General features: G+C 39.4%; 1 protein-coding gene across 3 annotated transcripts; it reads right to left on the bottom strand.

Annotated features, from left to right (window-relative positions):
• Nucleotides 1-4,084: 4,084 nt before the first annotated feature.
• Nucleotides 4,085-112,808, bottom strand: UNC79 (unc-79 homolog, NALCN channel complex subunit; the record flags this gene model as incomplete). Of its 3 annotated transcripts, XM_080345565.1 has the most annotated exons (52): nt 4,085-4,285; nt 4,819-4,860; nt 9,605-9,682; nt 11,838-12,035; nt 13,447-13,633; nt 15,224-15,399; nt 19,118-19,207; nt 21,745-21,822; nt 26,880-26,984; nt 32,692-32,802; nt 33,406-33,474; nt 35,185-35,358; nt 36,278-36,363; nt 36,449-36,561; nt 37,517-37,555; nt 41,513-41,653; nt 43,447-43,549; nt 46,074-46,157; nt 48,204-48,320; nt 52,389-52,496; nt 54,835-56,055; nt 57,553-57,702; nt 60,106-60,268; nt 61,107-61,289; nt 64,861-65,147; nt 68,159-68,224; nt 69,265-69,444; nt 71,287-71,488; nt 72,781-72,962; nt 73,317-73,474; nt 74,528-74,676; nt 74,761-74,840; nt 75,154-75,295; nt 76,696-76,923; nt 77,542-77,763; nt 79,140-79,280; nt 80,507-80,630; nt 81,951-82,141; nt 84,066-84,296; nt 86,164-86,335; nt 86,670-86,899; nt 87,937-87,965; nt 89,380-89,420; nt 90,657-90,745; nt 92,252-92,316; nt 93,860-93,989; nt 94,622-94,677; nt 95,974-96,066; nt 98,841-99,011; nt 102,256-102,560; nt 108,307-108,427; nt 112,787-112,808. In XM_080345565.1, the coding sequence occupies 52 exons, from the start codon at nt 112,806-112,808 to the stop codon at nt 4,085-4,087; spliced, it is 8,124 nt and encodes a 2,707-aa protein (XP_080201691.1). The 3 variants fall into 3 exon arrangements, with proteins under 3 accessions (XP_080201691.1, XP_080201692.1, XP_080201693.1); XM_080345566.1 differs by lacking the exon at nt 68,159-68,224; XM_080345567.1 differs by lacking the exons at nt 57,553-57,702; nt 68,159-68,224; nt 102,256-102,560; nt 108,307-108,427; nt 112,787-112,808 and having other exon boundaries at nt 98,841-98,928.
• Between the last annotated feature and the right edge of the window lie 22,845 nt (nt 112,809-135,653).

A 135,653-nucleotide genomic window follows, 5' to 3' on the forward strand; every position in this document is an offset into this window, starting at 1 on the left:
CCGAGCTGCAGGAGTTGCTGACAGCCCTCATGCAATTAAGATTCAGATCTAGCTAAAATAATATAGGCTTTGGCCTTCATGAAGAATCACGATAAGAGGCAACAAGAAAAGCTGTGGGTGAAGCTCTTCCAGAGCAGTGTGCAGCAGGGGGAGCAGCACAGGAACCTTCACTGCAAAGCTCTTTTCCAGGACACGCCAGCAAAGACTAAACAGCCCTGGGCTCTGGTAATCTTCATCCAGCTTGAAAGGAGACTGTGCAGGCCAGAGTTCAGAGAGATCTTCAGGCCCAGAACGTTGGTCAGTCCTAGAGCACATCGAGTCCTGTCACAGCACGAAAAACAGAGCCAGAAAATCAACTGTGTTTTTAGGGCCTTTGACCTGCCATGGGTCTAATGAGCTGTCACAGAAACATTACGTATAAGATAAGGCACCTATGCGGATAGTAACTAGTGTGCTGCAAAAGCCTTTTGCTTGTGTGATCCTGCATGTAGCTCAGACAGCAGCTTTCTTGCTAGCCGGCAGGAGAGCACTCTGAGGTGCCCAGTGCAGATGTTAACCTCCCTTTCAGGACGCTGAGTTATAATTCAGCAGTATGACATGCCGTGGATGGCGTGGCGTTTCAACCATCGCTTCAGCCAAAGTGCTCCGATCTGTTGAAAATTTCGCAGTTCAGCAGACAGCAAATTCATTCTTTTACTAGGTCAGACCTGGTAACAGGCATTGATTTAAGCAGCTTATCGCAACAGATGACTAAATGCTGTTCCTAAATGGCACCTCTCTATGATCAGCCAGAGGATGGATTCTGCTCCTGGTGACACATTCCCAGTGAAACAGCCATGCTGGGAGGGTGACGGAGCAGGAAGATTGGCCTTTGCTATTTGGTAGCATTTTCAGGGAACACCAAATGTTGTTTACTTCCTAATCTTCCTACAGAATATAAAGAATTGCTGCTCTGGGCTATTTCAGAGAGATAATGCAAGTGACTCACTTCAGTTGTATATTGACCTCAGGCACTGTAAAGATAGATTTTTACAACACTTTTAAAAACAATTAGTGCAGATTTCTGTACTTCTGAAGATGCCGAGAGTGCACTTAGAGATTTTCATGAGGTGTTAAACCCTGCACATCTGGCCAAGCCCATGTTATTTGGTGTCATTAGTCAACCTATCCCAAATCATCAGTCACACCATCTTCCAGGCTGTATTCTACATGTGAAACCAGCTTCTCGATTTGTACTTACAGTCTTCATTTGTCTATGTATAACAGCTCTATAAGAACTGTAATAATTATGATCAGTTACATCCATACTAAACTGTATGTTGAGACATGGAAGTAGGTTCTGTGACCAGCTCCCATCTCTAACCCCTGAGCTGAAACCAGACGTAAATTCCCACAGTATTTTGAAGTTATGGACTTGGATTCAGAAGTTCTGGTTTTGGCTTGCGTTTAATTTCAATAACTTCCCACCACAATATTTGCATTCTTTTTGTGTTTTGGCAGTCTGAATACTAGATGCTTTGAGGCAGAAATTTTGCTGGGCAGGGAAAGCGCTTGTGCCATGTTGCCTACATTCATTATTCACTGAGTGAGATACCTGATTACAGTTTCTACTTTCTAGAAGTGACTTTTAAAGATAAACTTTCTCAGGCTCTGCTCTTCACCCCACATCATCTATCTGCATCCTTTCAGTTTCCACATTTCCCTTTACAACCATCTGAGTTCACCCACCTCTCACACAAGGGCCTCATATTCCCTCCCTATTTTTGCCTGTTGCTTTTCAGATTCATCAGACCACAGCAGATCAAAACACAGGAACCTCTCCCTCCTACATGTGCCACTTTCAGAGGCCCAACAGCACTTCCATTTCTCTGGGGTGAGCCCGCACCCCACCAGGAGTTAACCTGAGCCTGATTTTTGTGGTCACCCAGCAAAGCTATCATCTGATTGCAAACACAAGAGTGAAGAAGACACAGCCCAGGAACAGAAGCAGTCAGCCCCATTGAAAACACAGTCCACAGCTCTCCACTGAAAACACAGAGAGGGGCATCTTTAAAGCAAGGTAGCACATGCTTCACTGCTTTCTGTTTGGTTGGTTAGGTCTGGGGGGTGTCCTGGCTTTGTTAAAAAAAAAAAAGTTTCTCCGTTAGTGAATTTCCCTTTCAGCTGAAGTCTTCTTAGTAACTGCACTTTTCTAAAGCAGGATACATGTTTGGTAGACATGCAATGGAATGCAAGGTTGCTGATAAGGAAGCACATCCCGGGAGAGGTGACTAAAACTGACCAAGTATTCCATCCCATTCACATGATACATCATATAAAAGTGGGAGATCACAAGGATCTCGTCCCTTTTGCCTACAGCCGACATTAGGACAGGACCTTGTGAGTCGTCCCTGCGAACTGAGGCCTAGTGACAGACTGAATCCAGCTCCGGTTGGCTGCAGAGCCCAGTCCAGGAGTTCTGGGTGCAGGCTCTGCTGTTGCTGGAGCAGTGCTGATCTTTGCTGGGACTTTCAAGATTGATTTTGTATATTTTGTATTATTTTCTCTATTTTATCAGTAGCATTAGTAAAACATTTTTTCCAACTCTCTCTCTCTCTGTCTTTCTTCGTTTTCAAATCACCTGTAATTAGTGGGGAGGGGGGAGCTAAGGGAGGGTTAAAGGGGGGTTAACAAAGCATCTGATGCGGTTTATTGTCACCCTGCAATTAAACCTTGACAGGGGGTTGGATATTTTTTTAATTGTATTTTAATGGCATACCTGCAAACATTTCCACTTTGGTAAATGCACTGAGGTAAGACTGACCCTCCACAAAACTGAAATGTATTCAGGCAGTTCTTTACAGGTCTGACTTTCCACTTCCATGCTACCAAGAAGAAAAAATGATTCTGAGAGTAGTAATCAAGACTAGGAATTTAATAGCATTCTAAAACATAACTTAAATGTGTGTTTGTTATTCACCTAATCAGCATGTTTCAGGAATACAACCGCGATTGCACAGATTTAGGTATTAATTAATAGAGGTGGTAAATCATGGTGCTCTCAAGACTTCATGTAAAATCCATTGAATTACTTGAGCCTCCTTAGATTCCACTGGGCTTTGGCTGAGTCATTTAACGATATTAAAATCCATCTGTTATTAAACATTATGTTTAATACAACAGTATGCAAATATTCAGGTCCAATCATGCTTCTCTTTAAGTCTGCAAGATAGTTTCTGTAGACATCAATAAGAATAGCTTTGGGATATCCATATTTAATTGCACTGTATACAAGTATTGACAGAAAAATACAACACAGTAGTCACAAAATCAAAGAGGCTTCCATGAAACCTACAAAGAAGAGTACCACAGAATCAATGAAGTAAAAGCAGTATTTCAAAAAATAATAAATCAGACTTGGTAGTTTTGGAAAACAGTATTGAAGAAAAAGACAAAACAATTGGCACATTTTAACAACCTAATTTCTAAGTGCACTTTATGATAGCTCTCCTTACAAGCTGCTGTTTTCCCAGAAGATGATGACAAAAAGCCTCATTAGAACATCACTGTTTTATAGTGATGGGTTTTATTGCATTGCCAGCTGTGAATCAAAAAAAAAAAAAAAACAAACCCCAACTCCTATAAAGGTTCCTAAAAACACTGTTTTCTTTTGTTATCATCAAAAAATAGCAACATAGCACTTCCATATGTATGTGAATACCCACAATTCTATTTAAAAAAAAATAGAAGTTAAAGAAAAGTGATTTTTGTCTTAGCTTCAAAAATAATGTAAATAAACATTTAAGAACAAGATATTTCAGTGATCAGAGAGATATGTACAATGTGATAGAATTGAGTCCAAACCTGCAAATACTTGTTCGTGAATGCAGACTTGAGAGCCTGTTGATCCCGAGTAAGTGTAATTAAAGACTGGCAGGATCAGGCTCTTAGCTTCACCCATTATTAGCTTTTCCACAATCTATCCTAGGCTAAAAAGTATAGATAAAGTATATACTCTTTATACTGATTTATACAAAAGGTCTTTTACAGCTCTAACCCTGTTATTGCTAGGCTAAAAATGAACATTTGGAACAAATTACATGAATCATAAAGGATAAAATTGAGATGCAGCTTCTGATGACTGAATTTCCACTTGAGCCATTTTAAATTGGGTACACTGTAGCCATTTGCGGAGCACAGACGAGCTGTTGTTCATCTGTCCTGACCCCTGTAACATCCTTAGGCTGTGATGGTTGACATTGCTCTGGATAGCTTGGAGACGTAGCTGAAGTCCAGCAGATAAATGCTGTTGAAATAATGTAAAACATTGAGTTTTCCCCCTTTAATACATACTATCTATCATATATATGTATTTTTATATATATATATTTATGTATAATATATATAGCGTTGCAGTGAAAGGCCAACGTGGTTGCAGAAACACCACCACACTGAGATCAATTCCAACACTTCCATTCTCATTACCAAAATTCTTTTGACTGGCAAACCACAGCGATCCACTTTGCTCTCTCTTACAAACAGGGCCAGCCGGCACAGCTTTACCCAAGCAAGCAGGCCTGCAATATCTGCCATGGAACCAAAAACTCATCTGCTCAGCCGAGAATCCTAATCCTGATTTGTCAGGGGACTCTCTAGCCTAAGACATCAAGAAAACCATAGCTCAGGGAAATAACCAGCCTCAGTAAAAGGGGAGGAAAGGCACTTCTGCAGAACCTGGTTAGAGGATCTATTTTCAGTGAGTCTAGTGATCTTATTTCCAGAATTTACAGTAATGTATAATACTAAGAATAAAGGGATAAGGTACTAGAAAGAACTTACCTTTAGATTTGACTGTATCATTGGCAACCACATTGGTATGAGCTGTAAAAAGAGAGGAATATTTCGTTATTATACAAGTGACAGTAAACGTGGCCCGGTTACTATGAGACAGAGAAGGGTATATCTAACACATTTAGCTGTCCAAATGGACACAGCCTGAACCACAAATTCAAAAACGTTATTTTTAAGTGATGCGTATGTTTTGGGGCAGGTAACTCTCAGAGGCAAAGAATTCAGCTTCTCTTGTTTGTAGCATGATGATTCACCAGTCACAATTACTGATATTCTGTTTAAGGCGACAACGAAAGTACAGAATAAAAACTTATTAAAGGAAAATCACTTCTTATTTTCCTTGTGAGGGTGTTTCTGTATGTGCAGATGGGTACTACTGGAATAAATACAGCATTCTGCATGGCGAGGTATAAGTCAAGAACTGAAAAAACATGCAGCAGAAGGTCCTAATAACAGGCCAGATATTTAAATGGTAACCAGCATTTTATAAGCTGCTAGTCACATCAGTGCTTCACTGCAGAATGTGACCTGTAGGCCTGAGAGCAGAGGTAAAAATTCGAACTATCCATGACAAGGCCAGGTCTGTGAATCTGTCACCCATGATTGGATCAATATGTATTTCAGTCTCGGGCTCTTCAGAGAACTTTTATTTCTGTGTAAGTACAACATGACAAGCTTATGGAAGACAGAGAGGCATTTCTAGCAAAAGTATTCATGTTCTCCAATATTAATTTAACCACTGAGGATATTATTCTAAAATGTTCCTCCAAATGGCATTAAAATTGCAATTTGCCAATTATGCTACCGAGAGCTGCAAGTTAAACCTAATCACTATTGACAACATTAGATAAAATGCGGTTTCCCTTGTGCAAGGAATGATAATTGTTTCAATTTCAGTGCTGTTTTGCTGGAGAATCATAGGCAGATCTGTCAGGACTGATTACTTAGTCTACCACATGAAGAACCATTTTCAAACCTCAGCATTTACCAATAGACGAACTCCAAAACAGCTGGAATGCAGCCAGATGCAACAGACGCGTGAGTTCTTTACATCCTTCCATGGGCTCTCACACTAATTAAGGTCTTAAGATCCAGTGACTACAAGTCCTGATGTGTTTTTTGGAGAGGAGGGAACAGGTAAGCACACTGAGAAGCCATGTTCTGTGCCCCACTGCCCACAACAGAACGTCACTGAAAATTTCATCAGCACTAATGAAGTTCCTCCGGAGCTAGCCCGTGGTGACAGGACTGCTGTCAGAAGTATGTCAAGCAAGGAGGGAAGCCAGGCAGAAAACTCAGGGTACCCTCTGCATTTGAACCAATTCACTGGACATCACTCACAGTCAGCTCAGAGAATCAAGCACTTCTCACACCCAGTTCATCTCATCCTAAAGCAAGTATCTAAAATAGATCAAGATGAATCATGTCCAAAAATACCTGTTTATCTCCACTGACTATAAAGGGCAGTCAGAGAAACTGGCTCATGTTGATATCTGTGCTGTAGCAGTCTAAGGTTAGATACAGATCATTGTTCTCCAGCGCCACTTCTGACTTCCAAGGTCTGGACACATTTAGGGAAATGAAACATTCTGCTGCAGGCACAAGCAAGCAAACCCTCCACTCCTACAGCTGCCAGTTAGATAAATGAGACAAGATGACGTTTTTATTGAAGTACTTGAGTTTTATTACCTAATCCCCAGCCAGCCTTTTCTTCACAAAGGAAGAATACATAAAGCTGGTTAGAAAGAACAGCTGGAAGAACAGACTGCTGTCAGGCACTGTGAATTTTTTCGGAGTTTACATTTTCAACAGAATTATGTTGATTCCAGTGCAAGTTTTGATGGAAACCAGGCTGGAGAACAGGTTGGTCACTGTGCTTTTCTGGCTCCCCAACTCTGCTGTCTACCCAGCAGCTGCTGGAGCTGCTGAAAACCCCTGGCTCTCTGGGAAAGACACTGTGGTTTGCTGAGCTGCTCCCTTTGCTTCCCAAACTCCTCGGACATACATCTGATGGTCAGACAGAGAGCTGTGATCAGCAGGGAGCCCGTGTCCATCATCAGTGGCTGTCCTGGGAAGGCTAGTTTCCCAGTTCCATTGACACAGAAAAACAGAAGGAAACCTGAACACTTTCATTTCAGCCCTCCTAAAGCAGAATGCTTCCCCTCAGAGGAAAATCTAATGAATTAAATATACATGTATGTGTGCATCTTCATATATGTGCATGTATAGGTACATGTATTTCATCCAACTTAAAAAGAAAAATAAATATACAGGACTTGGAATGTTTTAACAGGAGAAAAACTTTGTTTTCCTCACCAGATTGGTAAAGATAATCTAACATGAGATCCAAAAAATATCCTCTGAGAATACAGGGAACGGCTCAAAGACCACAGGAAGCAATCAAGACATGACCCAATGCTGTCAGTGTGACTTTAATTTAATAGCAAAGGACAACACAACACCAGGAAAAGGAAACCTCACAGCACCAGCACAAGGAGGAGATGAAGGAATGCTTATCTCAGGCATAAATAAAGCTCTTCTTTCAGTGCTGAACCATTTACATCTTCTCTTTTTGTTTTAGGACATATTTTCTCTTGTCATACAGACAATGGCCACCTAAGACAGCTATCACATAAATCACCTGTATCACATGACATGCACCACTTTCTCATTGTGCATTAAAAATAAATGTGTTGAATCATGCAATGACCTCATTAACAAATTAAGTTTTTGCAGCACCTGATTCCTTAGATGGAATAAAAAGCACTGCAGTAAATAATACAAATGGATAAATGGTCAGGATTTATCAGCGCTACTATGCTCAGTTCCAAGAGAAAGTCATTGAGATTAATTTTGGTGAATGAATCTCTGAAAGAGTGTTCAGAATGTTCTGTTTAAAAACCCAGGCTCTCTCACTACACTGTGTCCTTTCCTTTAGTGAAAATTAAACCTTGTTTGAAAGGCTTATATCTGAAATAAAAGACAAAAAAAAAAGCTTTAAAGCACAAGATAAAATTGTTTCATTATCAAAGGCAGGACAACAAAAGATTGCTAGAATAAAATAAGCTACCAAAAAACTGCCCAGTCAACTAATATTCAAAGAATTGTCATCTTTGCCAACTTCTGAAGCTGGAGCAACAAAGTTCAGACCTTCTTCACAGCCTCTGAAAAAGAGACAGTCTCAAAGCTGATCTTTTTGAATTATAGAGATGCCACTCACTTTCTGGTCCCCGTGTGAATAAGCTCTACACTTCTGCTTCTTTGAAGGACTCCTGACATACAATAAGTCTTTCCCCAAACCATGACACTTACTTTCAGATCTACAATAAATATTTTTACAATTAGTTAATTTTGAAAAAAAAAAATGGTAACCCGGGACTAGGAATCCTATAATACTATTATGTATGTATTTTGTTCCTGCAGGAGTTCACTTTCAGGCTAAGTAAAGGGGGTAGGGTCACCCAGACTCTTGTCTTCCATTTCACATCCACTGAACATTAAAAAAAGCCTAGCACCTTAACTCTGAATTTCACAGGTTTATGAGCTTAATTTTGTAGCACCAACAATGCTCTTCTAATCTGATTTAGCATATTACTGATATATAGTTTCAAATATAACTCCTTGAAAGTTTTCATTTGAATTGTGACAGGAATTTGGCCCTCAATGCCTCTTTTCATAGCTTTAAAGCCATTCTTCATCCTTGTCAAATTCTGGACAACCTGGACTGGCTGAAAGAGGACCCCATACTTCTTCCAGGGACAGCCATGATCACTTTAACATCCCATAGTGGCAGAGTTTCTCTAGCAAATCAAGTCATTACTGACTATAAATCTGTATTTTCCTGATGAGTGGAAATACTTTCATGCCAGTTGACATCAAGACCTTCAATTTCAGCTACTTTATTTTCAATTCCTGCTTGGCCATTAAAGTCTGGAGTAAAACGGTCAGAATTTTCCTTTACGGCAACAAAAGAATTACATAAACCAACATATTTCAGTTAGATTCAGAGTGCATTGAACTACTCGATTTATTGATATTTTATGTGAAAACTCCCTTCAGAATAATGCAATGAGAAAACATGTAAAAAAGGCCAGTAAAATCAATTTATGCTTGTGAGGCTACCCCGGTACTTCTGGAATCTGCTCTGAAAACACTGTGGTGACCCAAAGGAGACTGACCACTGATTTCCAAAAAAAAAAAAGCATTTTACATGAATGATGCATGCAGGATTTGATTCTCTAACCAATGAATACTCTGTTACACATCCTTGAGGAAGAAGGTTCACTATCAAGTAATATTTGACTAAGTCATATACATAGGCATATAATAACAAGAAAACCACTGTGGGATGAAGTTATTGTTATCAATCTAAAAGAATGTGAGGATCAGAACAGTGACGTGAGCTGCAAAGGACATAGGATGATTAAAAGTTACAGAACGGCTGACAATTCAGACAGTACCTAGAAGTTCTCAAAGTCAGTGACATCAGTTGAGCTTGTTAGACCATTGTAACAATAGAAGGAGGAAACAGATCAGACGTTCATTAAAAAAAAATCAGGAGAACTTGGATTTGAGATTATGGTTTGGCCTTACTTCTTACCAGAGATTTTATTTTTTGTTATGCTCTACTCGTTTTATTTCTGCATTAGCATTCAACCTCAGCTTCTTCCACTTTCTTTTTTTGAGTGGGAGGGAAAGCAGAGCACAGTATGTCTAGGAATCACAACAGACAGGCAACATCATTAACTAACTATTCGTGGTGTGGTTTGCCTACCTTTACAAAGATAGTAGAGTTGCATTCCTGTAAAGCCTCCATTAAACTAATCACATGCAGGCACACCATTTCCACCATCTGGAAAAAAAAGAAGCATAAAACCAATTAGGGTCCAGCATAACAGTGTTGTAAACCAACCCAATAGTCTCTAGAAAGAATCTTCCTCTATTTGCTTGGCAGTTATGCTGAATCACTAGATGTGTATTTATTAACCACTGACACATAAGATGACATATTACATAGGCACGTAAGGGACATTTTAGTTTTATTTAGTTTTCCCCTGATGAGGCAACACCTATCTGTCAAATATTTCAAAGCGCTTGATGGATTTTAATTCATATCATACATCAAAACAAGTTGCTTTCAGCTTTGTTCTTTTCAGACCTCATAAAATCTTTACATGCCTTTGCTGTGTAGTTCTCACCAATCAGTGTGTCAGGAATTGATATTATTATTTACTGAATCTTTGAAAATTAACATACTGACAAAAAAATCTTTTTTTCTCCCCTCTCAAAAGACAATTTATTGTTCTGAACTGGCAGCTAGTCCATAATTCTTCCATTTTTACTACCATGAATTATGACAAATGCAAATATCAGTGGTAAACAGCCTGTTATGTTTTATATTGTGTAAATTCACAGGTGCAAGACAAATACCCTGAGCCAGCAGTGAGAATTTACAGTGCCTGTCTGAACTATGTGTAAATTCCCATTAATAATAATAAACTTAGCTTTACTATAGTGCTTTTTAATCTCCAAAACACTTTACAAACACTAACTAATTAACCTCAGAACACCCCTGTGAGACGGGAAAGTATTATTATCTCCATTTCACAGAGCAATAGCTGAGGCAGAGAGATAATAACTTGTACTAGAGCCACATGGTGAGATATTTTCAGAATAAGGATTGGAACTTGGGACTTCCAGGTCATATTCTTGTCCTAAGGCCTGACAAGAAGCCTTTGTGTCTGACTAAACCACTGGCTAGTTAGAAGTGTTATACACATTTCGCCTTCATCCAAACGGAGCTTCATGAACTACTGTTTGCCACAGTGGTTACAGTGGTTTGTTGACCACAGAGACCTCACTAGATGTCAAAGGCTAAAATATCATCTAAAGACAGCTGTAGGTGGTCGTTGCCTGATGTGAATAAGACACAAGGGAACAGTAACTGGTTCAAAGGCATTCAAGTGCAGTCCAGGCAATTAAAATTGAAAGGGCAAAGGCCCATACCTGCCTGGGATGGAAGATGTTTTACATGGGGAAAGGGGAATTACATAAAATAATTTCCATACAGATAGGAGGTCTCCATTTAAAAAAGAAAAACCACCCAAAAAAACAAAGAATGAAAATCCCAAACCTTAAGAGCACCTGACTTAGCAGACTGGGTCATGTATAAAGAATCGTTCTCACTCAAACCTAATACCAGGCTCTCCAGAGCCAGAGCGACTAATTACTATCTCAGTTAAAAAGTTTTGACAAGTCATGACAGACTTGTCATGACTTTCTGGGAAGTGGGAAACACAATACATCTTGCCCATCAGAAACAAGCTCCTACCCTACAGGCACACAGAATCATTAATCAAAGGGAAGCAAAGGTAGCACCTATGAGAAGGCTGCTGGAACCCCTCTGGGTTCTTACTGTACAAAGCTGTTCTAACAGCAGTGAGTAGTTGAGATAAATAAACGCTTCAAAGTTTTTCCAAAATATGGTCTGGATGATTTCTGGACAGAGCAAACATTTCCCTTTCAAACTGTATCTCTAGAGATACCTCCTTCAAATAATTCATTACTCAAAAATGTTTGGAGAGATATTTATGTAGATTATTTCTGATGAATAATCAATGGGTTATCAATAGCCAAGTGTCAGCATTTGTGTATTTCTTTACCATCATGTGGTAAAAAATATTCAAATGGATATCTACAGAATTATCCTAAAACAGTTGCTCCTGTAAGGCAGTCAGATGAAACAACAGGATCCCTGTGAAAAGCAGGGAGATATATAAAACGAGACCCAATGTAGGGAGCCCTTAATCCAACAAGCAGTGACTGTGCCTCTTGATTCTGTTCCAGGGAGATCCTGTTTCAGGCCCACTGTGAGGTTAAACCACTACTTTCGCTTTAATTTCTCTAAAGTATCGAAGCTGTTTTATGATGTTATCCATAGACTGATGTATTCCATTGAAACAAAGCCAAACCCTCCGAGTTTAATCTGTACAGAGCACCTGACTCACCACTTTGTTATGTGCCATTAGCTGTAGGATGCTCGGTGTCACCCGGCTCCAGAACTCCAGGGCTGTCAGGATTGCTGTAAAGCTAAATTCATTCTGGTTCTGGACTGTCGGAGCTACTGCTGTTTGTTCACAATACACTGTCCAGAGCTGAGCAAATATAAATGCATGGAAGAGGGAACACATGTGCAGAACAGATGTCTGTATAAACAGAAAACAGAGGAAAATATTTATTTAAATAAGTGTATTGGGATATAGTGCAAAGGCTTTCAAAGTACCCCTCTGTCATGCATCCTGCTGTGAGTCTTGCCCCTCACTTTCCCATATTTCCCTCCCATTAGGAACTAGTAAGTCAAGTATGCTTGATAGCATCTCCTTCGTGTTTAAAAACTGGTTTTACATTTACAGACTAAAAACTGCATTTGCAAACACACACTCGCATGCAATCTTGGTGTATGGCATTAAGGTCAATCCCTTTAAAGAGACAATTAGTTCTGCAGAACAGCTACTCAGGACTAGTTCCGAAGCTTTCTTGATGGAAAACTCCACTGCAAGCTCTGGAAGTCCTGGAGGCTCCAGCACATATTATTCCATTTCAAAAATGTTGCTGGGGTAAGTCATTCAGATTCTGATCACCTGAAAGGAAGGCTATCATCGTACAAAATACATCATTTTAGATCTGTTCTGTTAACCTGTCATCCATTTCCACCTTGCTGGGACAGAACTGCTCACAGTTAAGGAAAGAGTTTTGAAAAGCTAACAGAGAATTCATTTGGCATACTCAGGCATGGCTTTTTGCTAATATGTGTTACATATTAGTGTCTGAGCTCACAGGAGTGCTGGACATTAACTGCCTCACTACAAGAGGGATGCTTCTGATCAGAGATGCTTTCTCAGCCTGCAAGTGCAACAGTGATTCATGCTCCCTGGCAGCATTACTGCACCAAATATTGCAATGGTTGCTTGGTAACTGCAAAAAGGTATTTGAAAGAGCAAATAAAGGCTAAAGAAATGAATGGGGAGCATCAGTGTCTTTGCCAGGTGAGGGGAAAGAAAGGGGGATTTTACATGCAAGATAAATGTATTCTGCTTCTATTGCTAATAAAAACCTGGTTGGTGTCAAAAAGTGCTGTTATATTTGTGTTAACCTACTGTCACAAATTACTTAGGATTTGCAATAACTCTTTTTGTCCAGAGAACCTTAAGAAAAAAAGTTGTATTTGAACCATTGCTGTTTGTAACTAACTTTTGATCATAATATTATTCATAGGCTATCCAATTCTACTATACAGAATAAATAACTTTGTAGAGATTTGCTACAGAGATGGTCATTGCCAAAGTTTCCATTTGAAATTCAGTTCTTCCTTCCTTACTCCCGTGCTGAGATATTTTGAAAAAGTTGAATCTCAAACTTAATTGTAGTGATTTCATCACCAGTTTTCTACGCATGAAGAGGCAGCTATGTAAGAAAAACTACAGAGATCTCTTTCCACAGATCCCAGGTTTTAATAAGGTTTTACCTACCCCTCCTTTTTTCTTACAAATAAATAAATGTTTGCAATAATAAGGCCAATATATAACACATCTCCATTTAAAACACAGAATCCCTTACCTTTGATTGTTCTGGAAACCCAATCAGAATAACAATAAGGTGGTCAGCAATTTGTGAACCCGCATCCAGTGGAATAGGCATGCAAGATGATGGAGAATTTGGACAGACAACATTGTGTGTCAGAGACCCCAGAAGTAGCCAGGACAGCAAACGAATGTGTGAGACACATTCTATGAACTCTTTGGGCCTGTTAAGAAAGAGTGGATTTTACAACGATGCTAAGTTTTCTGGTTTCCCCCAAAATATGGAGTCTCCTTATGCACACTAGGCAGATGCAGCGTCAGTGTGCTGGAGGCACAGACCATTGGTACAGCTTATGGGAAGACTAGAACCACACAGAACTTGGTGAGCTTGATGTACCATTAACAACTCCAACAGCCTCCTTAGCCTCTCCTTGGACATTTGGACTGCATGAGTTTGAGGGCAGAGGCTATGCTTTTTTGTGACACTTAAGTGATCAGCCACTATCTACTGCAATGTCTAATTGTAAAGCAGTCTCCTTATGTAATCTAAAAAGGGATAATACTTTTTTGGTATCCTCTTGTCTGTCCCCTTGCTGCTACGAAGCTCAGATTACATATTCATTTGAATTCATAGGCACAGGAAAAAAAAAAAGTTTTCCAATCAATAAATTACTACTTATTAAGCCTGGGTTTAATTTCTAACTTGATGTCATTGTCAAGGACTCATAGCACCAAAAAAGCATTCCATTAGTGTTTTGTTTTGTTTTTTTAATAGACTCTAACAGGATGCTCTTCGAATTCACTACCTTCAACTCAGAACACATAGTCCTTGTTTTACATATAAGAAACTAAAGCACAAGGAGATGACAAATGCATATTTCCAAAACTAGACATGTTCTACATGAAAGTACATGCAGTCACATCTACAGGTCTGGAGCCTGAGCAGCTTAGTCCCCAGAATCCTGGGGCAGGTAGTTTGAGAGAAAGCTGGGAGAAGAATACAGGTGTTGTTGAAAAACAGTCCGATGGTCTACACTCAAAGCATCTTGTTTGCTGTCATTGTAAGGTAAGGGACAGTATATCCCTTTGTTCTGAAAATAAAACATGGCAGATTAGGATTTCTCACAATGAAAAGGAATTAAAAAAAAGTCACGAAGAGCAGGATTTCTCTCATCTAACTTTAAACAGTTGAAGTTAGTATTTTTATGATTATATAAATAGCTTTACAGTTCTTGTTCATTTGTACTTCATAAGCATAGAATGATTTGGGTTGAAGGGACCTTAAAGATCATCTAGTTCCAGACCCCTGCCTTGGGCAGGGGAAACTTCCACTACACCAGATTGCCCAAAGTCCTGTCCAACCTGGCCCTGAACACTTCCAGGGATGGGGCAGCCACAGTTTCTCTGGGCAACCTGCTCCTGTGCCTCACCACACTCATGGGGAAGAATTTCAAAGGACATTTCCCATTGTATTCTCTGTAGTTCCCAAAATGTTTTCTATAATTCTACGACTGATCAAGTACCTCTGTGCTTTTCACTGTCTGTGTCTAGTCTGAGAATCAAGTAATTTCCCAGGTAACTCCAGTCAAGCCAATGAAGTTACATCAACTGTCCCTTTGGCACTGATGATTAAATACTGCATTGACGAACTCCTCAGTTAAGGACCAGGGAGCTTCTCACCAGTTGTTTCAATGTCCCATGGTTGCCATGCCCCTACTGTGGGTCTTATCTGTGAAATCTGGCAATAAACATGGAATATTGTGAAGATTTCTAACTCATTTTAGTATTCCTTTTTGTGGAAAAAGCATTCTCACCCTTGTTGCATTGCAGAAGGAGGATGGTAAAGCCAAGGCAAGTATCGGATCACAGCTTTGTTGTCTCTGTGGTTTCCTCGTGTGATTTCCATAGCAGCAATCTGAGCTAAACCAACTTTCAGATGTCCACCAAATGTGTCTTCATGCAGTGGCTGAGAACAAGTCTTCATATGACTCTGCAAGGCAAAGAACTGATTTCCTACCTGAAAAGAGTATTTCACTTGAACTACATTCTTCCAAGCAACAGTACATTCTATTTCATTTCACTTGAATTCCTTTCTCAGGGTCTCTAACTGTGTCTACAAAATTACAGAACAAAACTCAGAAATAGATTTTAAAAACCTCTCCAGTCTCTAAGTTAGTGACAGCTTTATGATGCAGATCTTTCCACGGAGGGCCACATTTTCAAGAGCCCACACAAATTACGAATTGTGCAAAATGCATAGACACCTTTTGTATCAGCAAAGTTAACAGCTGATGAATAAAAAACTAATGATTGCACATCTATACAGTTTAAGATGAAAGAATCTAACCATTTAACAAGACAGCATCTGGGCAGGAAATGCCTCCCCTGTGCAATATTCTGTTCACATCTACAGGAATCAGCTGTCACTCATTCACTTGCAATATGACTATGTCACACTATTCAGCTGCTAGAAATGCCTTTTAGTCCTGGAAATAAAAAGGCTAAAATTTTAACAAGAAACCTGCAAATATTTATGCCTGGAAAGACAATTTATTATCCTGCTTTGTCAGCTCAAAGGAATCTTTCACTGGTGCTTCTTGAGATATTTCTGTATTTCTAATTAAGCTAACTTTGCATTACCTTCTGTTACTAGACTAACAAAACACATGCTGAGACCATTTGCTTGCTTAAAGGAGAGCCATATGCTTTGCACAAGAAAATCCAGGTCATCAGTTATTAAATAATTATAACAGGATACAAATCAGTGAACCAATAATATTTTATAACAGATAAGTACCTGATCCCTGCAACATACATGTTGTGAATTTGTTTAAAGTTCTAAGTATTTGTAAACTCAGAAATGCTCACAAGTATTTCCCAACTATGTTGCAACCACAGGATAAGCTTATGTGGCCTGGTTAAATAAGAACTGCCTTTTTATTTTCCAAAGACAGCCAAAGCTTATTCTTTATGATACCTAAAATTATGGTAATATTTGACTTTCCTTTTATGTTAATCTTGTTCTCAGATTCCTGTATTACATAGCTAAATCAAAATATCATGCAATTTTCGACCATTTCATTCTGATTTAGTTTTAAATTGCTAGAATACACATTTGGGAAGCTTCTTGTTTTGTCTCAAAATATAAAAGAACTGGGTTAAGTTTTAGTTCATGTCCTACCTATATCCATGTATAAAAATGTAATACATAGTCCTACTGAGTATAAGAAATTATCATCTTATCAGATTTAAGCATTTTAAGAGCATTTCTGAAAATCAGACTACAGTGCAAGGGAGAAGGGGTAGAAGGAAAAAATGCAAATGGCAGAGAACTTTCTACAGAAACATTTTATACAGAAGAGAACATATCTGCAAGTATTTATAAATAAATTTTCCCCATTCCTGTTTTCAGATAAGTTCATGTTTTTCTATGGAACTGGCAAACCAGATGTATCTCTTCCTCATTTATGATCCATTTGCCTACCTATTCTGCAAGCAGTTCTGAACTGTAAGAGAAATAGGTGAATACCTTTAAAGGACAAAATGGGAAGGCAATCCAGTTCAGCTGAAAATGATTAATTAGTTTGTGCTTTGAAGAAAATTTCTGCTCCAGCACAAAAGGCTGCTTCCCTTATTTGAGTATTTTTTTAAACTCAATGGGATTCAAGGCATATGGCCCACAGGGTAGGAACTTAACAAAAGGGAAATTTTGTCCAGTAAAGCAAGGTTCCTGTGAGTTTTAAGAGATGAATTTTAGTTCAGTTTGGATTCCTTTGTGGTAAGTATGACTAATTTGCAATAAGGTGGCCCCTCTGGGGCATAAGGTGGGGCAGAGGAGGCAGGGGGACAGTGAGCAAGTGTGTGTGCTAGAAACTAGTAGGGTAGAATAAACTGCAGTATCCAAAGCCACTACAGGTTATCATATTTTGTGTCTTGCCTGCCACAGAACACTTGCATGAATTTGGGGCATGACACTTTCCTATTCATTTCCAGTAACTTTCAGCAGAGGACTGGGGCAACGGTAGAGGGGCCCTTTCAAGTAAACACTATACTGATTTATCAGGAAAACAGGCCATCACCAGCCTTTATTAGCAGATGCACTCTGTGCTATAGAAGCACAGTGGCTCTTGAGGTTAGAAACAAATGCAAGAGCTTGGTTGAAGAACCTCCCTAGAAGACCACATGTGCCAAAGCCCAGGCACGTAGGTAGTGGCAATACAATTCATATCAGCTAGAACAGGACAGCAGTGTTTTTCTCTATCTGCCAACTGAGCTTTAGATCACATAAAAGCAACTTGGCAGTTACTTGTTTGTGCCCAGTGATGAAATGACCTCTTTCAGTTGACAAGCTTCCCCTTGGATCACTGAGTTGGTGGTGTACAAGCACTAAAAACACTGCTGCCAGATTTCAGAGTTGAGTGCATCTTTGACACCAGAGACCCTCCTCCGTATCTGTAATGGTCCCTCTGCTGCACTCCCAGACCAACCATTTGTCTTGCCAGCTTTGCAGCATCAAGGCCTAGTCACACCTCTGCCTCCATTTCACGCACTGAAGGAAATCCACCCTTATGCAGGGTACCAGTACACAGCTCAAAAGATGATGCTATAACTTTGCCTGGTATTGAGAAGTGACAGATGGTTCCACTATAAGATCGATGTTTTCGTTCTACAAAAATCACCAACGTTTCACCCCCAGCTCTGTGCTTATTTAGTACTCAGCTTCAGATGGTACAATAAACCTACCTAATGGGATAGTCTTATGCTAAACAGCATCATGACTATTAACGATATATTAGCCGAAATATTAAATTATTTATTTAAGCTATTAACAAAAGATGCTACTTTGCTAGCAATTCTAACAGCTACACTTCTATTATTTCCTGATATACAGTAGCAATGTTACTCAGTCTCGTTCTTTTCTAAAACATCTTAAAGAATTTCCATTTTGTAGGAAATTTCATAGATACTGGCTTCCTCCATGAAGCAGAAATTCCAGGTTTCAACCAGCTAATTATTACTAGGATGTTTTAAAGAAATTCATACCTAAATAAAATATTTTATGTTGACGGAAGTATTGCCCTATCACTCCACTTACAATCTGGCATCAAACTAATGTACAGAAATTAAAAAGCAGTTTGGACTACACTGGTGAGAACTTTTTGGTCTTCCCTCTCTCAACAGAATATAACCTGACAATGAGAACAACGGCATCCATCAGAAAAAGGACCCCCCACACCCACTGGGATTTTTTTTAGATCAATTAATGCATTTCAATAACTTCTGAACTTACAACTAATGTAAATGCCTGTTTATGTTTACAACAAACACAGGATTCCTCCAGAAGAGTATAATTAGTTGTACAGGCAAAGAGTTTTATGTTTCCATGGGTCCATCACTTCTCACAGTGATTTTGGTGTGACATTAGCTTACCATCAACATTTCAGAAAAATCAAGCCTGCATTTATAGTGTGTGCCCACTATATTTGAATCAGACTCTATTTCAGCACTGCATAAGCTGCTTTTTATTGATTCCACAGAAGTGTCTTATCTATAACAGTACTCGTGTTTTTTTAAAAAAAGAAAGAAAAGGAAACTGTCAGTCATCCTCAAAGACTTCCAACCATTTCTCCAAGGCAGATTCATTACAGAAAACATATTTTTGTTCAAAAAGCACATACACTTTAGATGAATGTATGTCCAGAACCAACCTTTAATTTGGTTAAGGTATGCATATCTGCAATGAAATCCAGCACTTCCCCAACATATTGCCTCATGCATTCCATTGCTGCTGTTCCACACTAGAACATAAAAGAAGTAAGTTTAAGCACCAGGTTTTGAATATGTCCATGATTCCGTCTTTGTTTCTTGTTAATTAGAATACAACTTCTGTCTTAAATTCTTTTACTTTTCAGTTAGATTAATTAAATTAGGAATAGGTATTCTTTGATGCTTTTCTTCTCACTGTAATATGTCCTTTCATCTGATGATAGTATAAAAAGACAGTCCAGTCACTGCAGCTTTTCCATGCATCATAAAATACACTTATCTGTGACAAGCAATAAAAGATTAACTGATAAAACTTTCAAGAATATCCTTCTCATGTCATTCTGAAATTTACAGTGGTCCAGAATCAAAGCCTTAAAAGTCGAAGAGAGTTTAACAACTCAGTTCTTCAAGCAGCTGAGCATTTCTGCAATTGGAACCAATCAGGTACAATCCCAGAAAACAAAATTCAATCACAGGCACAGATGCTCACAATAATCATGATGGAAAAACAGTTTAAATGACTGGCTTCGGGTATTTTTATGTGTAAACATCACTAAAATTAATGTCACTGAAATTTCTACTTTTTTTTTTAAATCACTTTTTTTGAGCTAACAAATGTTTCAGGGACATTCCTGAAGCAAAATCATTCAAAATACAGCATTCCAATGGCAGTTAAGCTCATTGCAATTTTCAAGAGGGGAGGCAAGGACTGTAAGGGATCAATGAAATCCCTCATGAACTGCTCCAGTTTGACCATAAAGGTGTAAGCATTGAGAAGCGACCCATTCCAGAGCAAGAATGACCGGAAAGGGAAAACAAAAGGACTAAATGGGGCACTTGTTGTATTCCCACAGTACAAATTTTCATAATCCTTTCCTAGAACACAGTGAGCAATGCAAATCTGGCCTTCAGCTACTACAAGATGTGCTCAAGGTGCACAAAGCAGTCAACAGAACAAAGCTGTCAGATTAGATAAATGCTTCAAGCAGACTCCCAAACCCTGGAGAGAAGCTTTCAGAAGGTGATACAACAGACCCACTAGGTATCACATAAACTCCTGTTTACATGTTAATAGTCTGAGGTGAAGATAATGCTATCTGAATTCAAGGGGAACTATGCATTCATCATTCTCAGGGGCCAAGTAAAAGCAATGCTTAACTTTTCAGGCTAAATGATGAAATTATCAAATCAGGTATCTTTTTGAAGTCACCAAAAACTACTATATCCAAAGTTTTAGTCTTGGGGGAAAACATTGCAGAGAAATTTACAAGGGAAAACTACTCTTCTTTGACTTCTGTTTAATTACCTACACTTTAAAGCACAGAAGTTGATTACCCTATCTGGGTATAAAAATGAATCAGATTTAATTTTGATCACAAAATTATTAAGCCATAATTGAGTTTTAGTGGCTGAAATTTGAAAAACTGCTAGCATTCTATTTTTAAGCAACTGACCTGGGCACCTCTCAATTTTGCATGTTAATATCAATCTACATAGTGTTGAACTGTATCACCTTCTGGCTTTCCAAATGCTATGCCTGTCAGTTCCCTTGACAGAATAACAAACAGTAAAATAAGGTCACTGGCAGCCCTGTCAGCATATCCCCCATCCAGTTTATGTGGACTAATGATTCCTCATGGTTTCTAAAATACTGAATAATAGGATTATAAAAGATGCTATACTCAGACCTCTGAAAATAATTCTCAGTTGCAAAAGACTTCTCTCCAACCATCTATTCTGTTTCATTCAAGCAGCAGGCAGCCTGATTCTTTATGATTTCTTCTGAAATGATAGCTTTCCTATCATATCTTGTAATACCAATGTTAGTCTATCTATTTAAAGCAAGTATAAATTAAAATATTCTGTTGGGAGAAAAGGTGTTATTAAAGGTTTGCATAAAAAAAAAAATCACACACTTCAGAAGATACACAGGAAAGATCCTACTAGTTGATAGCAATACACATTTAGAGAAAATAATTTTCCTCAGCCTGTGAAGCAGAGCTGGGCTGACCCTCATCCATCTCTTTGGGTACTCACTCAGTCACATGTGCCATGGAACAAGACCTCCAACTGTGCTACTTCCTCGTGTATTCACCAGCCGCATATTCAGAGCCTCGGCAATTATGAGTACTGGTACTTTAGCTGCACTCAGCAGCAGGATATAGATGAATGCCTTATACATTACCAGAAAAATACCATTAACTCCCTTTCCGTAACCAGATAACCTTCTGTGAGAATGGAGGCAATGGCTCATAGCTTTCCTCCCTGCTACCATTTTTTAAGGCATTCAGCTGGTCTGTTCCCCACATTGTCCTCTTGAGCACAAGTTCCAGCTAAAGTCAGTTACATGACTAAAGATTATCAGTGAAAGTAAGAGAAGCAACTTGAAGTTCAGAACTTTTTCAACATTATTAAAAAGGAACAAGCATCTCAGCCGCTGCCTGCGATACACCTTGTCAATCAGAAGAGAAATGAAAAGGAAACAACATTAAAATGAAGCAAAATGAGCTGAATAAGATACATTTTTTAAAAAACAAAAGTAAGAGATGGAGTTTGATTCAGTACTTACTCCAGGCATGGAGGCAATCATCTGTTTATGCAAGATTGTTGACTCAGCTAGTTTAGTTCCAGCATCTGCACAAACAAACTAAGAAGAAATAGAGACAAGTTATTTTTTAATTATTTTTGAGGAACCTGAAGACACTAATAAGTTATTAATGACTTTATTAAAACCAGTTCAGATTCTTGCTTTTATTCACAGTAATTTGCCTTCAGACCTCTCTTTCTTTATAAACAACCTAGTCAACTTAATTAACACGTATATGCAGTGCGGAACGAGTTTGCAGAATATTATATAATAAATCAGACTTTATGAACAAAAATATGTATCTTTGTTATTCCTTGCATATATTAAATGTTCCACTTTCATTATAGAGTAAATCATGATAGAGAATAAAGCAGCATGACACATTCTTCACTGTGATATTACAACACTTTCACTGAGGTTCTACAATGATAAATTATATGAAAAATGTTGAAGGTGAGAACATACTGGTATGGTGCAGTATAACTTCTGCATGATACGGGCCACAATACTTAAAAAATACAAGCTATTTCTGAGAGAAGGTCAGTATCATTCTGTTATAGTAGAATATCTCTAATTGCTTTTCTTACGCTTATATTTTCCTTGCTTTTTTTTTCTTCTATTTCCAGATTCCTTGACCCAAAATCTCTCCTGTCCACATCATTCATACATTAGACCTGATAATACTGTTATTAAATCATAAGCTTCAATAACACATTGAACACCCTGCTTGTTCCTAAAACTTGTCCTAATACTGTATTTGCACTCAAGCAATTTATGTTCATAGTGATTCAATGTAAGTTTCTACAAAAGAGCAGAGAGAAAAGAACTGTCAAACTAATGTCTAAGCCTTAATTTTCTTTCTTGAAAATGAATACCATGGTACCTTCACAAACTGAGACAATATATTTTACAAATGTCTGATGCCTGTGTGTCAGCAGTATTCTCAATGACTGACTGCTCTTCTTGAAAATATGCCCAAATATCCCTTACAAACCTAGAATTTACTCTTACACTTCCATGAGCTTTACCTTTCAGTGATGATTGATAGCTTTAATCTTAACTCAGACTTCCCACCAGCACCTGGAAACTACTCCACCTATGTCTTGATGAAGAGTCTGTTATTTGAGATAAATACCAGAAAGACAGTCCTGAGTTTAGATTAATAGTCTAATTAGGTATCCTCAGACACAGGTCTGGCTCCAGTGGACTCTTCTTCTAGTTAGAATTTGTTTTACAACAGAATAAACCAAACAGAAATAAAACAACAATCTCACCCACGTTTCAGTTGAGAGACAGCCTAGTGCTTTTCTGTACCACAGTTCTAATCATTACATGGGAAGCAAAAAAAAAAAAGCCTTAGGGTTATGGGCTGTATCAATCCGGTGCAGACAGCTGAGTATTAGTTCAAACAGCAACCATGACTCTCCCCTTCTCCTTAAAAAGAAGGACCATTAATGGACTTATACAAATAGATGACAGATTTTCTCCTAATGCATCCTATCTGAAAAAGCGATGTTGACATTGGGTCCGCTGGACAACAGCTATGTTGTTTTCCCGTGCAAGGATTTCTCAGTCAACCATTTGTGTGTAGATTAGGGTTCCCTTGTACTACATCAGCTGCAAAAAAAGGACCATAATTCCCTGGAGAATCTGGCTATATTTAGCATCCAACAGTGTGCTCAGTGCACTGCTACAGACATTGCACAGCACTCACCTTATAAGTTAACAAAAGCCTTTGCCAAAGACAAATGTAATTTCTTTCAGGCAACATTTTCTTTTAAAAACAATAATAAGCAGCAACCAAAGCAACCTCTACTGCTGTCCTGTACACTTTCTATAGCTTTTGCACAGCAGAGTTTGGGTTAATATATTAATTCATATGTGAAAAATAGCTGATAAACCTCATTCCATTTCTAATGAATAATTAGGTCTTATTTAGCATATCTTTCTCATCATCAGGCTGCCAGTCCCAAGAACCCTTCCTAAAGTTGCAAAGCAGTCAAAAGAAGATGGGAAAACCAAACTCAAAATGAAAAACTTCTTACATTTCCAGTCCAATTAACTGTCATTTATGTTGTGTCCCTCTATAAATGCTATAAGACATTAAGGCGGCACTGGCAAGAGATTTAATGCCAGCTATACGTAAAGAAAAATGCTTCCACACTGCAAAAAGGTGAGAAATTGGCAAACAATTGCCATGCCTCTTACTAGCATTGTCTGCTGAGATACAGCTGCAGAATGATGTCTAAATGGGAATGTCTGCTGACTGTAGTGAATTATGTATATACTATAGTCTATCTGTATTATGCTTCCATTCATAATCAGGGTTTTAAAATATATATTCTTATAATTATATTATATGTAACTTCAAATCCTTACATTCAGTAACTAGTAGACCAGATCTTCACAGAAACAAACAAATCACTAGATATAGACCGATTTACATTAGCTGAAGGTCCAGCCCAAAATAGGAATCATCTAAACAAAACAGATCAGAAGATACACTGAACCTTAGAGCCTGACTGAACAAGCAAATCCTAATGAGACACTAATATAATTTAAAGTCAATGGAAATCCTGAACATGTGTGGTGGTGAAATGTGAGCAGGAGAAAAGTACTGTGAAAAAAAATGTCAGGTGGAGACACAGTTCCTATGGAAACCTGTGGAACAGCAGCATGTACACGATGGTTTTCATTTGCTAGGACAAATCAAGGGGACAGACTTTCTGTACCCTTGATTATCGAGGATATCTGTACAATGATTGTGGTGACTTGGTTAAAATTCTCGTTCTTTGTAAAGTGCGATGAAGTTAACTCTCATCTTCATATCGATGCCACCAGTGACACTGACGGCATCACGTAATCTGGATGTATGTGGGTGTCAAATGTATGTTCCTAGGAATTCCTTTGTTAATCAGCCCACAAGCGATCCATCATTAAATGGAAGCGCTCCTAGCTTCTTTGTTATTTCAAAAATTTTTACTGAATCTCCGTAATCTGTCTGCATTGTCTGTATAGAATCTTGCATACAGACTAACATGTCCACAGGGACATGACTATCTTGGAAATTAAAACCATTTTCGTTCGGTGCTGTGTTAACTCTGCTACTAGTTTTATGAATTCAAAATTATGCAATTTGAATTAATGTTGTAGAGGCTTTGTGTGGTAAAGAGGTGAACCAATCCCCTTAATTATTTTAATGACACAAAAGTACATTAAAATACTCATATACATACGTGTGTATTTACTAGTAGATTTCTTAAATTACAATGGTGCTTAAGATTGGCTTAGTGGTTACTATGGTATTTAAATTCAAGAGGCTGTTGAATGATTCAGACCACATACTACTGAGGGTTGCCAATTTACACAGTCAATGGAGAAGTAGTCGTCATGCCTCCAGTAGGCATCTATGGCAGATGGTCTGAATAAACCCCTATTCTTTACCACTGACTGCATAAAAACAGAAGCTGCCTGCTTTGGATAGCAGGAAATATGAATCACTTCATCAGCCTCTGAAAGAGACATCATAAAAGACATTTATATCCACATTGTTGTGTAAGGTATGAATACATCCCAAAGTGAATACAGCATATGGGAACAGCGCTAGGAGGAAAATCCAGGCAATTATCATTTTATCTTTATGAGATAAAAATAATGTGAGAGAGTTTTGCTTACTGTGTCTATCAGGTGACTGACTCAATGTGAAGGCCAAGTGTTTACCAGTGAAATCCCACAGCTAAAACTGACGTGGCATGTTTGCATGCTCAAATGACAAATTCAGGATCGACTAGACTGTGGGATTGCCACCCTGTGGGGTGGCCATAGGACTGAGCTATACAATGGAGCAACACAAAAAAATTGCTTTATTCTATAATATGGGAAAAGTCAGTTCAAGTCAACAAACACCAATGCAGAAGATATCAAGCTGCATCACTGCACTCGTAAGATAGAAAGAGGGTGGTGGTTGTTAAGTTATTTGATGATCTTGGCTGGGACCAAGAATAGAAGTCTGGGCTTATAAAAAAGGTACTATCAAAAGAGAAAATCCCAAGTGTTGTTCTTCCCCATCCCAACTTCTTCCCCTAACACTGATGGCATAATAATTGTTTTCAGAGTTATCCTACCTGCTATATAATTTCACTTGTCAGCATTATTTCTCTGTCAACTAGCAACCAATTACTTACTATGAGTAATGTACCAGTGCTCAAAAGAAACAAGTCCATAGTAAGCTATATGAAGCTTTGACCCCATAATGGGAGGAGGAGGAGTGAATGGAGCTGTGATGTTGAGAGCATTATGAATGACCTACATAACTAACATCTTGCTTGAACCTTATGGAATGCTTTATACTGGTGCCCTCTCATCTAAAAGTACTGAACACATATAATGGTTAGCATAAAAAATGAGAGCTCACTACCTGTGGTTAAAATTGATGGGCTCTAGTAAAATGTTTTTGCTGGACAGGCTTGTGGTGCCAAACAGTGCCATGGTTGGCAATTTGGAGGCAGAAAGTTTTTTCACAAGTTTGTATCTTACTTCCTCAGATTTTCCTAAGAAAAAGCTATCTTAACTCCTACCTCAGCAATCCACAGAATGAAAGGAACAGAAATATTGCCTACATATTCTTTGCTGGAAAATTACACATTAAAAGAGAGTGGCCTTTAGGGACTGGAGCCAGCTTACTGCCTGCCTGCACAGACAGAATCTGAGTTCTGGCCTGTGATCACCTTGCAGCCCTTCCAACACAAACTGCTCACAGGCTGTGGGGCTACGATATGAAGGCAAGGTAGCAGCTGGGGCAGCAGCTCCACTGGGACATGGTATGAAGCTCAATGGACTCAATCCTAAGGTGTCCCTTCCAAACTGAGATATATTCTGCAATCCTCAACATATCAGCAATGAGGCACAGGTCAGTATCATCCTGGGAAATGTGGATTCTCAATTTAGTTTCTTAAATTTTAGTGTGGCAGTCTAAATGTATGCACCTATGGTTACTTGCTTCCCCTGACATTACTGGTACTTTCTGTAACCATGCTGGACTCGCTTTCTCCCCCACCATGCCTGAAATTTAGGCCGAGACAGGATCAGTGTGGGAATTAAATGATAATCTCCTGTACCTGCACCAACAGCAGCAGATTCATGTCTGGTAAGGGTGACTTTAACTTGAGGGCCTGAAGTAACTCCAATATGACACTGCGCGTCAAGTAGAATTTGTCCCTTTCCTACAACAGAAAAACACAAAAGAATACCTTCAAATTCAATTGCACCCACTAGTAAATGATAAAAATATTTTTTATCTATGTTTGAGAATAAAAAAAGATACAAAGCATACTAGTTTCTCCTGTCTTACAAAAAAGCAGAAATCATTCATCATTTATGTAATTCTAAACACTTGATTGAGTAGACATCAATGAGAGTGATGTTGTATCAGGCACTATATCCAAGATTTTAATATTTCACATGTGAAATATAGATAGATTTCATAAAACAGTTACAAAACCCAGGCATGCAGTGCAGCTTTCATTAAGTACTTCCATATAAAGAGAAAAGGGGAAAGCAGTAAGGATTGACAGAGGAGAACAAAATTAGCAATAGTGTTTAGCATTATTCTTTCATTAAACCTGCTAGAAATGGTCTGGTTTTTACCATACTTTCTTTTTTTCTGTTGTCATTCCCCTTAAAATAAGGACGCCTGCACTAAGGCAGTTTGGACATCTATTTTCATTCATTTGACTAGCGATACTTTCCCACTTAAACAATAAAAACCATTTTGGCTATGGCTGCTACAACAAACGTTTCAAAACATAGGGGAAAATCAGCCATGGGAGATTACAACACGGAAGCCTAAGAATAGAGTTGTAGAGCTGAGACAGCAAGGAGGTACAAGAGATAAGATGAGCCTGTTATACATCTTACTTTGACATTCTCTGACTTTAGACGAAAAGATAAAAATGTGGAACAAATCTTTAACCTGCTACTGACCACAGCAACTCAGGAATTTTGATCAGCAGGAAGATTTACACTGCTCTCTTTGAAATGACCATTAGAGATGAAATAATGTCTAATAAAGAGAGTATATCCAAAGTGTGCTTAAGATTTAAAACCTAGTATCTTCCATCTTGTAAATCTCATGCGGCTGCCTGCTCACTTAAGTTAAATGTGCAGAACTTTTTACTCAGTCAGGGCCTTGGTTCCTCTGTGACATCTGTAAAATGAGATAATCACATTTGTCTCTTCCTCAGAGAAGCCTTGTGGGGTTTAGTTAGTGAGGGTCAGTTTGAAGGCCACGTTCAGCTGCACAGTGTACCAAGTGCAGCTAAAAGAGAAGAAGTTGGAAGAGATGAATATCTGGAAGTGAGAGTGAGCTTTGGTTGCAGCAGATCACGAAGCCAGTCACCAGCATTCCTCCTGAGAAAGCTGAAGTCACTACATTTTATCTGCAAGGCTTACTGCCAAACCAAGCTTACAGCAACAGCGCATGCCTCCCACAGCACCCACATACCTTCTAATGAACACAGATTTTAAATATCAGCCCCTGATTTGGGAGAAGGTGCCAAAAAAACAGAATGGTATGTCTTTCATGGATGTTATGATGCCAGTCTGTGAATCAAGAGACCTTACTTCAAGCTCCTAGTTTGATCTTCAGTTACATGGAGTGTGCAGACAGATTACACATTTAGCTGATGGAATGGGCCCCAAACTGCAGTGGTCCTTGTCTGACCACGTTCCTGCACTCTAGGCAGCTAAACTCACAAGAAGCTAACATTCCAAAATAAAAATCAATCAATCAATCAATATTTTTTTAAAAAATCATTCCCTTATAGGAGCAGCAAACACTGGATGAGTTCAGCTGTATTATGAAACTGTTACTTGAGGGGACAAGTTCTCAAAGGTCACACATCCCACATGCATGAGTTGTGCTCTGTCAAGAATAATATAAGAATAACCAGGAGAGGTCAGACCACAATAAATGTCCTCAGTTACTTATCTCCAACAGGGCCATACACAGATGCAAAAGGAAGAATATAAACAAGGCAAGCACATATAATTTGCACTACTACTTTCCTAAGCCACCAGCTGTTTTCAGCTGAGGGAATTTCTGCGCTCAGTTTGGATTCTGTATAATTCATAACTCTCAGTGGATTTCTCTTCCACATATGTGTCCACTGACCTCTTGGACACATGCCAACTTCTAGCACCCACAGTACTTGGCGAGGAGTCACACATTGTTGAAGAACCACTTCTCTTTACTTGTTTTCACACTGGTTCCTACAAACTTAATACGTTCTTGCACTGGAAAGTCAAGAAATCATCCATCCTTGTCTGGGTCACTTGTGACCTTACAGACCTCTCACATTCCCATCAGTTGTTGCTTTTTCAGTTAGGCTGAAGAGCCATTACTCTGTATGTGGAACTGATCCCACTGTTTGATCATTCTTGTTAGCATTATCTGTACTTCCTCTGACTCTACTACATTCTGATTGAAAATGTGGAACCAGAATCATGCACAATACTTCAAGTGCAAATAAACCCTAATAACCTGCTAGAATTCACCAGCAAGAGTGACCCATCCCACCATCATATGTCCTCAGAGCCATGCTCAGACAGCTGGCAATTACATCCCCCAAAACACCGGACAGATGTTCCCATCAGTAACCCAGCCTGCACATTCTGGAAGAGAGGTGAAATTCTTTCAAAAGCATTCAGCTGTTTTACAGACTAACACCTCTGCTACACAGGATATATATAACTGGGCCACAATGAATCGCTTTGTCAAAAGCACAGGCTCCAAGAATCGCATCTTTCTTTGGCTCTAAGAACAATAAAACAGTGAGCTACCTCTTTCTCAAGGAAGTTTCATATCACACAGTCTAAACTCGACACTTGGTAAGCACATGCAGCACAGAGAGATGGAGCAAAACCAAGCAAAATGGTTTTTTTGACATCTGACCACTTGCTTCCTGCACTGTAAATCAGGAGTGATGACACTGAAGTCAATAATCCAGAGTACCCTTCCTATCAAAGCCTACTTACTCCTATCATTCCACTGGTGATAAATATGCATAAACCATATTTATATTTGAACTTTATATACTGCCACAGAGTTGTAAAAGGGTATTAGTTGCGTAAGAATAGTGCCCAGGGGAGTCACATGTATAAACCTGGTATTAGAGTCAAGAACACAATCCTTTTAGCTTCTGTTCAGCCAAATTAACCCTCTCAAATGTCTACACATCCCTATTAAAAAAAATCCCTTGCAGCCTTCAAATTGTGACTTGCCAGAGGTCTATGTGTGGAATGTGAAACTACTGAAGTTTGCTTCTAACAGTATCTCAGGGCCCAAACTTAGTAATAAGAATAGTAAATCTGGTTCTTTAATGGAGTCGTATGCTATCCTCCAAGTAAGCCTGTATAAAGCAAATTTCTTTATCTCTGTTGCTACTACAGTATTTACAAATACTGAAGATTGGTCACTTTGCTATTCTTTAAAAAAACTCAATAGCAAAATCATGTCACGTCCAATTCAGTCGCATTCTGCATTTACTTAATAAGGTTCAACAGAATGCTAAAATTTAACTAAATGTTAATTTTGAGTTTGAGCTTCTGCAGCTGTAAGAGATAAGAAAGCCAAGAAGTGTCCATTTAGGACCTTAACATAATTGAAGGGAAAACTAAAGATAAGAAGATTACAATCCACAGAAGAGCTACTCAACGGAGTTCCAAAGGCACTGAAAAAATCAAAATGCTGACCTGGAACAGAAACTCAGACAAGGAAATATCAGATTGACATGAGTCTTCAGGCTCCAAGACAAGAGAAACTGAGATATTCTTGCCATAGGGTATCAGGAAAATATTGGAGATAAAAAAATATTTGGAGAGGTTGTACAGCACTGACTCCTACAAAGTGCATGCCAGAATGGCTTGGTCTTTGAAAAGACGAGAAACCTCTGTAGCTTAGCTGAAAGTTGGTGTTTTGTTCCATTCAAAATGGAAAAACAAGTAATTAAATCTAAATAGTTTTGATGTTCACAATTTATATTCCTTCTGGAATTCGCTTCTATGTGGTATTCTATCACAAACAACATCCTTACCTGGCTATGGTGACTTCCACTGTAGAGAAACACAGATATTGCAATTCTTTTTTGTTGGTTTGTTGGTTGGTTTTTTTGGTTGGTTGGTTGGTTGGTTTTGTGTTTTGTTTTGGTTTGTGGTGGGTTTGTTTTGTTTTGTTTTCTCTTTCTCACAGCTGTGAGAAATATTTCTAATATTTCTAATGCAAAACCATCGTAAGCTTTCAGAAATAACAAAGATAATGCAGTATGGAGTTCCACTACATTAAAGAGACCATTCACTAATTATTCCATTTCTTGGTCACCAGGTTGCATTAAGCTAAATCAAGAAGGAGATTTTACCAAGCACTATAATCCAAGGTTCCTGTGTGCAATTAAGTACTCAATGTATTGATAGAAGCATGCAGGAAAAGCATGGACTTTTTTAATGCCATGGTTTTAATAAAATATTCTTGAAATAACCAAAACTGTGGAGCATGAGAGGAGTGAAATATTTCCTGTATTTCACAATTTGCTTTAGCAGGCACATATGAAATATTCTTATCAGACCACAAATGCAAGAGGAATGTATGCTTCAGTTTTAAATGGGGCTTTTTTGTTTCAATGAAAAAAACCCACTGTTGGTCTTCAAGTTAACATTTTTTTCACTTTGCATTGCCCAAAGCCTTAACCACAGAACTAACTCAAATTACTTCCAAAAGCTGGACAGTCTCTTCTGTATTCAGGTTTTCTTTCATAAGCTTTTCTCTTTCAAATGAGACAAAAAGGTAGCATTTGCTTGCTGTAATTAAACATACTGTTAGTTTCTATTTAATGGTTCAAACCATTACATCTGGTAAAAGTTATCATTATTTTCTTGTAGTATAACTTTTCTGTGAGACTTTCATTGCATTTATCATGCCACCTTCACTGTTTGTCCAGTGATATTTTTAAGACTTATCAAGACTGAAGCAATGTGTGTCCCAATTGTAGATTATCAATATAGAAAATCATGTAACTACTTATAAGATAATGTTTCCTAATGATTAATTACTGTTTTGACAAACCTATCAAGGATGGAAAACTGTGCACCTAGTGCATGAAGCAACATTTTTGCTCAGTACCTTAACAATCTACACAGTGGATCATACAGGGCCTTAGTAAAAGGTTCAATTGGGTTTTGTGGATTTTGTTGCTGTTCAACTTCTCACCAATAGCTTCAAAACTGACCTTGAGTAATAACCAAGTGTGGTAACTGGGTGTTATTTGTACACCATAGCTTTCATCCAGGAATCTTAACAACTTTCTAAAGGTGCACACATTATGTTCTCTTTTCTACACAGCTTTCAGCCATGCATGCCTAAGTGAGATACCAAATACAGAATGAAACAGGATCTAAGTTGGGAAGCTCCTAACTTGGACTCTTCCACTTAACTTAGCTATCTGTTGCCGCCCCTCACAGCTGTGCTCTCAAAAAGGCCCTACCAGGAATATTTAAGTTGTTACTTCACAAGGTACTTGACTAAACTTGTGCACTAGGAAAGATGTGATGTCCAGACATTTTAAGTCATGCATTAGATATCACCTCTACAGGAGAAAAAAATTTCCAAGTCATAAAATTACACTAAAATATTTTTTTGAGCAATGCTTTTGGGAGGTTCCCTTTATCTGTGTATACACTGGGAATGTGAAATTCAGTATTATTAAGTCACAGAATCATGATGACTACCTGATTAGCCAAACTACATTAAAGCCATTGACATGTCTGACACTTGACACTGATTTCATCTTTACTTACAAACATACTACCTGAGGGAAGCAGGACTTTATCCTCCTTTAGGGACAACTGAAAATAACACAGACATAGTCTCATTGTTACCTTAGTGAAGGCTCGGTAGCACAAACCACACAGTTCCACCAGGTAGGCCAGAGTGAAGACAGCATTCTGAATTACAAAGCTTAGTAATTTTGAAAAAGGCTCCAGAAGACTCTGCAATGACATGATTTAGAGAAATCAATAACTGGTTACTCAGCAAAACAAAAAGCATTCCAACTCTGAAACGCCTGAATGGAACAGCATTAATTTTAGCTCAGAGGCTATCTTGATGGGATTTACAATGTTTCAGTCGAATGGCTATTCCATCTATCATTTGCCTTCATGCTTGTATGAGAAATAGAAGCAAAAAGTTATAAAATAGTTTCACCTCTGACACAGTGCTTATGAGATATAAAAGATTCTGTAGTGTTCATGTGGAAAGACATCACTGACCTCAGTGGAATTGTACTGCAGAACTTCTAAGGAAGTTCATTACTCTTTTTTTTTTTTTTTTTTAAGAAAAAAAGACACGGGGGGTGGAAGAGAACATCAAATCTTTAAGAAGATATACATTCACACCCACACGGGAATGTAATCTCACCCACTCTTTACTGTAACCTAGATTCGAAAGCTCTTTTCATTCTCCGAAGAGTATCGGACTGCACAATTTTATGCTTATATATAATATTTTTCTAGCTAGGGGATAAGAACACTTTCATGGAATAGCATAGGCTAGCTAAATCCGAGGCAACAGAATTTTGTCTTCTTGGAACTTACCCTGGTGGCACTAGTGGTAGGTATCTTCAACAAGCAAATCATGATTCTTAAACTAGAATCTAAAGAACACTGTGAACATATTTGAAGGCAGGAAAGGAAAAGAAAAAAAATATGGTCAGTACTTTTCTGTGCACATCTTGCTTTTAGTCGTAGCAGCTACGAATAAGCCACAGGTGAAGTCTGAAGAATTATCCCTGACAACTGACCTTACTTACTTTGCCTAAACTGGCTTATTCCTGAACACACAATCATACCCCCTCAGTGGTAACATAGCAGAGCATGGGCCTTGAGACGAGAAAATTTCACTAGAAGGCTAGTTTGGAAGAGTTAACTTTACCCCTTTTATGACAAAAATTCCCTAGAAATATATTTCCACTTTAATAAAAATGGATTGGACAAAAAAATAAAAAAGCCTGCGTTAGCAGGAGGTAGGATGTACGCACCATCTACCTCATGCTATTTGTCAGTGGTTGCCCTGGGATATGACATTTTCCCCCATACCCCATAACATCAGAATGTACCCTGGTAATAAAAAAGTTGTTCCTTATGGTGTAATTGATTTTTCTTCTGCATAAATCACAGAGGTTGCAGCAGTGAATGGGACTTTTCAGGGTCTATCCATTGTCTTGCCTCATCCCTGCTGCAAGCATGTACAACTGCAAAGAGTCATTTACGACCCTAGAGGAGGGAACAGGAGATGGACAGCCCAGGAACAAGCAATTGTTTTATTTCTATCACTAAAGATACCTCCCACAAATAAAAGTGAAAACAGAGTAAATACTCTGTCATCTAAATGTTCTGTGAATTGCAGATACGCAGTTGGAACTGCTAAGATCAAATTAATTTATTTGTATTTATTTCAATTAGAAAAGATGCAATGGATTGGCATGGCTAGTACACAAAGGAAATGGTTATCATCTGTTTGGCTTAGTAAGTGCTGCAGGATAGCGTCTCATTTACCAAAACCTAAAGAGGTTTCAAGACCTGACTATCGCATCATGGTGCCAAGGAATTTAGTATCATTCATGGAATTTGGTTGTGACACGCAGCTTAAAAGACAATTTATAAATCACAAAGTTAGATTTTTAGATCCCTCAGCTGATACTGAGCAACACCGTGTTGCACATGATTACCACCGGGAAATAAAGTCAGAATAAGGGCATCAGAATCCCATGTTTACTGGAGAGACTCAGAAAAGTGTTTACTGTGTTTACTGAAAATACATCTGGAAACATACACACCAGTAGATAAGTTCCCTCTGTGAGGACTCAGAAATCAGAGCCCAAAGCTTCTAGATTCAGTTTCTGCAGCTATATTCTGATGACAGCCAGAACTACAGCCTGGTCAGCTGAACAGGCTAAGCTCAGTTCCCAGCAGTCTCATTTCTCTCTGCATCTCTGACTTAGCAAATTAATTAGGTAATGCTGCTCTTTCTGAGAGTTTTCATTTTGTTTTAACAGTTAAAATCAGAGGATTTTTTTTCTTTTTGTTTTCCAAAACGCTGATTCTCTCTATCACAGGGCATGGAAAACGCAGAGGAAAAAAGTCAACAAAGAGCTGAACAGTAGCCTGGTCAGAGTTGTTAGTGTTATCCACAGAAAATATAAATAAAGGGATGGATCAGACATACAATAAATCCAGTCCTCTGGACACATTAGTTGAATCATTACAAAACATTCACAACAACTCGCTGTGATTTCTCATCCACAGCTTTCCTCCTGTTTCGGTATATTCTGACCAATGGCAATACAGCTCGTTTCCAATGTCCGTATATCATACCTTCAGTGGCAAAACACAAGGGAGTTTTGTAAGGAACGTCTGAAACTGATTACTAATTGTGGTCCAGAGGTTGCTGGGTGAATCCATCGGCAAGGCTTCCATAAATGTAGCAATATTTTCCAAACAGCGTAGCATTGCACCCCCTGCTGGTAGATTCTTTTTGTTGTTTAAACCCTGGGAAATGAAACAAGAACTGTAAACAAATGTACAGGTGCAGAAACAGTCCCTTAAACAGTATTTGGAAATGCTGTGGTTAGTTCAGACCAAATACTACTTATCTCTTCTATAATGCTAATGATACAATGCTGTGCAGGGAATTTCAACTGTGTATACATGACAGTTAAGTCTCGTTCAGCTCCTAAAGTATTGACCAAAGGATTTTGAGCCAAAATGTTATAAGTAGAGTCCTAACTCATAATCTGCTTAGACTGGTATGGCAGTAAAAAAAGCAGAACTCAAAGGATTCACCAGGGGATTGCCCATGTTTTCATCTGGAGAGTTTTAAACAAGACATGTTCATTAATGTTCAGTAGACCACGTATGTTTTTTTGGCTTGTATACTAAAGTCAGGCCTGGAAAGACATAAGCAGTTTTAAAGTGATGCCAAAATCTTCATATGAAGCAACTGTCACATTCTTGCAAGAGCAGGATACATGGAAGTGACGGCAGAAACAAGACAAGTGTACAACGGGCAAACAGTGAAAGGCAGGCAGTGAATGTTCAGACTACATAGAGAAATGTCCATCAGATACAGAGGAGAGGAAGAAGTGAGATATATGAGCAGAAATGTTGCTGAAAACCAGAAATAGTGCTGGGGGAAGCGGTGGCCCACGCTACCAATGTGTAGGGCACTGCCAGGAGCTGATCTGAGGAAAACAAACAAACAAAAACAATCCATGAGAGTAAAACCCAGAAGGCAAATGGTGAGGACAGCCTAATCCTGCATCTAGGGAGGACACAACAAAAATTCTCTTTGCTTTTGGTGATGCAAGTTTGAAATTCTAATGAATGAGGAGGAATGACCTGAATGAGGAGGAATACCTGACAATGCTAATAAAACTAGCACCACTAACAGAGCTGATTGCCAACATACCTCTAACAGCTGGCTCAGAGCAGCAATGGAACTCAGCTCACTGAAGTCCATAAGAGAGGTGGCCAAGGTCCGTAAAAAGCTTCCATCTGAAATTCGAATGACATTTTTGCACTGGCTGTCCATACGGAGGTAACTGAAAGGTTAGCAAAGCACTCAGGTACCACACAGTACCTTTAATATTGCTCTGGAAGAGCTGGGGAAAGATGCCATTGGGAGCCAGCTGATGGAACACACAACGGAGGAACTGCTTGGCCACACCTGCAGCATTTCCAGGAATCATCATGCTGAAATGAAGGGAAGGAAAGAAGAAAGAAATTGCATTGCAGAGGAAACATTTCTCAAGTTGTCAACACAGAGAAAGTAAAGATGATACTATTCTTTTTAATTATGGAAGGGTTCAGTTATGAGTGAGACAGTCAAATCAGAACTGTCCTGATCCCAGAAAACAGTTCAGTATATTGATTTTATGACTTCAGCTTGAGTATGCGAGCTGAAAAGGTTATGCACACATACCTAAAGTATTCAAGTCTCAATAAATAGTTGCGTTTTTCCTGATTCTCCACAGGTTTATTTGTGAATCATCTGAGTTTGGAATATAATCCTGCTCTCACCTTGTGTATTTCAGTGATACAGGATGAGGTTCTTGGCTTTACCATAAAACACATGAACAACAGGTAAACACACACAGTATAATATTAATTTGCTTCTTGAGGTTGCCTTCAAGAGATGAAGCACTTCCTAATCACTCATAAAATGAATGGTTTCATTTAAAAAGCTAAACTATTATCTATTTACTCATAAACTGCACAGGCTAACATTTTTTACAGTTTCTCAAAATGAATTTATCTTATTCAGCATCTGATTTACATAATGAGACATCACTACCAGGGGTTCTCCATGGGCAAGGATGATTCATTTGATTTAATGTATGGAGATAGCTTATCAAGTCAAATACTGAACACAGAACAAGCTAGAAAAAGATGCACTGAAATTGTGGAAACCAGAAGGTACCTGTAAGTTACATCTGAATCTGAGTTTTTTCAAGTTCAACACATATGCATACAGGTTCCTGTTCATCTTCAGAATACACAACACTTTTGAAAAAAGTGGGAAAGAACAGGCTTTTCCTCTTACTCAAAAACCTTAAACAAATTTTTTAAAAGTTAAATTCAGAGCCAGGGAGGACTATGCTTTAGATTATTTGTTTCATTTTGGCCAAGGTATCCTTTGTTACCATACCTTTCTGCTTGATTAGAAAAACTGGTACTTGATGCCAACCTGGAATAAAAAATTAAAAAATAAGTGAAGCTCATATACTTCTTCGTGTTTCATTTTTAAGTAAGCCAATAAAGTAACATTTTATTAAATAATAAACAAGAATTTCAGAGAACATTTAAAATGTCACCAGAAAGGTATTCTGAGGAGCACATAAATTCCGTCAAATCATGTTTGCACGACATCTAACCTCTGTTCAGTCTTGCATTCTCATAAATACATAACAGCTCTAAGGACAATTCTGTTTGCCTCCCTGTGCTAGCATGAAGATAACAAAGTAAAGCTATTGCCTTACATGCACATCATGGATATTTACTAACCTAGAGGGATTGGAGAAAAAAAGTTTTCCAGAAGCTGCCTACCAGCTGAATTCTTTCTGATTAATACAGCAACATACACTAAGCCAAAATTCTCTCCTTGACAGTTTGCAGTGAGGCTTCTAGTTCCAGATTTTGGCGCCTAAATAACTGGCCTAATTTCAGAAACACTAAGTACCTACAAGCTCTTACAAAGTCAGATGAGAAATACTGGGTTCTCAAAAATCAGGTCATTTATTTTAGTACCTAAATATAGACTTTGAAGCCAAATATGGGCATTCAGTGATGAAAATACTCCACACAATCTTAAAGCAAAATCAAGCACTTCAATATCCAGGACATGTAAATAAAGAGAATCAAGGCTTATAATATCAAAGCAATACACCCTTAATGCTAAAAGCCACCAAAAAGCAAATATAAACACGCACTATGGAAGAATCGCTTACATACAAAATACTGTGCAATTTTTCCTTTAATCTGATGTGCATCAGTATTTCAGCCGGTATAAGCCGTTATGTCTAAACAGAAAGTTCATTGAGCTACGCTAATTTCCATCTGCTGATGACTGGGCCTTCAATGTTTATCTTTGATGCACAGTTCTTTCAGGCTGGATTTAGCTGTTGCTCAATCCTCTGTCAGTCTCTTTTCTGAAGACATTTTCCTCTCTACTCACTACTGCAAAATCCAAAAAGGACCCTAAGGCAGCTCAGTCGACTGCACCAGTGCAAACCAAAATGGATGGTGATTTTCATTAATGTTGCATGACAAGCTGAGAACATGGCATACCTTCAACAGGGCAATAGTCTCAGACTGGATACTGCAAGGGACTGAAAATTATACTCTCTTCAGTTGTCCCAGCAAAAATCAGAAGTAGACACTGGAGTCCCTGACTCTACTGTTGTTAAGAGGAGTCTACATTTAAATACAACATATTAATTCTACTGTTCGAAGCTAATTCTGGGTGAAAACAGGTCTGAAGCTCCCTTCAAGCAATATAGATCCTTGAATCTGGAATAACTGTAGCACTTGCCTACATTAAAAAACATGAGGTTTTCTGCAGAGTGCAACGAGACTAATCACGTGCCCAATGGACATTACATCTATTTTCAATAATCTACTAAAGCATACAAATACAACAGCATAAAATATTTCTTCTAAAAGAAATCAAAGTCCTATGCAAAGTTTTTCTCTCCTTTTGAATGCAATAATACAAGTTTGTTTTTTATCATAAACAAAACATTTGGTTTCTAACTTTGGAAAAACTTAATGAGAGGGGAACTACACTAAATATTTGGGAACATCTGAAACTTTTTGAAATTTACAGCCTATATGTATTTATCATTACTACTCTAAATATTTGTTTGCACAGAGGCCATGAACCCCCATCATTACCTCCACTTTGCAGATCACAAAGTAGGAACAGTAAATGGCAGTTGACAGTAAACAGATGTGTTCACATTTGTACATATTAAGAGCAGAAGTTAAGCTTTTCAAAGCTCCTCACTACCTCTAGAGCTTAAATGCCATTTTCAAACAGGCTTTGATGCTCGGAAAGCTAAATCTCACTGGAAATAAATGAAATAAGAATACACAAATCAAAAATCTTGATTCAGGAATGAAAGCACCCAGTTAAGTGCGTGCCAGAATCTTATAAACCTGTCAATCTGTAACTAGACCTTTCTCTCTTCTGAACATCCCAATAGATACCTATCTGTACCGGTGGGTACCCAAATAACTTTTGAAAAATCTCTCTGTATACTGCTTAGGTATTCTGAAAGACCCTGCATTTCTTAACTCCTTGTTTCCTCTTCTAAGCATGGAAGTAGTAGGTTTTTTCCTAATAAGTTTAAATCATTCTCACCTTTGCTGTCGGATGGGTATTTGGAGGTAATGATACAGCACTGCTTGATGAAAGACAGCGACTTCAGCAACCTGAATGCCTCTCTGCTTATTTATGCTACTAATTTTGCATTTATACAAAACAATTTATTTGTGGGAAGCCTCTTATTGGACTTAGAATTTGTCAGAACTGACAGTCAGTAGGTAGAACACAGGGCATTCACTAGGCCTACCCCATGTTGCATGCCATCTGCTGCTCTAAAACAATCAGCCATCTCACTCCAAAGATGCAGCATTTCTTCCTCGAAGTACAGAAGAACGCAGCCCACTCAGCCCTCATCCCTCGATAATTTACCTTCCAAATGATTTACTCTCTGTGGCTGTGGTACTGCTGTATTTACAAGAATCACACAGAATAGATAGCATCTGTCTAGATTAGAAACTTTGCCTCCATCAGAGTTCATTAGCAGTGACAGCAGGGAACTGCAGCCTTGCAATTAATGGAAATGGAGGAGTTGAGTAGCTGTTGTGTTTAAATGGAACTGAGAGGCAGTGGAAAGGCAGGGCTGTGAAAAGCCATGCCCCTGTAGAAGTCACAGTCAAGAAATTTTAAATTCAATCACTGAAAAGAGCATGAAGGAGGGCTGCACATCATTTCTGCACTTCAAACGCTGCTTGGATGTTTATTCTGAAACATCCTCAAGACACCCTTCCCACCTCTTGGGAAGGAAGTAGTGGAAATGGCCAAGGCAGCAACAACACGTAATACAACAGGAATGGTGCACAACTATCCCATGCACACTGAGTAAAAGTCACAAGAGAAATCAATAGACACCAAATGTTTAAGACCTTATCAAAGACAACCTCATGCAGCAGCTGGTCAGGAAGCCTTCATAAGGAGATGCAAATCTTTACTTAGTCTTAACTACCACACAAAATATGGTTGAAAAGCCTGAAAAGCTTCAGGGTCCATACTTAGGAGGCAATGGTCCTCCAGGAACAACAAAATTCAGAAAAGCTGACAACATTTGTGCATAACTTCTAAAGCAGGAACTACATAAAAGTGAAAAATGCTGTCAAAGAAGCAAAAAGGGTAGCCAAGAGAATTCAGTCTTTACAAGAAGCACATAAGCTGTTGAAGTACATGGGAAGCACAGGGCCCAGGTACCACACTTGTTAAGAAAGATTCCAAGAGAGCAGAAGAAAGGAAAAGTGAGGGAGGTTATAAGAAAAAAAAAGAAGGCTTCTTTCAAAAAGCTTAAGTCATGTCTCAAATGAAAGGAGAAAAGTACATAAATTCTGAAAAATCCAATGTACAAACCACAAGAAGGCAGGCAAAAAAAACAGTTCAAGGAGCAGCTAGCAGAGGGAATAAAAATTAACAGTATATTTTTCTTCAAATAAAAAGGGATCAAGAAACACACCAGAGAGTATGCTGCATCAATTGCTTTGCAGTTAATAAGCAGGGCCCTCAAGGAAGATAAGGATGCTACAGAAAAAACTGAATTAATTTCTTACATCACTGCTTACAGTGAGACAAGCTGGGGAGATTCCTGAGCTAGAACCTCCCTTTGGGGGCAAAAGAGGAGGACATCAAAAGGATCTGCCCAAAACTGAAGTGATAGCGGAAGAAGCTATGTAAGAAATGGATAAAATTATGAGTAACAAAGAACCAGACAGAACCAGACATTATTCTCTTAAGAGTTCTAAAATATATAACTTCATGTAGCAAAATTTATGTAAACCCAATGCCAGGCACAAAATTCTTTCTATCATATGGGACAGAGGAAAGTCCTGAATTTACCTTCCTACAGACTGCATGATGTCCAACAGCAGAGGAGCAGCCAAGTCTGGACTAAGGTGAATGAATGTTGAGAGCACAACTATGGCCAGGCCCAGTGTTTCTTCATCATATTCTTCAAGAATAGCCCCGCAGTCATGGCACCTGCAAAGAACAGTTTTAAAAACGGACATTAACAAAATTAAAATTAAGTATTACTACATATATACTTGTGTATAATTATGTCTTTTTAAAGTACTATTATTTAGTACATTCTATTCAAAATCTATTTAGAAAGATAATGTAATCGTGATTTTTCTATAAGCAAAGACAGTCCATGGCTTTCAAACTTTAATAAACCTTCTCACTAGCTGCACTGGCTGTTTCTTCACTGACAAATGAAAGAGGGCCCCAGTGCAAGCCTTAGTTTTGGTCCTTCTTTGCTTCCTCACTCTGTATTGGACTGCTTCAGCTTGCACTATCCAAGAGAAATCTGCTGCAGTGAAGAGCCCTCAGCAATGTGAGCATCAGGCAGTTAGTGCGACTTGGGCTCAGGCAAGAGCTCAGATCCCTGGCACTCTTCTGTTTAGTAGCGTAGACACAAACAACGACACTCATAGATGATCTTAAAGAGATGGAACAATTTCACATTGTCCTTCCTGCCAGTCATGAACTATGAAAAAGAAATTATCCAATTGGTTCCCACAGCAATCATAGCTATTAAAAAAAGAAATGAAAGGACCTCTGAGGGGCACAGAATGTTAGATTCCAGAGAAGTGTCCTTTCTCAGGGCAGATTTGCTGCTGAGTCACTTATCCTTCCTGAAATGCTCAAAGACAACTGATGAAGTTCTGAAAGAGCTATAGGTCTAATTATAAAGGGGATGTCAGATTTAGGAGAGAAGAGATAGGCTTTCACAACCTATGGAAAAGGCAAATCAACATGGGAAATGGGCTTATTTCAGCCCAGTAGGAAGGCTTGCTTAGTTTGATAATGACTCCAATAGAATGTGATATTTTAATTTAATAGAGTTGTACAGGCAATATTCTTGCCTTTGTTACTGAACAGAAGGAAAATATGCCAATGAAGCCATGAAAATCATAGAATCACAGAATGGTTTGGGTTGGAAGGGACATTGAAGATCACCTAGTTCCAATTCCTGCACCATGGGCAGGGACACCTTCCCCTACAGCAGGTTGCTCAAAGTCCCATCCAGCCTGGCCCTGAACTACCTCAGGCATGAGGTAGCATTAACTTCTGGGATGCTTCACTTTGTCACTTCCAGTCCCAGCCCACACAATGGCCCCGTCTTTCTCCAGTGATCATCCTGGCATGTCTGTCTACTGGACAGAGCACAGAACCACAAGCAAGAACTTTATTTTTCCTTCGTATTTTTGACCAAATCAACGCATGGCTCCCTGCTGACTACTTTACTTCTTCATTAAATGAGCACGATTATTTTTAACTCTTCCTTTAGAAGCATTTTAATCAACCAATTAAGATTTTTGGGATCAGTGAGTATCAGCATTAAAAATGCCATGTCAGAAACTGTTGATGTGTAATCACGTGTAATCTATTTCAACAGAATCCCAAAGAAATCTGACTAAAAGAACTTTTTTTTTTTTTTAATCCTAAGGCAAAAATGTTTTCTGATGGACCACAAGGAACCCTTGATTTAAAATAGGATGGAAAGTGCCCCTCCTGTCCTCCATGCACACACAACAGCCTGAGTCACCATTTCGCCTTGTGCAATCTCACACAAGTCCTACTGAATTAGAAGTTCATCTTGCTAGCAGTGTTTAGAAAATGTTTATCTGGGGGTAAAAAAATTAATTAAAAAACTTGGCACAGAGATAAAGAATAGAATGGACTTTATATTTCTATGAAGTATATCTATATTTTACTTGACCTATTTGAAGTTCATCTAGTTCTTTGAAAGAAACAGAAAAAGAACTTACTTGTCAGTCATCACAGTGGGCTGGTCATCAGCAAATTCTTCTGGTGCAGGTACAAACATACTGACTATACTGGGTGCTGACAGCAAGCTAGATTTTGTGGCACCTTTAGGCAATTGGGGGAGGCGAAACAAAAAAAGGAAAGAAAATCACTAAATATAAATGCAAACTGCTTGAAGAGCAGATTTCTAAAGAAGAGCCATAATGGTTTTACTGTGCATGGAAAGAAGAAATAAAGTGTGTTTACAAAAGGATATGTATCACATTCCTTGCTTCTGCCAGATTGTTCCAATTACCTAGAACTATAAACTAAAAACAAAATTTAAAAAAAAAAAAAAACAAAAAAAACCAAAACAACTTAAAATATCCTTGGGAAAAAAAGATAACAAAGAACAAAAATTCCAGGAAGGCAGATCTAATTGCATCTACTCATTTTTTAGGGAGAGAGCATGATTCTGCAGTTGCTATGGGACCGGACACAAGAAGATTTGCAGTCTTTCCATGTAATCTGGGGAATTGCCTTCCCATAGTTCTTGGTGACATGAAGAAAGCAATAAGTTCATATGTCTCAACACCAGGTCATCAATCTATTCACACCACCCCTAAAAGAGGCACAGGAGAGAAAACAAAGAAAGGACAAGCTACAAGAAATAATTCATAAGGAGCTGACAAACACTGAGAATATCAGAGGGCTGATGGTTAGAAATGCTTTCCACTGAAAGTCTTCACAAGCATCTTTATTCTCTGAAGCTGAGTTGTTCAGTTGGGTGCATAGCCACAGTGATCATGCCAACATACAGGGTTCCCTTTGCCTTTGGCACTATTTGTGCACCTGATTTCAGATGAATGCTTGTTCTAATGGGAAGAGTTATGTATAATGGAAGTTTCAAACTGTTGGCTTCTCTGAGTTCTGCTTTCCAGAATTACAGCACTATAGTGTAGTCTGACAGTCTAACATCTCTCCAATATGGTGGTTTTCCTGCTTTGGCTCCTTTGTTTGCATTGAGCAGACAACAGCAATTGCAGAAAAAACCAAACCAACCAAACACACATCCCCCTAAAAAAATCCTAAAACAAAAACAAACAAACAAACAAAAATAACAACCACACAACACCAAACATACGGAAGAAGCAACTCCCCAGCTAGCCTGGTTGCAAAGAAACCCTCAAGAAAAATCAAACTCATTCAGGAGCCATCAGAAACTTGGATCAAAGCTACTGTGATGCATGAGCTATGTCATTCATCTGAGATGCCTTGTGATGATGATTTCAATAATGTTAGCAGTTTCATTCTCCAGGTCACTAAGACAGAAAGAGAGATTCAGTTCTTAAAGAAAAATATCTCTTTTGGTTGCCACATGTAACTGACATGATAGAGACAGCATTAATCCTGTTCCCATATAGTTCAGCTCCAATAATGTATCCAGGGAACTCAGCTGGTAGACACTATCATTATGTATATATGACATCCTCAAGGACATATCATTCTAAAGACCGATATATAAAAAGCTCATTTTGTGAACTGATTTTTAGAAGAGTACCAAAGCTCTTTCGATGCCAATTCAACCACAGATTAAATAATCCATTATTGACTTTCATGACGGTTGCCACAATCTGCAGATTCTGATTTAATGTAACATTAGCCTGTTTTGACATTAAACTATGGAAAAAAGAGGAACCTTCTCTACCTAAGCTGGATTTTGAGGGAATTTCTGATGAGACAATCCCAGTTACTGCAGGAAAAGCAAATTTAATATCAGCCCTCAGGCAAAATAATCTAAGAAGCTCCCACAATTTCTGAACTCAAAATATGTGGAGTGATGAAGGGTTGTTCCACAAGAATAAGACAGGTTTTGAGCAACCATTTTATTAAGTACGGAAGGAAATACTTCTTTTACATACAGAGTTCAGTACTTCATAATTGTCCCCTCAGATTTTATTGGATATAAGCAGACACTCCAGGAAGTCCAGAACACTCTTCAGTATTGTAGGACACCATCCAGAATGCAAGGAATAGGAGTAGATTTTCACACACTTCTAGCCAGTTGTTTGTTTGTTGTTTTTTTTATCCCTTCACAAATGAATAAAGATCCCTCTACCATGACTTTGGAAATTCCACTGTCATGTCCTCTAGATGTAAGTCCCATTGAAGCACACATGCTAAAAGCTGTCATAATGCAGGTTACAATGTTGGAATGAGACTTAACTCCTTAAAATAAAAATTACCACTTTCATGCACTGAACAGTAGGGGAAAAAAAACATATGTTCTAGGCAAAGAAGGTAAATCACTGACCCATTGCAAGACTGTAAGAAATTGGATGCATTTCAGCTGTGAGGGAGAAGAGTTCATAAAGAAATAAGATTCAACCACACTCTGCATACAGAGTCTATTATTTACAGGTTGAAGCTGAAACAAGTACTAGCAGAAAGCCAGTACTTCTCATCAGTTCTCCCTGTCTTGAATGAAATGTCTCTTCTAATAATTTTTCGATAACCTACATTCTGCAGGACAGTTGAGGGCTTTAATGCAGCTGAACGGAACATAAAATTCAGCACTATTTGTTACTAACCAAAAATCCTTCCTGGCAGTCTTAGCAGAGAGATCAAGTCAAATAGACACTGAACTAACCTCTGATTCTTAGTGGTGGTCCCTCCAAGTCGGGGTTTAGGCAAACAGGGACATTGCACAGCCGCTTCCCATGCTGTATCTGCTCTGTGAATAAATATAGAACTTCAGTCTCCAGAAATATGAATCCAACATCTGTCACCAACATCACAAGTCTTAAACCGTTAAAACAAGAGAAGGACAAATAAAACAGATATTGAAAAAAAAAAGAGTTAATTTCTTAAGCATAGAAAAGGGCGGAGGGGAAGGTGGGAGGGGCAGAGAAAGATGAAAGAGGTCCACAAAGGAAAAAGGACACAGACAACCTAATACCACATAAGGCATTTTAGAACAGTGTCATTAAAGAAGAAAGGAAGTGCTATCCATAAAGGTTCAACAAGATACGGAATACATGAGTCACAAAAAGAGAAAGACAGTGCTAAGCAATATCAAGAGACGAAAAATCAAGTGTAGTTTGTGCTGTCAGAAGATAGACACAAAACTCTTTTATTTTACAGATAGCTAGCTTGGGAAAAGAGTGGCTTGAAATAAGAAATGAAAGAGACACATGCTACCTAGCAATGTAAAAAAAAATAAAAAAATAAAAAAAATAAATAAAACATGCATGAATCAAGCACACATCATATACTTATGCCAACTAAGACTATTTCCTAGTTGTTATACCCAAGTACAATAAGTCTTAAAACTCTGGTGTGACATTAAAATGACAAAAAGTCACACTGAGCATTTGTCCTGATAAAACAAACAAACAAACTACTGTTTTCTGTCCAAATAATAATTTTACTTTGAAGGTACTCCTTGAAAAAGACATAAGAGATGCAAAGCTTTCCAGAAAAGAATATTTTACTTTGTATCTCCATGCTTGGAGGCCTTTAGCTGGAATGAATGTTGAAGGAAAACGTCATAGATATTGAGAAGAAAGCTAGTGGATTTGGAACAAGACTAACAAGACAGAGCTCCAAAGTGGTTTTAAGTACTGACTTGTACCTCTTGAATACAGGCTAACTACTTCTTGTAGAATTAAAGCAATAACTTTTTCACCTCTAAAACCCTGCCTGAGAAACTGGGTGATACCAGCTAAGTCTCTTCAGTAAATAAACTTACCTGCTGATAGGACAAAAAACAAACAAACAAACAAACAAAACATTGTTATCATTGACAAATTTTGACCTTTATCATTTATCTGATGCTGAGCACACTACTCAGCAGATTGGAATAGAAAGGATAGTCCTGAACTATAGTCCTGAACTATGTACTACACCCTCAGCCATTCTTCAGCTACAAGGTTTAGTTTGACAGAACCTGATGCTGAAGACTGAATTAACTAAAAACTTTAACTCAGCTGTCCAGAACTCGTGACAAGACAAGCACTCAGCATGCGAAGTTCCATGTAACGTTTTAAGCATTCCTTTCTCTGGATGCATCTGGATCTGCTGATAAATTCTTAAGTAGTATGACTCCACAATGTCACTAACATCAAGATGGGCAACAAAATATCAACCATTTATGATAAGCTACTGTAGAATGATGTTTAGTGCCATCTGCTATGAATTTGGTTGTGACAGAAAAACTTTTATACCAAAACAAAAAAACAAAACACCACACTTGAGTAATGAGGAAATTACGTGCTTAATTCAGTTTTAATTGCTTTGCATTCATATTAAAGGAAGAAAAAACAGGTCTGTGATGAACAAAAACTTCAGGTGTTCAGCATGAGCTGGGAGAAACTTCAAAGAAAAATAAAACTGGCTGGTATAAGGCACAACTCCTTGGTGTACCAAGACCATTGTAAACACACATGCAAATAAATGATTCCATGCACCAGGGATGAAATCCTATATCTAATGAAATCAACAGTGATACTTCCATTTCATTCAATGAGGCCAGAAAATAATCCAAGTAATATGCAAAACTGTGGGGACATCACTGTACCAGAAGAACTACCTCCCAAATATGTAACTATACCAATTCATACCAGGTGAGAATCTGGTACTCACTACAAAGTTTTACTTTAGATTTGAGATTGATTACTTATCTGCAGTTGTAGAATAGAAATACTTACTTTTTAAATGGATTGATACAAAAAGAAATGGGTTTAGGAAACAGAAATAAAGAACAATAAATGCAGCTCACCAGTATCCCAAGTGCTGATATTGTGAGGAGCACTAGACTGGTGTTCCAGCTGCCTCTTCATTAGCTGGTTCATTGTCAGAGCTCCCAAAGAGCCTCTTTTCATTTGTCTGAACTGAGCTGCAAGTCAGAAATGCAAAAGGATTTCAGGGGCTCAGACAACATGTAAAACTACTCTTATTTCCTGAACTTACAAGCCAGCATGAGATAAATACTGACAGGACAATGACTGCTCTGAGGATCTTGCTCAAGTCAATGTGCACTTTTCACACAACTGCACAGGGTACAATTCTGGCCCCAAAGACATCAGTCATAAGTGACTTGGATTCAGGATCTCCTCCACTGTGTCAACTGTCAGTGACTTTTTGTCTCCAAATATCACGAAAGTTCTTCAAACGACTTGGTATCTGTGGTGTCAGATACTACCACAAAATTCCCACGCTGACAGGCAATACTTGAATCTCACTCACATACAATCTACTGAGGAAGGAAACCTCGTCTCCTCCCAGCAAGGTACGGAGCACTGCTATGTCCATGCTCACCATAGGAAAACTAATTCACTGACCCTGAATCACCAGCACCTTTCATGGGTGGCACAACCTGAACAGGCCTGCTAAATACCCACCCCCCAGGCATACCACCTGCACATCATTGTGAAGCGTGAAGCTACCAGACCTTTGAAGACAGGTCCCTTTTGTAACTTCACTGCCATTCTTATTACATGGAGCTATTGTTAGGGAATAGACTGCCTTAGTTTACTGAATTATTTGGTATACTGCTTCTTATAGAACTTGTTTGGAAACTGCCTATGGAACTTGCTTAGCATAACTTGCTTAACCTAAGTAACGAAGTTTGCTTAGGTCACAAGCTGTGAACTTTCAAACTTTCTGCCTAAAAAGGCCACAGAATCTGTTCAAGCAAGAAGGTAAGGGAGGTTTTGATGGTCAACAGGAGCTGCGCCCCTAGAGATAGGTAAAGGAACAAGATGGAGGGTCTAAAAGAAGATGAAAAACAGATGAATGTTTTCATTATTGCCAAAGACTTATTTTTCTTCCCAGCTGTAGGTGCAAATTAACAACTGATAAACAGGAGCTAGAGCTGATGTCTAGTCTGGTCAGTAAAAGACAAACAACTACCCACAGAGATAAGAAACGGCTCATCCGATGAAAATGAAGAGACCCGACGAAGAACACGGACATCCCAGACTCTAATTTTACAACTGAACCAAACTGACATGCATGGGATGGGAAGCTTAGGTTGTAATGGTATAATTGGCCAAGCTTTTCTTTGCTCAGGGTCCCCCTCCCAGAAGCACCCAGCTCAACCTGCTCTCTACGCTTTGCTTTACAAATACATTATTTAAGAAGAATTTCTGGAATCTGTGCCCAAGTCTTGGCTTTGGGAAACCTAGGGAAAGGAAAGTTCCTTAACACTGTCAAGCGACAAGGGCTTGATTTTTCCTCATCTGACTATTTACAATACTTCTTTAAACTGATATTGCTGCTTGCTTTAAGAGATGTTTCTCACTGGATAATGCACCCATACATACACAAAAAAAGTGGATTTAAAATTTAAATGGAGAAAGAAACAGAGCATACTCACAACTCACAACTCTATTACATTTTTCTCCTTTCATAAGAAAATGCAAATTGAACAAGCATAATACATTCATTTTGACAGCTGAGTCTGAGCAATGTATTTCCACCACTGAAACCAAAATCATTGTCCACAGTTTGAAGACAGAGTTTGAAGGCCCTGTTTGATCAAGGCGTGTGAGACTGCTGACATTCATCTCCATGCAGGAAAGCCTTTAAAACGTTGCCTTAATGTTTAAGTGCTTTCTTCAATAGGACCTTAAAGAAAGAGCAACAAAGCAAAACCTTCTCCTAATGATTATTTTCATCTGCAACCACATTCAACATTGTAAAAAGAAGTATTAACATAATATCAGGTAGTTCCTTTCTAATATTCCAAACAACACCCAGCTAAGATCTGAAAATAAACACAGCATTTCACATTATTAACTGAGATCAAGAAGTACAGACAAGTGACAAACTACAACTTTCAGAAAGCTGAGGGGTTAAGCGCCTTCTCCTAAACTTCCTCAGTTTCTATCTGAGAGTTTCAAATTCAGAGGAAGTAAGAGTACTCCCTAACAAAACAAATACAGGCCCTGAGTAATAATAAACACAATGATAACTTCTGTGGGAATCTGCACACTGAAGTTATTTTATTAGGTGAAGTAGTTTAAGTTTTCCCTCATTATATCCTTTCAATGTATCAGAGTGCATTTAAACTCTATTTTTGGTCCAAGTACAAACTTCTCCAGCATTGTTGTAAAACAGTCCTTGTATAACTGAACAGACCAAAAGACCATTCCATGTTTCACTTTTAAAAGTTATATTGCAGCTGCCTTTTACAGCAAATTAGGAGAAAAATAGAATTTCCATCGTTTCCAGGGCAAGGACTTTAAATAGATGCTTTATCACTTTATCAAGCATAGAATTTCCTGATGAAAGAACAGCAATTAACGTTAGAATTGGCAAGACTGCTTGGAGTGCAGATGACTGTCAAAATACAGAAAATTATCTCTTTGAATTTTCTTAACAGCTTTTGTGATTGTAATTAAAAAATTTTCATGCATATTTCACATAATCAGGCTACTGTCGAGCAGATTTGGATTTCCAGGATTATTTACCTGATTTTTCAAGGACAGCCATGATTTCAAATATTGATAAGTATAAAAAACAGAAAACCACCACAGCCCAGAGATCTGCCAGCCTTTGAACAGTGCTGGAGCCAGGCTGATTGCTGTGGAGCAGCACGCAACTTTTCATATCCAAAGACAAAATCTTCCTATCACAGCTAGCAATCTATGTTTTCTGTGGCCAGGCACTGGCTATACAAGTGATGTTATCTACTTGTGCCACTAACGTGCCTTGTGCTCACAGTCCTGATCAGGACTTATTATGCAGAGCACTGTAAAAACACACAATAGAAGGTCAAAAATATTTCGGTCTCAAGAGACAAGAGACACAATGGAAGTATTCATGTCCATTTTGCAGTTGGAAACTGAGGTACATAGAAAGAGGAAAGGAATATTTACAAAGGAATGTAGGCTCAACATAATTTAGATACTATTCCCAATTTCATATATTGGCATTTACAGGAACACCTAGCACTCAGTGAAACCAGACAGAGATAGGTCTTAACTGCCACCTCTTTGGCTGCTTTAGGAAGTGATATCTGTATCATTAGGTGGTCAACAAAAGAACTCTGACTATGAGTTACACATTACATGAGATGCTTGTGATAAAACTGGAGAGGAAACCTCTAATTTGGAGTACTCATCTAGCATGTCTAAAATAACATCTTCCAATCCAATCAGCAGATGATGAATTTCCAGAATTAAAGTTCAACTTCTCTACAGTGGTCTGAAATCGCAGTTCAGCAAGATGGTTGAGCCAACCCAGAAGCTCACTGGTATCAAAACAGGTCATCATTTCTCCTCCCTTTTCTACTAATCAAGAATCCTGTCCCATCAACCATCCGAAGTGTTGCTTAACGTTGCCTAGGTGGACACATCATTCCGGATTTTGTTAGTGTTCTAAAATGCTTTCACTTTCCAATGTTATCTCCATCTGATCTGTTAAGCCATGTGTCTACGTCTACTTAAACCAGCCCAGTTCACTTTACAATGAAATGGGTATGGGAGTCTCAGATAAATGGTTACTGCATTTCAGTGAGCAGCTGAGAAAGTGGCATTTCAAGCACTTTACAAAAATTGCAAGAGACTTTTTTTCCTAAGGTACAGCAAGAAATGCACAGAAGACCATAGTAACAGCCCTGTGGAGCTCTCATCCTCTGCTTCTGTGTACTGACAGTTGACAATGCTTTCTCTCACTGGAAAATAAACATTCAACTTCAGTGAAATATTGCTTCTAGCTGCTACCTATTCTAATTCAGGAAAACCGCTTCCGTCAAACTTGCCATGGTGCAACAGAAAATCTTGCAGCCACTAACTGCTAAAATCCTGCTGACCACCAGAGATTTAACAGATCTAATGATGTTCAACACAACTGTACTTCCAAGAACCAATGAAACTCAGGGGAAGGCATTTACCAGGCATGATATGTATCTGACGCACAAACACAGCACATTCAATCCTCAAGCCAGAGGCAAACTTACTTGCTATGGAAGAGTGACTACTTGTCTCCGGGACACCTGCTTCAAGTGTCGGTGCAGATGATGACTCTCTTGGCATTTCCAGTGTTGAAAGTCCTTTGGCAGCAGGATCTGCATATGAAAATTGTCCTTAATAAATAAATATTTTCCGTCTGTTTTCTCCCTGGATAATTTTTTCACTTCTTTCCTGTCATGCATTCACCATCTGGCATTTCCAGTAGTTTTAAAATAATTCAGTGTGTTTGTGTAGTAAGAAAATTTTTATAGACACATAAGGATCTACTGCTTAAAATAACTTTTTAAAGGAAATTTCTACCTGTGCTCTTTAGAGCTCAGAACTAATAAATGCAAATAGAGTTTGATTTCAGTCCCACTCAGAGTGATTATAAGAACCACCAACACGGAAATAAGAGAGGTACCACTGATGTAAAGCTAGTTTAAATAACAGCTTAGCATCTTTTCAAAGTCTTATCTCCAACATGTTATCAGTTTTCTTTCAAAAGGCTGCTGATCTAGCAGCTGATCCTAAAGGTTTGAAGAGTTTAAGATTCTATCATTAAAAAAGAAAAATAAGCCATTAAAGCTAATGTATTTATTTTGTGATAACTGATGCTATCAATATAGGAAGAAAAAAGCAAAAGCATTTTCAAGTGTTGAGGGCTGTTTTCAGCATATCATATAAAGTTGTATCTGTGCTGCAAAGTCTCAGGCAGGAAAATGTAGCCCAGCATCACATACTTTAAGAAACAGCCATTTGCACATTTAATTCAGAGATCAGTTTTATTACAAGCCATTCTAAAACATATGGAAGTATATAGGCTGACAAAGCTTGAATAAGACTTTGAAATTACAATCAGCCCATTATGATGGCAATATTAAGACTACTTACATTAATTACAATACATATGTTCTCAAATAAACTAATCAATATGGCTAACAAAGCAAAACAGAAGAGACATATTAACCTACCCAAGTCACTAAATTACCCAGTTATCTGAATTGCCTGTATCAACCTGTAATGTAAGTGAGCACTCAGTGAGTTACTGTGAATGCTTTATGTTCCCCTTGGATGACATATTTAGATGCAGGCAGCCAAATGACCTTTGTATATGCTATAATCCTAGGTTCCACATGGTGTTTCAGAACAGGGACAGTTCTTCCAAGCAGTTTCAAGGATGATACTGCTAATTACTGCATGAAAACTGGCCCTTACTAATGGTCAGAAAATCATTTGTGTCTAATTGCACAGTTCTTTCATGACCATTCTTCTCTAACAACTTATTTGAAAGGTTCAAAAGCACTTGGCCCTCTTTTGTTTTTACAAAGCTCTAGTGGTTCTTCAGCTTACTGGAACCGTAAATAGGATGACAGGCCTAAAACATTAAGGGAAAGCCTAACTATGATCACACTGAATGATTTATCCTTGTAAAAGCATAATATCGTAATAAGAAATTATACTATGGTTCCCTCTGAAGAAGAAAGAAGTAGTGAGGTCAGGAATCCATAAATATTCCTCCTCACTTCACTGGCAACAAAGAAGTGAGGCCTGAAAGATTCTTTCCTTTTTTAATTAATATGGTAAAAAAAATAAAATAAAATAAAAAAGTAAAAAAGAAAAAGTATTGGTACAATTCTAATAACTGAAAAATCATGGGAAAAAAAAAATAAACAGCTGCAGAAGAGGCAGCACCATACATTTTTAAAAAACACTTGACCCATCCATTTGGTAACTGAGGAAATGGCTAGAACACACTTTCTCTCCACCTGAAAAACTTGGTAACAAAACCCTTGAAATTACCTGAAAAATCCTGGGATACACAGAAACACTGTATGGCTTTCCCCATACTTCAACTTCAAATCTTTAATGAACACAAGCCACGTAACTTTGTCAATACTCAATACATAGAAGGCTACTAAAAATTTTTAGTGTATAGGAACAAAATATATATGTCTGATCCTAAACGCAAACTGTGGTTAATTCCAAGTTGGGAATTCTACAGTTCATTCAGCTTTACACTTCACGATCCAGTCTGCTTTCCACCGCCTTATGCTTGCAGAAGAAATAAAGGCCAAAACCCACTACACACAAAAGAGAATCAGTGTAGTATGGCCTAGATTAGTAGGATAAAAGGAACTGAATTATGACAATTTTTCTGACTCCTCACATAAAGAGGCCATGGAGACTCACTCCCTAGCTTGGATATCAGAACCAATATTTTTGTCACTGAGCTCCACTTCTTTTTCAAATGAGCCCTCACACATGCACAATACTGGGAGGGTTAGTGCATTTCTTGTGAGAAACAAATACCCAAAAGCATTCTTCAGCTAGCTCAGATGGTGTATACCCACGCTGCTTCCTACAAGAATACACATCCCTCCCTACATTGGTCTGTTATTAAAACCTTCACACAGTGATAAACCTTTTGATTGGGTCAGTGATTGAGCTCACCTGCCTCCTTCTGCTCTCCCAGCTTGTCAAGGATGTTAAAAGAAATGTCCAGGTATTCCCTCTGAATAGCGCTCACTGCAATCTTCCTCTGCTTCCTCTGGCGAGGAACAATCTGAATCTTAAATTCTGACTCCTCGGTTTCCTCTCCTTGTTTCTGCTCCATGTTTTGTTCAGTGTCAGACTCTGTGTTGGTATCAAGTTTATCACCTTCTGTTTGGTTTTCAGAATCTTCGGGTACTTTAATAAGGACTGTCTTTACATTTGGGCTTGGACTTGCTCCACCAGGTCTCATTTCCTCCACATTGAGCTCAGAGTTATCATCAAGGGACATTTCTGGAAGGGCAAATGACTTCTGCAGCAAGTCCCTTTTCTGTTTCAGTGTTAGTGTGTTTCCACAGGACACATCTTGAAGTTCTTCTGGCTTAACTAACTCTGAAGAGTCCTTTAGATCTTTTGGAGAAGTGGAAAGGATATCCTCTATTCCTGCTGAAGCATCGTTGCTTGTATCCTGAGAACTGAAGTCTTTGGAGCAATCTTCAATGCTGAACTGGACCAGAGGAGTTGTGCTGAGACCGAGTGCAGAGACATTGATGGGAGTTGAGGGAGACGACACGGCAGTTTTGTCAGGGGCCTCATCATTCAGCTGGTTTGTTGTTTCTTCTTCATCGCTCTCCACTATTCTAAGAGGAGGAAGTGGTTCAAAAACTAAAGAGTCACTGTCTGAAGTGGAGAGTACTGAATGCTTTTCAGGACCCGATGTCGAGTCAGAGGACAAATCTATCAGATCTAAATCTTCCTTGGGCCCAGCAGGTTTAACCGGAGAGTCCACTTTCACTTCGTATGTTTCCATGCAGTTTAACCTAACTTCTGGTATGACAGGTCTTCTTGATTCCTGGAAACTCTCTGTACGAGGAAGATTTTCTTGTGTCTCTATATTTTCAGCTTTAGTAGAAGAATTCTGCCGAGATCGTCCATAATCACTCTGCCTGTGTATGGCATAAGCAGCAGGGACAGGTGGTTTCTCTAAGTCACACCGGTCTATGCAGGACTTCCTGCGATGTTCATCTAATGAAAACAACAGGGAGTCTGCATTTCCTATATCAAGAGATTTCTGTTTTAGAGAGCGCAGTTTTTTTTTCTGAATGCTTTCTTCTCTCACACAGCGTAGAATACTGTCTTGTAAGGCACCCGTCTCTCTATATTCAGCCAGCTCTATTTCACCTGATTAAAACAGAAAGAGCTAATACTACCTCAATTGGAGACTTCTGGCAGTTATCTTCATCTTTATCTCACAATTCAACACAATTGGCATTTAAAATACAAACCAAATCTTAGTCAAAATTATCTAAATTTTGTTTTGACCTCAGAGCCATATTACAGATTTTTACAAGGAGCAATGACAAGAAAACCTGCTATTTGGACAGTAGGGTTTACCTAAATTCTATCCAAATTCTACTCATCCTGGACAGGGGTACCCTGAAGATAGACTGTTTAACCTTATGCATTGAACAGAAGATACCACACGCAAGTAATTTCTACAGACACTTGGAATGGCTGTGTTAGGCATGACAGATGAAAGAAGAAATGAGCTACATGGACCACTCTGAAGAGATTTCAAAATCAATTTGGTCTACAGTACTGTGGACATCATTTGGACATGAGTGTACATTAGAGCACATCTACACGTTATTTACTGCAGATAAGTGGGCTTAAAATGGATGCTTCTGATTGAAGAAGCAAGCGTAGCAATAGCAGTGAGGATGTGGCAGCACAAGCCTGAGATCAGACAGGTGTTGAGAGAATTTTTTCCCTCACTGACTCTAGAGCCCAGCAGAGTCTGGCAACCATCACACACATAGTCACAGCTCCCTGTCCTAGGCAGGAGTAGAGTGAGCACAATTACACTCACTGGTACTACCACTGCATTGGAACTTCGCTACATGAACACACTCGTTGAGAACATTTTAAAAGCTTATCACTGTTGTTACTATGAAAGACATATTTTCACATAAAACAGAATATTCTTGATCATTATTATCCTCATATTTCAAAATGTTCCACATATGAATCACCATGCAAAAAAAGCAGTGAGAAAAGCTAACGCAGATGCTTGCTCTAGTCAGAATCATTCCCCCTGCCATGCAATCAGGTGAAAGGAAAAAAAAAAAGGCAAGTGGGTGGTGGTAGAAATATCTTCTTTTTTTTTTTTTCCATTTCAGAAACCTAAATCTGTAAACAAAATCCTCCCTATTTTTTGAAACCACCAAATGACGCTTTTTATCAATGGAAAATCATAATATTTGCAGCAGCAACAACAAATTTGCTGTCCCTAGTGTCCCACCTCATCAAAAAAACAAAACAAACAAACAAAACAACAACAACAACAAATTCTGGGGAGAAAAATAGAATAAGAAACTTCAGCCCAACAATGGAAGAAAATTGCAACAAATTATCTTAAACATTTTTACACTGAAAAGAGCTTAAAGTTTCAGAAAACAATTGCTGGTTTCAGGTATTGTTATTCTGGAGTCCCTACTTTGAGACTCCTATAAGAGAACTCAGTCAGTGAAATGAGAAGTACCTGCTCTCATAAGTGAGACAGAGTCCTCATATTCAAATTAGCAGTGAAACAAACTCTACAAAGAAAGGTGGTAGCTTGAAACTAAGAGTAGGAAACTTTATTTCTGCATGAGTTTATACCAACAAAACAATTCATACTTCTCTGAGCATTCATCTCAACTGGTTGATATTTCACCATTTTGCTGCCACCAATTCTTTTCAGTCTTGCAAAGAAAGTTTGTGATTCTTTATTGCAAGGTCCAGTTGGCGTATCATGAATATCAGATTCATCAAAAACACTGTCTTCCTCTGCTGGAGAAAGAAAAAACTTTATTACTCTTACTAGAGTGCAATTACTTGAATGAAAAGCTGTCTATGTAACAAAACCTCAGCTAGTTTCAATTAAACTTGAATTGGAGAATGAAGAATCATCTGAAGTTTACAAGAAAATTTATGTCCCAGGTATAAGCCTCCCATTCTTGTTAAATCTTGAGTTCAGGTAAGAGAGGACAGAGATAAATTAAAAGTGGATTACAATGCAATAAAAGTATATCAAAGCTTTTACCATTCTAAGCTGATCTTTCTTACTAATAATAATACAGATTCTTTAGATGGAAGAAGCAGAATATATCTGGATGCTGACTTGGGTAAATAACTTCTATAGTGCTCAGTAAGAAATGGTAAACTGATGAAGACTGAAATTAGTACAAGAACTGCAAGGTCAATAATAAACCAGCAAAACAGGAAAGCAAAAAAATAACTGGATAATTTTGGGAAACTGGTAATACTAATAGAAAATGACCTAAAAGTATGAATTATGAAATTACTGATGTAAGTAGTAATAGTAAAACATTATGCTCTAATCTGAGACCTGCTGGCTGAAAACAGCAGAAAGTAAGAAAAATCCAAATCTATTCAATCCATCAAAAAATAACCACATCACCTATGCGAAATGACTATTAAAAAAAAAAAAAAAGGAAAAATACATATCTATCATGATTCACCTCCAAGGCAATAAGTAACGCTACTGGGACAATACAGAAAACAAAAGAAGAAGAAGAAACAAAAAAGTTTGCCTTGTTTATTCTAGTGAGCAAACACGGAAAGTAAATGCATTTGGTGTCTAAGAATGAAGAGGCAAGTAAGCCAAAGATTTAGAATGGCCAAAACCTGAAAACTTAAACTGGACATTAATATGTATACTGGCTGCTTCTTGCAGGTGGAAGAAAACTTTCATACTTCCTTTCTTTCTGCAACACTTCAGCAACGGAGGAGAATCAGCCCTACAATTAAGTCAGCATTTACAGAGTAAAATTTGCCCATTTATGGTCCTTTACCTCTGAGCAGCCCAAAGTCCTTCACAACAGCTCTGGAAAGTACAAATGATGTTATTTTCCTTACTTTAAACACAGGGAAACAATGAAGAAGTAAGACACAAGGCCACCCAGAGAATCAATGTTGGACATGGGACTGGAACACCAAGTTTTCTAAACCTAACTTGAGATTTGCTATGAACAGCAATCTGAATAGTTAAGTATCTCACTTTGTCTTAGAAACGTCTCCGAATCCATGCAGAAACTGAATGCATTTTATAAATGTAGTACTGCTACCCTCAGCATTACGTCATTATGAATTAAGTCATTAACTCGGCTCAAAACAAAGACAAATTCATAGTAATTCTACAGTTACCTGAACCCTCCTAGCCCCCCTCTAGCAATACAAAATGTCCAAGCGAGTGAGAATATGTGATGCATCACTTATATCCATTTTAAGGTTGCTTTCATTTGCTAGAGGTGAGTTGTAGGGTGTTCAGGTAAACAATAATTTGTGTCCTTGTTCTGCTGGATATCTTTTTATGAGCAACAAGCAGCAAAAGAGGAAAAGGTACTGAAATGCATAAAAAGAGTACATCTTGGATTCTTCAGAATAAGAGTTTGCTGCACTCTAGGAAGACTGAGAAGGAGGACATAAAGAGCAAATAAGCAGCTAAAAGGCAAAACAACTGAAAAGCAGCTAAAGATTAACATCAAAATAACCTGTTATACTTTCATTATAAATACTTATCATGTAATAAACTTCACAATTGTAAGGAACTACACTCAGTGACATCATATTATTTCAAGCCCCAACCTTACACCAGTTCACACCATCACAGCACCTGTTACAGCTACCAAGCACATACAGAGTTAAAAACACAATGCAGACTTTAAGGGTTGAACCATTCTCTTCTGCCTTTAGACATCTACATCATCTCCATCTTCCTGCAAGCTCGTCAACTTCAGCTCCTTTCACAAAGAAAAGCAAACTGCAGACTGAATTAATCATTTTCTCTTTTCAACATCAAATATTTGCTACTAGGTCATGCTATTATAAAATATAATTAGGATGCGGTGTCAAGTTGGTTACACACCTTGTGTGTCAGCAGGATCAGTTAATATTGTCATAGAATGGCCAAGGACTATCCAGGAATGACAACTGAACTAGTAAGTCTAAGGTACCCTTCCTTCAAGAGAGGTTAAACTGCTGTACTATGCTTAGCCTACAGAGAAATTGTGAATTTCTTTTACTGTAGATGGCTATAGCTGATCAGAGAATTCACACCTTGAGTATTACATTCTAATAATAAGACCATATTTACCTATCTCTACAACATCTGCAAGACTTATTGAATTAAATCAATGACTATCGTACAAATGAGAGTGTTAAAAGTACCTTTTTCCTTTTCACTGTATCGGCTAATGTTACTGTTGTCACTATACAAAGGACCAGCAGTTGCATGGGGCTTGCAGCTGTGATACTGAGCATTGAGGGTATTGACAGTGATGTGGATTAGGTGAAGTACAATCTTGCTGATTTCACAGTCTCTGTAGGGGTACTGGTCAGTGAAAGAGAAAAACTTCAGCTTAAAAACTAACTTTTATCCTTGGATAAACATTTAGGCAGTAAAAACAGAAAAATGACAAGGATATTGTCAGCTGAATGCCCTCTGTCTTCCTTTGATCACAAATTTCTAAATACAACATGAGAAACATGACTGTTCTCAGCTTTGTACACAGAATTACTAAAAAAATCCTATTAGTACGATGAAATACATTGTTTTGTTGACTTCTATATGACAAAAACAATTATTAATAATAACGCAAAAGATCTCTCATCAGACCTGTTCTCCAAATACTCAATTTCAATCAGCATGTTATCATTCATTTCTAGTACCCCCACTGTCTCGTATTCCCCACAGACCTGCTAGAAACTATTAAAGCATATCTAAAGTATTCAGGGCTCCACTTAGTGCATAAAAACATGTTACATTTTAACAACATTTCCTAAAAAGCGTTACTTAGCAGAAGAACACAGGTTGTTAAGCTGACCCACCCCCAGTTTAAAGTTACTCAATTTTTTAAAAACTAATTCTAAGTTACTCAAAATACTGTACATTTGAACTTCATATACTATTTTTCTATTTTCAAAACCATATTTTCCTTTCTCAGGTAACTGTGTGAAATACAATATAGACAGCAGAAGTTACAGGCCAGTTGCACAGATGAAAGCCTAACTACTTCAGATATTGAAATTAAATACAGTAAATAAGCAAATCAAAGAAAAGCATTCTTTACAATTCCCTTCACTTGCAGTGCAGTTAGATGTTCCCTGTAACAAATTTCAAACTGAAGTGAAAATTTTAAGGCAGACAGTGTCTTTCTGAGACCACTCACCTTATAAAGAATGACAAGCAAAGCCTTTAACCACATCTGCCGAATGTGAGGCTTGAGGGACCAGAGGGAGCAGCGAGGAGGCTGCTGGAAATAATGCCTTAGCTGAGGACAAGTGCAATATTTCAACACCTGCACCACCAAGGGAAGAAGGTGTTTTCCCAGGTTGATGTTATAGTCCATCACCTGAAAAGAATATCAGCACAAGAGTCAGCTCCCCGAAATCAAATCCACTGATGCTGAAAAGCAAAATAACTAATACAGTTGAGGTATTAGTTAAGTGAAAAGAAAATACATTTTTAAGGATGTCTGACTATCAGTTAGAAACTTTCTGCCAGCTTGCCAAGTTCTCACTTTAGCTAAACAGGCAAAATTAAACAAGAGAAGATGTGTTCTGAAAGCCTTTCATCTTGCACAGTCTAAATTTTAACACACATTGGCAAGTTCATAAAATATAGAACGCTGGGACAGCCTTCTTTTACAGTACAAGTTGATCATGCTTCAACAGACAAAACTGTTTTAGGCATATCCCACATTTACACAGATAGGATGCAATTGTGGGGCCTGGGAGGCGGGGTTGTGTATTTTGGCTATTGGGGGCGGGGGGTTGGATTAACACTGCATTGCTAGTTTTCCTTATTTTCTCATCAGGCTTGCAATATTAGCTGTTGGGGTTTTTTAAGACCCATGTTCTGGAACCAGGTAATGAGACAAGAATTCCACTCTTCCCTATAGCAAAGGTAAGGCTGTCTGCGATGGTATGCAGAAAGTCTAAACATGCAAATCCTAAAGGATTCAAGAATAAAACTAATGAAAAATATCTTGCCCTAAACAGAATGCTCATCAATTCTAAGTGATCTTGCTGTAGGCAGGTTGCTGGTATTACTGCTAGCCCTAAACTTTGCCTCCATCATGACTTTTGAAGAGCATCATGCTATTTGGAGTCTGTCCTAGAGGTCTGAATCCTGGCGGTCAGGTCAGTGTGGGCACATATGCTCACTGCCCTGATACAACTGTGTTTTCCATTGAAACTGCATTGCTATTTTTCATTATCTTCTCATCAGTCTTGCAAAATATGGCTTTAAATAAAAAGAACTAATGTCCTGAAATCAGCAGCTAAACTAGATCATAACAAGGATCCACAAAGCCCTTGTCTCTGACACTGACCTATACCAGCTGACACCCAGAAAAGTGTAACAGCAGGCCAAGCAAGCTCCAGCATGTCCCCCAACATATAGCACATCCGTACAGTTTCAGTGGACTTAATGCTTTTTCAGGAGTGCTGTACATCTAAACAGACACAAACATCTGTTTAATCCACATCGCTCATTTCCTTCAGGTCTGTATTTCTTTTTTTGGTTTTGTTTTTATTAGAACAAGGGGATGAGCCTAATTTACAAACACAGAAGTCACCTCTCAAGTTCCCTCCTGAACAAGCTGCCTAGAGGTTTTTTTTCCTGTAAAATTCTCTTAGTTCAATTTGCAGCTGTCTCAAATTTTTGTGCTGCATGCATAGAGCTAAACAGATGAATCCCATGTCTATCTGTGCAGGGTTAGCCTGTCAAACAGATGATATATAGTCACCAAATATGGTTCTACCCTGCAATGCCTTGTCCCCTCAGGGTGAGATACAGTTATACAGCATGGTCAGGAAAAACTCATCCATACAAGGAAGACACAGCCCTGCCTTAACACAGCACACACTGTAATGCAGACATGTCTTAAGCTGAGTAGACCCATTTTTTAGGTTGTCACTGGAAGATCTGGAATAAATGATGCTGCAAATGCTGAGCAGAGCTCAGCCTGGGATGCTGAGCAGAGCCCAGCACTGCTGGCTTCCCCTCTCTGACAGTTCTGTACAACATTGCCACCGTGCGGGCAACACCGCACTCACTGCAACACCACAACTGGCCCACTCCTGCTGCTGGGGAGAGAGAGGCTTTTCAAATACTCAGATTTTATGATGCAAAATACTAAGACTTTTTTTTGTTTTTTCTTGAACTGACCATTCCAATCAGGCTTGGAATCAAAACCAATGAGTCAGCCCAAGTCGGCCCCATCCCAACCTTTGTGAAGCTGACTAGGGAATGCAAATGTTTATGACTAAGAGAAGGAGAGTAACTGAAATAGATCTCTTAAGAGCTTCATACTGAGTTTTCACTCTGTAAACACATCTTCAGATTGCAAGTAGCATTTCTCTTGCAGCAAAGGAGATTCCCAAAACAAAGCAGGCTACAGCTAAGAAATAAAAGTTTTGATGTCTGCTACATGGAGAAAAATCCTGGCCTATTGAAATTCTCCAACTCCATTTGACATCAGGGGAGTCAGGATTCAACTACGAAGCTTTTCAAACAGAAATGATGAATTGGACTGTCCTGAGACATTTCAAAGGCAGAAGATGAAAGGCAGGAGCTGATATTTAGAGTTGCATTTAAGTAGTATTATTGAAAATCAGGTCAATTATGATCAGCGAAGTTTGAGAAACTTTGTAAACATGTAGAAAAATGTGAAAGACACTGCCGTGTGATCTGAACTGTCACTTCCAGACTCTCAGTAGAATGGTAACAAGCCTGAATCTCCTTTTACACAGTTCAGCTTAAAACTATATAAGTGAAAGATACCAACAGCAATTAGCAATGGTGCTCCAAGACAATGATCAGGATGCATTTGCAGCTACCCAGTTTGCGTTAACACCTTCTATTTCGCCTGCTGAAACAGGCATATCTGACTTCTTCATGACTGTGAAAGTTTATCCAAGTATCCACATTACAATTGACTTCAAAAAAATCACTGATTCCAATGTACGAACCAGAAAATCCTAATAAGAACTGCAGATACTTTGAGCAATGTGTGAAGATTACAGTAAGAATTTTAAGAGCTGGGGCAGGGGGAGACCTGAAATCACAGCCCTCTCTCTCCCCTGTGGTAATCCTTTATGAGAGACTGCAATAACTAAAACGTGTGGAAGTTATGATGATGCTTCATTGCAAATAATAAGAATACTCTGCAAGTGTGAAATGTTTTTCAGCGTAGCATCACCAACTGCTCTATCAGTAAGAATTAACTGAGCCTTAGAAGAGCCTTGTGAGGTAGAAAATTGCAGTCCTCCTTACAAGATGGAGAAAGGCACAAGGCAAAGATGTGCTCAGTCATTAATCATGGCAATACAGGCAGGAGCTCACCCTGGTGGTACTACTCCCTGGGATAGGGAGAACAGAAAATCCTGGTGCACTCGAAGGAAGAAGAAGAATGAGTCTCCTGCAAAGTGAAGAATGTCAAAGAGTTTACAGACCATTTATGCGGGAAAACAAGCATGAACACGTAGGTATGAGGTCTTCCTGAATGGGAAAGGAGGAAATGACACGAGGAAAGTAAGGCATTCAAAGGCTACGGAAAGAGGGCAAAGAGGCTTGAAGCAGTCTCTAAGTTTTCACACAGTGGTAGTATATTTGTGTGCCTGCACGCACACACAGAACTGTTACCTCTATGGCAACAATGCAGCAACTGGTAGGAAGTTATAAATTAGCGTACTGCTATTGGATTATTTACTACTTAACTGCAAAGCAAAAATGTACAGAAAAAACTTGATTAGTTTACATGGAGCCTTCTGAGAACAAAGAACAAGCAGCCATCTTTGTTCTCAAATTCCCTCAAATTCCCTTCCCAGCTGAAGAGGTACAAAGGCAGCTGTGCTACCACCATTGCAACAACAGGCAATGACAAATAGCTGCAAAAAGTAGTAAGTGCCTTCACCTACTTGTGCTATTCCAGCAATAAAGGCATTAAAGCAGGTTGAAAGACGCATTTTTTGTGGTGCAATCATGAAGCATCCTTCCTGCTGATCGTAACCAAGTAGGACATACAGATGGCGCTTGACTGTGTTGAAAGCTTTAGCGCTGCTGATGTCGGACTCAGCGCTGCTCTCATCCTTTGCCATGAACTTCATGAGCACAGTAATCAGCTGGTGGACTGTCTGGTGATCAATCCCAGCATCCTCTGGCAGCAGATCTTTGATTGTATTATCATTCTCTGGGGAGGGTTGTCCTATGGGCACAAGAGACACCAGTATCAGGCACTGGATAAGACTGTAAACAGGGTACAGAATACACCAGAGTTTTTTTCCAGAGTTCATTGTTGCATTTCTGCCCAAAGACACCTGGCAAAGTCCCAGGAGACATTAACACTTACTGTGTACACTGAGCTCCATTTCTCAGCTTTCTCATGTTCAACTGTGTTGCTTGTCCTTGCATCCCAGTGCATTTCTGCCACACTGAGTGTTCTTATTCTTTCACATCTATGCATTAAAGGAGAATCAAGTCCCACTGACAGAGTATTCTCATCTAGCATAGTCTTCAGTCTTTCCTCAGCAAAAGTTAGTGGATATTAGTCTTTGTCAGTGGAGGATGTACAAAACAGCAAAGGTAGGAGATGCAGAAAATTCTACTAAATAAGGATTAAAGAAAGAATGAAGACTTCCTCTTTTAGCACTCAGTATTCCCCTCAGATAACTTGGGCCAAAATGTAGGCACTATAATTAGTAGGTTTTGGGACACTATGTATTATGCTAAAACTTTGGTGACTTTTTCCCAGAGAGGAAACCTAAGATTTGGGTTTATAAACACTGAATGGAAATAATACCTTGTGTGGGAATATGATTATGTAAAAGATGAGAGGCTCCTTCCAAAGTATAAGGAAGTCTGGCTGCTGGCTACCACTATTCAAGCAAAACAGACACACTGCAAATAACATTGCCAACTGGGCAAGTATTTTCATTTTCATAGTTCAATATTTTTTTAAATATAGTATTTCCAGTTACTTTTAAGACTATTTATCATTACTAGAATTCTCTAGTAATTGCCTTTGGAGTTACCCTATTTCATCCTATTTGTAAGGCTTTTTTTTAGTGCTTAGCAGTTCCTAAAGATCTATGTTGTACTAACACTGGCTAATTCATGGCTAAAGCACAGTACAGTATATTATTCCAACATGTTCTATTTTAAAACAGTAATTTAAACGAAACGCGTCTGTATAAATAAAATGCATTATATATGCATTATCTGCAAAATAAGTAAAAATTCTTTCCATTAGGATAATCAAATAGAAAGAAAATATTGACAGCATCAAAAGGGGGCAATACTTGAAAATTAAGTTTTTATTACACCATTAGTTTTAGTTTGTTCTTTAAACACTATAACTGTTAACAATTAAAATTAAGTGTTACTGAAAAGTATTCTGATGTATTTTTTGATCTCTGGTTAAAAATCTGTATAACAGCAAATAACTGAGATAAAGCAAGCTGGTATGAAGTACAATTATAAAAAAAATTAAATGTTTTCATTTCAAGACTAAATCCTTTGAACTACTGGAAATAGTCCTTACTTTTGCAAGAACAGTTTAAGTTTGCAGGACAGACCCTACAAGGAAGATTAGCTCAAAGTTTAAGATTAAAATTGCTCCTGCGTGCCTGTATTAGGGTTACTAGCCAGTGACTTATATCCACTTAGTCTGTTAGAGTTACTTACATGTCCTAGGGTTTATGTAAATTCATAGCTATATATTTATAGTAAATACTAAAAAAAAAAAAAAATCATTTTCTAATTTACCCATATTCTCAATGTAATACGCTATTCAGACAAGAGATTCCTTTGCTGGTACAACTACATCTGTCTTAGGTTCTTCACCAGCAAAACTGCAGTGTCTGTAATTTTTAAAATAATTCAAAATATCTTATGTTTCCTTGGTATGTGAGCAAAGGGTTTTGTTTGATTGGCTGTTTTATTGAGCATAGTCAAGGTTGCTATTTCTATGATAGCCGAAAATGAAAACTAGGAGGGGAAATTTTCAGAATCACTTCTATTAACTTTCCTTTGCTGGTCTCATTTTGGTCAAAAGAAATTATGAATTTCATATTATATAATATTTTTTATTCCAAACAATTTTCACTGGGATTTTTTATTTTTCAAAGTGAAAATTCTCTATCCAAACTTTTGCTGGACCAAGATTTGCAGAAGCAAAAAAGAAAACAACAAATTCTGAAATAATTAGAAAAAAATGTTTTTCTCCAGCAGATGTACAGTCTACGTTAAGATTCAGTTAGTTCCTTAGACAAATCAGATGTCTCCTAGTTTCCAAAGAACCTGTGGTAATTTTGAATCTTATTGTCAGACTTTTCTTTGCATCACTGGTTACTAGCTACATGCAACTTCTTATACATACACATTTTTGGTGGAACCTGAATTTGCAGCTTGGGTGATTAATAACCTGAGCCTAGAAAACTGAAGCTCTGAAATACCAAAATACATCTAATAAAATCACAATGGCTAACAATACCTACTGTGAGACTGACACTTCTTAGGTGCCAGGTTTCTCTAAGCCCAGTATACAGCCAGTGAATGGCGTCATTAAATGAAGAACAATCATCTACTGACGCGTCTGTTCGTCGCATCATTATTTCACTTCTTCCTTCTATGAGCCTGCAACAATCTGCGCATATGTTCTGTAAGGAACTGGTTGATTTCCAGCTGTCAGTAGTCACAATTATTTAGAGATTACTTGGACTCTGCTGACCTAGCTATTCTACTGATGCTTGACAGAGGTGCCATCTCCACAAATTGTCAGTAAATATAAAATAAGGGACTTAAGACGCCTATAAGCATACAGAGGAGAGAAGGGTAACTTACAGTAACGACAATCAAAAGCATTCTGTCTGCTGTTCCTAAAATTGGAAGGTCAAAGATCAGGCTGACCATAGGTGACCCATGGGGCCAACTTACTAAAGATTTACTTGTTCCTGCGGGCAACGAAACGCAGGAAGGACATAGCTGACTGCCTCTGAATAACCTCCTCCTAGCCCTGAAGTACTGTTTACAGCTGGGGACAGTTTTCAGTACAGACTGAGACTAAAACTTCAATTTACACCTTTTGGAACCATGCTGAGATGTGATTCTCTGTGCCTTTGCAACTTGCATAAATTTAATCTTATGAGTCAGCAAGAAAGCCAGCACCAGTGCCTCCTTTTTCTGTTCCATCAAAATATCCCATCTTGTCAAACCCACCTGGTGTTTGCTCTGGTGTTCCTCCAAGTGCTGGAGCAGATTGCTCATGTCTGGTCAAGCTCAGAGCTTTAAAAAAAAAAAAAAAGAAAGAAAAAAAAAGAAAAAAAAAACAAAAGCAACTCTGTTTAAAAAGGCAGCACTGATATTTTATACTTCACCATATTCCCAGTGCTAGCATATTTATATTAATTTACTCATGTACTGTTGACAGGCAGTGAACTGTAACCAAAATACATAACTTCTGTGCCCTACAGTTTTTTTGCACTATGTTCTGTAACTCTAGTTTTCTCTGCTTTACGGCTCTGCTGATACAAAAGTCATCACACAGGAGACATTATACGGGATCTGAAATTGGTCAAGGATTACCTAAGAGTCCCAAAATATGATGGTGTTTATTTTGGAGAAAATAAATTACCTTTTAACTTAACAGTTCACCAGCACTCAGGTTTGAACATTTTATCAGTTCCCATTATACTGGTAGGAGCAACACAAGAGGCCCAATTTGAATATAAAGACTAACCTTTGTAAATTTCTCTAAATGAGAATGTGTAAGCTTTACTTCTGCTTGGAAAGATATCTGTACAGCGCTCCATATAGCACCTGAGTCCTCCTCTACAAGCTGGCACAAAGGATGTGTTGCATGGACCTTGTTGTCGTAATAAAGGAACGTTGAAGATACCTGAAAGCTCATTTGAGCCATTAACAGTTGTTTTTAGGATGTCTAGCATATGCTGCATACACTGATTAATAATTACAATTAATAAATAAACTGGTAAAAGAGGAACTTTTCTGTAAACACTGTATCTATTTTAGACAAAACTACTGTGTCTCAGCACAAATAAAAATTAAAATCTATCCACAAACTAGTCTTGGAGCATTTTGTTTTAGCATTTTAAACAAACACAGCATAGACATACTGTTTGTCTATGTTCTTTGTCAAACTCACTAACTTGTCATTATCTGAATAAAGCCCAAATCAGTCAGAAACCTAAATTTGCTATCCCAATTGGACAAATATTGACAATTCTGATGTGTACCCAGCAATAGGATACGATCCTAAGGGAGAACATACAGGCGTGCCACAAAAATATAAATAGATACTCAACGAATTTTGGTGGTTAAGGTTTCTGGAAGGGAGAGCGCCCTCTTTGACTCCACTGGTCCCTTCACACTGTCCCTCAGGGAACGCACACTCTTCTGACGATTACGTGCGAAACGAGCCCTCTTGATCTTCCACATTGCTGCATCACTGAGGTTGGCGACATTTGTCCGGACAGCAGTGATAGCTTTGCAAATGCAAGTGACCAAGTTAGGATTCATTCCACAGCATGGTGAGGTCCTAACATTGCCAAGTGCCAAATGCAACTGGGCCCCAGGTCCCACTCAAGTCAAGAAAGCTTCATTTGGGCTCAAGGGGTCCACCTGCAAGGTACTCATTTGCGTGCTCTCATTCTGAAATTCATAAAACCCCATGTGGCATAACTGTGTTTAAAAAAATCACGCTGTTACTTCTTTCTTTAGAGACTGGACAAGAACAGGTTCTTGAAACAAAAACCTGAATTTCAGACTAAGGGAATATGATACATCCTTGGTTTAAAATGGCAGAAATCTCATGAGTATGGATCACATTTAATGCACTCATACCCAAATGTGGCCTCTAGTTTTGCCTCGCTGACCTCTCTGTCCTGGCTACACCTACCATCCTGGATTTGAACAGCAGCTCCAGAACTCCGAGAGTGTGATTATGCATTTACAGTAGTATTACCAGCAGTATCACTGCAGGTCTTAATGGGACATTAGGCATTTCCACATTCATGTCTACAGTGCATTCAAACCCTTTGAGTTTAACTATCTGAGCAACTAAAGCTGGTGAGCCCAACCTTTGCACCATTTATGTCTTTGGAAAGGCAAAGAGGTTAAAGAGAAATTTGAAAAATATCTTTTGCATATTTTAAATTTTAAATCACTCCTAAATATTCCTGTTTAAAGATTTGACCCTACATTTGCAGCCAGAAGTACTAGAAACCAGTGCTGAGATTCCCTCCTCAGGTCACAGCAGCAGTTTCCAGCTTTGGGTGAAGTTACTCACATATCAAGAAGAAAATGTTTGCCATTCCACCCACCTCCTGTATGGATGCAGCAGCAGGGCCTGGGCTTTTTTCGGCATTGGGCTCCATGTAAATGTAGGTGGAGGCATTAGGCTGCTGAGGGAGCACAAGCTGTCCAAACAGCTGTCCCCACCTCCTCCAAGCAAATCAGATGGAAATAGATCTGCCTCATGGGCCACCATTTGGGTAAGGAAGTTTTCAATTACTCAGAATGTTAAACAATCATGCACAAACAATTTTTTACTCCCTGCCTAGTGAATGGAAGGAGACATGGTATCTCATCAAAGAACCAAGTATGAACAGGACAAACATTTACAAACATTTGTCAGTGGAGAAATAGTTAACTGTGCACCAGCTCTAAGAGCCCGTGTACCTCTTGTGCTGTGCCCCATACACTTGTTTGTTTTTCAAGGGTCATACAGCTCCTAGACATGTCTTTGTAGAGACCACAATAGAACAGGGTGAGACATGACGTAGACCAGGGCTGTCAAACTCATTCTCACCCAGAGCCACGTCGGCCTCACAGTTGCCTTCAAAGGGCAGAATGTAATTTTAGGACTGTATAAATGTAGGAGCAGTCACACTTATACAGTCCTAAAATTACATTTGACCCTTTGAAGGCAACCACAAAGCTGATGTGGGTCCCAGTGAAAATGAGTTTGACACTCCTGACCTAGGCCTTTGAGAACAGCAATGCTGATAGGATAAGAACACCTACAGAAGAACAAGTGGGTTAACGCAGGTTGCAGCTGATCATAGAACCAGACCACATTTCAACCAAGGCTGGCAATCCCATCCTAGAGAGAATAAAACATGATGCTCAAAGGTGTGACAGAATATAGCTTCATCTGTATTTGGGCAATCAAAAATTGCTCACTTAGACTTATTGTCTTTTGGCCTGAAAGATTACCTAATTCCAGAGAATTTATACAAGTGAGACCTACGTCTCTCTCGGACCCCTCCAGACAGCTGAAATTCCAGAAGCTGATAAAAGGTGATTAGATTGATTTGTACTCTTACTTGTTGGGAAAGGGAATTCTTTGTTGCAGTCCAGATGAAGCTGTGCTTCCAGAGACAAGGTCTCAAAGCGATTCACAAAGAACTCCCAGCTCAAAGCTGGAATATCCGCTTTTAGAAAATGAAGCAGCAAAAGCTTACTAAGAATTGTGGGCCTGTCCTTGACAACTGTGTCGAACTGGAAATCAAGGCAGAGACAGAGACCCTATAGAGGGGCGGGGAAAAAAAAAAGAAAAACAACACAGAACTGAGATGCGAAAACATTTTTTAAAGCAAAGGGAGGTCAAAGCTCACAACTTCGCCTGTTAATTAGTATAGGATAAAGGTTTAGCTCCTTTTTCCTACCAAGTCAGAACTGATAGCAATGGAAACATAAGGTAAGTAAGGAAATAAAAGAACATCATATTTAGAATGTAGAATTTGCTAGATTTTGACAAATAAAAAGGTACAGGCAAAGTTCTGTCCTACTGCACATTTGGTACATGCTATCAAAGTATTCTCTTCACACACCCCTGCTTGAGAAAAAAACTTATATTTAGGCAACTGAATCAAGACTTAATTATAAAAAGAATGAACCTGCGAGCCCAAATAGAGGAAGAAAGATTATGGGTGAAGTTTCTCAGAAGCACTTTGCCTCAGTCCTTCTGTACACGAACTCTTCCGTATTTTATTTGCACTGGAATTGTGGGTTTAGTGTCAAGACATCTTTGAGAAGAAAACACACACATTAAATATGAAAGTGCAATGTACTGGTAATAGTCTCGGTGAACTCAGTGAATTCAACTTCTCTGCAAACTATTTTGAAAAAGCACTATATTAAATAAAACTAGCAAGTATTAACACCTTTTTATAGACAGTAACAGTGAACTTTCTAAAATACATATCCCTTCTGTTCTCCAGAGAACTAGAACTGATTGTACACTATGAGATATTTTTTTTTTTTTGTATCTTGCTTGAATACATAGGGTCTGATCCACTTTCATATTTGCTTAGTTTCAATCATGAGATTCTGACTGGCAGAATCTCTCCTGCTTAAAATTACACGCCTAAGTAAGTCTAAGGCATCAAGATCATGTTTGATGTTGCTTGAATACACTTTCTCACTGTCAGCTCAGCAAGTTATCATAAGACTTATATATTTATTTATTTTTAAATTGAAAAATGTCAATAAATTTTAAAATTATAAAAAACATTTACAGCTTTCTACAAGGGCGGTTCAAATGCAATAGTAATCTTCTGCAGTCAATATTTTTACAGTGGGACTCAATGATCTTAAAGGCTTTTTCTGATCTAAATGATTCTATGACTCTAAGTCGGGGCTAGAGCAGTGTCATTTCCCTTGCCTATTCTTTGTATATGTCAATCACCATGACCTACAAGGTTCGCCTAAAAAGGTCTTAGCAGTGACCATGATGCTGTACACCTGAACCGCTTTGAACTTTGGGTGAAAATCCAGATTCCTGTTTGAACATATTTTTTCCCACATAACAAACTTACCTGCAAAGCTGGTCTCTTTATAGTGTCAAGTAACAGCCCAGCTCTTGTAGCTACTGCTGGATTGACATCTTCCACAGCAGTCAGGAAACAGCAGAATGCATGAGCCAAAGAGTACTTCAGTAGGTGGTTTTTTGTCACAGAGTGAATATCCAAAAACCTGCACAGCACAGCCACCTTCTCCACTGGGGCAGCCATGCCCCCAGACAAAGAAAATACACATATTAATTTAGGCAATGGCTTCTTTATGTCCTGATTAATATGCCTCTCCTAGAAATATGCACATCTGAGAAAGTAACAAAAAAAAAATCTGGCAAGTTGTTGTAATTTTGATTTTACTTCAATAATCCAAAATGTATCATGTTTTCTTCTATTTTACTGCATTGTTGTGCCATAGTTTTGCACTGGACTGTCTCCAAAACTTCTCAAAGCAGCAAAAAGATAATTATCTATTCTAGGTCCCCTCAGTTACAACACAGAGAGCTCTACATTTTCAGTGAAGCAAAAAAGAGCAAATAGCATACATTTCTCAGGCCTACCTGCTTCAAATCTCATCTTCCAGTCTTTGCTGTTGAAATTGCTGTTTATGATTGTCCAGAAAATGTCGGCTCCGTGGGGAAGAGAAAGTGCATGAAGAAGTAGTGGGACCGCCAGGGAAGAAAGCTGAGAGAACTCAGATTTCACAACTCCCCATAAGCTGGAAAGATCAAAAAGAGCACGCCTGCTTATAAAAATACTCCCTTAACACTCTTTCTTCTAAATGTCTACAGTGTATTGTTGGTGGGATTGTACTTTTCACTAAAATCTCTACAAGCCATTCAGGGCATTTATGTGAATGCTATGGAGTTGTTGGTAGAATAGAGCTACTTGCAAATCCTCAACGACAGTTTTTCTTGAAAATCCAGGTTCAAATATTCCTTACAACAAAACACTTCAGATTTGACAACAGTTTGCCTAATTCGAAGCACAAGTGCCACGGAATATAATCCATGCTATTAATTAGCAGTTTCAGTATGATCAGCTTCTGTGCATAAACCATATGAACTTTCTTGACATAATGAATCATGTGCATTCACAAATGACTAAGATATTGGGTGCTCACAATTTGCTGGTATTTAGAATCAGGACAGATTCTTGAGTCTGCTAAAACCCTACAGTCTCAGGAGGTGCTCAATGGAATTGATACAGAGCAGCTGTAAGCACTGATGAACACACTGTATTTTGGAACATGCTATGCTGACATTTATTCAGTGAGTTTTCTGCAAAAGTCAGTTTCTCCAAAGAGAGCCTTAAAATACACAGATTTCAAACCCATTCACTCTGATGAAATGAGAAAGCTTCCTTTACCTCTTAAAAATCAGGTGCAATACTGTTGCCCTCCCAGCTTTAATGCTAAAGCCCTATAAACTGTGTGCCTGTCTCTATATCACCATTTATTTTGTAGAGTCAGGGAAGATACCTCCACCTCAGACAATGCTTTTATCCAGTATGAGAAACTCTGACTCACGGCAAAACAAGTAGTACATGACAGAGTAGCCATGACTGACAATGCAGGGCACCTTGGTTTCATTTGCGACTTCTTACTCAGCCTGTGCAATGTGCCCTTATACAGTTTCTCAATCTTTGAACGCTTCCCTGCTACCCCTTGTTAATTTTTCATACTAAACCTGCAAATTCTTTGATTCCAACAACAAATGTACAGTTGGAGAACCAACAAAGCATGAAGACAAAATGTGCAATAAAATTCTACCTTGCAATCAGCATGTGATCTTGAATATAGGCAAGAAATTGTGGGTGGTCCTTTCTTGCTATATACAGGCATTCCCCATGAAGACATAGGATCTTCAGACAGTTCAGCATGTTAAAAAGAATGTCGGGTTCATCAAACCTTGACATTTCCTGTGTAAGCAGACGAACTACTCTCAACACAATGACACCACTTAACCAAAAATTCAAACTAAACAAACAAGTAATCGATGTTACCTGTAATATAGTGTATATGAGCTTCAAGGTACCTGGAAGCTGCTGATAACAAAATTTTCTTTCTGTGTCATTCTTTATTGCTGTTAAAAATGTAAGTTACATAAAATGTTGTTAAAGTTCTCTCATCTGTAACGTTATTGCTACTTTATATGTTCAAAAAGCCAAGATTTCTTCTAACACGTTTTTGAGAGACAGTCATTCTTGCTGTCAACATTAAAATAGCCTTCCTATTTAATCAATACATTGAAAGAATTAAATCCATGAGAAAAAAAGTGACAGGGCATTGTTGGACTTGAAAGACTGCTTCAGAACCTTGTATTCTATTAATATATGTGCAGAAGCATGTCATTTAAAGCCCTCCTGAAATACTCAACCTTCTCACCCCTCACCTACCAGCATTTTCTTTGGTCTCTCTGTGATTTCCTGGGTTTTCTCCATGTTTTGGTGCCAATTTGTCGTCTTCTTCTCCTTCAGTTCCTATAATAAACTCAGGTCTAGTATACAGAAGACTATCCTCGAGGTTATCTGTGGGCTCCTTTAAGAACATAATAAGTTAAATTTGGTTTTTGCTGTTACCTAAACATATGAGGCCATATTCTGCTGTTTAAGTTACATTTGGTGTGCTAAGCTGAGCTCAATGAGGCAGACATTGTCTAGTTCCATGTACACTTGTGCATTCAAATCACCTGCACATCTAAAATTCAGCATCAGTAAAAGCAGACTGAGAAGATGACTACGTTTCAAACACAAGCTTAAGTGATACAACTTAACAGAAACTGTAGATCCATATTGGAGCTGAGGTGAATCCAGTCATGGGGACGTGGTTTCACCAAACTTGTCTTCCTTGCCTCAGAGGAGTGACAGACAGGAGCAGAGCCCACTTCCTACACAACTGTGGAGTTACAGGCTTAGAGGCAAGGGCTGCTGCAATCCCTTCTAGACTGAATAAAGGAGCAGGCTGGAATTACCTCTGTCTGTGGCCAGGAGCTCGAAATTACAGGTTGCCACTGTGACCTTCATGTTATAAAATTGCAAGGTGGATCCTAGAAATGGTACCAAGCCCCAGCACTAAAAAGACTTCACCACTTACTACTTTTTGGTTGAGGTGAGAAGCTGAACTGAAAGATGATTCTTCCAGCACAAGTTACTGAATACTACATGCACAATACCTACTACTAGCATACACATCCAAATGGGATTTCGAAACTTTTACACATCAAAAGGCATCACTATGCTCACCACTGAAAAAAAAATTACTAATAAACATCCTGCCACTACAATGCCACAGCAAATGAGCACTCAGATTAAAGGGAACAATGCTGTCTTCTGAACTACCAGATGGAACAGTTATGTATAATAGATATACAGCTTAAAATAAATTCATCACACCACAGGTAATGCTTCAATTCTGCAAAGCTACAAAGGACTTTAATGATGACTAGCAACTGGAGAGTACCTGTGTCTACTGAAGTTGAATACTCAATCTGAAGTATATTCTGTTATTCAACAGTGCTCAGCATTTTCAACAATCAAGCACCAACTAAGGCTTATTCACTTGACAAGTGATTCACTCAAAATCATCAACCATTTCAAAATATCCACTCTTAGCTCTTAGAAGAAGATGAAAAGCAGTAAGTATTAACATTTCACATTTTATTTCAGACACAGTATCATAAGAGTCTCCTTCGAAAGCGAAATAGCACTTCAGTGTTGACAGGGGAAGAGTTCATACTGGATGAATAACGTCATCGTCCCCAGGTTCTTCAAATCAACTGAAACTTACGAAATTTTACAATTCAATTGCATTTTGCTTTAACATCCTAAATCCTCCATGCCACAGGTCAGCATGGCTTTGCTCCCTTGTGCACAGTGTAATGAGAACAATGAAGGAGTTTCAGCACACCAGTAATATAGGCCTTTTCTTGGTATACTTACCACAAGCCTGATTTCTTCTTTTGGAGCAAGCTGTTCCAGCAGCTCAAAACCCAGCTGGTAACACAGAATGCTGGACTGACATAAACCACATTCAACTGCTTTTTCATCTTTCTGACAGGTGTGAGAACCACCCCATGGTGCCTGGAACACATTGTTTATGATGGATATTATATCTTTTGAAATGCTGTTCTCTAAGCCCAAAGTGACACCATCATCTTGGAGTTCCATCTGAAAGAGAATGAAAAGAGTAAGGATTTATTACTTATTTAAAAGCCAGAGCACTAACTGTTCTGCCTATTCCTACATTTCTGCCAGTGTTATATTACAGTACTGGGAAGAGTCTGAGATAAACTGCAACTCACAATTTTAAATTGCCACTGGTGTTGAGGTCCAAGCTCAAACAGCTAGAGTAAGGTTTTGAAGTTAAATAGACAATTCCAAGCACAAGATCCATGAATTTTACCTGGAGACAGTTATTCAAAACACTTGGCCTCCAATTTACAATGTAAACATTTAGCTATCCAAAAATTATGCATCTAATTTAAGACTATCAACAAGCCTATGCTTCTACTATGTAGAAATAAACATATCTCCAAGGAGAAATTCCTTTCATTCATATGAGCTATCTAACATAAATATGGAGGTATGTAAATTCTCTTCATTGACCATGAACCTAGAACTCCTATATGGGTAAAGGTAGATGGCAGCTGTAGAGAGATTTAAATGTCTTATACTTCATGCCAGTCCCCCAGCAGAAAGGGCCTCAATCCAGCATTAAAGGAGAGCCAGAACTGACTACAGAACTTCAGTGTTCCCTCGATGTGGGTGTTTTTCTTCCACAAGTACCTGCTTCAAGATGAGATCAAACATCAGAATGAAGCAATTAAGATTCATTTCATCATCTTCACAGTCAAAATCAATTGTCTTTCCACTGGGGTGCCCAAAGTTCTTGAAAGGGCTGTGAAAAGGACTACGCATTGGACTCCGAAACGGGCTCTGGAAGGGGCTTGGGAATGGACTCAGCATGTTGTGCTGAACTCTGCGCCCAGGGTCAGAAGCAATGCTTACCTGAAAACATAAAGAATCAACATGTCCCAAAGACTGTTAAGCATTTAAGCACTCTCATTTCTATACAAAACTGCATAAAATGGAAGAAACTTTGACAGCCTTACTATTCCCTTCTGTAGCCTCTTTGCAAAATCTACATATGGCCCTTAATGTCATTAAACAATAAAATGTCATGGAAGTACAGGAATCATATTCTGCACAGATGTACACATTCGCTGAAGCTAAGTGGCTGACATCCAATATCTTATTTCTACTAAGCAAGAATTTTAATATCATAAACCAAACAGAAAATTGTTGCAGGCAGTAAAGTGTTACAATGTTACAGGTTACAATGTTACAGCGTACAGGTTACAATGACCTGCTCCATGATCCAGGGACACAAATTTCAGTAGCAGGAGGCTAATAAAGGAAACTATCTCAAGAGAACAGTGTAACTATGGCTACACCAAAGGTAGATGGAAATGAACTAGACAGTAATAAGATGTGCATGTCTGCATTGATTAATGGCTGCAGCACCCAAAACACTCTGAGTACCTCCAAGTATTGCAGGGAGATACACAGTTAGATGACACACGAGGTCCATTTTTAGGACAGCTATGGTCTGAAAGACCAGACAGTAAGTTTGTCTGTTTTTTCTGCCAATATTAGAAGTGGTGATGGGCTAGCTGTGGGAGTGCTCTCTGCTGATCTACACCAGAAGACAGGCACACCACTCGTAAGGAATCATCAGCTGCCTCGATCCTGTAGTTCCTTAAATCTAAAAATCTGGACATTCAAGCATCCGCTGTCCTTGAAGGACTTTGTCCAAGGCTACTGGGAAGTTAGTCACATCCATCCAAGTACAGGTAGCACCTACAGATCTGTACATGTTTTCTTCCAGACCGTAAGTCTTTGACAGACAACTTTAGATCAATTTTTGCATCGCCTGGATGGAGGGAAAAAATGCAAGGAAACAGAAATAAATTCTGCTCTGTCACCCTCTCAAAACCTATCTAGGTCCCCAAATTAGTACTAGAGCACGAAAGCTCACTCTGGGTGACCAGCTGTCCACAATAACTTGTTGTTGACAGTTATTAAAGAGGGTGCAGAGAATGATAATGGTTGGAAGAGATGCCAAGAACACTCCAAACATATCCCAAACAAACCATTTCACTAAGGAAAAACTGCAGAGTTTTTCTGCAGTCCTTCTCTGTACTATCTTTGCACTGACCATGTGATACAGTGAAGAAGTCATCCCAATTTCCTCCCATTCTCACAATTTATAGTGTTTCTATTCAAATGCTGCCATACTGAAAGATAACTTTTAAATCTTCACATGCATCCTATTAAGAAAACTGCTCTAAGAAAAAAAAATAAGCAGTATAAATAATAGTTACCCTCCGAGCTGCAAGATTTCCTGCCAGTTCACTGACTCTTGATTTTCTTTGATTTGCCAACTCTTTTACGGAATTAACTCCATCAGAAAACATACTGATTAGTAACTGAAGAGGAACAACAATGTCTAGCTCAGATAATACCTAAGGAAAGACCATAAACAAAAAAGCATAAGTTACAAGTTTGATTAAAAATGTCATTTTATAAGAACCTTTATAATTTGATCCTCAGTTCAGCAAGTTCCATGCATTTAATTTTGGGATTCAGTAAGGTGAGCTGCGAGCTCAGATTTCTTTTATGGCAAAAGAGAACTGGCAAAGAAAAAGTTTTTTCAAAATATTTGTTGGCATCCACTTGGTGTGCCTTGAGGTAAGTTTTATGCACAAACACACAGGGATGTGAGGTTGTTCCACAAAAGTATTTCTGTATACCGAAAGTCTTACCAATACTTAGATTAATAACTATTTACTATATTTATTATTACTTAAAACTGAATTCCTGTATTTATTCTAAGAATCTAGTAAGAATTGTTGCCTACAGGTGTCAACATAGTGACAGGATGGTTATCTGTAAATCACTGAGGGAATATTCATCATCTGTTTTGTCACCAACACTCAGACAAATGTGAGCTCTTCACACTTGTTATTAATCGTTATTAGGTCAAGAAAAATCTAAAAAAATTATACCTTATTTGAAAACTCTGTACGCATGAAAATTGTTACAGTCATCAGGTAAGATGGTCTTTGCTGAGGCTTAACTAAAATAACCCTCAGCAGAAAGTAAGTGATAATTAAGAATTCAGGCATTATTCCAAGGTGTTGCGGAAAATCTTATATCGTTTTGAATTAACTGCCGCCTGCAGACATGATTGTCCCTATAACTTTTGAATATGAACACTATGTGAACACCAGCTTCGTGGGCAAACATAGCATAAAAGGGCCAGAGCAGTAGAAAGCTTGATGGGTACAGAGTTAGTTTAATCCAGAGCTTCGTATGTGGGAACAAATCCAGCTGCTTTTGGAGTCTGGAATTAATTTTAGAATCTACAGATCAAATCCTGCAGAGACTAACAACTACTGCTGGAAAGAGGTCAGAGAGCTTAATGGCCCCAAAGACACAACTGACATTCAGAGGTAAAAGGAATTTCCAGGCTCCCATTATATTGCCCATGATGGGCTAGTAACATAAAGTTTCCTGGGGTCTGTCTACCTACCATCCTTATGCTGTGACTAAGCAAAGGGCGGAAAGGCTCTATGATGTTTGGAAAAGTGGTTTCTTCCCCCCTCCTCACTTTTTATTTTCTTTTTTTTTTTTTATTTTACAAAATCATAAAGTGCTTCAGCATGACTTGTCAAGAGGGGACACTTACATGCAGCCAAAGCAATGCTTGCTCTTGCACAGAGGATGGATACCCTGTGAATCGACAGCTAATGAAGCCAAACATCTCCTCCATGGAGAAAGGGAGAGGGCAAAGTTCAATGTCAAACATTTTGCTGAAAAGCAGAATAAAAATATAGCATCACTGAGTTACCATGGCAAACACTTCGTGAGATACAACAGAAAATTTGCAGAAAGGAAATTTCACTACCAGCATTGATGATGCTTTTGTAATCTTACTTGCATCCTCACCCTCCACAGGAGTTGGGGTTGCTGATACCACCTGTCCTGACTGCACAAGGTCATCCCTGAATTTGGTGATGCACCTTAAGGATTTAGATCACATCTCATGTCATCCCAGTTTCGTTTGATAGCAATATCTTTTTCAACATCAAAAGTAAAATGGGAAAATTTCTCATCTCACCACTCCTCCACTATTTCATGTTTACAATTAAACAGTTTACACCAATATCTTCAAACATAGGAGGGCTATGAAGATGATTAGGGGTCTGGAGCATCTTTTTTATGAAAGACTGAAAGAGCTGGGTCTGTTCAGCCTGGAGAAGAGAAGACTGAGAAGGGACCTTATTTATGCTTATAAATATCTGAAGGGTGAGTGTCAAGAGGATGGAACCAGACTCTTTTCAGTGGTGCTCAACGATAGGATGAGGGGCAGTGGGCACAGAAAGGAGCACAGGAGCTTCCATCTGAATATGAGGAGAAACTTCTTTACTTTGAGGGTGTCAGAGCACTGGAACAGGCTGCCCAGAGAGGTTGTGGAGTCTCCTCTGGAGACATTCAAACCTGCCTGGACACATTCCTGTGCAATCTGCTCTGGGTGAAGCTGCTTTAGCAGATGGGTTGGACTAGATGATCTCCTGAGGTCCCTTCCAACCCAAACATTCTGTGATTCTGTGATAAGCTTACAGTCAGTTTCAGAGTCTCTTAATCAGTTAAAAGTAAATTAATTGCCAAAGGCATACATGAAATTATGACTCAGACAGCCACCATTCTTATTCTAGTGTTTTCTTCGTTCAATGGGGGAAGATATTAACTAAATCAATACAAATCGCTGCTCTTTATGTGCCAGCTCCACTAATCCCCACCTTTTCTCATCAACAGCTGGCCAGAAGAAGAAAGATGCTTTTTCCACCATGCTGCAGGAAGGCACTGAAAATGTGCCTTGCTGACAGCAAAAAAGCATCCATGCAGTTAGCTCTTGATACAGATTCAATGATATCAGGAGCAATAAAAGGAAACTTTCCCAAAGCTTAAGCACTTTAGTGTAAATGTAAGTCATACAAAATTCAGAAGCATTCACTCACTACTGTCTATTGCACACAGCCATTTTTATTTGTTGTCACCTTCTTACTGTGCTAAAACTCTCAACAATCAGTATGTGCAATGATTGAATGGTTCCACATATGTCTGCATACCTCAACACTTCCCGGAACTCTTTCAGTTGGTTATCAGGCACTTCTGTCCGTATAGCTTCCAACCACTCTGGCATGATACATTCCCACACTGGCTGGTTTATCACATTGTATGGAATCAAGCACAGAATTCGATTCAGCCCTTCCTTTAGTTGGGTCACAGCACTACACGATTTGTCCCAGTATCCACCAACCTGTGGGTATTTACAGGAATTAGACTGATGAGCGATACTTCTAGTCCCTGTAACTTGCCCAGAACCATAAACTTGCTCAGTGTGTTGCAGCCAAGAAATTGTGGGGGGTGATCGTTAGCACCCTCCAGGCTGAATTTAGAATTCAGCCATAGGGATTGCACTGTTTTTTTCCTCTCTCATTTGACCCACAGTACACAAATGCACTGTCCAAGATTTAGATGAAGTTTGCTCAATTCAAGGCCATGATACAGAGTAACCTCTCACTGTTTACAGTTCTCAACAAGAGACAGATTTGTTTGCTCAAACTTACACCTTCAATTATTTGCTCTGGGCAACCTGTTACAGTTCTGAAAAACTTGGTCCGTATCAGGTGTTCTTTTGTGTTTGTGTGTTCTGTTAGGTTTTTCTGTTTGGGTTTTTTGTTTTGTGTCTTTTTTTGTGGTTTTTTTTGAGGGAAGGTTCTAAGGGATAGAAGCCAAAAAATATACTTCTAAGTAAATAAGTAACTAGCCTACAGGGATTAATTATTCTAACTGACCTCAGCTCACATCTGCTGTTCCTAACTAATAGCTCTTGAGATGCCTGCTGTTTTGGCAGCAACTACTGGTAACCTCAGCCAACTATTTTTTCTCCATTCATCACAGCTAATTTCATGGCTGTTTGTCTTCACGTTCTAGTGAACCCTCGCAAATCTGGCAAGTTGTCGGTCTAGTCTTACACACTGCAGTGGGGGTAATAAATTCAGGTTAATGGATCCAAGACAAGAAAAAGATTCAGTGCAGATTACAACATGAGGTTCAGTCCTTCCCTTCCCCATTAGCCTCAAAGCCCTGATGTCTTTTCTTAAGTTCTAACACTCAATTCATCCATTTGCCTCTCATGTGTGCCCCAGTCCTCCCACAGCCAGGGGTATCTTCAGAGCGATGGTTCAGAGTGAGACACATACACATGCTGGTCTGCACACGTACAGCAAATCCCATATATTAAGTCATGAATTATCCACGAGTGCACACTTCACCCCTGATGATGTCATATATCACATCTTTATGGCCCTTCCTAGTCTAGCCTCCTGATTTTAGGAAACAAAACCAACATGTCCCCTGGGCATTTTACATAAGAGGGTCACAAAATGAAAGTCTTCTTACAAAAGCGACAAATGAGGAAAAAGTCTTAAACCCCTCACAAAAATAAAGTTACTATTTTCAAGCTGATGTTTCATTTTCTATAGAGAAATCTTCACATGCCTGACTTTGTTGCCCGTCTTCACTATCCAGGTGAGTTCTGCTTCATAATTTATGGACGGAAAGAAAGACTCTTTCTAGAAGCGATTCCAGCAACAGTCTCACTTAGGCAGCCTGAATGACCTTTCAGACAAGTCTCTTTCTCTCCATCTGCAATATGGCGAACCACGGTAGACTAGTCTCTTAACTGAATCACTTAAATCAGGTATCTGAAGCTACAGGGCATCAGTATGCACAGAGTTCCTTTCAGTTACAATTGTGTGATTTCATGAGCCTTAATTTACAGCTGCAGAGATGAGGTATGCAAAGAACAGGGAAATATTAGTAAAGCAGGCTAGTAAAGTACAGGCTTATATTTGGGAGCAGTCAAATGACACCTTTTACTAAAGACAAGTTTGGGTGCTTCGGCAGCATAATGGAAATGTGCAACTATCAAAAATGTATACTGTCTTTCAATACCTACAATATTCTTCCAACCTGTCTTCATATTAATATAAATAATCCCTTCTCTCTAACACAGTAGAATTAAAAATGCTATGAAAACAAAAAACTCCTGAACTCCACTGTTCCCTCAACCACTGAGATTTCTTTTGCCGTGACAGAGCTGGGGGAGAAATTGTGTTTATACTTAAGACTTTAATCCCTGTGGCAAATAAAGGAACCTTCATATAAGTTATTCTTACCCTGGCAAACTCCATGGGTTTAGGAAGGAGGCACATAACCATGACATCAAACCGGACATCACAAACAGTCTTCAACCACTTAGTAACAAACTGGGGTTTAAGCTTTTCAACTAGGCTGCCAACTTCATCATCCATCATGTAAGCTGTAGAGTGAAACCACTGGAACACCATGCTAACCAGCCTTGCCAGACTCTCTGTGGGGGTGTTCTCACTGGGGGTGCAAAGGCTCACCTGGAAGACAGAAACACAAATCAAGTTTCATTTCTAGAATTAAAGGTGGCAAATTGTCTACTATGTTTTGCATGTTCTCAGCAATACATGAATGCAGATTACATAGAAGGCAAATGAGCTGATCAGTTTTAAATAGAGTTTGGCACAGGACAATTGAGAAAAATTTCCAAACCAGAAAATAACAATAAGAGGGGAAAAAAACACTGGTTTCTTGGTTTCAACACTGGAAATATCAATACAGAACAGTTTGACAAACTGAAACATTTTCTTTTGAACTTTAAAATGACGACTCTTCATTTCAAAAGGTAATGTAATGCCTGGTAAAATATAAGATACACATACACACATATATAAAAAATGTACATGATAGAAAGACAAACCAAAGACTCTGAAAAAAGATGTGTTCTTAATATAGTAAATGATCTTTGCTTTGCAAAAATATTCAGATTTTGATTTTTTTTGTCCTCATTTGGGACAGGAATATGAGTTTTAAGTTGTCAAAAAATTCTCATATAATTAATATTTTTCTCTCCTTCTCCAAATTCTCTCTTTCTACAATGACATCCGCATTGTAAAACTGTCCCAAATCTGAGATCAAGTCTGTATCTCAGTTCACAGACCAGACACACTGCTAAGCCCTTAACTGCCTGCTGTTTGAGCTCTTGGTGTCTTCTGGGGACAGGAGACAAAGCTTCAAATCAGGTTTCTGCACTGAATCCGAAGAATGGAAAATAACAGATGACAGGAGACCTAGGAAGCTCCTTTAACCACCTGTCAGCTGTTTGTTGCCACTTCCTAGTGAAAGCTGTACACTCAGCACCTGGCAACCTGAAATCAGTGACTGCTGCCTTGCAGCAAGTGAACAAAGGAGAAACATTCACATCATTTCTGGGGAAACGGCAGACAGCACTGCTTCCCACAGAAGACCAGAATCCATCTTACAAGTACTTTTCCTCCATGTTTTTTCTTGGGATAAGGCAGCTGACAACAGCCTTGACAGTTCAAACTACAGTCTTCAATGTTCTGCTTCATTGCAGGTTGAAGTTAAGGTGTTTGCTTTCTGGCACTTGTCTCAGTTGAGCATTAACTCAAAGGCAGTATCAGCTGGCAGCCTTTTTAATAGGAACTGTGTCCAGTTTCTAGATGAAAGGTATTCATTTTATGAAAGAAAACAGCAACCCACTATGGCTCACAATCTGTGCTGTCATCTCTGCCAACACTCACCACAGAGAGATCAAGAGATTTTATAAGATTAGAATGAAGTCAGTGAGCTCCCCCTCCCTATCATAGAAAGATAAATTCTCCAAGTCAAGGATGAGGTACGTACAGTGTAACAAAACCTGTTCTCTCTCACTTCAGTTCACTCTGTCAGCCCCTATTGGGTGAATTAACTGGAGTAGAACGACTCAGACTGATCCAACTAGACCAATCTAAAGGCAGGAAGGAAAAGCAACCCACTAAGACTCTTCCAACCTATTTAGAGGTAAGAGAGAAAGCTGAAATTCCAGAGAGTGATGTTGAAAGATGGAAGGTGAAAGACAGATCTTTAGTGGATTGCCTTCTAAGGTTAAAATAATGGCACTTAGCAGGAAGCACGTGTGAGAAGATGATGGCACACAGGAAGTCAATAAAAAAATTGAGAGGATGAATAATTCTGTTATAAACTCTATGCAGGACTCAGAAGGCAGTGAGCAGCTTCACCCAAACTAGTTCTGAAATCTTCAAGTCTGACAGCTTCACAGAACTTCTTTTTGCTTACAAATCAGAAAAGTATCCAACTAAAGCCACGAAGTGGAAAAAAGGATACAAAATTGAGGGTTCAGAAAGAAAGGAGAGTGAGTGAGAGAAATGAGCAAGAACTTCTTACCAAGAACCAGATTCCAAACTGGCTCAGAAGGCGTTGGTCATGCTTGTCATCATCTTTATTATCAAAGTCTGTGTTGTCCAGGGAGTGATGGGAAGAAGAGAGGCCCATCTGTCTCCTGCGGTTGAGTTCATACTCCCTCTGCTCAGCATGAAACTCTGCTTCTTTCAGCAAGCTATAAAACAAGCTTGTGGTCAGTGAATGCAGCTTTCCTGTACTGGATACGGGTATCTGGTCAACAATAACTAGAGGTTAAGGCATCTGGTGTCACTGTTTTCCTCAAAACAGTAATAAAATAACATCAAACCCTAGGATTCAAGGCTGGCTTCTTCCACGAGGACAACACTCACAGCTGATCAGTACTTTACTAAAGCAGCAACGTTCAGAGCACCCTGCTCTGAACTTGCGCTGGTGAAACTAAAATCAATTTGCACAAGATCTGCAGGCAATATTTACATGAAAGCCTGATCAAACTTTACACCATGATGCCTTATAAGCTGCCATGTTACCTGATCACAGCCTCCACTGTACACACAAGTTCCTCTGCCCCGCACTCCCGGGTGTTGATAGGGGGTGGTGAGGTCTGATACAGATGGGTTTCTGCAGCTGCCCCAACTTCACTGCTGTGATGATTTGAATGGCACCTTTTGCAATAGCGCACCGGCCTGTTGCCATGACGGCCACAGCAGCCTGCTGAGAAGCACGTGACAACAGCTCTTCTGACATGTGAACTACAGTTCTGCAAAATAAAAATATACTTTATTAATATTAGGCCACAAGTATCAGGAAGTGGAACTGAAAACAGGGATGAGAGCACTGGGGAACTGGCTCAAGTGTTGGTTGTTTCCAAAATCACTACACATAAGCACAGCTGTGTGCAAACTCCTGATGCCAAGTGTCACTAAACTCCCAGAAAGATGAGCTCAGGCCTAATTGCTGGTCTTGGACTTCAATATCACAGTTGTTCTTTTGGAGCAGGCCAAACCAACATTTAAGTCATCAGCCTCAACTTTCTGGCTTGGAACAATCTCTAAAGTTTCCAGTAGTTCTCTTAACCCCTGCTTATACTTCAGAATGTCTTTTTAAGTTACATGTAGCAACAGGCAGATCGTTAGGAATATAATCAATGGTGCCATATCAGTTTATGCTGCCTTGTCATACGTAACCATCCAAGCCTCCAAAATATGCACTACTTTTATTTTTGCCAGCTGCCACCAACATAAAAGCTTTCTTTGTCACACAAGACCTGGAATATGTTATTCGCTGTATTCCTTATTATTAAAATGTTACTAAAACACACTATTTGGTATGCATTGCAAGCAGATTCTTTTTGTCAGCAGTCTTTTCAGAGCCAAGCACTGAAGACTTTCAGTCCATACATTTTTTATAATATACAGTTTACAGTACGTTTTTTGTTCAATTTATGATTAATCCAAGACTTCAATGATGAGAAGACATAAACTATTAGATTTAAAATTAATATCTTGCTCTACCCTCTTCATAAGCAGAGTTATAGAATAAAAACAGAGTTCAAATGCATAATTAAATTGTTCTGCTAATTGCCACTTCAATAGAAACCTACAACTCAAATCAAGCATCAGCAGTTTTAACAAAAAGAAACCTTGCTGCTGAATCATTCCCATCCACCAACAAATGCATTCATGGACAAACTGTGAAAATTTGGAATGGTACAAAAAAGAACGCACCACATAGTAATGGAATGACATTACACACAACATCAAATCATGCCCCATCACACAAATAACTGAATCTTACCTTCTTCTGACATATAGCAGAAATTTCAGCTGTAAGGGGAAGGCATACAAAACATCAACACAGAATGACGATCCTTCTGTTTTACTGTGGCAGCCATGGGAAAATGGACTTGCTGAAAGGAAGTGTCTCAGGCTAAATTTGTGTTAGCAGATATTATTGAAATATCTAAGCCTGTTGGACTGTATGAGGTAGGACACTATATACTTAGGTCTGCTGGCTATTGCTACAGTGAAATGAAAGAACAGTCTTGGTGCATCGTGTGGTGTGCTCTGCATCCCATCCACCTTCCTCCTATGCTTCTGCCTCACGAGCAGTCTAAGTGCACTCACAGGGACATTGCGAAAGCTCACAGTATGAAAGATTAGTGAATATAGAGGAAAAACGTAGAAGCAGCCACTGTGTCTGTGGCCCATGACTCCATAGCAAATCGTTTGCAGATAAAACCCGTGAGCAGTAGCTATTTAGTTTGCTGCCCTGGCAACATCTGATTTGGTATATACAGGTGGCTAGGTAAAAATAAGTGTTTCCCTTATATAAACAAAACATTCTTAATTTGGATTAGATTTCAACTAAAAGGAGGCAGCAAAAAATCTTCACTGCCTAAGAATTTTCAGTTTGCAGAACAGAGAGGGAGTGTCCTTGTTCTGTCCTTGAAAGGGTTATTTTAGAGAACGTGACCATTCTTGCAAACCCAGGAAATTCTGACTAGTCTGTCAACAAGTTTTGTCTGCATTCTGGTAGATAATAGAATATCAGGCTCTCTCACTGGACAAAGGGCAATGAATGGATCAATGACTGGATCATAGAAAAATATTTAATGTTATTTTCTGATACACTTAACAGTCTCCTGTTCATAGAACAGATTTTCAGAAGCTTTAAGAGCTTACAAATCAGATATATGTTACTGGAAGAACCAGCTCCCTTTTTTGCACCCCAAATGTAAATGCTTCAATTGTCTTCAGTATGTCTTCAGTAAGGGTGACAGAACACTGGAACAGGCTGCCCAGGGAGGTTGTGGAGTCTCCTTCTCTGGAGACATTCAAAACCTGCCTGGACATGTTCCTGTGCGACCTCACCTAGGCGTTCCTGCTCCAGCAGGGGGATTGAACTAGATGATCTTTTGAGGTCCCTTCCAATCCCAAACATACTGTGATACTGTGAATTGTCTCTGTTTCCTCACATATAAGGAGTTGCATACTATTACAAGTAGAAGATGGGTCAATTTTTCAGAGTACTAAGAGTACTTTGTAAAGTACTTTACTTTAGTAAACAACAAGTACATTCAGACACTAAGCAGTATTAAGTACAAGCTACTTCACATTTTTTTTAAATCCCTTTAGAATAGAATGCATCATTTCAACTAAGACAGTATGCAGAAATATCAGTAAGCATAGGGTTGCATAATTATGATTAGTTTGTACCTACCCTTAAAATACCTCTTACCTTGTGGTAGAAGAACATCTATCAACCATTCACTGTGATCCCTATAAAAATTGCATATCTGATTAGCTTCCATTTTTTATTTATCTATGCATTTATTTTTGCACAGAGGTAATTTACCTAAATTAATGTGGTAAGACATACATTATTCTGAAGTTGTTTTATACAAATGTAGTTTTATAAATTGCAGGCTACTTTACATTACCTCACTTTCTTGTGCCTCACTTATTGTAAATTGCTACTTTGATGATGTTGGTCCACCATGTTCAGAGCTTTTGAAAAATTACTTTTAAGGCATATATTTATCAAATTAAAATAGTGTGTGCTCTGAAAGTCTGAGGGCTAAGAAATTATAGGCAAGAATCTCAGATGGAGACAGAATATAATGTAGAAGTACCATTTTCCATGAGTCTCCTTAGAAGCTATGCTTCTGCCAAATTCCATTACTGCTTCCTGCAGCTTTAAATCAATGATGACTTAAAAACCTAAGATGAGATGTAATGGATTTTCCTACAACTGGTGTGATATAAAGGTGTCTTAAACTGGGTATAAAAAAAACTTATGTAGCTTCTGGACTACCTGTAACCTCATCCATTTCAACTAATGATTGGAACTCCCCATAAATATTAGTAGATCTTGTAAAGCAATGCAAATCAAATTTAAAATTACAAAATATTAATAATAGTAGTAATAGTAGTAACAGTAACAGTAACAACAACAACAACAACAACAACAATAATAATAATAATAATAATAATAATAATAATAATAAAGTGAGGTTAATTAATCTCAGGCTATATTCTTTCCAGGTATTGGACAAGTCTGGACCAATTCCAATTCTTTACTCTGCTGCTTCACAGCATACCCTAGAGAATAATCTGAAACATGTTACAGAAAAGTGATGAAGTCTTTGTGAAAGAGCTTTCATTGTAATGCCCTGGTTTCAATGACAACTGAAGGATGAGGAGTAAAAATGTTTCATAAGCAAAAGCCTGTACATTAACAAGGTTACCCTACCATAGTCAATGCATCCCAATGCATCCATTCAAAGATATTAAGTTTAAAACTCACTGCTGTTCAAGCTAGATGCCAATGCTGATCATGTAGGGTAAATTTCTATAATTCTCATTCATAGTAAGTGGCAGTGTGCTCCATGTATTTCAACAGGGTTATCTATATAAATTATATCCTAACAATAAAAAAAATAAAGCATAACTGCAGAGTTCTGTACTCTGGAGTCTGACTGTATCTGATCATTTTCCGGTTCTTAGTTTACGTACCCTGCAATTCTCTGGCTGCATTCTTCACAAAGATATAGAGGAGGAGGCTTATCACCCAAAGCCACAGACAAAGATGGATCAATGCACATCTGAAACACAGAGAAGGAAAAGAATTAACGCATCTGTTCATTGAAGTTCAGTGAGGACGTTCAACGCAGGACATACGACATAACATAGCTTTGGTATGTGTTGAGAGCTTTCAGTATTCTGAAAGATGGTACTCAGCACCTGGCAGTACAGGATCTCAAATGATTTCTAACAAAGACAGGGATGAAACTGAAAGTGAGAGCCTGTGGGAAGAGAACAGGACATATTTCAATACCAGTATTATCACTCTCTGAAAGACAAGTATATTTTATGTTACACATTTACACTGCATAGTCATGACAGACTTGTTTTTTATTTTTTTCCAATGACATGGTCACTTAGAGGATCCATTACTTAGGACTAGGTAAAGTGAAAGTCTAGATTTTTCTCTCTCGGTAACACCTCTTCCAGCAAAATCTAAATTCTGTCATCATAGTTGTTAACTATACAGCACAATTCCAATGACAGAATGAAGACTATGGATCCACAGTTTCCTTGGCAGCGTAGGTCCAAACTTCGTCTTGCATTACCTTTATCCTTCCACATGAGCCAGTTACAGAAAACACAGTTACCAGCCAATTACATACATGTTTTTAAGTGTTTTGTACTATTTAAGGAAAAGCTGAACAGTAGAATGCATATGCAATATCTTATCCACTTAAATCAAAAGTTTCTTACTCCAAGTGCAAAATCTTATTTACAAAGACAAATGCCTCTTTGAATGTTTCTCATCTTTGTTAACCCAATTTACTTTTATCTATCTAAGAGACAATAGACTGCATTTTTCTAAGTGATGACTGGTCAAGACTGGTTCTGTCAAAGTTAAGCTAAGAGATGATTCAAAAATATTCAGGTATCTAATCTGCAAATACTGGAACTCTAAGTTGCATTGATATTTTGCTCTGGCCTTAGAATGCTGTTCTTACCTCTGCCATCGAATCGCACTATGATCCTGGCTTAGCAACTTTACTTTTTCTTACACTGTGCATAACCAGGAAATGATATCATTTACCTCCCTCCAAGAGGGCTGCAGTGAGGCAAGTAAAGCTTTGTTGCTGTTTGCTTTAGGACATATTCCAAGCAAAGAATCACAGAGTAGGTGAATTTTATGACCCTAGTCAAGATACCAAGGTGAACAGATACCTACATAATCCACATAATGTTTCCTGTATATAGTAATATTTGTGCACATATTAACACACACATATGTGTGTTCAGGAAAATATTTACACAGATCAGCCAGGAGCCAGATTAGATTTTTATAAAGTGCCCTCCAACCATCATCATCTTTAATATCAAGACTTGGCCCACGGGAGTTTGCCATCTTGCTTTAGGCAGTCAAAGAACACTTTCGCCAAGTTCTGGCCCCCTTGGTCTCAACATACTTTGCTGTTCCCTTAGCTCCTGCCCTTAGTCACCTGCACACAACCAGAACATACGCCTGGGGCCAAAGTACAACCTCCCATCCCCCAGACAGTTGGGTCTGACCCCTGAAGAAACAGCAGTACCTTCACAGCTGGTTTATTAATCGCATTATGGCATTCGATGTGCTGGCAATGAATAGGATTCCAGGCTGCAAAACCAAAACACAGCTGATTAATAAATGGAAAAAATACATTTATATTCTTTGTATTTAGCAATATCAATTAAGAACAAGATCCTCTTGTAATAAGTACTATACAAATATGAGAGAAGACCTAGCCATTCCTCAGGAAGCCTACCTAGAAAATACTTGTCTGGGACATAAATATTAAATGAACCATGATCTCAATGAAGAAATGGAAAAAGTAAGACACAGACATCCCTGTTGTAGACCCTTCCTGATCTCACCAACACCCTGAATTAATTAATTGTCCTTCCATTCCAGGAGCAGGATGGTAGAAGTAGCTGAGTAAATTCAGTAATATTCACAGGCAAAATGAAAACACAGCTATGATAAAGGAAAAAAAGTCCAGCGACAGAAGGAGCCTTAGCTTTGTAATGACAAGAAGTAAACAACAAAGGTGTGCTCAAGTAGCATCATCTGGATGCTATACAGAATGCTCCCAGGCAAAATGACATGCAATTGCAGATAATACTCATCCTTTTCTAGGATGTATTAACAAAAAATTTGTATACAGGAAAATTATTCCAGTCTACCCAGTGCTAGTAACAGCTCAGATGGAATGTCATGCTTAGTTTACAGCCCTGCCTGCATGAAAGAAGTGATGCAGAGCAGTACAAGATGAATGATTGAAAAAAAAAGTCAAGAAAAATCTAACAACCTTTCAAGGGAAGGCTTTAGAACATATCAGACAAACATGTAACAGGATGTACTTGTAACATGTAACTCAAGATGTACTTGAGCTGTTCTAGAGGATCTTCTAAGGTTTCTTTCAATCCTTTATTTTTATTATTTAAAATGTTGCATTCTGGTCCACAAATTTTAAAAGTCAGTAAAACATGTCCCATACAACATGGATTATTTGAAACTGGTTGAGACAGGCAAACAGAAAAAGTAAGTCGGGGATTGCTGCTGGACAGCCCCCACCATAGAAGCACAATCCCATCAGTTTCACTGGGGAGTTTCGTGGACAGAGGACTTTGTACCATCCGCCTGCTCAGCTCCAGATATCTTGTTGACTTTGGCTCTCACTTTCAACCTATAGTCAGCCTTGAGAACTTATCCATTATATTGACTGCTCCTGACATCGCCTGACTTTTTTTGACAGTAAAAGCCAAGATAAGGAGCCTCAGCAGCAGCAGCAGTGGCAACAGCTGGCATAACAAAAGCAACCAAAGCAATAATTAAAAGGAATATAAACCAGAACCCTTGTGAGGCCAAGTAGGCAGTTTCACAGACCATTTGTAATGCCATATTTATTTCTTATCCTGTTCTGGTTTCATTAGGATTGGGAGTAACACAACATATTTACTAGCCACAATCACCATTTTTATTTTTCCCAGCATCTTTTGAAAATATAGAGAAATTGATATCATATATACTTATGAAAGTACCAATGCATAGAATAAAACATTTCAAAATACACTGTAGAACTGTAAACATGTGACATTAACACATTTCTGATAATTTCCTTTATATTTATTTTGGCTTATACAAAAACAGCTGCACTGACCTGTGTATTGCAGTCCTCTGTACTCACTGATTGCCCCAGGGGGCTTTAAATTGGGCCAATAGTGAAATAACATTTGTACCGCTGGAGGTTTAACTTGAGATGGTCCATAGGCTATCACATATAGCAAATCCTAATGAAAGACAGGTACAAAATGTTTATTTTGCAAGATAACAAGACACAATTCAATACATATTACTTACATTCACAAAGATACCTGAGCACACAAAAGATATACATTTCATGCCCTACAAAACATCCTTTGTATATTCTTATAAGTAGATTAGATGAATAATTTCAACAATATGTTCACAATTGCCTTCTGAGTTTGATCGGAGCATCCAACAGCTACAACCCACCCCACACAGTATGCTAACATATAGCATATGAAGCCTCCCTGTAACTATGGAGCAAAGAGGTGTGATATAGATCCAGATCAGATTCAGGCTAAGACAATACTCACAAATAATCCTTGTAAAAGCTCAGTCTCACATAAACTGAGAAAACTGGTGGTTATTAAAATTTCTGCTGATGGGAGCCACAACCACAGAGTATTTAGGAAACTGAGATCTGTTCTACCAAACATGGAGCTGCTTCTGTAAACTAAAAATCAGAGGGAACTTCCTCTCCATAATCCAGAAGTAGAACTGGATATAAAGATTGTTTAAAGCTTCTTGGCACACAGTCACTTCAATTTTCAAGCCACCTTTTCATTACTACCTAAATACAGTCATTCCCACAAAATATATATGATCACAAACTTACTTTCCATACTTCTTGCTTATATTTCATGAGGCATTCCAATAATTGGCAGTGATACACTGAGAGAGAAAAGACAGTATGGACACATTGAAATGGAAACTCAAGTTACAGAAGTGATGTAATTAGGTGATTGGATTGTTCTGTCCATCCAAAACTCTAAACCTCATTTAATTACTTTTTATTTTAAAGGGTTTGCTGAAGAATCATTGCCCTGAGAGTCATCAAAAAAGATTAGAAATTAAATATTAGTAACTTGATCATGTCAATGCAGTAAGACAACAAGTATTATAGGTGTACAGCTTTTTCCACAGCAATGGAGATCTTTTTCAAACACATTTAGTTTAAGAATACCTGCTAATTCATTTAAACTTTGTCCCTCTGGCACAATGTAAAGCTGCAAATGAGTATATTGTCATTCATCTTGAGGCAGCAATGGAGGGCACATGTGACAATACATTACTCCCATGTATACCAAAGGCTACAGGAGCCACTCTGCATCAAACAAACAGGAGAATCAAATGAACTACTTTACATGTTTGACTTCCTAAAAGTCACAGGCCAGAATTTCCCTCAGATGGCTGGAACATGGAATTCACAAACAAAAATAGAACATTTAGTGAAAAAATACTAACTTATACAAGTGGCTTTTAAAATTGGTGTGTTGCCATTAATTATCACTGGGAAGTATGTTAGCATGACGTGATGATACTTCTCACACACATACCGCAGTGTGGGGTTCCTTTCCCCACACATCATCTACATAAAATGGGAAATAGCTGACTATCATGCAATATAACAGCTCCCTTAGGTTACATTTTGTTTCAATTTGGTTATGTGATCCCACTGATTTCACTGGGACTGTGCCATCATGAGAGAGAATAGCCTTGTGTTTAGATACTTATGATTACATTTAAATCCATTATAGTTTTGTTGCGCCTGCAGCCAGCATTACCTGCCTTCTTTAAAAAACAACATCAGTTGTGAACTTGGTGGGATATCAATCAGAGTATAAGATAAACTGTTACTATTAATTTCTATAGTCAAAGTAAGTGGTGATAACATGGATGTTATAAATCAACATTATTTTCTGATGTCAAGCAAGAATAGATCAGAGGCTCCAATCCTGGGCCAAATCCTATATCTTAATCACAACAAGTTCTCGTATCTACATAATCTTACTTCAAGCATGATGCTCAGAAATTCCAGTTTTGACTAAAATAACTTATTTTTCATCCTGTGTTGGATGGTGAGACAGATTTCTCCCAACATCTGAACTTTCCTGATTACATTTGACATAGTACTTCATGACTCATAGTTTTAGAGAGAATGATACCATGTGTCATGTTTACACATACCTGGGTTTGATGTGTACTGCATTGCAATCATTAGCATTGATGATGCAGATAGATTGACATGTGCTGGAACACCTTCTCTTTTTGAGGATCCCACTTAAAATAAAGGAAAAAAAGAAAGAAAACATTTTTTATTGTATAACAAGGAATATTAAGTGAGAATAGCATATTAAATACTTCCAACTGATGCAAATAAAATCCCCAAGGTACTATGTCATAAAAAAGCAAACAAACAAACAAGCAAACAAAACTAGAAACATTCTGAATTGGAGAAGGTGAAACCCCCTTTTCTGCTGGAAGAGAAAAATGACTAAGAATACGATATTGCTTCACAGAGCACACACCTGGTTTTCCAGATCAGCAAGATTTCATTGTCAGAGCTGCATGAATCAAAGAGAGGGATCTTCTCAGGTACTCTCCTTCAGACCCCACAGACTGGTCAAAACAATGTTACTTGTGTAGCCAAGTGCCCCTAGGACTTGGATTGTAGAAAAGTAAGGTGGAAGTGGAGAGTAAAGAAACAAGAAAAAATAGAAAGCCCACTGCTGGGGTACACTGATGAAGGGCTGGGGCTGGCAGTACCTGCTGGCTGTCGGTGTATGGCAAACGTGACTACTCAGGGATCACAGGGTACAAGTTCAATTTATAGGTACATTCCAGAAAAATTAGTCCCCCTTGTCATGTTAACTGTGCTAAGATAATGATAAACAGTCGCACTGAAGTGTAGCTAAGCTGTTGTAACTTTGACCTCACACACAAAGTGGCCAGAGTTCCTTCTGGTCTCCTACTAATTAGTTACTATTAAATGGTATACTTGGAAAAACCCTGCAGAGCATAGGTGTTTATTTTCTGAAATGCAACACGGCAATATGGCTTTGAAGGCAATCTCCCACACAGAGATGTGGCATGTATCTTCCACATCCTCGCTCACAGCACTTTCCCAAGCCTGGCTGCCAGGACCCAAATACCAAGCATTTGGGACAAAAGCACAGAACTGCAGCTCCCAGTTCAGTGAGATGCTTTCATTCTTCCCATCTGGCTCTCCAGCTGCTCACACAATCTCTTGCATCCTCCCTTTCAGATTGATTCAGAGCTGAACACCAGAGGAAGGAAAGGTTCTGCACTTGCCTTGTGAAGGGGCAGATCATTCCTGGTGGGGAAAGACCAGCCACTAACCTAAAGGGCACCCACTGGAAAAGCCGGAGGGAAGGAAAAATAGAAAATTTCTCTCTTCTATCTGGTACTTTTTTGCATGACCCAGCATTACTATGTCTCTCTTCACTGCACTTCATTCATCCTCTTTTGACTCTCACCCATACATCTAAGAGCCCACAAATTATCACAGCAAGGTCTATTTGGATGGATTTAACTTACAAAATACTGAGCAGCTCTAACCTGGCAATTAAAATGTGGCCATCAGCTGAAAAGTAAGACACAGTACAAGAAGCCAAATTTAAAGAGCAGCAGACTGGTTTCATACAGAGATCTAACCAAAACTGTTTGAGGAAAAAGGCAGCAGGACAAAGGCTGGTCCCATGCTCTACATGGATGCAATCACTGCCAAAGGGAGTTGGGGAATAGTATCTATTTGAGTAAACCAAGGATTTGGCTCAATCATATGTTTTGGAGAACAGTTTAACAGATCTGATACAGTTTCCTTATCCATAAGGAAACTGAGGTACAGAAGAGCCAAGGGATTTCTCCAAGATCACTGACTGGCAGAGCCAGAACACGTAGGTGATAAATTTCCATTAAACTTAACCTCAAAACACCGGACCATGCTGCTGTCCATGTTCTAACAGCATCTTCCACATGCTTAAATGACATCAGTGTTAATCTCTGTAAAAATGTCGCTCATGTTTTTCCACAAAGGTCTGGAATACAGATAAGGAGGAGACATTCTCACAGAATCACAAGATGGTTGAAGTTAGAAGGGACCTCTGGAGATCACCTTGTCCAGCCCCCCTGCTCAAAAAAAGGCCATCTAGAACAGGGACTCAGGACCTTATCCAGCTGCGTTTTGAGCATCTGGTAGGATGGAGAATCTGCAGCCTCTCTGGCAAACTGCTCCAGCATTTGATCACCCACACAGCTAAAGGCTTGTTGGTTAAAACTGTCTTTTAATATTGATCCTAATGCTTCCATCTGCAGTACACAGTTAAATTTCTCACTGCTACTGAAGTCCCATCAAGACTTTTACCAGGTACAGAGACAAGTATTCAGAACATACCTCAGGATTCACATTCTGCAGGGATTATAAAATTATGTAATCATGTGACATCCTCAGTGAGGGAGAAAAAAGAAAGAGGAAAAAAAGGAGGCACTGTCGGATTCAGTCTTAACGTTTACAGGGAGGAGACATTACAGACACAGCTATTTAGTACAGAACTTAAAGAGAAAATGCCGAGAAAAGAAGTAGGGAGAAAAATCAGAAATTCACCACATCATTACATTGAGAACAGTCATTCTTGTACATCCAGGTTTTGGGCAGCTAAAAAAATTACGCGTTGCTACTGTATCTATCGTTTCAGGAGCAGTCTGCCCATTGATTCTGTATTCAAAACTCCCACTGCTGGCACTGAAAGTTCTATGAGTCTGAAAGCAATGTATTTCTTAAATAAGCTAAACTTCAACCTTTAAATGAAGGAAAATTGCACACAGTAACACAGCATAACAAATAAATAAAAACCATAGAATGATTCTCTTTGAAAAGTAGTCACACAGAATTATTTTACAAATGTACATACATTAGATTGGTATCCCATTACAATACTATGAGAGATCAAACTTTGACTCCTACGGTCTAATACTATTATAGCAATGCATCATGTTTTCTGAAACATAATAACACTCAAATGAGTTCTACTTACATATAGCCATAGGCAGAAAAGATGTGCTGAGATACTCTATAATATCCTTGTGCAGAAATGGAGGAAAGGTAGCTAGTGTTGAAATCATTGTATAGGGTAAAGTACTCAAAATATCATCATTGAGAAAAGGAAGTAAGCATGTAGTTGTGTAAAAAATTGATTGCCCAAGATCTGTTGAATAAAATGAAATAAATACAGAATCATTACAATGGAAAAATAATTATGACTACGTTCTTTTTAGTTTACAAAACTATTAAAATAAACCCACTTAAATTCAAGTTTTCCCCTCAAAGTAATTTGGGAAGTTAATCACTATAGACAAGAGACTCCATCCATCTTTTTGAACCCCTCCTAAAACAGAGGGAAACAGCTGTTCAACAGTACTCAGAAGAGTTTGGAGGGTATAGGAATACTACAGCCAGTAAAACTATTGCTCAAAATCAACGTTGATTTTAATCACGTAGCAATTAACACACAATGGCCTCCATTTAAGCAGAGATATTACTAGAATCAAAATTTGATACGGAGTTTGGTATCGAAAGGCCTGCTTTTGCAAAAAGCGTTCTAGTCTTTATCAGCCATAGGAAAATAAGATTTTCATCTTAATTACCCTCAAGATTGCTGCAAAGTACCCACTACACAGAGACTACAGGAAGTGCCACTGTATTTTTCAAATATGTGATTAAACAATGGATCTTGTTTTCCTGGCAAGTCATAAAGGCCAAAAACAGCCAAGGCTTAAAAGGAAAGGAATATTTATCAGAATGTTTATACTTATTTTAATTAATTTTAGTATAATCCTTCGGTACATTTCAAGATCCAAAGGGAAGGGATAGGTTATTGTGTATCTGGGCACTGTGGCATCTTTATAACCTTTTCCGAATGAGGAACTGAGCTGGGGCAAATAAACCTCTGAGAAACATTATAGCACTCAGTGAGCCTCAAGTTTGAACCTGTATGATGATCCCAGCACCTCATAAGGCCTTTTCCCTGCATGAGAGTGATTCCTTTTATTACTCACTCTCTAACCTTAAGTATGTTACACAGGCCTCCAGTTCCATCTGTACAACTAGGCTGATTTAAAACTGCCTCTGTAAAGTGCTCAGAGATCTGTAGCTGTAAATGTCATAGTAAGAATGAAAATTAGCACTCAATTTTGGTGGTTCTGGCAGGTCTTCCATGCAAGGGTCCAGTCAGACCCTCAGTGCTAGAGGGCACTCCTCTCTTGCAATACGTATTTACCAGCAAAGCCCTGTGAGTTTTGTACCATCTGATTGGACCAAAACTCAAGATGGCCCAGTGCACCAGTTGTACTTACCCAAACAACACGGCTCGTTCTGATTTAAAAAAATGTATTTCTTTTAGGGACATGCTTAGCTGAGGGAAAAATAAATAACAAGTTGTATTGCAAAATTTAATTCTCCGTACACAGAATTATAGAAAGTGACCTCCCCTTGCTGCAAGCATCAAGCATGAGTCAACCAAATTATTCCTGGCAGATGACTGTCTAAACTCTTTTTAAAAAATGTGCAAGGCAGTTCACTGCTTCTCCTGGCAATTCATCCCAGTGCTTAACCATCTTTATCATAAAAAGGCTTTTTGGTTTTTTTTTTAATTTCCGTTGCTACTGTTTAAGCCTACAACTTCTTATCCTGATTCACTGTAGCCACAAATAGTTTTATTTGGTTTATTTCTCCTCTCAGCGACCTTTACATATTTGTATATATAATCATATCTCCCTTCTATTTTTCTCCAAGCTGGACAAACCAAGTTATTTCCATTTTTCCTCACTGTTCACATTTTCTACACCTCAAATCGTTCTTGTTTCTTTTTCCTGGACTCCTCCCAAATGGCTCATGTCTTTCTTAAAGCCAGATAGACACATCTGAAAATTTTAGTCCAGCAGAGGCCTTCCTTGGGCTGTTAGAATAATATACAAAATGCTTTGGGTGTCTCCTACACAAAACACAAGTTTACATATTGCTAGAATAATATATTAGTGACTTATGGTCTGCCTCTGAACTGCTGCAACATCCAGATCTCTGCAGTAGGGCTTTCAAGATAGTATTTCCCCTATTTCATTTCTGCCTTTGATTTCTCCTGCTTAAACATAGTACTTTAGATTTCTTCCTTGAAAATGTTTTAAAACAGAATGCAAATTGCCAGGATAGTTTTGAATCAGATATCTTTCACACAGAGGACATGTTATTTGCCATCTTGATAACCCCTGCAAATCAAAGTGCTCTCTCATTTCTATCAGCCATGTAAAAAAAAAAAGAAAATATTAATAATACTAGACCCAGCACAGACCCCTAAAAGATTCCCACTTGATATACCCTTCTAGCTGAAAAGAGCCACTGGTAATTTCTTCTGGAGTGTTTTCCTCACTCAAGTGGTGTCCACATGTCCCAGATTGCCATTAGGATGTCAAGTGACATAGCAACACAAGACTGACTAAGGACAGGAAAACCCCACCAGGAGCCACTGTGCTGCCATAAAAGGAAATTGTGTTTGCTCAATGTTGTTTGTTCTTTACAGGTCTCCATTGGTTGTTTATCACTGTGTTATCTATCTCAAAAAAGATTGTTTTGATAATTAGCTCCACCATTTCTAGAAAGTGAAGTGGACAAGTCTGTAATTTGCTGGGAGCAAATTACACCCTGAAACCATGATGAAAATTAGTATTTGGCTTATATAACATAGGGAGAACACTCGGCTCCTGAATCCCAGTATGGAAAGCCAGAGACTAACAAGCCAGATACACGCAGAACTTGAGGGAAAACAATTGAAATACAACACAGTCACAAAAATATCTTGTGATTCACTAATTCAAAACATAAGCAAATACAGCTTTTCTGTAAGTCATAGAGAGATATTGCTGTCTTTTTACCCAGGAATATGTAAAAGCCATCTCAAATCACCATTGCCATGATTTTTCTTCAATTAAATGTATATTATGTTCTATTTAGAGACGGACCTTCACCAAAACACTCAATCTGTATATTCATTATAGGTCAGATATACATTTGCAAGCAATTAGTGCCTTTTTAAGAGAGCCACCCCAAAAAGACCTATCTGAAGATATCCCAGCAGATTCAAATTCAAAAATCCAGATTTTTTTTTTTTAAACCATCTGTATTGTTTTTGTTACATACCGTTATATTTTAGTTACATACCACCAGCATATCACTAAAAATCAGACAATATCAGAATTCAAACCTAAATTCACAGTTAGCAAAAAAACATCTTTTATTTAAGAAAGTCAAACCAAACACTTGGATATAAATGCATCCCAGGAGACTGAATTCCAGATCCAGGTCAGCTTAGGCCCATCTCTTCTACTGCATTTATGCACCATTCATGGATTCACAGCACTGAAGTTAAGCGTACTGGAAGGGTTGAAGGGCCTGCTTACCATGTTGACCATGTTGTAGCAAGGGAACTAGATCCAGCAGTGTCACCAGTGTCACGTAAAGTCCTTGATAGTCCAAAGATGGGTAGTCTGATAACTGAGCATCACGACTTTGCTGGCCACGTTCAGATGGAGCATCTCGCAGGACGCTGTAAAGGAGGGAGCGAGTAACAGTAGGGTTGATGGAACTGACCTGTGGTCTTAGAGATGGGGTGAGTGGGAATGGCACAGGAAAAAGACACATGGTCATGGGCACTGTCAAATTGGAGGCATCTTGATTCTCCTTCTTCCCTGTGCGGGACAAAATGCTGTTGGGGGGACAAAGAAAAAAAAGAGACAACAAAGACACAAAGAACAGCACATTACATTGAAATGACACTATAAAACAAATAATAAAACACCAGATACATCCCACATAAGATGCAATCCCTACTGAAACCAGTGTGTTTACAAATCTAGCAACCATTCACTTTCGTGGTTCAAGGAAAGAGAATTAAAAATTGACATCTAGGAAAATTTCATTGCATCTCATGTGTTATCTGGTTCATAAGGAGCAAAAATATAAAAATGCATGTTTCAGTGCCCTACCCATGTTTCACAGTTAAGAAAAATTCTGAGAATTAAAAGTGCTTGCTATGGTAAAATAGTTGTGTCACAATAGGCTGGTACTTTGCTCTGAGATTTTAAGAGATTTCATTTTTTTTCTCCCCTATAATCTTTTGAACCAACTGACTGAAAACATGCAAAATATAGGTGTGGCACTTGCAGAAACATGTTTTAGCAAAGAATAAACATGTGTGTTTGTTAAGATAGTCTTAAAAATCACATGTTTATTGCATTAAAATAATGTCTGTATGTATTTTATGATACTGTTTCATGACCACTCACTCAGTATCATTTGAGATAATGAAGTTTAAACAGGCACATGGATTTAGAAATAATATAATATTTCTAAAATGTTAACTAAACTACATTTGGAAAAGTTATAAAATAATATATAGTAGATGGTCTTTAGCATATGTTTGTGAGCTAATGATAATGGTTGTTTATGTGTGGTTTTAATTTTGCCCATGTTTAAGGAGGAAACATTTTACTTTATGAATACAAACACTCCTTGGGTAAAGAATTACCTTCAAAAATCTAAGGGCTAAGCAAGCAAAACCAATTATGTAACTGCAGATCAGACAGTATGTTACCATACATTCCTGCTGTTACTTACGTTATTATTCAACAAAACTCACTATAAACTAAAGGAGAGATAATTTCAAAAAATAAAAAGGATTTAGTGGGAATCAAAATAGAGGCTATATGTCAATCAGCTTGTTATGTCATTTTAAGAATGCCGTAACCATTTTAATCTAATTTATTTAAAAAAATAAACCCCACTATTTTAAACAGAAATAAATTGTCACTTAAGCAGTGTTATAGTTTAGTTATCAGGCAATTATAGGGTTAGTTCATAGTCTTCATATGTGCCTATAAAAATATAATACACCTTTTAAATATATTAAACCACACACAATGCTTTTTTTTTTTTTTAAAGTACATTTTGCACCTCTCAGTGGTTGGGATTTCCAAAAGCAGTTGCTGTTGGTTTAACTCTGCTCCAAAAGTCAGGATTAAACCAAGTCAGTGGCATTAAAATTTCCACTGACTAATGAAGAGCTTAGTTATGTCAAAAGGGAGCACTTCTGGAAACCTCAGCCCTCTTTAACAGTACAGAGATCCCTATCATATAATCACCTTAGCACAGATATATCTTACCTCACAAGTCAATTTAACAATTTACACAAGCAAGCTAAACTCTTGCTAAGGTGCTTATAAGAGAAGGTGTCATTCATTTGCCATATATATATAAAACACTTCTACAAGTACAGTTCTATGGCAAGCGGCTACTATCACATCACTCTTGCAGACAGAGATGACAGACATATTGTCTGTTTTAAGAAACTAGATACTTTTTTTCCTTTTTTATTGTGTCTTACATGTTTGGCAGATAATTTTCGTTTCTGTTACCCAATGTCCAGTACAAGAATCATGTTGACTGTCAAGACAGTTTATTCAGAAAATCATCTAAGATGTAGCATGACTTTATAAACAGATCATCAGAGTGCTGATTCTTTTTAATTTGCTTGATGTTCATTTGCCATATTTTGCAGCTCATGTTTAGGGGTATGAAGGTACCAAGTTGTATTCTTTCCCTGTCTACCAACAGATAATACCAATTACCCATCCTTTTACTCGCCAACACATCACTTCAAGCACACTTCTTCCAGAAAGGACATTACTGTATTAATTAATCCTTGTTTTGGAAAGCGTAAGGCAGTGATAGAGAGCTCACACTATAGACTTCCTTTCCTTATAACATGGAGCTATGGCCCATCTACAGATTAGAGGCCAAAGTGCATCATCTTGTATCTTGATCAGGGCACCCTCCTGTTCACAAACAGCAATGAGATCATATCTAAATTCCAGCTGTAACCACACCAAATTTAAAAGGAAAACAAACAAACACACACCACTTTCAGATCCAGGCTTTTGCCTGACCCATATGCTTTTAAAGTAATAAACAGAAGAGTCAAAATTTAAAATCTAGGAAGTGCCCTAAGACCAAGATATGATGACTGCAGTTTGCTCCTGTTTCTGTTCAAACCATGTCCTGAGAACCTGGAGTGTCTGCACATCATAACTCCACACTGAACGCGTTCTCTGGCAAATGACAAAGTTACCAGGGCTTGTTTCAAGATTTGTAAATCTTTGCTACAAATTTATCCCAAAATTACTGCCTTCCAGGAAAGGCTTTCTAAAATGCCTACAAGAGAATTGCATCTCACCAAGGCAGCAAAACAAGTCTGACCACTAATTAGCCACTGGGCATTTATAACTATTCTTTATGTAAAACATTTTACTTAGACATAAATATGGAGAATTTTCTCCAAGAAAATGTGAAAGAATGAGCTATTATGCAAGATGTTTATTAAGTCTTAGATCATTCCTCAAATCAGGGAGAAAATACTGAAAATGAGCAGGGCATGAAACAAATTCATGCTGTAATGTAAAGAAATGCTGTTGCCCAAAGAGAAAAATCAAGGAAGAACTAAATGAATCAATGTGCTATGCATTGTGTATGGTGATTTTATGTGATGTTTGTTCATAGAAATAAGGATTTAATTTTTTTTAGCCATTCCACATCTGTTCCCCCCACCCTTGAGCTTCTGATTTATTGAGGCTATGTACAGAGCAAAGGAGCAAATTATTCCCTGGTGCAATCCACCTATAGCTAGCAGAATGACACCAGATATGAATGTGATCCAAAAGAGCAAGCATGCCCCACTGAAAGGAACACAGTCAATGTGTCCATAACATGGAAAGGTAAAAAGTATAATAAACTGTAAAAGCTACACCTGTAAAAATCATCATATGGAATTTCTCTGACTAACTATTCCTCCATTATTCTTTGACTACAAATGTTCATAAATATATGTTTGCCTAAAAAGATGAGCTGCAAAGAGAGTACACATCAAACTGGGAAATATTGTTTAAAGTTATCTTAAAACAGTAGATGATAACAAGCAACGTATTCTGAAGCCCAGACTCAAAATCTCCAGAAATCAATGTGCATTTTTGCTACAGTTGGTCAGTATTCTCTTAGCAGCTCAAATTCATTGCATTAGCTCTATCTCAGGCTCCAAAGGTCATCTCTACCATGTACTTCTATCATTGATGTTAAACCTCACACAATGGAGTCTCAGTGTAGGAGGCAGAAAGAAGACTCAGCATGCAGAATATTCAAAGAAATTTCTGCACACACTCTTCAGAAAGGTTCTTAGGCAGTCTGTTTAGTTTTAAGGTAAATCTTGCAGAGATCTGCACACAGTGAGTGGGAGTTTCCTTCTTTCCATCTGCCACACTAAATACAGGGTGTGTTTTGTTTTGCTTTTTTATCCAGCTCCTTTCTTAGCACCAGCAAGTGTATAAATTTATATTGGTTCAACCATAGCACTCAAGCTTTGACCCACAGTTCAAATTCCCCAGTTACAGGAATTCAGAATGTGGAGTTGACCTTGTTCAGTATCAGGACTCAGTCCACTTAAATTTAGATCCAAGTCCTGGCTTCAGCTTCTGGTGCCCTTTTATCTCTGAGGCTGAGCAGATCCTAGATCATAAGGACAAAGCCATTTGTGTAGAGCTGCACATCAGATATAAGGATCACTTCTGCATTATCAGCTACAGGATTTTGGTTCAGTCCCATTCTGAACATAAAATAAAGAAATGGAGTTGGTCAGTTGTGCAATTCCTGACCTGATTTCTGTTCCGCTCTCATAGTCACCCAGTATAAAGCTTTTTAGTAAGTTCAGAAACATCACTGCTTATGGAGTGTGAAGAATTTGTCACATAGGACATGTCAGCTGTACTGCTTAGAAAGATAAAGAAAACTGTGTGGTATAAAGACACTTTATTTAAGCAGCAGACTCTACATCCACCCTGTCCCAATGGACTTCTGCCCAAAAAGAAACAGATCTCATTATAGCACTTGGTAGTTACAGCTGAGAGAAAAGCATTCATAATAAGTCCAACTTTCTTGCTTTAACAGCTTAAAGGCCAACAGTATTTACACAAAGGCTGTTTTGTCATTTGGGACTTTATTTAAATGTGATTTAACTGTGTACGCTGTGCAAATAATCCATCAAAACAGCCTGATGTGGGAACACAGCCACATTTCAGAGGTATCTTTAGTGACTCTCCAAACATTTTCCCCACTACTGCAACATAAAGAGACAAAATTTAGTTTCTTAATCTTAAAAAAAAAAAAAAATAGGCCCTACTGTTTGCCATAAGTTTCCTCAACACTCTAAACGATGAAGGAAACAAATTTCTCAGTGGTTAAATTCTACTCTTAAAGTTTTCAAAAGTAAACAGGAGGTTTTTAAGTTTGTGGTGAACGTTTGTTCCACTGAGTATTTCTGTCTATGTACCTTTCCTTCTTGACCCTGTTTATGGGTCAAGAATTTTGATACATCCAATGCACTTCAAATTAATGTTAAAATGAACTGCTGTCAAGTTTAAACTCTTGCTTCACAACTTGTACACATCATAAGGTTATGTGTACAAATGTATGGGTTAACTGTTTTTTGTTTATGTTTCCTCAAACAGGGCAAATAGCTGCATTTCCAAACCAGTTTATAACAGCAGAGACTTGATCTTTCCAGGTATAAATCAGGAAGCTATGCACAGAAATACAGCTTTAAATGTATTTTTCTGGATGTGAAAACTAGAGCCTGCCAAAACCTGGGCAGACAAAAATAACCTCTTCACTGTTAAAAACCATTTTTAGAAGAATTTGAAAATATGAGTCCACTAGGTAGCACAATGGAATGTATACCATTCCTAATTAAGTCTCACAATTTTTGCTATCTTTTTAGCAAGACAGAAGGTAGTATTTCCTATATGAAATGTATTCTGCAGTCATATGGTATTTATTACTATGTATTATCAGTAAATATTGGACTAGATCAAAGCCCTGGGTCAGAGCAACTCTGACCTGTTGTTGCGATCCGAATCCAGATCCGTACACAAACTTTGTGTCTACTTGTATTGTTGTAAGGGACTGAACCAGAACCCAAGCCTGACATGCAGCTGAACTATGGCAGCATAAGAACCTAGTTCTGCTCGACTGGCTCATCGCTCCACGATCCTGAGGCACCAGCACTGTTAAGGAGGTGATGGGCATACGCATCCAAAACTATCAGTCACAAACTCCTTACTTCACAAGTTCAGCATGTTTGTACATTCCGCTAAGTCTTACGAGGGCCAAGCAAATGTGTAATCAACCAAGTTTATTTTAGAATCAGCCACTCAGTCAGCAGCTCAACTGGGCAAATTGGGCAACAGCCACTGAAGAAATTAATTCATAACATTATTTCCTTAAATTATGCTCTGACTCTTTTTGGCTGAGCATTGACCCATTATAGCTTGCAACCAATTCAAAGTCAATCAATATCCCCTACAATTCTTTAGCTCTTTTTTTCTTCAAGAGCATTAGTTAAAACTTACCTCAATAACGTCTGAGAAAAGTATTTCAGAGTATTTGCAATGTCAGTTCCAGAGGGCACAGGGTAAATGTTGTGGAGAACCCGGTTGTGGTATTCCTGAAGGTAACGGATTTTGGAAGCAACTACACAAAAGACAAAAAACAAACAAAAACTTTCATTTAGGCTTTTTGCAGGTTTTGACAGAATCACATCTGTTCCCACCATTTCTGATTATTTTCTAATTTAAAAACTAAACAGTAAAAAACAGAAAACTCTCTACATTCCTTCTAATTTGACTGAATAAAATGAACACTCCAGTGCAAGAATGTCAACAGGAAGGAACAGAAGTGAATACCTGCATCTGTATTAGACCAACTTAGTGCTAGCAAATTAAAAAAATATATATAAACAAAAACAAACAAACAAAAAAACCAGACCTGCACTACTTCTCTGCCTCCAAGATCTCAAGATTCATTTATAATGAATGAGTCATTAAATCATAGGGGATTCATGTGAGACAGATAAATATTTCTAATGTCAAAGCAGAGATATAAGCTAAAACAGAGAGAGCTTATGTGATTTACTTTAGGCCATACATTTACTTCATGCAATGAGTTGAAGATACGTAACGACCTGTGCTGTTTATTTAAATGTTTCAGGAAGTTTGATGATGCAGGTGAGGAGATTTAAAATAGTAGGAGCTCTACACCTTTACTGAAACAATTTTTTTTGTTATTTTAGAAATAGAACAATAATGGGTTTATTTTCTAAAAGAGATCCTTGTTCAGTATTGGAAAAAGTATTTACTGACCATACCTGCAATGCCTCACATTGCCTACATGTCAGAAGACAGCCTCATGCAGAGACACCTAAGAACACAATTCTTTTTTGCTCTGCTCAGACTAATAAGCTCTGCTGAGAAGCCGAGTGCTCTGGCTGTGGCACAGGGCTGTGCCAGCTCAGCTGCGCTTTCAGCTCTGCTCTGCAGTTGTTCACAGCATCACCCTGTGCAGACAAAGCCTCAGTGAAACCAGAGCTCACTGGGAACTCCTAATCATGTTAAAAGTGCACCAAGACTGTGTAATAGGCAGTTCAAAGGGGAGATGCTTCCAAATGACCTCAGCCCTTGAACATATGGATTATGAGAGTCTTTTACTACGTCAAGCTACACCTTGTTCCTCTACAGGGCTTCTGCTGTGTGGAAGACAAATTGTGTTTCCTAAAGGAGCAATTAGTCAGTCCTTGGTTTTATTCGTTTTACCAAATGGCATTTAAAGAATGAATACCATTAAGTCCTCCATGGGACAGGAGGGCACTAACTTGCTGTCTATATGCCTCTCACTGCTGTTGTATGTGAACATTTCATGAGCATTCCATTTTTTTTCTTCTATCACTGACAAGCTGAATGAAAAGGAGTGACTGAGTATGAAGCTAGGCATATTTGCAAAGAAAACAGACCACATTTCACAGTAGCCTTGCAAAGAAAAATTCACAGCAAGACACACAGTTTACTGTGGCTGCCATAGTTTGCTATCAGATATCTGTAAGTGAATTAGATTAACAAAATGCTAATGCTGATGATGTCAGAATTCAGGTCTAGATGTATTTCAAAGAACTGTCTACCTCTCTACAGCTACTTAGTTTCAAAAAAGGATATGAGGTATCTAGAATAACTGGCTTTTAATAAAGAAGGAAATCTACATATTTTTATTCATCAGCATTGCCACATAATTGTATCAGGCAAAATATCAAAACAGAAAATTTATTTATAAAGCCTAAATATTAACATTAGCTTTAGGCTAAAGGTTTTAACTTCGCCTCTGGGTAATGTTTCCGAGGACACTGACAATGTCAGCACATCCTCCCAGAACACAAAGAACCTTCTGAAGGAGTGTACCAGAGCAAAATGTTGCCAGCTTTCAAGACACAGAAGTGTGTGAATGACCCAGTTTTCTGAGTTTCTGAGCACCCAGAGATATACTTCAGTGATGTCACTCTGTGGAGGTACTTAGCCATTGTCATAGGGTCATCACATAAAACTATTTTTAAAAAGAACAAAAAAAAAGTTATTCCACAATACATTGCTGGGTATCTCTCTAGGATCTACACAGACCTAACTAAACTCCCTGGCCCCCTTGTAAGCATTGACTGAATCAGGGGTAAACCATTAGGAGTCTTGAAAGACGGTGTTGGTTGCTCCACTGTCTTGGAGAGAACAGAGGTATTCCCAGACACTACTTACCACAACTAAACACCAGCTACTGCTATTTAAGGTGAAAAGGAACTAATTTCCTTTTAATACAACAGAACAACATAGACATGCCATGATTAGTCAGATGATGAAAGTCGCTGCCAATACCACTGGTATGGGATATGATATGCACATTGTGACAGAAAAGGGAGGCTTTGAGACAATTTCCAGATTGCCACCATTTTACCTGTTATTCATACAACCTGCCAAAGAGCTGTGGGGTGGCCACAGATTCATATTTAGACCAGCAACTCTTCCGTTCTGATCAGCCTTTTTCCTCATTTGTAGTGTTTTGCTGTTGTTCTTGGTAAACTGAGATTCATTATGGCTTGACTCCTTTCCAAAACATTCCGGTTCTTGCCTCAATCAATGAAGGCAGAAGCAACAAGAGCAACAGTTGGGGTTTGAAGGTTTGCCTGATAGTGATGTATGCACATCAATATAGTCCTTGTTGGAGTCTATCATCATCTGTCAAAAACTGCAGGTGAAGGAATCTTGAAGTTATGTTGAGACACAGACATTTGGTAATACTGTAATACTAGTCAGGAGAACAGCCTTGGCAAACAAAATACATTCAGTAGGTTACAATGCACAGGATGTGTCCATTAACCAAATACCTTCCCTGAAGCATCATGAAAAAGAGCATTAGGACCCAGGAAGTTCTGAAACCTGGACTCCAGTAAATCTTAAAATAGAGAGCAACAGGACATGGCAGGGCAAGACATAGTGTCTTGAACAGTACAAAGGGATGAAAAAACAGCCAAGGAGAAAATATGAAAGAGAAGCTCAAACAGAGCAGATCAAAAGCATTAGGAATGGAAGAACAGAGAAGACAGAAGAGAAAAGAAAGAAAATGCCAAAGGCAGTGTTGGGACAAAAGGCGGCAGAAATTCTTCCACATGCCACTGTAAAATAAGCATAATTAATGTATAAAAATCACAGGAAAGAAGAAACAATTACAGAACTCAGGTGGGGGGTGGGGAAGGCAGAAATTGAACAGATCCGAACATTGCACGCTTCAGGGCTGTTGCATGGTCAGAACATTATGTCTCTATTTATGAAGCCAGAAGCATATCCCTAAAGCAATAAATTAGCATCCACATAATATTTTAATAGCAACATCATCCATCACTGTTAATAAGCTGTAAACCCTAAAGGAAAATTAACACAAGTATTCTTTTCCTTAGATCAGTTCAGCACGGGCATACACAAATACAAGGATCCTTCCCAGGTACCTGGAGAACAGAGACAGCAAGTCTCAACACATGAAGTGTTAGATCACACTGTGTCATCATGACAAACATCAATCCAACCTACTGGTCACAGACTGCCTGGCTCACAACCATGACCCTTGTATCAGGAAAGTAGCTTTGATACGGGCGACAAGCTTGACGGCCCTGGTTATTTTTCTTCAACCCTCCCACCAGGGCTCTTGCAGATGCACCAGTTGCTATCAGCAGTAACAATGGTGGGGAACAGCACAGTCCAGCTGCCGATGTCCCATCCACCGCATTATCTGACCTTGCTCTGATCAGCTCCAGACAGCAGGGTGGTTAAAACGCCGGTGGCTGTACAGACACAGCAGGCTCGGGCAGGGGGTGTCAGCACCGGGGCTCCTGCTGGGAGGCTCTGAGGGTGCAGCAGGTGGGCAAGAGAGTAACACCCAGCCTACATTCACCCAAAAGGTGAACAGCACGGGCAACAACGACAGCACACCTCCCTTCTCGCTCTACCTCACGGCAAGATCACTTTCAAGATGGAAACACACGAGTCACCTCTGGTCTCTACAGTCGGATCTCCAGTCTCTCAGGGGGGCACCTCCTTTGGGACAGGGCACAGCACCATCAGACCAGGCAGGCCGAGGGCCAAGCCGGCGGTCTCGATCTTCATTCTCACCTCCTCACCTCTTCCCCTTAGGTCCCCGCCGCTGCCTGCGCACAAACACACGGCCTCCCGAGCGGGGCCGGCCGGGAGGGGAGATGCTCGGGGGCCGCCACACCAACCACCCGGCGGCGGCCGAGATGGAAAGAGCCAGAATGAACGCAGCGCCCCCCCACACACACCTCACCTCCTTACACTGGCTGCGACGCGGACGCCACATAAGGTGGGAGGAGAGCGGGCAGAGCTAGCCCCGGGGCACTGACAGCCGGCAGCGGGGCAGCGCCAGCGGCGGGAAGGCGACCCCGGCCGCCCACCCCCCGCTCCCCGCGGACAGAGGCCCCAGCCCGCGCCGCCCGGCCCCAACACTCACACTGCTCCGCCTTGGTGGACATGCTGCCGCCCTGCTCTGCCCCTCAGCCACCGAGGAGCACCTGCCCCCGCCCGCGGTGAAGGCGACGGCGACCGCTTCGCCTCAGCAGCCGGGCAGCTGCCGCAGGGCTGCGGGCCGGGAACGGCGGGCGGGGCGGGAACGCGCTCTTAAAGGGACAGAGCGTCTGTCAGCCGCGCGTGGCGGCGGCTTCGCAAGCGGGTCTGTCCGAATGCCCGCCCGCTTGTCCCAGCGGGAGGTTACCGCGCCGGAGCGCCGGGCTCGCTGCTGCGCTGGGCCGGGAGCTGCCGAGCTGGAAGATCTTGACCTGCTCCCCCAGGCCTCGGCGGTGCCCCTCGGGGTGTTTGGGGCTGCGGAGGGGGGCTGGTTCTGCGGAAGCTTGCAAGAGGGGAAGCGCTGAGGTAGCCGAGGGGTGGCGGCACTATTGTCAGGCGTTTTTCATGAGACTGTGTCTGTGTTCTCCGTTTTATACTTTGCATGAAACAAGGATGTTGTTGCTTTCACCACTTCTCCCCTCACGCCTCTGAGCTCCTGCTGTGTCCCTCAGCAGGGCACACAGTCGGGTGACGAGATCCCCCGCTTGTCCCCATAGTGTGCCAAGGCATCTCGGGACTGTCATGCCTTCCCCAAAGAGACCAGGGCTGAGCTCAGCCCAGCTGTGTCCCCTCTCTGTCACCAGTTCCCAGCTACGGTTACCGCCCCAGGCATCGTCAGTACAGGATGAAGATGGGATGGAAAGACCTGGTGGGAGTACAACAATAACAATGTAATTTGTTTGCTCCCAGATAAATTATTTCATTGATGTGTGTTCTGTCACATTCCCCAGCATCCTGACATGGCCTTACCAGGTCTCAGAAACAAACAGCTAGCTATGGTTTTCTTCTCTGAAACTTTCCAAAACAGTTATTCAGGTCCTCACACTTCTGAGAAAGGCATGTGGAAGCAGAGGTATTTCATCAGTCAGGGCATGGGAGCTTTGGTGTACACAAGTAAAAAGCCAGCTGCAACATATTCTCCTCAAAACACTGGGCTGCGTAAGGTGACTGGGCCTGTGGCAGCCAAGGACAGCTGTGCTGTGGAGGCAGAGGAAAACAGGTACTTTTTATTATTCATCATGCAAAGTAGCACCTCCAAACTACTGCTGCCCTGATTGGGGGACGATGCACATTCTGTGCCAGGAGCTGGGGTGAAGGAGCAGATGCTGTTCACTGACATTTAACATGTTGGGTTTTTTTCTCAAAGTGATCTTCTAAAAATACTGTATGTACAATGTTTTTTCAACACCACTTAATTGTATCCAAAATAGAGCCTGTATTGCATTTACTTGAGGTCATAGTTATTTCCACACTCCCTGCAGCTTGCGATCCCCAAAGACAGAGAAAAGCCAACTTAAACTACTAGTATGAACAAGCTGCAGGGACTATACTGGGACTGATCAGCAACTGAAAGGCATGAATTAATTGGGAGAAAAATCACCTCAACTTCCTTGAGCAGTACTTCACAAAAGCGAAGAGCACTGGCCCATTCCCATATGTGGTTTTCTCCTTCTTCCTGTTGGGCTTGCTGCAAGATTCCATAGGTTGCTACCTGAACATTTACGTTTACTCTTTTACATTTAAACATTTAGGGGTAAATATTTAAGTTTGGTTGGGTTTTTTTCTTATTAGAAATTGACATGTGAGATCCAATTCTACTGAAGTCAGTGAGAGTTTTTCTATTTATTTAATTTAATGAAGTGCCCAGGGAGGTCACGTGTTGCTACAAGCCCCACTTCCCCCAACCTTAGGTCTCACAACACAGAACATAAGTGACAAAAATATAGATAAATGGCTTTCAAACCTCACTGAAATAGGCTCTTGAAGGCAGGTCTCATCTTTACCTTGGATTTCTGTCTCTTGATGCAACAAATCAATCTGAACAGCTTTATTGCTCAATACAGAATAAGAGGGAACTATGCACTGAGAGGAACTGAGGTCCCACGGGTATTCTTTAAAATACACCAAGTGTTGACATACTGCAGTGGTGAGTCTACTGAAAACACTCAGGTTGATAAAGCAGAAATACACTGTGACAATATGAATTCCGTTTCTCATGTAAAATTTTTCCTCAGGTTTAAGTGCCTTAAAATTGCAGCTATGCCTGCATTTACAAGAAAAGGTCGTATACTGTCGCGGTTGAGACAGACAAATGACATGGAACAAGTTCTTCCAGGATGAAAGTAGTAGATGCCATTTATTGCTACAAGTGCATTTTTATACAGTGTTACCAATTCATGTGTCTCTTCCCTATTGGTTACAAGTTACAGCAGTAACATCTCATTGGCTAATTTTGCTGTCATCCATGTTACTCTTCTACTCCCTCCTCTCACATGGGTACATCCCTTCTCTCTCAAGGGTACAACTTAATATCTCCAGATACTCCTTTACTCACATCCTTCTCAAGGGTAAATCTTAATATCTTCAAGGCTGATCTCTATTCCCATACTCTCTGTCAAGGATTCCACAGACCTGCTGTATTTTCCCACACTATACAGTTCAGCATGTAATTCAGGCATATGGAAAACAATTTACTGCTTAGGAGTTCTTCTGCATTCCTAAACAATGCCTAAGCCCCAAATAAGTACTGATACAAGTCATCTGATATTTGGTCAATTTGATAGATTTGCCTAGTTTGCTAATACATAGAGACTTACGCTTCAAATTGTGAACAAATGTCATAAAGGAGCACATACAGGAACACATTCTGGGAACTGATTTCTCAAGTCTCTGTGTTGAACAGAAGTCACCATTTCTCAGCAAAATGCTCATTAATCTGCCTAATAAAATGGATACAGTGCTCCACTGTAAACATTTTTAAGCAGCTAATGTTTGTGTCCATATGCTTTTTACCTCTGCATGCATTCAGTTAAGAGAACATATAAAAGCTGCAGGCATCTGAAAGTCCGCTAGTCATTAAGGCAAGAACATATTTTTAACAATAAATGGGGAATGGAAAACTTACCAACTTATGAAAACTAAAAAGAACAAATGGTACTTTTCTTAGTTCATGAGTGGAAATTTCACAGAATCATGGAATTACTGAGGTTGCAAGGAACCTCTAGAGCTTGTCTTCCCTGCTCAAAGCAAAGCCAACTACAGTAGATTCTCAGGGCCACCTCCAGTTTTTGAATATCTGCAAGGATGGAGACCCCACAACCTCTCCAAGCAACCTATTCCAAGGTTTGACTATCCTGACAGTAGAAAAGTTTTTTCTTACGATTAAGTGGAGTTTCCTGTATTTCAGTTCGTGCCCATTGCCTCTGGTCCTGTCACTGAGCACCACTGAGAAAAGTCCAGTTCTATCTTCCTACTCCTGCCCCTCAGGTATTTATACGCATTGATACCCGCCCCCCGGCCCCAAGCCTTTTCTCACTGAGACTAAACAATTCCAGCTCTCTCAGCTTCACCTTATATGGCAGATGGTCCAGTTTCTTCATCATCTAGCCCTTCCCTTGACTCACTCCAGTATATTTATATCTTTCTTATACTGGTGAGCATGGAATGAGAGAGAGCACTCCAGACGGGGTCTTACTAGTGCTGGGTAGAGGGGAATAATCACCTATCTTGGCCAGCTGGCCATGCTCTTCCTAATGCAGCCCAGGATCCTGTTGGCCTTCTTGCTACAAAGGCTCATTGCTGATTCGCAGTCAACTTGGCAGCTACCAGGACCCCCAGGTCCTTCTCTGCAGAACTGCTTTCCATCTATTTAGCCCCTAGCCTGTACTGGTGCTTAGGTTATTCCTCCTGAGGTGCAGAGCTTGAATTTTCATCTGTTGAACTTCATGTCACCCCTGTTGGCCCTTTTCTCCAACATCTCAAGATCTATCTGAATGGCAGCACAACCATCTGGTGTATCAACCACTTCACCCATTTTTGTACTACCTGCATATTTGCAGAGGGTGTCCAATCGTCCAGGTCTCTGACAAAGATGTGAAACAGTACTGGCCCCAGTACTGACCCCTGCAGTAGTGACTGGTTTCCAACTGGACATTGTGCCATTGATCACAACTCTTTGAGCCTGGTGGTTTGTTTGACCTCTTTTCAATTCACATAATTGTCACCTTATCTAGTCCATACTTCATCAGTTTGTCAATGCTGATGTTATGGGAAACAGTGATGAAACTCTTGCTAAAGATACCACTCTCCACTCATCCATCGAGCTAGTCATTTTGTCATAGAAGGCTCTCAGACTGGTCAGGCATAATTTTACCTTTGTAAATCCACACTACTGCCAATCACCTTCTTGTCCTTTATATGCTTGGAATTGGTTTCCAGGATTATTAATTCTATCATCTTCCCGTGGGTCAAGGTGAAAGTGACTGGCCCATAGTTTCCTGAATCCTCCTGCTTGTACTTCTTGAAAATTAGGAGTGGTATTTACTTTCTTCTGTTTCTCAGGATGCTCTCCCAGTTGCCTAGGCCTTTGAAAGATAGTAAAAATCAGCTTTATAATTACATTGGACAACTCCCTCAGTACTTATGTGTGCATTCTATCATGTCCCATGGACTTGTGTATGTCAGGTTTGTTTAAATGTGTCCTTACCTGATCATCCTCTACTGACAGGTAAGTCTTCCTTGTTCCAGAATCTCTCACTGGCCTCAGGGGCCTGGGATTCCCAAAGTCAGGTCCCACCAGAAAAGATCACAGTAAAGAAGACATTTTTTCTTCAGCAGGTCCCCTGCCGCATTCAGCAATGGACCTGCATTTTCCCAAGCCTTCCTTTTGCTGCTGATATCCCCACAGAAACCCTTCTCATTGCTCTTCATCTTCCTTCAACGGATTAAATTCCTTCTGGATCTTGCAGGACCCCATCCCTGCACACTTGGCCAGTGTTTCTCTGTTCCTCACAGGTCATCTGCTCCTGCTTTCACCTCTTGTATGATTCTTTTTTATGTTTGACTTTTGTCAGGAACACCTTGTTCATCTATGCAAGTCTCCTGTGACCTGTTCTTGACTTCCTCTATGCTGGGAGGGACCATTCTGGTGCTTGAAGGAGGTGATGCTTGAAAATCAGTCAGCTGGATGTCCGGATATTAAGGTGAAAAAGTGTACTCAAGGGAGCTACAAAATACACCTTCCTCTTATAGAAGAATTAGTTGTAAACCACATTCTCTGTTTCACTGACTGAGGAGATTTAATTCTCCTATTTTCTTCCACTGTGCTTTTTGCAGGATAATGTAGATAAGGTTTGGAAGGGATGAGGAGTGTACTGGGTGCTTTGTGCTGCTTTTAACTAATTTTTTTCTGCCATAACAGTGTGAATTGCAATGACAACCATTCAAGAATAAATTAATGAAATATACCATCAGAAGAAAATCAGTTGTGCAGAGCTGAATTTACTATTTATGTGACTGTTATCACTTTGAATTACATTTTCAAGTATTCAGCTCTGAATAGAGACACAAAATGTAGTATTGTTCATTTGTTCTTAATCTCTGAGCATTACCAATCTACTTTTAGAAAGGTAATCCTTTCTGAAAAATACAAAATCCTAAGCTGTTCTACCTTGAATCAGGTACAGAAATTTCCTTAGATTCTTCATAAATTAAAGTGAATGTATGCATATAGAAAAAATAAATGTCTAGGTAGCTCTTTACAAGTATATATGTATGCATTTGTATGCAGAAATGTTCACTGTTACCAACTCTTGATACATTCTCTTGGTGTTTTCCTTAAAGGTTCGGCTTCCAGAATGAATTAATTATATGAATCTGTATTTGAATTTTAAATAAACATTATTTCTTGCCTGACATATACAGAGACTCAAATGCAATATAAACAATATTTGAAACAAATGAGGTTTTCAACACCTAAATGAGAGACAAGGACCTAAATGCTTTGTAAGTTTTATTTAACACACACAAAAAAAAAAAAAAAAAAAAAGGCAAAACCAAACAAACCCACAAAACAAATAAAACCAGTCAACTTTGAATTTAGTATCTTTTAAGTCAATGTCTAGATTTTTTTCAGACTTCCTCACATTTTCTGGCAGGAGCTTATCATTAACTGCATTGTGATAGGGATATTAAACCTTTTAGTAGAGGTGGGAAAATGCTTGGAATGTCTCAAACTTTGCTTTAATCCCTACAGGCCTCTCTGAATCAAAGTCTCTGCCATACTATAAAGGAGGGAAGGGAGAGCAGAGTCTGACTGATGAGCCAGTGATGACTCCAGTAAGAAAAGCCAAACATTACAAGTCAACTGGAGCAGCAGCAGGGGAGAATGAGCTTCTCTGGCACTTAGCACTTTTCAACCCACTCAGTGCTCTCTGCCTATCTACCTCTACCCACAGGCTGACCTAACCCAGATGCAAGGTGCTTGGTGTGGGACTGGAGCCCCCAAACAGGACCTGATCTCCTCCCTGTCAGATTCAAACAGCACATAGTGTTCCTCAGGCTCAGACATGTGCACTTGGCAGCAGTAGTTAGACCCCATTAAATTTAATTTGTCCCTAAATCTTTGCTTTCTGTAAGTATTAATCCTCTTGAATGATGGTCAAATAGATAATCACTTGAGAAAAATATCTATCTGGGATTAAACTGAACCATTAGGCTCAACTCAGATATACTACAGCATGTTGACACAGGATGATTTCTGGAGATGTTCCTGAGGGCTCAGACACCTGGGTTAACCGGCATCAGCTAAGAGACAGTGAACTGGAAAGGCACCTCTACTTGCTCACAGAAAATCACATCTATACACAAAAGTAACACAATATCCCTGACAGCTCGTATAGTCTTATGCTGATAATCTGTGGGAAAATAATTTATTCCCAGGAGAAGAATATCCAGACTGTGCTGAGACTTAAATATGCAAGGGAAACTCCCCATCTTGCCTTCAATGTTACTATCACACAGCAGTATGTACAGACAAAAAATCAGCCAGATCTCCTGCTGTGGGAGGACAGGAACGCTGCCATTCTGAGGAGGAAGGTGTAGAGTACAGTGGGAGGAGAGGAGAGGAGAGGAGAGGAGAGGAGAGGAGAGGAGAGGAGAGGAGAGGAGAGGAGAGGAGAGGAGAGGAGAGGAGAGGAGAGGAGAGGAGAGGAGAGGAGAGGAGAGGAGAGGAGAGGAGAGGAGAGGAGAGGAGAGGAGAGGAGAGGAGAGGAGAGGAGAGGAGAGGAGAGGAGAGGAGAGGAGAGGAGAGGAGAGGAGAGGGGGAATAATAGATGTTGGCAGTCACGGCAGAAGTGACTGTGATGTGATCAGAAGCTTGGCTGAAGCCATCAACCCGTATCAGTTGTGCCATCTGGTATACAGGAAATGCATTTCAGTCAGCAGTGGTTTGGATTGATTTAAAGTGAGAGACTGAGCACTAAAGAGCTCTGGGTTTCGTTGCTGGTGCTGTGATCCCAACAGAGTAGCCAGCTTGTGATGTTAGTATTTGTTCTTTCCCTCCCCGATTTAGAATAATTAAGACTTGAGGAAAGAAAAAAATAGGAAATACAGTGGTTATTTGCTTGTATCTACAAATTTTTAATCTTCTTATTCTGACAATTACTTCAGTTAACTCTGTGGATGTTAGCTTTATTATTACATTTGTCAGTATCTGTCACTGTAAAAAAAATCTCTGATAAATGCCCTCAATTTCTCTTCTAGAGTAATCTCATTAGCCTCTAAATGAACAAAATACCTAATTTGTTGCCATAGCAGTGGAGTTTTGAGAAATAAATGGTGACCTGTGTAGAGAACTAGCACAAATCTGATAAGCATGTACTAGGACTATTATAAAATCAGAGATTGGCTTTACTAGCTCTAAGCAGCACAGTGTTTGTGACAGCTACCATGCCATGTTTGGGAAAATTAGCATCACCCTGACTGAATTAGATGTCCTCTCAATAAATGGAAAGTTTTTGTTACCTTTAATCTCAGACTTGTGCAGAATTGACTATACCAACTACCTACGTAGCCAAAGTCAAAGCACATTATAGTGTTAGTAGTGCTTGAGGAATTAGAATGACAAGTGTCAAAAACCTGCCTTCTTAAACCTGCACAGCATCATGGCCTAAGGGCTGAGGCATGAACATGGAAGACAAGAAACCCAGAGCATATTTTTTATTTGGCTTTATTATTTATATACTGAAGTAATAGTGTTTGGGAAAGGCCACTGCTGGACAAAAACAGTAAGAGAGAGCAAAAGAAGGCATGAGATTTTCCATGAAGGAAGTTAGGAGAAATCACACAACATGCGATGCTGCTAAGGTCCGCAGTGTGTTATTGCACATGTACCATGTTTGTGACCCATGATACAGTGAAGGCCCTGGATCAATAATAACTGAATTTGACTGATCTTTCTTGTGTGCTTGAAGGCTGCCTTACTCGCAACCAGCAAGTCTCTTCTCCAAACTGGTTTGCTCCACATGGGAGTCCAGGAACTATATAAGATGAAGTGAAGTGTGGGCTATTAGAGACTAGTGCCTTGGTGTGAAACACAAAGTGAACTCAATTGACAGAACTGGGGCATTCTTGAAGCAGCCTGTAGGAAAGCTGCTGCACTTTACACAGTAATGTCAATATTTTTCTCATCTGCAGACCCTTACAAATTGTCATGTGGATGTGTTGCCTTATCTATAGCAAATTTAAGCCTGCTGCCAATTGGTTAGTATTCCCCAGCTGCTTTTTGCAGACCTAATGTGTGTATGGACCATAAGCTGCTATTACTGCATCTCTTAAATTACGTGTGAGCTCATCCAGAGCATCTGTTCTTGAGAAGAGGCAATATGGTAGCTGAAAGGCACCATGACCACTTCTCCGACTTACTCAGAGCTATAATGAGTTTTTTAGCATAAATACATATTGAGGCATGCAACTATAATCACAAACAGTATAAATATCCCAAAGTTTAATTCAATATAAGACCTTCTGTCTTAGCTGGAATGGCTGTTACTTATAGTCCTGTGGAAGGACAGGCTTCAGCCACTTACCCTTAGGCACATATGTGTTACCTGTGCTACTACCTGTAGCCAGCTTAAAGCCACCTTTGGCACATCTGCAAGAAATTCAAATCACTGATGTTGATGTACAGTAAGAAACATAGCAGGGAACCTTCCTTCAACAGTCTGTTTCCTCCTATTCCTAGCCTGCTGCCTGATTTTGGGCAGGCGCTTCACATTTGGTACTCCCCATCTGGAGAGGTGCAGGAGGGTGGCTCTTGTCTCTCTTTGCAAAGGGCTCTGCCGATGTCCACATGCAAAGCCCAGCACTGCTCGGGGAGCCCTGAGCTGGCAGTGAGCCCCAGCACTGTGGTACCCATTGGGCTGCAGGTCGGGTTGTTGCTGCTGAAATACAGAACTCACCAGCCATTTTAACCAAAGGGCTCTGGGATTTGTGGGAAGCCTGAAGAAAAAGCAGCTGGTGGAGCTGGAGCCCCAGGCAATACCGGCGGCATTTATCAGCCCAGTCCTGGCTGAACTCTGGCTGATTTAGGCCAGAAAATAAAAGGTCTTGCACTTAGTCAAGCTTATTAGGTCGCTAATATCATACTAACAGCACTAAAGATACCTGCGATGGCCTGGCTTCCCTCCTTTTTGTCTTGGTTTTCTGTGCACCACATTTCTCAGAGAGTCCAGTCTCCAGATTAAAGATCCATTTGCAATCCATCAATAAAGAGGGCTATGTGAAAACAGCAGTATTTTTGAACACCTGTAAAATATAATTCATATTACTTTGGGGAAGAAATGCTTCAAGAGGACTGGAAATATGAAAAAAGAAAAAGTATTTATGAAAAATACTTACATTTTAAATAGTCCTTTAGGTAACTAGTTTCTAAAAATTATCTCTGCTTCAATATAAACATTCCTATCCATCTATATTGCCAGATATTAAACACCAGACGACTTCTACCACATTTTATCTAGTGCAATTCTAAGTGCTTCACTCACATACCACAAGTAAGCATTACAACCAGGCAATCTTTTTATTCACAGCCATAATATAAGAGGATAAGTACAACAACTGAAATGTCATATCTTAATGATTTATTTAGATATTACTGGGTGAGAGATGGATGACCAAACCAGATGCAGGACAAGCAGGCACACTGAAATATTCAAAACCATTTTTTACAAAAGATTCTGCAAAACAGCCCTATTGATTTCAGTGGATGCTCTCATGGTGTGCAGGAGCACACTTTCACAGAATATTCACTCAGCTACATTTCAGACACTGGCACGGGTTTTTCTCTGGATACCAGGATTGTAGGCACCTACCCAAAATTAAGAACTGTGGGAAACTTTCCACATATGTAACTCAGCTTTCAGAGCAGGCCATTCAATTCAGTGACAAAGCTACAGTTTTTTGGAAAGAATAAACAAATACTACTTTCTTTAGACAACCAGGGTGCCTCCACTTTCACTCTGAAAACTTCAGTTGTGTCTAAAAGACCAAAGAGAACTCAGACAATTTAGTTGTAAATCATACTTCAGAAGTACAGCAAGAATGGACACTTTTACACATTTACAGCCCTCCTTTCAGAATCTATTTTGCTATTACACATTACAAATGACTTGGTGGAATTATAAATCATATTCTACTAATACTTAATCATCACAACTGCAATAATATTTAAGCATCACAAAAGGTTAATATTCTGTATTTTTTGCAAGACAGACATGAAAGTATTAGAAGACATTCCTTTATAACACATATAACATGGCATAACAAGTGTTATTTATTGTACTTGTTTCAAATATAGTCTAGACTTCAAAGTATCATAGCATTCATTACAAATAACAACCATGGGAAAATCACTCAAATGTCACAAATTTTAATCTAAAAATTGAAAATTAATTGAAGTATCTGACAACCATGACATGTATAAAAACATTTATTCTGCTGGAAAAGTAGATTAGGTGGGGGAACACATCAAAAAGAGCACATGTAAAGGTTAAAGGTAAACTTTTAAGAGAATCATCTTAGATTCTCAGAGTTTTTGTCTGAGATGAGTATAAATTAAAGTGCTATAAAAAAAATGTTTGTATTTTCTCCCATTTATTTAGCGTAAAGTTTTGATGGTACCTGATGACAGATTCAGACTGATCCAGCTGCAGCAGAAAATGGAAGAGTAGAACTACTACTGTTTTGCATCACTACACCATTTTATATCTGGGTCTTGCAAAAGCTTTCTGACCTGGGACCTGAGCCACAGGACGGATGATAGTGTGTGAACTGGGACTTTAGTTAGCCATATTCTCTATCTGGACTCTTTCTTTTCTTACAGAAGCAATGCAACGTACCTAAAACCTGAACTCACGGCTCAGTCATTTTGTTTTAAAGTGACCCTCGAGCCTCTGTGTTCTCCCTTTCAAGAGAGTCCAATTTAGGAGCATTACAGCTTATTGCAGCCTCCAGATCTTAATCTTGAAGGGATGTTTTCTGTTTCTTTTTATAGCTTGAAAGGTGGCACAGGACCCATCCAGCCGGTCCAAGAACTGCCAGTGAAAATGCTGAGAATCCAATGATCGTCTCCTAAATTAAAGGAAATAAGGATTAATAAAGCTAAACCAACTGGAATGCTCCTACGGTAAGCAGTCTATTGCCAACAAAATTATATTATATTATTGAACTTCTGCAGCTATAATCTCAGAAACTTGACAGATTCTACAGGAAAAACAATCCACAGAGGATTGTTTTACATGTTTAGACTAGAAGTACTAGTAACCCATGTAGCTGGAAAAAAATTTCTCTTACTCCATGCCATGCACTGACATATTTAAAAGCATAGAAGACACATTAAAAGAGATGGCAAATTTCTCATTTTCCTACAGAGTCAGTATATTTTGTGCCTATTTCCTGAGCTTTTTATTAATAAAATCTTTGTAAAAATAGTATTATTTCCTTAAATAGTCCTTAAATAGTAGCTACAGCAGTGCAGCTCACCACTAATAACATACAAGAACTTCGTGTATCTAACTGACACCGGGAGCTGTTATAATAGAGGAGACAGATGCTGCTAAAAAGTTAGTTATGTGTCTTCTATAATCACATGTGAGAGTAGTTGTGCTGGGGACTATAATCAAAGCTTATTAAAAGAGCACTCCACAGAAATGGGAATTTGTGACATATGTCTCTGTAGGATGCTGTGAAAGCACTCCTTTCAATCTAGGAGGTGGGGGGAGAAGAACTTCTGCAAGGAGTGGAGGGGTGTTCCTGAGGAGACCTAACTTCTAGCAGGGGTGAAGAAAACCTATATTGTACATATGGGAAAGAACAGTGAGAGGAAACTCCCCGAGAAAACAGAGCCCTACACCCAAATGGTGGATGAGGAAACGAAGAGCGAGGGCACAAAGACACAACTCACCACCAGTCCCACTTTCTCCTCGGATGGGGAGCTGTGGATGCAGCGGCTGTTCCAACGGGCAGACCCAAAGCGGAGGAGTCGGGATCCACGGTGCATTATAGGGCCCATTGCTTTACCCCAGTGAGGGGCCAGCACTGCTGGGATACCCTGACCAGCTTCCCAGTCCTTTGTGATTTTCTGCTGCTCAAAGCCTGTAGGATGCTAAATTCTTTCAAGTGAGGGCAAGGATTCCTTCTTGACAGTCAAGTCCCTTCATTTTTATGTTGGCTGCAAGAAGCACCAACACAAACCAGAATACCCTGGGTAGCTGCTGTCCTTGGGCAAGCATGAGCAGGAGTGTGTGTGTGTGGCTGCTCGCTGGGAAAGGAGCACCTTGGGATGATGCAGCCACCTCCCACTGGTCCCTCAGCGATGCTGCTGAGCCCAACAGATGGGAGGAGTCTGTCTCTGCTGCTCATGCTGTAAGGCAAAATGGAGAAAACGCTCTGTCCTCCCATCCACTAGAGCTTTAACAGTCTTCCCTCCCCTGTATTCACAGGCATGTGAATGACCAGTACCTCAAAAGAAAAATTTCCCTGCCCTCCACTGCAGAGAAGATCTCTTTCCTCCACATTCTACCCAAAACATCTCTAATCCTGGTGTACAAAGAATCTGTGAAGCAGCCTGCTGGGAGAGCAGCCACCCACAGCAAGGACAGAGCATCAGGTAGGGCTTGAAGCCACCTGCCTGGGTCCAGCATCAAAGCAGAATGTGTGACAGGGTATCAGACAAAGGCAGAAAAATGTTACCAGCATTACTGGTAGGAGATTATTTAAAACAGCAATAGCTGGGCAGGCACAGAGAGGGATGTGTCCACTCCTCCACATGCGGAGCTGGCTGGATGCTGGAAGGTTACAGTGCCATGGCACTAAGCACAGGCTTAGGAACTATTAGCCCAGGACCAGCACCATGCTAACTTGGCAACTCAACTTGCAAACTGGGACTGGTTTATAGCTACTCGGCTTTCACAAATAGCAATCAGACATCTGGCAGTCATTTTATTCATTTCTTCTGTGCTTTCTCCTGCCTTTAATTACCAAAAGCCTGAAGCAGACAAGTATTTCACCCTTCTGTAGGCTTCTCATCAGAGTACATCCTCCAAGCTCACTTCCAAGACAGCCTGCAATGCGGTGGTGGTGGTGAGAGCCTCAGCTTGAGGTTTTTTGACAATGTGCAGAATATGTTAGCAAGGTGTGAAGAGCAAAGAGTTAGCAGTCTACACAAACAAATAGCACATCAGTGATTAAACAGACATGTCTGGCGTGTATTTTACCAGTTCTGTGGTTTTGTTATCTCAGTAAATGTACTTGTTCCATTTTATGGAGGAAGAGACAAGAAGTTTTGTTTTGTTTTGCTTTGTTTTTCCTGTAAATCCTCCCCAAAAACTAAATATTCTACTGAGCTGTAAAAAGTACAGAATTTGTCCAGAAATAAATACGTCTGAGAGGTGTGTCTAAAGTAACCAGAGAGCCTGATTTGCATTCATCAGCTGTGGCAACAGCAGCTAAACATGCAGTAGATAACCCTAAGCAACCAAACTCCCTGAGACAGACCCACTAACACCGAGACATTGTCCTAGATATGTGACATATAATATTTTAAATTAACAGTTTTCAGGCTCTACTACTTGCAGAACTACTTTCAGGTACTTAGCTTTTGAGTTTCATGCTTTTTACATGAACTTTATTTTTCTGCAAAGCTGTGAGGATTGGAAACTTCATAAACTTATACTGAGATTCTCCATTCATCTTCCAGCCGTCTCCAGCAGAGACCTCACCAGCATTAATCCCTGTATTGAAATGAAATCAAACACTGTCCTACAATAGCAACAGTGACTCTCATTAATCTTACGAGACTTGGCAATTATTTTCCAGCTTTCTGCCCGTTCACTAGAAAATGAGAAAAAATCTTATTTTTCTGGCAAACCTTCCAACTATTCAGCTGTGAAGTCCAAATAGTCTTTGCCATTGTCATAGCACTCTCCTCACTGTAGTGCTGATCTCTGGCATTTACAGCCAGTCTCTGTATTTATACCTAACATCTAACAGTATTTGTCAAAGTTCCACCCAAAAAGGTCTAGCTGTTCTCGGCCCATTTGCTCCTCACTCAGTCTGTGTCTCATTTAGTGCTCCAGACACCACTTACACACCGTTTGTGAACACTAGGAGTTTTCTCACATTAAATTTAGATTTGAAAAGCCTTTTGCTGTTCCTAGGTTTGTTACTGGTCCCTTCAGGGTGGCAGGAGGACTTCAAAGCTCCCCTGGCACAGCTTATCCAGGAGCTTTCTTCTTCTCTGCTACCTTAAAAATACATTTTGTATTTTCCCCAGCATACCTGAACCCACAGGATGGTTCTTTGCTCTTTCTCTCTTTCAGAGCCCTGGTTTTAAGAATACTTGCTCTTTAGACTGCCACCAGTGGAATAATTTAATTTTGAGTTACTGATGTCCCTTCTTATTTGTTTCTTAGCTGGTACCATTTCCTCACATCTTAGCTGAGAGGGCAGACTCTCCAGCCACTGCCACAGTGATGCAGGCTATAACACCCCCAATCAGTGCCAGAGCAAAGTGCTTCCAGTTAATGTGCACAGTGACAGCACAGACCTGCTTATGTTGTAGTTCATTTTCTTCCTCATCTGCTTCGGATGGGGAATTGTAGATAACACTGTAAGGCTGTTCCAGCAGTTTTGTTTCAGCATGAGAGTGCTTGTTTATTTTATTTAAAAGAAGAAGTGGGTGCTCAGGAAGTTCATGCTCATCCATATTTTCATGGTACTCAGTTCCAGTATACCACCTGAGGAAACCAAGCCTACTGCACAGGGACGTTTCTTTCCGTGGACATTGAGATTGAAATCCTTACTTTAAGGAGAATGGAACATACAGAACTATGACATATATTGAAACTTCTCTAAAAATTATCATTCACTATCGCTAACCTACAGAACTGCAGTTTTTTCAATCCTGATAAAATTACTCCAATGACACCACTAGAGAGAGAATTTTTAACCTTTTTTTTTTTTTTCTCCTGGTTTATCTTTAGTGATAGTCCCACAAATAAAATCCTTGATATTATCTTTGGAAGATGATTTCTGATGGTCTCTGCTTTTTCACAGATGAAAACATTTCAGTTGGAGTGAACTAGTTTCTGAGCTATCACTGTTATAAAAGGTACATCAAGATACAGAGGAATTCAGACAGTTGTACTGATAGTGGTATTTAACGAGCAGAACTATGGTGAAATTCAAGTATCTAATTTGAAAAAGAAGGAACCACAATTACCTTGGTTTTTTGGAAGGTTTTTCTATTTTTAATGAGAAAAATTAGAGCAGGGCCAATTTCTAATGTTGTAACTTTCTTGCCACCAATTTTATACTTGGAAGAAAACAATTCTAATTCTACTGTTTGGACACATCATAAAACCTGCCTTCAATAAAATTAAATATACTTCATATTTATAAATGTGCCTGATATGAGGAATATTCTATTTTTCCAGAAACTGCAGATCAATAATAAGTATAGTAGACTATAGAGGTGACCATTCTCCTCTTAGCCACCTCTTCATATACAGAACAACACACTTTCCAATTTTGCCAATAGAAACTATTCTAATACCTGTTTCTGTGATAGACCCAATCTAGGTAAGTTTTAACATAAATTCATGATCGTTTTGTTTTCAGCCTTATTGGAATGCTTGTTTAAGCTGCACATTTTTTATTTCTTTTTTCTGGAGGTAGCAACAGGACTTGGCCAAACTGACTCCCAGCACAGGCCTGACCGGGAGCCCCACAGCCCTGCACAGGGGGACCGGGCTGTCCTCCAGCCAGCCTGGGCTTTTTCTGTCTTCACAGGGCAAACGCTGCCACCTGGGGACTGCAGAGGTGAGCCTCACTCCGATTCCACACTGGAAAAGCTCATTAACTTCAGTTAGGTTGCTCCTGAATTACAGGAGTATGTGAGAGAAAGGAACCAAATCCTGGAACTAGATGCTTCATGTTTACAATCCAGAATACACGCAGCTCAAGAGCATTGCCAAAGTAGGCTTAATAACACTCGAATCATCATTGCATTTTGAATAAACAAACCATTTACAAGTTAACTATAGCCATCCCATTTCTTTGAGCATTTACCCAGTATTTGATATTCTACAGGGTATTTTTATGCAGAAGAAAAACGGAAGGCAGTAACTTCTTTAACATAATCCTTCTTTTAAGAAAAGCAGCTGAATAATTCTTGTGTGCTTGAACATCAACATAATAAATTTCTTTTTCATAACTCTACAACTGTTTTTATTCTGAAAAGAAAAAATACTGTCCTTCTTTTTTAACTCCAGTTTGCAGGAAATTCATCCCCCAGACTTTATTGAGGTATTTAAATTAGAAGTGTGGACTCCATGGAGCCCTTTTATCATTGTTTTTGATTTCTCCATTGTATAGATCTTCCTACCAATGTGCACCTGCGATGTAAATGTACCATGCAGGTGCCTTTCTTCCCCTACTGACTTCAAGAGTGACTGAGTTCCTAAGATACCTGAATTAAGTACTGTCATCTGGTGGGATGAATCTATGCCTAACAGCTATCAGGCTGAGAGGATCAATGACGCTTTCATGATTGGTGTGGATTCTCTGCATGGACCTAGCAATGTTCCACTAATACATTAACACACATATTTCTAATTATTTATTAATTTACCAGAAAGAAAGGCTGGTGCATTATATTACTGCAAGTATTGCTCAACATTTGATAAGCCTACTCCACATAGTGTGTATACACAAGGAGATTATTGTCAGTGTATTACCCTAAGAACAATACATATAATATCAATGACATAAGAAAACAGTGGATCTAATTGCAAAGGCTTATAAACATTGAGTAGGAACAGAAGCAAAGAGGATGAAAGGAGCAAGAAGAGAGCAGTGAGGAAGGTTGTGGGGGATCTTGAGATTAAAGCCTGCTGCTTCAGTTCCCATTCTCTTAGAGATGTCATTAATGGCAATTGGAGAAGTAATTCTCTATCAATGTCTCAAGAGATCTCTGTTAGAGGTTCCACTTGGGCACTCAGGTACTGCAGAAGTCAGGAAGCTGCCCTTGCAATGATTTAGAACCTGACTGCCAGTTTGTGTCAGAGTTTTGCCCAAGTCCACATCCAATTGTAAGAAACTCATTCTCCATCCCAAACTGTATTTATGACATTCAAAGCCTGGAGAGCAACAAGCCTCAGCTTTCTCATTGCACCACTGTACAAGGGAAGAAAGATGTGAATGCTTCAGTTTATCATAATGGGAAAACAAAGCAAAACAAAACACCACTCCACCTCCCCCCCAAAAAAAACCCCAGTTTGATCTACTGCCTGAACAGAGCATATAAGAGAAGAGATAATGGAGAGGAAGTCAGGCATGAGAGAACCTCCTTCATGGACACATTAAGGGTAATGAAATGTTCATGTGCTTTGGTCAAGAGCACAGCACTTCAAAAAGGGTGACATGCGTCTAGGTTGTCAATTACTGTGCTAACAAGGAAAACTTCACAAAATGGGATTTTCTTTACAGGGGCCTGAAGTCTAGGTCAGTCTTACAGATGACACCAGAGGACCCATAAAACGTTGGTACACTGTTGCCTAAACCTCATTAAGAATGCCACCAGCTGACTTTTGTCATTGACTTCAAGCTCATTTTGGTCAACAACAGCAAAAATAAATGGGTTGAGGGGAAAAAAATCCCATAATATATGAATGCATCTATCTATCTATGTTGGAATGAAGCATATCCAAAAGCACAAAGCTTATGAAACAATATGAAACCTTCGTTTGCTATTTCAATACACACCAAGCTTTTAATTTAATTCCTTCTGGTGTTTTATCATGCCTTTATTTGTTTTCAAATCATAAGGTAATTTTTTTGTGCATGCTGCTTTGCTTTGCTTGTAATTTTAGCTTCTGGCAGCCTTTGGTCTCCGAGACCCACTTCACGCTGCAGGTGGCACTAGATCACTGCAAAACGCAAAGCAGACTCATGATGGGGATACAGTGACTTGGCTCTGGTTTTGTTCTCCTGAAGGGTAAGGTTTTTATCCACCTGAGTAAGTAGCATGAAAAACAACTGAAAACTTGCTTGCAACCTGAGACAAAAGATATTCTCTGCTATGTCTCTGACTGTTGCATACAGCATGCAACATTTTTGTCCTGCAAGCTCAAACGCTACAGTCAGCTGGTGGAAGAGCTGGAACACAGAGATTACTTGCCATGACTCCAGGCTAGGATTTGTGCAGCTCCCCTGGCACAGCTAAATGTCAGCAAAGTCCCAGTTAAAGTCCGATCCTCTGAACAGTTCAGTGCTGTCCAACTGCTCTTGGACGTGCCGGGGACCTGGCAGGCAGCCCGACTCACTGGAGGGTGAATGTGGCTCCCACAACAGGGTAACAGCAGAGGATGCTGCTTTCTGTATGTAGCCTCAGCTGTTTCAGTACAAAGCAATTGCTTTTGAGAAAGGCTGAGCATTTTGCAAGTTCCTTCAATAGATATTTCTGTATATAGTAAGGACCCAAACTGGCTGCTGCCTTTATCTACGATCACAAAAATAATCCATATATTGCTAACATAGGTGGAAGCAATGAGATGCTGAATTCCTCTGAAAATTATTCTACTTTCATAAAGGGCTTTTATTACAACTTGAAGATTCATCCTACATCCATCAGTCAGTGATAATGTTTCTGTCAGCTTTAGTGGGACAAGATGAGTTTTTTGCCCCTTTACATGAGCACCAAAATCTCAAAACTTTACCTTTAACAATATCTGACTTTTCCCTTCTGGTTAAATGAAGTGGTAAAGGTTGACGGCTGCCTTGGTTGCAGTGACCATGAGAGGGTGGAGTTCAGGATCTCATGTGGCAGGAACAGAATAGCAAGCAGAACTGCAACCCTGGACTTCATCAGGGCAAACTTTGGCCTTTTCAGCAATTGCTGGGGGAAATCCCATGGGCAAGGCTGCTTGAAGGTAAAGGGGCCCAAGACAGCTGGTTAGTGCTCAGGGACTGGTTCTACCACGCACAAGATCAGAGCATTCCAACATGCAGGAAGTCAAGGAAGGGAGCCAGGAGACCTGCGTGGTTAAACAGGGACCTGCTGGATAAGCTCAAGTGGAAGAGGAGAGTTTATAGATCATGGAAGGAGGGGCTGGCCACCTGGGGAGAATATAAGGCTGTTGTCAGAGGATGAAGGGAGGCAACCAGGAAAGCTAAGGCCTCCTTAGAATTAAACCTAGTGCAAGAGGTCAAGGACAACAGGAAGAGCTTTTTCCAATACGTGGCAGATAACACTAACACCAGAGGCAATGTAGGCCCACTGATGAACGAGGTGGGTGCCCTGGTGACAGAAGATATAGAGAAGGAAGAGCTACTGAACACCTTCTTTGTCTCTGTCTACTCTGCCAGAGGCTGCGCTGAGGAGTCCCATACCACTGAGGCCACAGAGGAAGGCAGGACAATGGAGGAGTTTGCCTCGGTTGATGAGGACTGGGTCAGGGAGCAATTAGGCAATCTGGACATCCATAAATCCATGGGTCCAGATGGGATGCACCCATGGGTGCTGAGGGAGCTGGCTGAGGTCATTGCTGGACCACTCTCCATCATCTTTGCCAGGTCTTGGGAAACGGGAGAGGTGCCTGAGGACTGGAGGAAAGCAAATGTCACTCCAGTCTTCAAAAAGGGCAAGAAGGAGGAACTGGGTAACTATAGATCTGTCAGCCTCACCTACATCCCTGGGAAACTGATGGAACAACCTATCCTTGGTGCCGTCTCAAGGCGTATCAGGGATAAGAGGGTCATTAGGGGCAGTCAACATGGCTTCACCAAGGGGAAGTCATGCTTGACCAACCACATTGACTTTTATGAGGACATAACAAGCTGGCTGGATGATAGCAGAGCAGTGGACGTGGTCTACCTTGATTTCAGTAAAGCATTTGACACAGTCTCCCACAGCATCCTTACGGCTAAACTGGGGGAGTGTGGTCTGGATGATCGGGTAGTGAGGTGGACTGCAAACTGGCTGAAGCGAAGAAGCCAGAGAGTCGTGGTCAATGGGGCGGAGTCCAGTTGCAGGCCTGTATCTAGTGGAGCAGTACTGGGGCCGATATTATTCAATATATTCATCAAGGATTTGGATGAGGGAATAGAGTGCACTATCAGCAAGTTTGCTGATGACACCAAGCTGGGAGGAGTGGCTGACACACCAGAAGGCTGTGCTGCCATCCAAAGACCTGGACAGGCTGGAGAGTTGAGTGAGGAAAAATTTAATGAAATATAACAAGGGAAAGTGTAGAGTCTGGCATCTGGGTAGGAACAACCCCAGGTTCCTGTATAAGTTGGGGAATGACCTATTAGAGAGCAGTGTAGGGGAAAGGGACCTGGGGGTCCTGGTGGACAGCAGGGTGACCATGAGCCAGCACTGTGCCCTTGTGGCCAGGAAGGCCAATGGCATCCTGGGGTGTATTAGAAGGGGGGTGGTTAGTAGATCAAGAGAGGTTCTCCTTCCCCTCTACTCTGCCCTGGTGAGACCACACCTGGAATATTGTGTCCAGTTCTGGGCCCCTCAGTTCCAGAAGGACAGGGAACTGCTGGAGAGAGTCCAGCGCAGGGCAACAAAGATAATGAAGGGAGTGGAGCATCTCCCTTAGGAGGAAAGGCTGAGGGAGCTGGGGCTCTTTAGTTTGGAGAAGAGGAGACTGAGGGGTGACCTCATTAATGTTTACAAATACATAAAGGGTGAGTGTCACGAGGATGGAGCCAGGTGACATCCAACTATAGGACAAGGGGTAATGGGTTCAAACTGGAACACAAAAGGTTCCATTTAAATTTGAGAAGAAACTCTTCTCAGTGAGGGTGACAGAACACTGGAACAGGCTGCCCAGGGGGGTTGTGGAGTCTCCTGCTCTGGAGACATTCAAAACCCTCCTGGATGCCTTCCTGTGTAACCTCATCTAGGTATTCCTGCTCTGGCAGGGGGATTGGACTACATGATCTTTCGAGGTCCCTTCCAATCCCTAACATTCTGTGATTCTGTGATTCTGTGAAGATGAGACTCTTCCATTTTCCTGTAGGGAGCAGTAAGAAAGCTAAGTACTATTTATATTTTTCCCTGGGAATCTGATGAATAAGCAAATGATAGTCTAGAGTCCCAGCTGGCATGAGCTGGCACTGTACAACTGAAGACAGCGGCACTGGGCCAACCCAAACAGGGGGAGGAGACGGCCCATGGAATGATTGTTCAACACATTGTGTTTTGGACAAGACGCAAAACTGATCCAAATGTCTGGTAGTCGTTAGCTGGAGGCATTCTTGCAAAAGCAAGCAAGTCTTAGTACTCTAATTCATCCAAACTACTGTGCCTGCTTTTTAAATCACTGCTCTTACTGTTTCTTTTTTCATCAGATTCCAAGAACACATAACCTTTGGCTTTTTCTTCTGTTTTGGGGGGGGTATCACGAAGTAATTGCCATGTTCAGCTCTGGAGGACAATGTAATCCTGGGGCCCAGTACAGAACCAGGTCATTCATTTCAGTGGGTGGTCTTTGATATCTTCTACCTACAACACTTGTTTTTACGTCCAAAGTTTGGTCACAGAGAATTACAGACGGAAAGTGAACTCTTCCCGTAGGAATCTAAGGGCATGTCTCTGGTGTGCAGCAAAGAAATGCAGACGTTCCTGACCGGGCAGTGATTATGATGGCTCTGGAAGTGCCCAATACCTTGCTAAATATCTGTACTACTCTTGGAGTCAGGTTAATATCCTCAAGCAGTGATAAGTGGATGTAACAGCTCGGCTGCACCAGCTCCATTGCTCTGAGAAAAGACTTTTGCTCACAGTGCCTAATACTGGATTGGTCTCTCCAGAGCACAGCTTTTAATTCAGCAGGGTATGGACTTGCCAATAGATGTTATGCCAGAATACTATATGCTATCCATATATCTACATATAAACCACTGCATGAGCTACACTATAGTCTAAATGGGTCAAACATAACAACTCACAGAAAGTGAAGTACAGAGGGAATTGGACACCAAAGGAGAAAGTTATCAGGATCAGACATCAAATCATTTTTATTCTCTGATATAATAAAATGAACTGGTGGAGTCACTGTTCCAACAAAGCCTCAGAGGCCTAATTTTACCCTGAGACACCACTTTCGCAAGCAGCTTCTGCTTTGACATCCCCAGGCAGCTGCAAAAGTCTACAGAAGCAAAGCTGGTCTTACCAAGGTAATGCTTTCTGGCACATCAGGCTCCTTTATTTTTAAAGGGCAAATCTTGAGCCAAAAATAAATGGACATGTGGTGGGAAAAGCAACAAGTAACAGGCAAATGCCATATGCAGCACAGCAAGTGGTAGCAGCATAGCATTGCTCATAAGATTCATAGCAGAAGTTAATTTTAAGGAGGGATTTGAAAAAAGCCTTTTGCACAGATCTCCTCAGATGCATACGGGAT

The sequence above is a fragment of the Nesoenas mayeri genome, assembly GCF_963082525.1.
Source record: "Nesoenas mayeri genome assembly, chromosome: 5".
Taxonomy (NCBI): domain Eukaryota; kingdom Metazoa; phylum Chordata; class Aves; order Columbiformes; family Columbidae; genus Nesoenas; species Nesoenas mayeri.